Source organism: the organism of the source record quoted next, unplaced genomic scaffold, assembly GCF_019419815.1.
Source record: "Pyrus x bretschneideri cultivar Hongxiangsu unplaced genomic scaffold, Pyrus_bretschneideri_v1 Contig13, whole genome shotgun sequence".
Classification (NCBI taxonomy): Eukaryota; Viridiplantae; Streptophyta; class Magnoliopsida; order Rosales; family Rosaceae; genus Pyrus; species Pyrus x bretschneideri.
The window spans coordinates 117,351-248,422 of NW_025999424.1; the positions used below are offsets into that span (position 1 = coordinate 117,351).

General features: G+C 37.2%; 18 protein-coding genes across 27 annotated transcripts; 9 read left to right on the forward strand and 9 right to left on the reverse strand.

Annotated features, from left to right (window-relative positions):
• Positions 1-11,114: 11,114 nt before the first annotated feature.
• LOC103966601 (calcium-dependent mitochondrial ATP-magnesium/phosphate carrier protein 2) lies at positions 11,115-15,562 on the reverse strand. Of its 3 annotated transcripts, none has more exons than XM_009379784.3 (5): positions 14,250-15,559; positions 13,515-13,979; positions 12,379-13,167; positions 12,143-12,233; positions 11,115-12,036 (listed from the first exon to the last, which is right to left on the reverse strand). In XM_009379784.3, exons 2-5 carry the CDS (start codon positions 13,948-13,950, stop codon positions 11,859-11,861), a joined length of 1,494 nt encoding a protein of 497 aa, XP_009378059.2. In that variant the 5' UTR covers positions 13,951-13,979; positions 14,250-15,559; the 3' UTR covers positions 11,115-11,858. The 3 variants fall into 3 exon arrangements, with proteins under 3 accessions (XP_009378059.2, XP_009378058.2, XP_009378060.2); XM_009379783.3 differs by having other exon boundaries at positions 13,515-13,975; positions 14,250-15,554; XM_009379785.3 differs by having other exon boundaries at positions 11,868-12,036; positions 12,157-12,233; positions 13,515-13,975; positions 14,250-15,562.
• Positions 15,563-21,130: 5,568 nt separating this feature from the next.
• LOC103966600 (probable serine/threonine-protein kinase PBL28) lies at positions 21,131-25,030 on the forward strand. Of its 2 annotated transcripts, none has more exons than XM_009379782.3 (8): positions 21,131-21,842; positions 22,224-22,441; positions 22,547-22,755; positions 23,122-23,248; positions 23,374-23,445; positions 23,664-23,850; positions 24,032-24,164; positions 24,479-25,030. In XM_009379782.3, exons 2-8 carry the CDS (start codon positions 22,291-22,293, stop codon positions 24,740-24,742), a joined length of 1,143 nt encoding a protein of 380 aa, XP_009378057.2. In that variant the 5' UTR covers positions 21,131-21,842; positions 22,224-22,290; the 3' UTR covers positions 24,743-25,030. The 2 variants fall into 2 exon arrangements, with proteins under 2 accessions (XP_009378057.2, XP_048434737.1); XM_048578780.1 differs by having other exon boundaries at positions 21,132-21,842; positions 22,392-22,441.
• Positions 25,031-25,403: 373 nt separating this feature from the next.
• On the reverse strand, positions 25,404-29,783 carry LOC103966620. The gene is made up of 15 exons (XM_009379805.3): positions 29,313-29,783; positions 29,105-29,199; positions 28,845-28,958; positions 28,598-28,702; positions 28,394-28,465; positions 28,178-28,290; positions 27,854-27,970; positions 27,572-27,640; positions 27,384-27,471; positions 27,228-27,299; positions 27,011-27,111; positions 26,788-26,905; positions 26,638-26,697; positions 26,399-26,509; positions 25,404-26,323 (listed from the first exon to the last, which is right to left on the reverse strand). The coding sequence occupies exons 1-15, from the start codon at positions 29,401-29,403 to the stop codon at positions 26,210-26,212; spliced, it is 1,440 nt and encodes a 479-aa protein (XP_009378080.1). The 5' UTR covers positions 29,404-29,783; the 3' UTR covers positions 25,404-26,209.
• A 762-nt stretch (positions 29,784-30,545) lies between these two features.
• On the reverse strand, positions 30,546-36,394 carry LOC103966598. The gene is given in 11 exon segments (XM_009379776.3): positions 30,546-32,078; positions 32,081-32,245; positions 32,410-32,536; positions 32,623-32,783; positions 33,331-33,487; positions 33,739-33,906; positions 34,112-34,195; positions 34,304-34,417; positions 34,873-35,009; positions 35,100-35,505; positions 36,158-36,394. Coding segments are annotated over 10 exon segments (2,604 nt in total). The 5' UTR covers positions 35,418-35,505; positions 36,158-36,394; the 3' UTR covers positions 30,546-30,905.
• A 3,938-nt stretch (positions 36,395-40,332) lies between these two features.
• LOC103966597 (N-alpha-acetyltransferase MAK3) lies at positions 40,333-41,314 on the reverse strand. Its single transcript, XM_009379775.3, has 2 exons — positions 40,829-41,314; positions 40,333-40,721 (listed from the first exon to the last, which is right to left on the reverse strand). The coding sequence occupies exons 1-2, from the start codon at positions 41,246-41,248 to the stop codon at positions 40,509-40,511; spliced, it is 633 nt and encodes a 210-aa protein (XP_009378050.1). The 5' UTR covers positions 41,249-41,314; the 3' UTR covers positions 40,333-40,508.
• An 896-nt stretch (positions 41,315-42,210) lies between these two features.
• LOC103966593 (cytochrome b-c1 complex subunit Rieske-4, mitochondrial-like) lies at positions 42,211-43,983 on the forward strand. Its single transcript, XM_009379770.3, has 2 exons — positions 42,211-42,583; positions 43,076-43,983. The coding sequence occupies exons 1-2, from the start codon at positions 42,403-42,405 to the stop codon at positions 43,717-43,719; spliced, it is 825 nt and encodes a 274-aa protein (XP_009378045.2). The 5' UTR covers positions 42,211-42,402; the 3' UTR covers positions 43,720-43,983.
• A 549-nt stretch (positions 43,984-44,532) lies between these two features.
• LOC103966594 (protein COFACTOR ASSEMBLY OF COMPLEX C SUBUNIT B CCB1, chloroplastic-like) lies at positions 44,533-47,365 on the reverse strand. 2 transcript variants are annotated; one of them, XM_018652228.2, is made up of 5 exons: positions 46,825-47,365; positions 46,614-46,732; positions 46,146-46,298; positions 45,873-46,029; positions 44,533-45,639 (listed from the first exon to the last, which is right to left on the reverse strand). In XM_018652228.2, exons 1-5 carry the CDS (start codon positions 47,239-47,241, stop codon positions 45,610-45,612), a joined length of 876 nt encoding a protein of 291 aa, XP_018507744.2. In that variant the 5' UTR covers positions 47,242-47,365; the 3' UTR covers positions 44,533-45,609. The 2 variants fall into 2 exon arrangements, with proteins under 2 accessions (XP_018507744.2, XP_009378046.2); XM_009379771.3 differs by lacking the exon at positions 44,533-45,639 and having other exon boundaries at positions 45,646-46,029.
• A 1,852-nt stretch (positions 47,366-49,217) lies between these two features.
• LOC103966595 (histone-lysine N-methyltransferase, H3 lysine-9 specific SUVH4) lies at positions 49,218-56,988 on the forward strand. 2 transcript variants are annotated; one of them, XM_048578782.1, is made up of 15 exons: positions 49,219-50,017; positions 50,126-50,215; positions 50,315-50,377; positions 51,084-51,138; positions 51,341-51,456; positions 52,316-52,492; positions 52,985-53,083; positions 53,295-53,393; positions 54,194-54,243; positions 54,341-54,429; positions 54,717-54,876; positions 55,008-55,113; positions 55,228-55,410; positions 55,922-56,158; positions 56,553-56,988. In XM_048578782.1, the coding sequence occupies exons 1-15, from the start codon at positions 49,595-49,597 to the stop codon at positions 56,664-56,666; spliced, it is 2,061 nt and encodes a 686-aa protein (XP_048434739.1). In that variant the 5' UTR covers positions 49,219-49,594; the 3' UTR covers positions 56,667-56,988. The 2 variants fall into 2 exon arrangements, with proteins under 2 accessions (XP_048434740.1, XP_048434739.1); XM_048578783.1 differs by lacking the exon at positions 56,553-56,988 and having other exon boundaries at positions 49,218-50,017; positions 55,891-56,091.
• Positions 56,989-57,025: 37 nt separating this feature from the next.
• On the reverse strand, positions 57,026-58,776 carry LOC103966596. The gene is given in 3 exon segments (XM_009379774.3): positions 57,026-57,871; positions 57,873-58,042; positions 58,301-58,776. Coding segments are annotated over 3 exon segments (1,293 nt in total). The 5' UTR covers positions 58,727-58,776; the 3' UTR covers positions 57,026-57,174.
• Positions 58,777-60,009: 1,233 nt separating this feature from the next.
• LOC103966590 (probable alpha-mannosidase At5g13980) lies at positions 60,010-67,621 on the forward strand. The gene is given in 30 exon segments (XM_048578784.1): positions 60,010-60,267; positions 60,358-60,441; positions 60,635-60,723; positions 60,808-60,982; positions 61,122-61,241; positions 61,431-61,514; positions 61,612-61,683; positions 61,789-61,902; positions 62,281-62,384; positions 62,465-62,527; positions 62,529-62,544; positions 62,643-62,810; positions 62,898-62,987; positions 63,292-63,357; positions 63,463-63,519; positions 63,800-64,127; positions 64,130-64,152; positions 64,369-64,449; positions 64,618-64,677; positions 64,764-64,835; positions 64,963-65,010; positions 65,109-65,228; positions 65,420-65,485; positions 65,885-65,997; positions 66,105-66,189; positions 66,358-66,468; positions 66,562-66,657; positions 66,832-66,879; positions 67,039-67,107; positions 67,187-67,621. Coding segments are annotated over 30 exon segments (3,066 nt in total). The 5' UTR covers positions 60,010-60,063; the 3' UTR covers positions 67,427-67,621.
• A 1,988-nt stretch (positions 67,622-69,609) lies between these two features.
• Positions 69,610-73,909, forward strand: LOC103966589 (RING finger protein 10). 2 transcript variants are annotated; one of them, XM_048578785.1, is made up of 9 exons: positions 69,610-69,945; positions 70,156-70,208; positions 70,329-71,636; positions 71,938-72,026; positions 72,215-72,317; positions 72,414-72,518; positions 72,590-72,707; positions 73,164-73,340; positions 73,507-73,909. In XM_048578785.1, exons 1-9 carry the CDS (start codon positions 69,708-69,710, stop codon positions 73,662-73,664), a joined length of 2,349 nt encoding a protein of 782 aa, XP_048434742.1. In that variant the 5' UTR covers positions 69,610-69,707; the 3' UTR covers positions 73,665-73,909. The 2 variants fall into 2 exon arrangements, with proteins under 2 accessions (XP_048434742.1, XP_009378042.2); XM_009379767.3 differs by having other exon boundaries at positions 69,611-69,945; positions 73,504-73,909.
• A 391-nt stretch (positions 73,910-74,300) lies between these two features.
• Positions 74,301-77,805, forward strand: LOC103966588 (sialyltransferase-like protein 1). Its single transcript, XM_009379763.3, has 11 exons — positions 74,301-74,595; positions 74,705-74,784; positions 75,023-75,109; positions 75,208-75,285; positions 75,374-75,465; positions 75,595-75,796; positions 75,990-76,080; positions 76,241-76,299; positions 76,410-76,558; positions 76,803-76,884; positions 76,992-77,805. Exons 1-11 carry the CDS (start codon positions 74,469-74,471, stop codon positions 77,370-77,372), a joined length of 1,428 nt encoding a protein of 475 aa, XP_009378038.2. The 5' UTR covers positions 74,301-74,468; the 3' UTR covers positions 77,373-77,805.
• Positions 77,806-79,300: 1,495 nt separating this feature from the next.
• Positions 79,301-83,634, reverse strand: LOC103966587 (aspartokinase 2, chloroplastic). Of its 2 annotated transcripts, none has more exons than XM_009379762.3 (14): positions 83,358-83,634; positions 82,654-83,199; positions 82,465-82,547; positions 82,325-82,365; positions 81,968-82,122; positions 81,680-81,829; positions 81,497-81,592; positions 81,294-81,410; positions 80,917-81,036; positions 80,739-80,831; positions 80,540-80,656; positions 80,152-80,268; positions 79,940-80,002; positions 79,301-79,698 (listed from the first exon to the last, which is right to left on the reverse strand). In XM_009379762.3, the coding sequence occupies exons 2-14, from the start codon at positions 83,059-83,061 to the stop codon at positions 79,558-79,560; spliced, it is 1,701 nt and encodes a 566-aa protein (XP_009378037.2). In that variant the 5' UTR covers positions 83,062-83,199; positions 83,358-83,634; the 3' UTR covers positions 79,301-79,557. The 2 variants fall into 2 exon arrangements, with proteins under 2 accessions (XP_009378037.2, XP_009378035.2); XM_009379760.3 differs by having other exon boundaries at positions 80,534-80,656; positions 83,358-83,633.
• A 1,035-nt stretch (positions 83,635-84,669) lies between these two features.
• LOC125474792 (transcription factor ICE1-like) lies at positions 84,670-87,730 on the reverse strand. The gene is made up of 3 exons (XM_048578787.1): positions 86,573-87,730; positions 85,852-86,073; positions 84,670-85,751 (listed from the first exon to the last, which is right to left on the reverse strand). Exons 1-3 carry the CDS (start codon positions 87,662-87,664, stop codon positions 85,560-85,562), a joined length of 1,506 nt encoding a protein of 501 aa, XP_048434744.1. The 5' UTR covers positions 87,665-87,730; the 3' UTR covers positions 84,670-85,559.
• Positions 87,731-90,299: 2,569 nt separating this feature from the next.
• LOC103966585 (secoisolariciresinol dehydrogenase) lies at positions 90,300-93,122 on the reverse strand. 2 transcript variants are annotated; one of them, XM_009379758.3, is made up of 3 exons: positions 92,863-93,122; positions 92,632-92,715; positions 90,300-91,254 (listed from the first exon to the last, which is right to left on the reverse strand). In XM_009379758.3, the coding sequence occupies exons 1-3, from the start codon at positions 92,880-92,882 to the stop codon at positions 90,447-90,449; spliced, it is 912 nt and encodes a 303-aa protein (XP_009378033.2). In that variant the 5' UTR covers positions 92,883-93,122; the 3' UTR covers positions 90,300-90,446. The 2 variants fall into 2 exon arrangements, with proteins under 2 accessions (XP_009378033.2, XP_048434745.1); XM_048578788.1 differs by lacking the exon at positions 92,863-93,122 and having other exon boundaries at positions 92,632-92,756.
• A 7,293-nt stretch (positions 93,123-100,415) lies between these two features.
• Positions 100,416-103,424, forward strand: LOC103966584. Its single transcript, XM_009379756.3, has 2 exons — positions 100,416-101,281; positions 102,394-103,424. Exons 1-2 carry the CDS (start codon positions 100,721-100,723, stop codon positions 103,102-103,104), a joined length of 1,272 nt encoding a protein of 423 aa, XP_009378031.2. The 5' UTR covers positions 100,416-100,720; the 3' UTR covers positions 103,105-103,424.
• Positions 103,425-104,304: 880 nt separating this feature from the next.
• On the forward strand, positions 104,305-107,246 carry LOC125474791 (pentatricopeptide repeat-containing protein At3g26782, mitochondrial-like). The gene is made up of 2 exons (XM_048578786.1): positions 104,305-105,890; positions 105,992-107,246. The coding sequence occupies exons 1-2, from the start codon at positions 104,973-104,975 to the stop codon at positions 107,033-107,035; spliced, it is 1,962 nt and encodes a 653-aa protein (XP_048434743.1). The 5' UTR covers positions 104,305-104,972; the 3' UTR covers positions 107,036-107,246.
• Positions 107,247-108,090: 844 nt separating this feature from the next.
• On the forward strand, positions 108,091-110,953 carry LOC103966582 (mitochondrial phosphate carrier protein 3, mitochondrial). 2 transcript variants are annotated; one of them, XR_007256165.1, is made up of 7 exons: positions 108,091-108,559; positions 109,045-109,406; positions 109,520-109,563; positions 110,088-110,302; positions 110,390-110,514; positions 110,605-110,717; positions 110,759-110,953. XR_007256165.1 is itself a non-coding variant. In XM_009379754.3 (6 exons), exons 1-6 carry the CDS (start codon positions 108,254-108,256, stop codon positions 110,663-110,665), a joined length of 1,113 nt encoding a protein of 370 aa, XP_009378029.2. In that variant the 5' UTR covers positions 108,091-108,253; the 3' UTR covers positions 110,666-110,953. The 2 variants fall into 2 exon arrangements, 1 of the variants encoding a protein (XP_009378029.2); XM_009379754.3 differs by having other exon boundaries at positions 110,605-110,953.
• Positions 110,954-131,072: the final 20,119 nt, after the last annotated feature.

The following is a 131,072-nucleotide window of genomic DNA, read 5'->3' on the forward strand; positions in this document are numbered from 1 at the left end:
CAAAGTAACCCAAGCACGTACGTATGCGAGACAAGACTACGCATGCATGCATGATCAGTTAGGGTATCAAATGTTGGGAAAGTGCTCGTACAAAATAAAGCTAGATTTTAATAGTTAAAGATGGCATGAGAAAACGATAAACAAAGCTTTTTCAATCTGCACGCATGTCGCAATAGTGATCGAGCTAGTCAAAAGTTATCATTTATTTTCATAGCTTTTAAGCCTTTATCTAGCTTGTTAACAACTTTTAACTTTTACGAACAGAGAACGCGTCTTGATGCTCGATGAAGAGTCGGGAGGAATTGTTGGTTTTATGTGTCAATTGCAGGATAAATTTTTTAATGTATTCGACATACGGTCTAATATATTATATATCATAATATAAGTAAAGAAGTATTTGAAAAAAAATTATCATTTATGGCATGAAATGTAATATTGTTCGTATACCGAGCGCATAAAAAAAAAAAAATCTCTCCAAATGTAAAACCCTCCTTTTCTGGGGTTTGTTGTTGTACTGAATTTATATTCGGCTCCTCTTGGTGAAACGTTCGAGGTTCTTCTAAAAAAGTAACTTTAATTTTAACATTAATATTATTATAAGCCCTGATCATCATAATTCACTTTTCAAGTTTCAATTTTCCCTTGCAGTTGCTGAGTGCACTATCAGAATTAAGATGACACGCACTAATAGTTACGAAGTTTGATGGAATTACATCACGGCCTTTTTATTATATACAAAAAAGAAGAGAGAGAGAGAGAGAGAGAGAGAGAGAAGCATTGTCGATGTGAAACTAATTAACCCAAAAAATAAAATAAGCTAGGGCCATTCCATTCGTCAATCAATGTGACAAGGATAATGCTTGTGTCTCTATATTTGTCATCTAACTTATGATTAACAAATTTTTACCGTCTAAACATCATAAACGAAACAATTAATTCTCATTATCATCATTTAAAAATCATATTGTCAAAAAAAAAAAAATAGTCAATTTGGAGATTTTTAGCCATGCATATATATGCATAAAATAAAATGACAGTTCATCATAATAATAATAATTAATACCAAAATCGTTGATTGATTTAACATGTGTAGATGACTAAACAATCTCTGAATTGAATGATTTTTGACAGAAGATCTTTAGATGATAATAAAGAAAAATAATGATTCCAATTAGAGGCATTTAGATCCGAGTCCAAAAAATTGAGCTACTTTCCAATTGAGTCCAATTCCATGTGCCTTATCAGTTTAGGTTCAACTGATTTTTTTATGTCTATTTTACCCTTTTATAATCTAAATGAAAATATATTTAAATTTCTTGATTTATCCAAATTTTGAATCATTAAAGCCTTTAATCTATTCAATATCCAAGGAAAAAAATTAAAATTAAAATTCATGGCATATTTATCAACAACAAAATCTACTGTGATACACATTCTTGATAAAAGTAGATTACAAAAAGAAAAAAACCTATGATATAGGTACATAAATACAAAATATGTCACGAAGATATATTTAAATAATATCTAATTAAACTATAGTGTAGGTAGATAATGCAACCAATCTGTGATGCAGGTAGGCAATGCAATTAATCTCTAATATGCGGAGAGTAATATAAAAAAAAATCCTTTGGTACAGGTAGATAAACACAATTAATCTTAAATTATCAACAAAATATATAATATACATAGGTAGATAAATACAATTATTCATGATACATGTACATTATAATATTAAAAAAAAAAAAAAAGGACAAGTGATATAGATAGATAAAACCAAAAAAAATCGGGAAGAAAAATGATATTGAGGGAGAAAACACTAGAGAAAATGCTAATTCGATAGAACTTCAGTATATATATATATATATATAAAGGAAAAAGAAGCAAAAAAAAAAAAAAAAAAACACGAAGAATCCAAAACACTAATGCAATTTTTTTTTTTTAACCAATCAAATGTATATTGATCATTCTTATGGAAGAGGAGGAGAAAAGGAATGTTATGGAAGAAGATTACTCGGCAAAATAACACAGGAAGAGAAAGATATTGTGAGGGAGAAACAAGAAAAGAGAATTGAAACAAGAAAAGAGAAATTAATGGTTGGAGAAATGAGAAGAAAAAAAAGAGATTTCAATCCCTAATCTATAATTAAGGATAAGATTAACATTAATCACAAATTAAAAAAACAGTAATTACTTAATTAGTCAATTTGAGGGTAAATTTGGCAAGAAAATACAAATAATCTTAAGTGGATAATAAATCACTAGACCTAACCTAAAATTTAAAACAAAATTGAACTATAACTAATAATGGCTCATAAAATTGGACTCATATTAAGTTTCTCCTTCCAATTATAATGTTCGGAAAGTAAAAATTTGTTAATCTTAATTCGGTAGTAGAGAGACAAGTAAGTCTCCCATAAGACGACACAAGCATAATCCATGTGACACTGACATGATCCGATTTATATATCTATCCCCACATGCATACTTACCTGATATGATCACAGCTAAGCTTAAGCAAAGACCATACACAAATGAATCAGTACTACTACACTGAATGATTTTTCCGATAAATTAAAGAATAATTAAAATTATTTTAAGGAATTGTTATTAGCACTTCAAAAATCTCATTCTACACTCCAAACTTTCTATATTAGGAAAGAAAAATACACTTATAAGAAGTGTAGAATTAGATTTTTTAAGTGCCAATAACACTCCCCTTATTTTAAAGATAATAAAATGGATTGGTAGCTATATCATGAGTGCGAAAGGAATTCTGGACTGATACGATGTAGTATACTCGGTACTTAATTCAACACACAAAATTTGACCATAGCTAGCAACGAATGCAGAGACTAGAGAGCACCACCACCCATGTGAATGCCTTTTTCTTTTCCAAACGTAGAGTAATTTATTTAACAAAGTTCAGATGAACATAAAACAGCTTACAATGAGTCTTAAAAATAACTAATATACAAAAAGAAGCGTTATTGATACAAAGAAAGCATGAGTAATGATTTCTCTCTACAACGAGTACAAAACGGTAAATAATAGAAATGCATAAGGGGTTTCAACATTCATTCATTCAACTTGTACGTCGCGTCACGTGGAATCGTCTCTCTCTTCTATTCTTAGTTATATTATATATGTTGAGAATAAATCTCACATTGATGAGATGAGGGACCTTATATGGACTTATAAAAGGTTGGACTACTCCCCACATTGTCAATTGGTTTTATGGTGGAATCCCAATTTCTTCATGGTACCAGAGCAGGTTGTCCCTTGTGTGAAGCCCAACAACGACACGTGCTCCACATCACCCAATTTGTGTTGTCCACATGTTAGGCTTGCCACACGTGAGGGGGTGTGTTGAGAATGAATCACACATGAATAAGATGAGAGATCTTGTATGAGCTTATAAGAGGTTGAACTATTCTTCATATTGTCAATTGATTTTATAATGGAACTCCAATTTCTTCAATATACACATATATAGTTCGGAATCAAATAAAACTAATGTAAACATTTTAATTAAAAGTATTGCATGCAATGGAATATTAATCTATATATAATTATATATAGTAATATTAAAACTCCTTTGATATGAGAGTTAGTTCCAATGCCGAAGGACAGTGAGATGCTGAAGTATGATATAGAATAGGTCAGGGTTCACTTATTGTATCCAATGCAATAAAAGACAAACTGTATTCGACCACGTCAACCACAAGGTAAAAAAATGTACTTACCTATTTTAGGGTTAGAGTTTTAATTAGTTAGCTATTCCTTGTGGCATAAGGAAGAGCGAAACCCGGATTACTTCCTGGTTAAGGGGTTCTTGCGTGGAACATAATTATATGGGCTTTAGAAATCTAGTTATAGGCTCGTTAAGATTTATAGAATCCGTTACTCGGTAGGATTTTTGGAACGCACTTGATGTCTATAAAGTTTGAGGTCCCTATGCACACTGCTATCTCATCCGCGAGTTTAATCATCCAGAAATTCACCATATCGTCTTCTCCAAGTATGTGAAGTTTATGGGTTTTGGTTTTAAGAACTGATAAAGTTTACATTTGTATGTATCATGCGTAGTATGTATCTAGGTAGCTTATCATGCATTGGAATTTTCAGTGACATTCCTGGAAGAACTGCAGTACTAGTGCATAATAGTTTCCAATCAAATTAATCAATGGCATCGATTCTTTTCGGCGGCCTGGTGTGAAATGCATATATTCAGTTGCTAGCTTTAGCATCGATTCTGATTCATTTTCTTTATTATTAGAAATAAAAGTATCTAGCTAGCTAATAGGTATGGGTGGTTACGATGACTCTGCGGTTGTGAGTGTGAGGCACCTAATTCCATGGTATCAATCTCATCTCCATTATATATAATATAGGCATATGTATCGACCTTTTCTGAAGAAATATATAAAAGATCGATGATAAATAAGAACAACACATATATATCGATAGTTTTTTTTTTTGGTCGAAATATATTGATAGTATTTTCTTTCGTGAATAAGAACAATACATACATTACATACATACATACATACACACATATATATATATATATATATATATATTATATTATATGTAAAAGTAGGCATCAATGCACTGCGTGCATGTATGAATCAGGCACGGCCTAAGAGTAGTCCATGTAGGTGCCTGCTTAGGGTTCCAATTTCAGAGACGCTTCAAAAAAATTCATATATCCTGTAATTAATATGCAAATACAGAAAAAGCAAGAAATATGATAAAACATTTGTTGGGGTGTGGTGCAAATGTTTGGCTTCCTTTTTCTTTAGGGTGTTGAGTTCGAAACATTTAGCTACTTTTTTAGTCACTAGTTTTTTTCTTCTTGTTCTTCAAATTTACTCTCAATCCATCTGTACAAATGCATATAAAGTTAAAAAACTCAAGTTCCTTTATAATCTTTTTTTCTTTCAATTTCCCCGATCGAATTCTATCGAATGTTTAAATCAACTATTACATGGTCTTGAAGATTGTACTTTAAGGTAATCAAAATTTTGAATATATATTTTTCTTTTCAATAATTTATTATTCAGTGGATTATTTTAATATTCGATTTACTAGTGTGATGTTGATTTTAGGAAGAAAAAAAACACAAAAGAAATAATTGGGGTTGTTAAATTTATTATGCTCGTTAATCAAGTTTTAGTGTTCTTTACTCTTTTGATCATTAATTTTTATGTTCTTCACTCTCAATCTTAAACTCTTGGTTGCAAACATTTAGTACATATGCGTCTAAAAACGTAAGACGTATAATATTTAAGTAATATTTGTATATCTATCTTCTTTTGATATTAATTTTTAATTATATTTCATGTAGAAATATAATTTTTTATTTAGTTAATGAATTTATTTTAATACATATCAATGTACAAAGAATAAAAAATCAAATAATTTTATGACCCCACTTCAAAAGCTCGTTTAAAGCCCACTTCAAGGTTGCCAAATGCGTCAAAGCTTTTGGGGGTACAACAATAAATCCTTCAAAACCCACTCCCTGTTTCCCACATTTCCTTCAAAACAAAAAAAAAAAAAAAAAAAAAAAAAAAAAAATCAGATTTCCATTTATTTTTAACACGACTTTCCTCCAAAATTTTCACAGAAATGTTCATCTACTGCTTTCTGCATCTGGGTTTTTACCAAACAATGCTCAATATTGCGTTTTGCATATGGGTGTTTACGTTTTACTTCACACCAATTGCCAATTGCCTGGCAATTTATTTAACCAAATAAACATTTTTTGTGAAAAAATTGGAGGAAAGTTGTGTTAAAAATAAATGGAAATCTGGAATTTTTGAAGAAAGTATGAGAAACATGGAGTGGGTTTATTAATGTACCTCCAAAAGCTTTGACGCATTTGACAACCTTGAGGATGACGGTGATGGGGGTTTCCTCCTTCATCTCACCTCCGTCTCCCTTCTTCTTCTCATCCCGCCGTTGCTGGCGTGGCAGCGTTGTCGCTTCCATTGTTGTTGTAGCCGCTGTTCTTCTTCTACATCAATTCAAGAACGAACACAAACTCATTAATCCAAACACCACAAAACCCAAAAGCATATAGAGATAGAGAGAGATGATGAAATTTAAATGGACCGGTTTTTATGAAGCTTGCCTTGATTAAAAAAAAAAAAAAAAAAGAAAGGAAAACTGATGTAAGTGGAGCGATTGTGTTGAAAAAAAGAGTAAATTGTAGCAATGATCCCTTAACTTTAACTCAATTGGAGCAATGTTCACTCAATGAAAAATCCATTACTATTAGTTCCTCAGGCCATCTCCAACCGAGGGCTGGCCAGATGACTCGTTTTAGCCCTCTGGCCCTCCAAGAAATTAATATTTTAATGAATAATATATTGTCATATTTGCCTCCGTCTCCAACCAAGGGCCATAGGGCCAAACATAATTTATTATTTAAATTTAAAAACTACAACAACTTAAATTTAAAAACTAAAACGATAACTGGCCTAAAAAACCAAAAAAATTAGAACTTAAATTTAATGAATGGTTTAGGTATTTATAGGAAAAAAAAAATTAGAATTTTTAAGAATTTAAAAAAATAAAATTGGCCCAAAAAAAAAAATTGAATACAACGGCTAGCTGACTAGCCGTTGTATTCAAAATTTTTTTTAAGCAATCATGTCGGTTATAATCGACAGGACTGCTCTATTTTCTGGCCAGCCCTCTAGCCCTCTCCGATTTTTGGGGCCTTCTCAGATTCTACAACGCTTTAGCCTAGCCCTCGGTTGGAGACAATTTTCAGGCTATTTTCGGCCTTCTTGACCCTTCGGTTTGCATGCAGTCATCAAAACATGCAGCTATAGTCCTTCAACTAAAAATTCATTACTATTGGTCCGTCAACTTTAGTCCAACTGGAGAAATGGTCCCTCAACTTTAATCCCATTGGAGCAATGGTCCGTTAACTTTAACCCAATTGTACCAATGGTCATTCCAACATAACTCATCTTGACAAAATTCTAACGAAGTTGACGAAAAGGATCATAACTACACATTTTGATGAGTTGAGGAACACCAATTGTGGCAATAGTCCTTCTAACATAACTTATTTTGACAAAATTCAGATGAAGTTGACGAAAAGGACCACACCTACACGTTTTGATGAGTTGAGGGACCAATGGTAATGGATTTATAGTTGAGGGACCATTACTCCAATTTGATTAAAATCGAAGGACCATTACTACAATTTACTCTGGAAAAAAACGTGGGTGCGATTGTGTAGGCAGAAAGATGAAGAGGGCGAATGAGACATATAATTTTATTGACAAAAATACCCATACTCATTATAATTCTATGTTTCACATTAATTGTAATTTTTCTTTGTTTCAGGGACTTTTTAGACCACTCATTTTTGTGAAGTCTTGAGACCCCAAAGTGGACTTTTGGCATTCTATTAGCTAGAGACTAGCATATGGCCACACACAAAGTGTGTATGAATTTTTTTTTTTTTTTTTAAATAAAAGAAGAGAGGAAGAGAGTGACAGAGAACTTGGGAATGGGGAGAGAAGAGTGAGAGCTTTAATTTTATTTTTATTTTTTTAATTAGAGTGAGAGAGAACGTGAGTGGGAGTGGGAGTGGGAATGGGGAGAGAGGAGAGAGCTTTAATTTTTGTCCATATTTCTAATCCATGTTTAGTTTTAATTAGAAGGTTAACATAGTAATTTCATAAGATTGTGGTTGACAATGAAAATTATATTAATATGTAGTTTAGATAAGGTACATCACATGACTTAGATTATTTTGAATCATTGTATATGAGTTCGTTGATGTTCGCTCTTTTTGTTCTGTTTTTTAAATCCTTAATATTTTATGTATATTCTCCAATATTTCTTCTTATTTAGCGTTTGATGTTTCAGGTCTGTTGCATGTTGGCATGCTTGCCTTTGCTTCAGATGGGAGTCAACTCAATTCGTAAGCCATTTATTTCGATCTTTTGTCTCTATGATTTGTCCTCAAGAATTAACATTATTCTCTCAATTGGTAAGACTAGAATTCGTACTCCTTGCATGCCAAAGTACTAACCCGACATTTTTAAGATTTCAGTATTATTTGTTTAGAGAGCGTATTGTTTGGAAAATCGTATTTATGGGGAAGGTGCTTTCATTGATCTAGATGAAAGAACAAGAACAGGCTCTTCTCCATTTGGAGAGCATTTAACTTCAAGGAAAATATTTACTTAATATGTTGTGAACCAGTAAGGTGAGGTTCACCTATGTGTTTTGAGTGTTCTACTGTGATGATAAATTTTCTTTTGTGAGGTTAATTGAGTTTTATTCCTCCTTCTTTCTTTCCATAATTTTCAAATGGTCCTATGTCATGATGTTTTTTTTTTTTTTTTTTTTTTTATGCCTTTTCTCCTCATTGTTAAATGCTTGACCTCTTTATTGAGACTGATTTTTCATGATTTTTCTGTTCATCTTAGTGAAACACATCAAACTAACAAAATTGTGGAAGTCAAACTTGTGGTACGGAGAAGGTTGAGTCTTCTCGGCCTCAAAATGGATGGATAACCGTGGCTTGCCCATCAGTTATCTCCCTTTAAAATTAAAAAAATAAAAAAAAACAAACAAACAAAACCATGGTGGTGGGAGTAATCATTCTAAGGTTTGTATTTGAACGTGAAAATATGCATTTCGTTTACTCTTTGTCGCCATTGCTCATTTACATATTTGCGTTTTGCTAAATACTTTGTCAACGAAGCACAACAAAAGAGTAGAAGTCTACACCACCCACCAAATATAAAACTGAGAGAAAGAGTTTGGGTTTTACCAAAGGGATTATGATAAAAGCCACACATGGGGGATTTGACTAAATGGATTCACCTAAAAAAAAAAATTTGGATGTAAGGATGTTTAATAAATTGTCCTTTTTATGCTATTAGCTTTTGAATGGTCCAAAAAAGAGTTCTCAATATTACATAATGTTTTCATCATTTTTTTCTCGTAGTTTTAAATCAAAATTGGTGGAATTGTGCGGTGTGGGACAAAATTAATTTTTTTTGTTTTGGTTCCGTAATTCATTTGGTTATTTTTTACTTCTTTTGCAAAGAGTTGGACATCAATCACGCCAAGATTTTGTGAAACCTGAATGTATATGGTTTTGTTTGCAGAGTAGAAGAATGATCACACGCTAGCTTTTTTTTTTGGGGGCGACGGGAATATTCTGTAAATAAATAAACCAGTATTATGACTTCGGTGAGTCATGCAGTGTAGCAGATGTGTACTTTAAGATGGAGGGTGAAAAATAATTTTGAATTCGTGTACGTTGGAAAATATTTCATAGCCTTATATGGCAAAAAGTTCTATGAGCAATTTGCAAAAACTTTCACCATACGCACATAGAAAAAATGAACAATTTGCATCTCTAAATAATATACAGAGTATGATGCAACTGTTATTTCTAAACTTTCTAAGCAACTATTTTGTTACTTATTTTAGGACCTTATTTTATCACTACTTTCAATTATTATTTTGAACAAAAATATACAAACCATGATGTCTATATCTTAAGGGATTCTTCTTTCGCTTTCATCACACAAAAATACTAAAGTTTGAAATGTACACATCGTTTGAATAAAAGAAAAAACTATGACAGACACGAAAGCTAACTCAAAATTTAATTGCTAAAAAACAGCTGAAATCGGTGAGTCACGACTAACATGCTTTGATTAAATAAAAGACAAATTCCTTGCACAAGAGGGATCAAGTGAAATTATACGTATACAAAAAGGATAAAAAGAAAAGGAAATGCTCATCAGCACTAGGAAAAGGAATTGGATTGCCTGCCCTCGCCATCGTATACCTTTCTCATCTCCTTATATTTCTGTGGTCACAGTTAAATCACGTCAACATTTTATATTCCTATTGATTTTTGTCTTACTATTTCTATAAAAAAATTAATATAAAATGTTAACATAGCTTAACCGTGACCACATAATATAAAAAAGAATGAGAAAGATATGTGATGTGAATGGCAGACAACCCAAGTCCCTACAAAAAAGTCATGATGCCATTCTTTTTGTTTTATTTTTCACCTTAGGAATGCTAGCTAGTTCCTAGCACTAGAAAAAGAGAGTGTCATGTGACTTTTGGGAAGGCTAGTTAGTTCCTAGCACTAGAAAAAGAGTGTCAAGTGACTTTTGGGAATGCTAATACTCGCTAGTAGCTTTCGAGAAGGAAAATGATATTTGGAAAACTACAAAATGGTGGGACATCAGCGATAATAATTCATATTTTACTTTCAACTTAAAAATACGTCAATAAATCATACATTTAGTAAGAGATCTTTCGATAACTATTTCGTTTTTAGTTTTTAGTTTTTTTATTTTGAATTTTTATTATTTTAAAAATTGAATTATTTTTTGGTAGCTAGTTTTTTATTTTTTATTTTTCAGTTTAAAAATAAAAATGAAGTCTAGCCAAATTTTGAAAACTCAAGGTAACTGTTTGAAAACCATTTCATTTTCAGTTTTTTTTTTTTTAACTATAAATTTGTTTGGTAATTGCTTTTAGTTAAAAATAAAATGAAAACTGAAAACCAAAAATCAAAAACCGAAATGTAAAAACTCAAGAAAATAGTTTTTAGTTTTCATTTTTCTGACAACTAAAAACTAAAAGTAGTTATCAAACAAGATTTCAGTTTTTATTTTAAAAAAAGTAAACAAAAGCTGAAAACTAAATGGTTATCAAATGTCCCTTTAGTTATTCAATCTAATTAATGTGACCATAGTGGGTTGATAAAACTAAGAGAGAATATTTTTGCTCAACACATTTAAGTGATGGTGATACTCACCACTCTATATATCACTGTTAGATAAGTTCAAGTTTTGAGATTTGTGTGACGGATAGACACAAATCTCTAAATTTAAGATAATCTAATGGTAAAAGATAGGGTGTCAAGCATTATCTCCACTTGAAAGTGGTGAGCAAAAATGCACTCAGTTTCCATGCCCAAATGAAGGTAATTCCTTCGGGCTCTCTTAATCTCTCCGATTAACAGTGGATTAAAATAGCCTTTTGCTTATATTTAAGATAAGACGTTGGTTTGGAAGGAAGCAAGTGCGAAGGAGCTCCCAAAATACAGAGACTAAAGAACATAAGACGATTATATTCATTTCGAATTCAAGACACCCATTAGAGAGCGAGCACAGTATCTTGCATTGTATCTATCTATAAACATATAAATGAAATGGTCACAGTTGCTACCTATAGAACCCAAAGCACACACAACTAAACAGAAGAAAGGCTCCAGAGAGAGCCTACTTAAAAGCCAACAAAAATAAAGAAACAGATCGTTCCCCTAACACGTATTCGGAGGATAGAAGAAAGAACACAAGCAGAAATAACGAAAATTGATAGGAAACAATGAGCCATCAAAACTAGTCCTCCTCAACCAATTGATCAATGAAACTGTGAAACGGCACAGACGGCTTCTTAAACCTAGCATGGCACCGGTCTTCAAATTATCCAATCGACCCAAAGTTTTACATAACATGGCCAAAAATGGTTTTACCAGAGATATAAAGTTATGCTCAAACTACAAACTGCGTTTGGGGTGGGGTGGTACAAAACAACACTGCCCCATTGCATAAAAGGCTTAATACAATTTTTGGGACATCCAACTGTACGGGCAAGCCAATTTTGCCCTTTCACGCAACCTAATGCCTAGCACTATTATTTATGCTACGAGTGTATGACTAAAAAAATGATTTGATCTATTCAGTTGGGAACCTTATTCAAAATATTCATTCACCATGATATCATTGCCAACTTTATAATCAGCAACTTACTTGGTGGTCATTGTTTGGAGCTGCATAATTCTTTTATCCCAGATCCAAACTCTTTTTCATGGACTCATAAACCATATAAGTAATGCTTGCAGATGGAACTACTTTAAGAAGATTAGGAAATATTCCTTTGTAGAATCCTCTTAACCCTTCATGTTGGAAGGTTCTCCTGAATACATCACCCATTCCCATATATTCAGTGTGCGCTTGCATTCTGAAAACACGTAGAAAAATTACCGTCAGTTTAAAGACACTGACTTTAAAGTTACAAAATATCATAAAAATCATTTCAACAAGATATCAATATTTCCATAATGCACCTTGTCCTGACAACCTGTAACGGATAAACACAAGTTGCACCAAGAGCTCCTGATACTGTCCCGCATCCCAATTGGACAAGAGCACCAGGTTCTGTTAAAAACAATCAGAACAAAAAAGAAAAAAAAAACTTACAACATATAATATAGTGGCAGAATTGGGGCAAAACACAATAAATTAGTGCCTAAAAATGATGAGGACAAGTGAACAAAAACAAATTTGCAAACGAAGTCCTTACCCCCTTCATGCACAATATATTTCTTGGACATATCCTTCATTGTTTCATAAGCAGCAAGATCAATGCCAGCATAAGGGACAATCCCAAGCAAAGATGGAACAACACCCTTATAAAATGCCCGGGGTCCCTCCTGAACCCATATATCTCTAGACAGAGTTCTAAGACTTGGAATTCTCCTGCCTTCGCCAGTATAAGTTTGGATTCGTGTCTTAACAAGATCCATGGGATATACCACAGTTTGTGCCACAGCACCTGCTAAGCCACCAGAAACAAGGCGAGTTGCAGTGCTGACATTAGCCTTATCTTCTTCACCATTAGCATGGGCAATAAATCTTTTCAGCATTTCATAAGTGTAGAACCTGATGGCGCTTTCAGGAGCCACCTTCAAGACATTTAATCCATTGCCACGAAAAAAGCCCAATAAGCCCCCTTCTCTCCATATATCCTTTACTGCTGGCATAATTCGAGCTCGTTTTGTTTGTACTTGCAAAATAACCTTTAAACGATCAAGAGGAGCGGTAGCTGTACGTGATGTTGCCCCTGCTACAGCTCCAGCAATCAAATATCTACTAGCATGGACGTGCTTACCGGTGACCCCTGGGACAATAGTCTGCTCCCCAATATCAACAAGGCATACCCTTTCCAAATAATGATAAATATTCTCAATGGTTGCCTCCTGAGGGTAAAGTAGAAGAAAATCTCTCCATTCTTCAAATGTTATAACACCATTATTATCCTTATCAACGCGCTCAACAAAAAGTGCAAGTTCCTCGTCATCAATTTCAATCCCTGCAAAAGAGGGGCTGATGTGGTTTATAGAAGGAACACAATCCAGTAAGGGAAAGCCATTTTTGTGATAACAGAGATATTTTGAAGTGTTAACGGGATACGAACATGAAAACAAACATTTACAGAATGATTATACAAAAACAGAAAAAGATAGAGACGATTTACAGGCTTGTGTTGACATCTTTGAAACATTCAAGAATGAAAGCACAATGATCGTACAAGGAGATGAGACAGAACGAAAGGAGTAGACATGAAAGTATGAGGGAAGGGAGATATAGTAAAAATGAAAAAAAGCAGCAGCATTAGTTGCAGTGCTAGCAGTAGTAGAGTTGGTTATATGGAGATACCTGCCCTTACAAGTGCATCCCAGAGCTCTTCAGGCAGAATGCAACCATTATGTTCGACATCTATTGCTTGAAAGATGCGATAGAGCTCAAGCTCTTTATCGTCCATGTAGCGCTTAAAATCTTGGTAGTCGACACGGCCATCTCGATTCGCATCGCAGACATTCAACAAATCATTGGCATACTTGTACTGGGAGGGTATGTCGAGGGCAGAGAGGCCTGCTTCAATGTGGGCATAGTCCAAATAACCAACATTTGCGGTGTCAAAGAAGTTAAAGAGAGTGCGGATTCTGAGCTCCCTCTGCTCCTTGGTCTCTCCCAGGGCCAAAAGCACGTGATCCATGGACACAGGCCCGGTTTTCTTAATGGGATTGCAGGCATTTCTTATTCGGCCTGGCTTTTGGTTGTTGCTTGGCATTGCGTCCTCCTCCATTGGCATAATAACTTAATCAATCTCTCTCACTCTGTCTAATGGAAAGGAAACTTAATCAATCTATATATATATATATATATAGAGAGAGAGAGAGAGAGAGAGAGAGATCGTATGATGAATTGATGATATACAAAAACAAGTATTCTATTCTGTTGTATTTACTCAAATCAATTATTGCATTCTATTTACTTAAATCTGAGAAGTGGCACCAAATGCGAATTTTCTGGAATTGAAGAGTTAAAAAATTACATTACAATCAAGTATAAATGGAGGAAGATTAAGGATGAGTGAGAAGTGAGAATTACCGAGTGGACGGCGTCGAATTTCGAATGCAGCAAATGAAAAGCCAGGTCGAAGGTGCGTAATCGGCCATTGCTCCTCCTCCTCCTCTTCACAGTTGAGATGGTCGTCGGGGATCGTCAGAAATCATCAGGATACAAGAAGAAGAAGCTGCCAATCCCCATCCCCATCACACACCTCAGATATCATCCTACGATTTGATTTTTTATTTTTTTTTGTTGTGTATATACGATATGTTCTGTGTACTCTATAATTCTACTTTTCTTTTTCACTATCCAAAATATCAGTAAATAATAATCAATAAAAAAAATTTTAAAATATGATTGTGATCAATCCAATCGGACGAAGAACAGAAAAAGAGGTTGCAAGTCGCAAGTGCAGACGCAGACGCAGCGTGAGGATGTTGGATTTCTTCTATATGTTTTTCCTGAAAAAAGAATTATTTAAGGGGGCCATTTGAGCTGGCGTCCAACTGTAGCGTAAGTTTTGCGCCCCCACTTCGCTTTAAAAATGGAGGATTCTAGCCTCCGAATCTTCAACAGGAGGCCCGTCCAACGGCCCAAATCATCACCGTCTGGACCCAACCCAAATCATTTCGCACTTGACTCAATATGCACGGTAGGTTTTGACTTTTTAATGAGCCGTGATAAACGATGATATTTTCAAGCGTTTATATTGAATACATCGCGTTTGTAATGTAGTCGCGCGTACAGGCAGAAACGTACCAGAAATGACAATTAAGCAAAGCACATTTACTTCATGTTCATGATTCTATAATATATATATATATATATTAATTTCCAAGAGTAAGCAGCATAATCAACAAAAACATGCATCGCGCGGGGATGAATGATGACCTCTAATCCAAATGCTGCTGCCTTGGCTGCATTTAGTTACTTCCCTCTCAAGACAAAGTTCCGTTGCTGCAGGGCAATTCCACTTTTCGCGATCCGCTGCTGCCTGCAGCAACCTTTCTTCTGACTTCTGACTCGATCATGTCCTTAAATGTCTCTGCCACTCGGGTCTTTAGCTTTGACGTCTCCGCCTCACAATGAGACTGCTAGCTGGTACTCTCAATTCGAAGCAGCTGCCATTTCAATCACTCGATCGAGAAGCCTCCGGTTGAATACATGAAGGTTGCGGGTGACTCACAGCCACCGGGCCGTACGTCGTCTGGAGCACTAACTAATAGCTGTTCTCCCATTTCATATCATGTACGAATGAATCATTTTGTTATTACTACTCTACTGTTTGATTGATTAATATAAGATCTGAAATTTTAAGTGTTGCAAGGACACTTTAATACACTAGCGTGTCATGTATCGGACACAAAAACGGACACGACATTCTTCGGACACGTCTAGACATGCGTCGTGTCAGACACTCCATGTGGCGTGCCATTGACTTTGACAGGGGAACACACCTTGGACTCTTTATAGACATGTGTACGCAGGACATGTTCAAGGCACAATCAAAGGACACGTCGAGGGTAATTTGTTGAAATTAAACTTCGAAGACCAACCCTAGGTTTACATAGTTGCATCCGAGATAAATAAGATTTATTGTTGTATTTTGTTAGCCATTCCTTGTGCCTCGAGTAATAGTAATGACCGGTTGTATTTACTAAGGCAATAAGGGATTCTTGTAAGGAAGTAATACTTTAGTATTCTAGTTATGGAGATTAGGATTTCTTGAATCTAGTAGTGGGTAGGATTCGGGAAGCACTGAGCATTATATAAGGTTGCGATCCCTATACATATTGCTATCACAATCACGAGAGATTTTTCAGTATGACCTGCATATGAGGTAGTACATCACGTGTCACTGTATAAATGGTAAAATATGTGTGTTAAAAAGTTAATAACTTAAAAAATAAAACTTTCCATCACTTACATAAAAACATGTGGTCTACCATTCGGATTCCCGCCACAATGAAAAATTTCTCCACAATCATAAACCCTAGAAACACCCCATCAGTTTGTGACTAAGGAGTAGGAGTGCATAGAAAAGCTTGCATCTACCTTAGTCCTCGTGTTCGTGTTCTCTCTGCAAGATCAAGATGTCATCTTCTCCAAAGAAGTGATTATGGTGTTTTGATGACGATGAAACATATTAAAGCGTACATAATTTTGAAATTGTAATGAAATATGAAAAATTGTTTTAGGGGTAATGCTAGAGATTGTGATGAACCAGATTTTGAGGCTATATTTTTCACCAATGATGATATGAATATCATTGTTGAGGAGAGATTTTTCAGTGTGATCGGAACACGGGATGATACATCACGTGTCCTTTGTACAAATGGTAGAATATGTATGTTAACAGTTAATCACTTAAAAAAAAAAATCTACCACTTATATAAAAACACATGGTGAGACCCTCTGATAGATCCATTCAGGATGATAACCTCATTGCGCATGAACTCTTTGCCTCTTTTAAGAGTAAAAAAGGTAGAAGGGGTGCTATGGCCATTAAGCTTGACCTTAAAAAGGCTTATGACTTCCTCAGTTGCGAATATATTAAAGGTGTGCTTGTTAAATTTGGTTTTAATTATAACTGGATCAAGCTTATCATGGAGTGCATTACTTTGACATCCTTTTCTATCCTGATTAATGGTAAATCTCATCGTTATTTATGCCCTACTAGAGGTATTAGACAAGGAGACCCTCTGTCTCCTTATATTTTTATCATTTGTATGGAACCCTTTATTAGACACTTGGATAAGTTGGGAGCATCATCTAGAAGTAATGTTGGTCTATTGACTGAGCCTAGAGGTTATAGAATTACTAAAGATGTTTGCAAATGACTGTCTGATTTTTGCCAATGCGACTGGCACTATAGCCAGGAATATTGCTAAGGTGCTAGATAACTTTGCTTAAGCTTCTAAAAGACAAACTATCATAAGTCTTCACTATATTTTTCAAATAACAGTCCTAACCATACCAGAATTGATATTGTTAATATTCTTGCTATTCAACATAAACCCACTATTGGTAGGTATCTAGGCATACACAAAAGAACTAATTATCAAGATAAAAAACAAACTAGCTGGTTGGAAGGCAAATACCCTTTCTAAAGCTGGAAGACTCTCATTAAGGCTAACCTCTTAGGTGTCCCAAATCATAATATGTCTTGTTTTAAGTGTCCTGAGAAAATCACAAAAACTATAGACAGAGAAAGTAGGAATTTTTTTTGGGAAAAAGATTGCAAACTTGTCCCTGTGGCTTGGGATAGAGTTTGCAGCTCTAAGGAAAATGGGGGATAGGGTATTAGGAAAAGTGATCACTTTAATAATGCTTGTTTAGCAAAACTTGGTTGGAAAGTCCTAATGGATAACCAAAAGTGGTGGGTACAGATTGTTAAGAATAAATACGTGAAGAGGAAGGATTTCCTTAACACTAAAGTCTGACAGCACTACTCATGTGCCTGGAAAGGTATCCTTAAGGCTAAAGATAATATTAGAATGAGACTGAGGTGGGTTGTGGGAAATGGAGAGAGCATCTTCTTCTGAACCCATAACTGGGTTTTTTCTTACCCTTTATCCAACTTTATTTATCCCAGTCATGTTAATGATATCGATCTGAATGTAAAGGTGAGTCAATTCATTAATAATGGACAATGGGACAGAGATCATCATTGATCACTAGTTGATAAGGACATTGTGAATAAAATTTGTAGTATTCCCCTTCCCCTTAACTCTCCACTGTGATATGTGTTGCTGGGGGCCTAATGCAAATGGTAAGTTTTCAGTTAAGTAGGGAACTTGGATAAAAAATTGTGATAATAACAATGAGAATGTAAGAGAGCTTCTTAAGAAAATGTGGAAGCTCAAACTCCCTCATAAAGTTAAAATTTTTAGTTGGCTTCTCATAATTGGAAGGCTTCATACAAGAAATAGATTATCAAGATTGCCAATAATATCCCATCCACCTTTCTTACATGTAATTGAAAGGATGAGAACATATCTCACTTATTTATAAATTGTAATTTTGCGAGGCTAGTTTTGAATTTTCAAGCTATCTCTAACAACATAAGATTAAATCAATTTCTTCCTTTTAATGATTGGCTCAAGCATGTCCTTAGGGAAGCCAATTTTCTGGCAAATGCTATAACTAGTGTGGGTTATTTGGTCTCTGATTTTCATGCTTGGGATAGAACTCTTCCTTTGGAAGCTCATCAGGCCTTCTTCTTTGATTGTACCCAAACCGATTGCCCTAGGGGCTTTTCTTTTTAATGCAGTCTTTTTCTATAAAAAATTAAAAATTAAAAACACATGGTGTACCACCCTTATTCCAATCACAATGAAAAATTTCTCATTGTTGAGTGAAGTTGCTTGAAGTTACAATATGTGTTATCTTATTTGAATATGTTTGATGCTATTTTCTATTTTATTTTATTTGGTGTTAACTCATGATGATAGTTAAACAATGAACATCAATTTTTGTGTTTTGATTTTATATGATGTTTGTAGCCTATTTATAGTTATTATATTTTAAGAAGTATTTGTCGATTTTTTTTCTCCGAATTTGTAAAGAGTTGCCAATTTATTTTAACCAATTATTGCCTAAACTTTTGTAATTGGCTTCTTTCCTCCATGAACTTTAATTTTAGCCTGATTGTCTGCTAATTTTTTAAAATTAGTCAATTTCTCCCCTAACGTTAGAGTTTGGAATTTTTAATTCAAATTTGCATCTATCTTTGTCACATACACAACACATGACAATTGCCCCCATTCAAATAAGAAGGGTAATTACTCATCTCCAAAAATTCATTATTAGAAAGTTGCCAATTATAAAATTAAAATTCAAAAGGAAAATTGATTAATTACAAAAGTTTATGAGGTAATCAGTTAAAATTAAAGTTTAGAAGAAAATTAGAAACTTCTTAAAAATTCAAAGAGAAAATCGACAAATACACCTTATTTTAATTTCCTGTGTTTGTATCCTTATTTATAAAAAAAAAATATAAAAAAAAAATCTGTGTCAGCGTGTTATGTCGTGTTAAAGTAACATGATATGCGAAATGTTTTGCCCTTTTACCAAAAAAATGAATATAACATTGAACTTATCTTCTATTCTAGCTGTCTAGTCTTTTAACCTACTCTCACTCACTAGTAGCATATACATATGTATACCTCGGGAAGGGCTGAAAACAGAATAAGGTAGACTTGACACTTGCCTTTATTCTAGTCAGACTGTTGTATGATATCAAATGTTGACAGCTTACCATTTCACATTAAATTTCTTCCCAAATTTTATATGGCTCTGCAACCTCCATAGTTGAATTCGATCATATGTGGAACGGAGTGGAACATTAATCATTGAATCTATGTTGTTCAATTCTCCGCAAACTGCTGCTGCACAGTAAAATATGTTTGAATCAAATTTCAATAAGCTTTTAGTGATTTTTTTTTTCATAACCTTAAAAAAGGTGTTAAATTTAAGGGGTTTTTTGAAATAGGTCCAAAGTAATTAAAAATTGGACCTATTTCAAAAGTCAAAAGTCACTAAAAATTGGACATATTTCAAAAGGTAGTCTATAAAATTGGACCTATTTCAAATTTTCTCTAAATTTTAAATATACAAAAATTAGTTTAATTGTGAGAGACACGAGAAAGAAATACCCAAAAAAAAAAAAAAAAAAAATCCTCAATGGTTGCAATTAGTAGGAAATTATTGAACACCCAAATAATTTTAGACGTTGACATTAATAACTAGTTAGGTTTTTTTCTGGTTGGTACATATCATCATTATTCATATAATATCATTCTTCCCGTTTTGCTTTGGTGTTGCATAACATTTTCAGTCGTGGATGTTATTAAACAAGTTACATTCCAATCATACTCATCAGATTCATACTATAAAATCCAAAAGCTCCGAATTTTTTTTGTTTTGGTTGTTTGTTCAAGAGCCAAGAAAAAAGAAACAATGAAACATGTTAGTTTCTCATGCAAACAACTCTGCCTGGTTTTTAAATATTGTTTTTATTATTATTTGTTAGCAATCATCAATCATCATCGTGGTGGTGGTAATAATATGATAAGAGGAGGAATAAGAATCCTTTCAACGAGCTTATTACATGACATGAGCAAAAGGATTTAAAGAACCAATGGTGAAAAAGGCAGGAGACAGAGAGTGAGAGCGCCGTAGAGGTCACTTTGCTTATTATGGTTTGTATATAATATATGCATTTAGGCAATAGTTTAATGTCTTATTTAATTGCTCAGTAGGAGCCATGTCAACATAGCTGATAGCTGGGCGGCCCAACTCCCATCTCTCTCTCTCTCTCTCTCTCTCTCTCTCTCTCTCCGTCTCTTTTTATATTCTTTGTTGAATGCTTTTATACACAAAAACAGAAAAAGAGATATATATGAGTATATACGTATTACACTAATGTATATGTGTCTAAAATTTGCTGTCAAGCTGGGCTTGTATTGTTCTCGTCTTTCTATATTTTTTTGTGCAATCAAGTTTTTAAGTTAATTGTGCATTATTATGTGTTCAAATTTTTTTAGATCGTTGTAGTGTGTAATTGACTTGGATAAAATGACGAGCTTAACGCAGGAGTAGACAGTTTTTTTGTTGTGCCGCTAGTCCCACCAATGGTGTAAAGTAATGTAATGTAATTTGAAGAGATGTGTTTAGACTTGGAGCCAGCCAAAGATGTCCTGTATTGGTATTTGCTGTACACGACACAAAACAAGACCCCTCCCTCTCAGAGTTCCCAACTTGCATAGTTGCATTAGCAGACAACTTATACTTATTCTGCTTTACAGCCCACACAAAAAAGAAAAAAAGAAAAAAAACACTAAATTCAATTATTATTTTTTCCTTTTTGAAAAAAAAGAAAGATAGAATATAAATACACAGAGACTGACTGACACGCACTCTGTCTGTCTCTCTCTTATTCTGGTTCATACTTGATCCATATGCCTTTATTTTATTGTTTTGGTGCTCGGGAATAAACGTTTGGTGGGTTGATTGCAGTTGCCTGGGGTGGGGTGGGTTTTCTGTCGGTCTCTTTGATTGATTGAACTAGAGTCTACAACTATAATTATATATCCATCATCATCAAAATTCAAGAGAGAGAGAGAGAGAGAATATAATTTGTATTTAATTTGGTTTGTTATGTTAGTATACGATGAGTTTGTACTGATCAAGTTGAATTTGGGTGGTTTGGTAGAGGGAGTGAGGGAGAAGTAGCAGTACAAGTGTTGTCGGCGCAAGGTCACTTTCTGTCGCCATTGTCTGTATCCAACGATGATATTGATATTTGAATGTTTGATTGCATTTCCCTTTAATATCCAAATTACAACCCGAATTGATGCTTCTCCGCTTGCCGTCTCTTCTCCTCTTCTCTTTACATTTTGATTTCCACCTGCATATTCTTCCATTCATTCATTCCTTCATTCAAACATGCCTCTTTTCTTACTGTAATTATACATCCTGCCTGCAACTTTTTATGTAATGAAATTTCAATTGGATTTGGGTGGCAATTGCCTTTGTTGTTGTTGTTGTTGTATTGGCAAATGAAGTTCGAGTTTTTAGACATCCGGCTGCCTTCCTTCTCTGGGACTGGGACAGGGACTGGGACTACAGGTATATCTTGTTACTTCCATTTCTGTTTGTGTTTATCTGCATTCAAATCAAATAAATTGTTTATATGGCCTTATAGATATACTGCTACTCAGTTGGCATTTTAAAGGCTCTGACTTTGATTTCTAATGATTTAAAGTTTCCAACTTTCAAGTCTGATTTGCTTTTTCCAAAAGACTGCTTTTGCCTGGCACCCTTGATTCTCAATCCTGGTCTCACAACTTGCTGCCCAACTTGTTTTCTAGATATCTAATTGTGGACCAATGATAAGGATACAGGAATTGAAAAGAAATAGATAGATCTGATGGATTTAAATTCACTTGCTTTCTATGGACACCTTCTGTAGATTATCATCTTCTACTTTTTGTATCCTCTGTATTCCAGGTTCAATGTATGATAATTCGTTTTACAACAATACTACCCCGCATAGTTGAAGTGGTTCCCATACCAAATGTCAGCGTCTCTTGCAGCAATATTAGGAGGTGCTGCAGGAGCCGTGGCTTTGGTGGGGATAAGTATCTTACTCATATGGTTCTGTATATTTCGCAATAGGCTTGTTTCAAGAACTTCTGAAACGGGTTCTTCTGATCCTTCTGTTCAAGGTGATTCTCATCAGTCTTATGTCATATATATTTTCTTCCTAGGGGAAACACACTTAGTGTAGTGTAAAGAACAACCTTTTGATTATCTGTTTTGATAACTCGCAGTGGGAAGACATGGTGGGGTTGAGTTGTCAATGCGAGAAACAAGGCGTTTTCAGATGGAAGAACTGTCTCTGGCCACCAAAAATTTCAGTGACAAAAATTTGATTGGGCAAGGGAAATTTGGGGAGGTGTATATGGGATTTCTCCAGGATGGGATGCTCGTAGCCATCAAAAAGCGACCTGGAACAGCTAGTCAGGAATTTATCAATGAGGTAATGATCGCCGTCCTAACCTTACAAGGTCTCTTGATGGATTACGGTTTTCTTCTTTAACGGCATTCGAGTATTATATATGATTTTGAGTTTGTTTTAAAGTGTCAGGGGTTTGCATTGACTTACATATATACATTTGAAGAGTGACTACTATATGCTGTTTGAACAAAAACATAAGAAAAAAAAACTCCTAGTACAAGTCGTAAAATTTGAATGAGATTTTTCTTTTGAAGCTTCATTTTTCTTCCTTACCAACTTGGATGGACTGGTATATGCTTTAGTTTTTTCTCTCTTTGAATTGCTATTTGTGTTTTTGCATTGAACGTTGTATCATGGTTGATCTAACTGGACTGAATATTATATCAGGTACACTATCTCTCAGCTATTCAGCATCGGAATATTGTTACTCTTTTGGGTTACTGCCAAGAAAATAATCTACAGTTTCTTGTGTACGAGTACATTCATAGTGGAAGTGTTTCCAGTCACTTGTACGGTAACTCTCTATCCAGCCCCCATTTTTTAATTCTTGAGTCAAAATTATACCCTTTTGTTTTTGCAATTGTTGCATCTATAATGCCTAAATTTGAGCACATGGAGTTCTTCAATTTTTTTTTGCAGGCACTGGTCAGCATTCACGTGAAAAGCTAGAATTCAAGAATCGTCTAACAATAGCTCAAGGGGCCGCTAAAGGTGATCATCTGCAAAATCAGTGAGCATTTGTGGCTTTCCTGGTATCAGGTTTTCATCTCTTTAGACAAAATATCCGAATATGAGTATTGGTCCCTCAAATTCTTTTGTCAGCAACTGTAAGACTTTCAGTTGTTTCAAAGTTCCAGCTTCTTTTTGTGAGAAGTCTGGAAGCAACGCTCTCCTATTTGTCAGCACTCATTCACCTGCTCTGGTTGCAGGTTTGGCTCATCTTCACTCTCTGAGTCCACGTCTGGTGCACAAGGATTTTAAGACAGCCAATGTTCTCGTAGATGAAAACTTCATAGCTAAGGTTGCAGATGCGGGAATTCGCCATTTCCTGGGAAGAGTTGATATTGCAGGCTCGTCTTCTCAAGTGACTGCTGATGAGATGTTCCTTGCTCCAGAGTAATAGTTTCTCCCTCTCTCTTTGTTTTTGTTTTTGTTTCTGTTTCTTTTTGTTCGATGAGGTTGGGGGAGGGGGGTGTTGAAGGTTATTGCTCTTTTGGTTCTCGGTGTTTCATATAACCTTCAAGTGACTGCTGAGAATAGTTATCAATCTTCGTCAAATTTCCGTTTGATTTTGCAGGGTCAGAGAGTTCAGACGATTTTCAGAAAAAAGTGACGTATATAGTTTTGGTGTATTCCTTCTGGAGTTAGTGAGTGGGCGAGAGGCTAGAGATTTTGCATCTTCTGACTCAACCCAGAACATGGTTGAATGGGTATGTGCTTGTCTCATTGCAAATGTTGGTACAATGTTGGAATGCATTAGTCATGTGATCCTATATGTGCATTCAAATGTTTGCGTATATTAGTTTCTCTTCTCTAGATCATTCTTGAAGGACCGGGGATGGTACACTAAAAAGTAAAAACTTGCTGCGGTGAATGTTACTGTTTATAATATGATAGTTAAAAGTTTAATTGCTACAACTTGCCAACATCACTGTTGAATCTTGAATGCGTTGGTAATTTCTTGTTAGCGTGTGAAAATTTTAAACTAAAGTTGTTTATTATTGTTGTTGGGTCTTGTATAAAGGTGCAAAATATTCAAGAGGGCAGCAATGTATCGTGCATCATCGATGAGAGGTTGGGGAATAGCTTCACAGGAGAAGCTATGGAAGGGTTGATACAGTTGATCATGCGATGTGTGGAAGCTTCAAGTGAGAGGCGACCGGGCATGAGCCATGTGGTAATGGAGCTGGACCGGATAGTTGAGAAAGAGATGAGCTTGACAACAATCATGGGGGAAGGAACCTCTACGGTGATCCCGGGAAGTCAGTTATTTAAAGCAACAAAATAAAAGACGGCATCGCATACCCCAAATTTTTCAGTGTGTGATATTTGTGAAATAGTTTTTTTTTTTTTTTTTTTTTTTTTTTTGTTCATCGTTGAAAAGAAAAAGGAAATTGTTTTACTTTTTTTGGTTTCGTTTACTTGGTGAAACATGAAAGAAGGAGAAGAGAAAAGAAGGGAAGAGAAGTGGAGAGGAGATATATCAGGTGGTGTTTGATAAGTGTATAAAGAAAGAAGGGTTGTTTTGATAAAAATGTAAGGAAGTGTTGTTAATATAAATTGGAATTTCGATGGAGTTGTTTTGGTTTGGCATTTAATTTTGGAAGAGACAAAAGCGTAGTCATGTATGTTTAAAGACTGTCATGAGAGACTTATGAGTGACTGAATTAGAAATTGCGATTCCTTTCATTTCATACTCTCTAAATATTATTGTCATAGAGTGGAAAGGAGCGGAGAGGAGAGGATGCTGCAAATGCAAATGTCTCTCCGAAATCGTCGTCGTCGTTGTAGTTGCCCTCCTCCTTCTCATCACCTACAGCACCTCCCAATGGCAATATTCATCCTCATCCACCTCCCCCATCGCAAGGTACTGCTCCGGCTTTGCCATTCGCTTTCTCAGTGCAATTTTAACAATTTGGTAAATGAATTTGATTGGTGGACAATTTCAGGAGCAACGAGCTCGGAGGCGTCGCCCTCCACCATTCTCATCCACGAGTACACCCGCGCCGTCCGAGGCCAATCCTACAATGAGATTTGGTCCAAGGTTCAGCTCCATAACCATGATCAGCTGCAGCTGCAGGAGGACGACGACAATTCGCGCCACCACCAGTCAGAGGCAGCAGCAGCTTCTGTTGGGGCAAGTGCTTCAGTCCAACTGAAGAGTGCGTCCAAGAGGCGCTTCGTCTCGCCAAGCCCAACACCCTCACTCGCCTAGCATCCAACTACTTTGACCAGAGCGAGAACACCACCCAAGCCTGCCTGCTGCTCCTCCACCGCAGCGTTTATTGGAAGAAAACGTCAAGTTTGATGCAGTCATCCGGTTGATGTGAATGCTTACTGTACCCGAAACCTCACCAGGAAAATGCTTGAAATTCAAATTGGATGTTGGGAATTTCGTTGTGGCTGTGACCGAATGACTGTCTAATATTTATGAATTGATGACTTGATCTTTCTCAAAGTAGAGTCCACTCTAATCTCAAGATTAACTTACAATCAAGGCTTGTCATGTTCTGTCAAGTGGTTGCTTGCTTGGAATATTTGCAATATTATTATTAACACCACCTCTCAACATGCCTTTTATATTTAGTTTTTACTTGAACCAAAAAGTATTTTAAAGAAAAGAAATGATGATCTAGGACAGTATCCCATTTATTATTAACAAACTGTGACTAGGAATTCCAAACAATGAAACAAATTTAATGGAGTTAAAAATGACAAACACATATGAGTTTTGAGTTGTCAGCAGCACAACATATCAAGCATTGGCCGTGAAGTCTTGTTTTGCCTTAAGAACAACCTCCTCTGTGGTGGTGCCAATGATCTCGTTCGCACGTTTCAGCCCTACGCAGTTATATCGTCCAAGGGTATCCTAATTCATTCATAGCCATAGGTAATTAATTAGAACGAGTCAGTAATAGTACTAATGTTTCATCATAAGCCTTACCCGAGTTACAATTCCCAATTTCTCCAACTTCTGAACTGCATCGTCCACATCAAAATTACAGTCGTCGTTAAACTGTTCTTTGATTAGTTCCTCACACCACTTATCCAGATCCTACAACACATACATATATATTAGACTTCAATTCACCTTTACTACTACAGCAGTGTTACTTCTGCATATTACATATTTGTCGCAATATTATTATGATAGGAAGAGATCCAGGAGGAGATATATCATACTAGTGCGGTAGCTTTCCCTTGTTCCATTAATATGTAAAAAGCAATTATCACCTCCTTCACCTGCAAATACATTCAACAAGAATTTGTTACTGCACCAATGAAAAAAAACATTAATGTCCAACCAAAATTCATCCGAAAGTAGCGGCTTACTTCCTGTTGAATCACATCATCGCACAAGTGAAGGAGAGTACCCCGTCCGCTATCCAATTGTTTTTCGTACATGGACTGTGTTATCAAGTTCTGATACTGAGCCAAGTTCTGCTGATAACTACACGTATGGTCATGCGGATGCATATTATTGGAATTGAAAGAAAATGTGCCAACCCAAGCAACCAATTTGAGGAAATATGAATATTAGAACAACAGAATTAACCTGAAGTATGTCTTAGCAAAGTAACCAATCACAGTGGAAATAATCGCAAACATGACCCAAACATCAATTTTAGGCATTTCGATCGAAGTAACAACTGCAACCTGCAGTAAACCAACACATGGTGATTAGGATTAAGCTGTATTTTCACAAGATTAAAAAAAATGACAAGATTACAGTGCACCAACACAAACTTTATTGCTGCTATCAAGAAACTGACCAGCCCTACTACAGCAGAGCCAACAAACGTGAGCCAATCCATTGGAGTTAATCCCGGGTTCTTCTTCTCAGGCTGTGAAAAGGCCAAGGTTTCAATCCATATACTCGGGTCATCTTTTGAAGAGAGAGAGAGAGAGAGAGAGAGAGAGAGACTCACAAGAACAATCTCCATATCAGCCATTGGAATGTTTTTGAAATGTTTAACATATATTCCCCGCTCTGCATTATCTTCGGTACTTGCTCGCCTGAAAAGTCATAATTCTTCTTGTCAATAAATTACTTTTTCAAGGTCCTTTCGAAAAAGTTTATGCAAAAGAAGATAGTTCATAAAAAGAAAAGCATTACCTGTAAACAACAATAATCCTATCAAAAGTTGGCTCTTGGATTGTGTTCTTGCACAGCAAATTTTGAATGCTGAAGGACACACAGCATATATTTGTCATGAAGTGGAGATAATCAACATCAGATTGAAACGAAGGCATGCTTGCAGGAAAGTCAAAGGAAACGTCTCCAGTTATTTGTATATCCATGTCGAATGCACATGGAATCATTTTTTTTTTATAAAAACATTGTAGTTGCTGTTGTATTTTGCCAAATGAAGGGAAGAAGGCATGTATAAAAGTCAACCTCAGTTCCATTTTTTCAAGACGGATTCGTTCAACAAACAAGTCCTCTTCGTCAAGGAGGCTAATATTCTTCTTCTTGCGCTGTGCCTTTTTCTTTTTCGAAAAGAACTTGTCCATCCTGCAAGAACAAAATTATCAACAAGATTCTATCTGCACAATGACGTTTCGAATTTATACTTGGTCAAGTGACTTGAAGTTGTTCAAGTATGTTAGATTAAGATTATTAATCATAACTAGTTTCCAAGCTACAAATACGAATATTCCATCCAGAAATTTAGAAGAATGACAGACAACAGGCAAAATTTAAAGCAAGCAGGCAACTTACTTGGTTAGTCGTAAAAGATATTTCCAGCAACGTGCAATGATAATGTCCACTTTCTCCATGATAAAGTAATCTGCCGTCTTATCAAGTCCAATGCCGCGTCGGAAGATGACGTACTGAAGCAAGACAACATCAAATGAGGATGTATATAAACACCCACTCGAATTTTGGGAAGGGATTTGAAATTTGCAGATGTTTGTTTGCAGTATTTGAAAATACCTTATCAGCAAAATCTGGAATGTTTGGGCAAGGATGCGTGTCAAAGTATTTCCTCAAAAGTTTATTGTCAAGCTACATAACATATTGGGATCAGCAAGCAAACGTGAGGATCGCATCCCATAAAAACCAAAGTTCCACTGAAGCAATATTACTGAACTGAAACTAGTGATGGAGGGAATACATTTTGATGAGTACGATACAAACCTTAGATTCATCAACAACGATGGGAAGATTCAGAAGATACTGCCCCGACTGTGCAACCTCAACTTCTTCGTTAGTTGCAATCTTGAAATTACTCTTTTCCATCACCTGTATCATATCAAAACTAAAAGGAGTATAGAAATGAAGATTTCCTGTTTCTTTTTCTCTTGTTTATTTTAGTTGTATGGGGTGGCGGGTGTATAGAAACTGAAAACAAGAAGAAGAAGGGGAAGCAGCCATAGAATGGAACCTGAAACAAGTACTTGAGGAAGTTCTGTTCAAGTACATCAACTTCTTGAGGAGAAAGCTTCTGCTGCTCCAATTTCTGACTCCCGTGGACAGGATCAAACAGGGAGTATAGTTGCTGTGTTTATAGAATAGACAAATATTCTATGTCAAACAAAACTTAATAAGATATCGGAAATAAATGAATAATTGAAATGCCTAAATAATATCTGGAAAAAGGTGAAAAGATGATCCGCAGCATAGCATATTTTCGCATATGCATACCATCAAATCCTCAAATTGAAGAAGATACCAAGCCCGAATTGTGTACTCGACTCTCTTGCAGAGCTTGAGAAACTCAGCACGATCAGAACTTTCCTCTAGAGAATATTTGAGAACCAGGTTCGATCCAGTTAGCAAAACTATGAAGACAGACAAAGACAAAGGCAATGGCAATGGCATGATTAGATGATTACAAGTACAAAGTACAAACCAATGAGGTTAGCCAAGGTCATGATGAGTTTGGGCTTGAGAACTTGAATGGCAGATTCACGCTCTAACCGAATCACCTCATTCTTCCCCATTTTGATTTTGTATTTCCTCTTCTTGTTGGGCCGTTGGCTTTGAGATTAATTCAACTCAGTTGTATTTGCAAACAATGGAAGTCTTGTATGTAGCTCTGTACGTGTAAGTCTTAGCCTAACTAATTCAATGCATGCATTTAAGGGAAGGGAAGGGAAGAGAAAGGAGGAGGTAGGGACGATATTAGAAATCCAAGTGTAACAGCCGCCACATTTTTCTCCTCATTGACGACTGACGACCCTGTAAACATTTCCCTTCCTACAATAGTGTGTCTTTAAAGTCTCAAGTCTGATCTGCGATTCTGAGGGATCCCCGTTCTTTTAGTATCTCTCCTCTCTTCTGCTCCACCTCCGCTTTATCCTCTTCTCTTCTTGTATCTAGCCGCCCTACACTTTTAATAAAATCATAACTTATAACTGCAATTTTCAAACCACAAAGATAAATAAATAAATACGCATAATTTTGAGGTTAATGCAGGTTTATTTTTTCGACTCTATTTTGTTTGTTTGGAGGGGGTTGTTAATTTTCAGCATGGAGTCACGGGATTCAGGTGCTGTGCTAACATATGCATGCTGACTTTTTTTTTTTCCGGCATGTTTCATGTTCTCTCCAAACAATAAAAACAAAAAAAATTGCATCTTTCTCGTCACAATTGTCTTTCATTTTGTCTGTTTATGTTTCAATTCACATAGACCTTTTTTTTTTGTTTGGAATTGGAATTCATGTTGATGTTTTTTGTTATAGTAAAATTAGCAAATAAAATCATTAGGCGTCCGCGGGGAATCAATCCTCTAATTCAATTCATACGGACCCGTCTACACCTCCTCAAGTCTTTCTGTAAAATAAGGTAGTCTTTCTGTAAAATAAGGTTGCCCACCAAATGCTGCTGGTGTTATAAACAGCGTCACCCCAGAAAGCACCACCTACCTACGAGGCTACGAGACTCGTGTTTGATCATCTCAGCGGATGATAATGGTGACGGGGCATACTCAAACAGAAACGCAGAAACGCTGAAACACTAACCTCGAAAGACGATAATGGTAAAAGCATTCAACATTTCATGAGAGGAAGAGAGTTGGAAATGCCAGCCAACAACCAAAACCACGATATGCTAGTATTCGCGAGAGAGAGAGAGAGAGAGAGAGAGAGAGAGAGAGCCTTGATTATTCTAAAAAGCATTTGCCTCTACAGAAAACTTTAAAACCCTCCAAATACTATTCAACGATATTTCTCCAGAAACAGAGAATAAGACGAAAAATAATCCCAACTATCTAACAGACAAATTAGAGATGCCTGGAACTGTCCAATAATCCCAGGTCTCCCCCTACCCCTGCCTGCTGCTATCTGCCTCTGTCCCATCTAACATATTATATATACATGATGCTGAGTTGGCCCTTGTATAGGTATGTACAAAAACCTATCTCCAACTCTGCACTTCCATCTACTCTCACCCTCACTTGTCAACTCACATTTCCCGTTTACGTTACCATGCTAGAAAATTGTCTTACGGGTTCCACGACCTCAAGAATGGTTTCCCCATAGGATCACGTAAACCAGAGTTCTGACGCGGTAAATTCATCCATTGCATATCATCATGCATCATGGGAGTGGCTGCTTCCCGCCCACCCAAGTAATCCAGTTCATAACCTGCTTGTGGTACAACATTTCCGATCCTCGGAGTGGCCCCACCCACAGTTCCATAGCTCCTAGAGGAAAAAAACTGCTCGGTGGAGGCTACGTGCTGATAAGGGCTACTTGATCGCAATTGGTTACAATGGGATAGAACACTGAATAAGTTTTGATCTGCATTCGTTCCATTCCCAATGGTCTGACTCGTGACACTAGTACCACCTGACGCCGACCATCCACCATGCACTTGATGCTCACCAGAAAACCAATTATGACTCAACATTTCTCCACCATCTAAGTGAGACTGTAGAGGTCTTAGCATGCGAACACTATTGACAGCCCAATCCTGCACATCGACTGCAGTCGGATGTTCCGGCCTCGAATTTAAATACCCACCTCCATCAGAGTAAACGTTCTCAGATAATCTTGGTTGCATGTAAACCTCGCTCTCTCTCTTCTGCCCTTGCTCCAGAGGCAGTGACTGGTGTTGCTGCTCTTCAAAATGCACTGGAAACCGACCCATAAACACATTGGCTGGTGTCCGGAAATCCAACCCTGTCTGTTTCTTCTCAGTATTGTAAGATAGCATGCTCTGGCCCTTAAAGAGAGATTGAAGCAATTCATTTCGATCTTGGTTTTGGTAAGAACTGAAGGAACCATTCTCCGATTGTATGTGCAATAAATCTTTCCCACTGTCTCCTACAGGCAACTCAGACTCCATAGCAACTAAGTGTGTCTGTTGAACTTCATTAACTTGTAGATGTGCAAGCGATAATTCACTGGCAGATGAATATGCATGACTTGTGGTAGAATCATAGTAAGAGTGTGGCACATTAACTGCCTTCCAGGCATCTCCACTAGCACATAATTGTGCTCCCTGACTTACCGCAGTATCTGCAGTATTCAGATACTCTGCGTAATCAGGTACATTTGGAGGAGAATGATCTGATTCTATAATGATATGCCTTTCTGAATCATTATCTGACTCTGTACTGAAATGTTCATATGAATCTATATCTGTGGGGTTGCACTCATGACCGCCAGTAAGCTTCTCTTGAGAATTGTCTTCTTCCATGTCTGTGGGGTTGTACTCATCACCCTGTGGGAAACTGGGTACAGACCTTCATCATCTTCCATGGGAGATTGACGCTTTGTTGCTTCAATAGCTATCTTATCTTGAAGCACGCTTTCAAGGTTGTGATCACCTTCGTCATCCTGAACATCCCATCACAAACAAGGCCATAAAATATCATACAACAATAGAGACTCCGGTTCATTAAGAAATGGATGGCTACCAACCAGGCTGATAAAAATACATCGGCTCAAACAGGGGGGAAAAAAAAAAAAAAAAGGAGGGGAGAAAAAGGCAGAATCAAAACCTCTATCAGGGGCTTTAGCCTCCTTTTCATGTCCTTCTCCAAAGAGTTTGTCATTTGCCGTCTCTGTAAATGCATTTCAATCCAGTTTGCATAAGCTGCCGGGATATCTTTAATAGCCAATTGCAACCTGTATCAACAAGACTATATTTTGAGGAGGCAGACAATGAAATGTTCCTCCAAAGAATTAAAATATATATTTCACACGACACTAACCAGTGCTGATGCAACTTCTTCTGTTCTTCTTCCAAATAGACTTCATACGGTTGTACATCAAAGCTATCAAGGTTACCTAATATCCGGTTGAGAGACCTGGACTGAATGCTTTTGCCAGACTGCTTCAGTCTCTTAACAATTTCGTACTGCTTCTTGCTAATCTGAAATAGTTAAAGCGCACATTCAGCAAGAGCCTCATTAAAATTAGAATGTTCAATATCATGACCCAAAGGAACAAGTATACAGCAAAAAGATGGCTCTGTGTGTAGAGAGAGACATAGAGAGAGGAGTGTCTCGTCTATATGTTGGCTTAAGGGTGTAAATATCTGCTTTCTCAAAAAATATAGGAAAAAAATTAAGGATGTAAATATCTGCTAGTTGGCATCAGTTACGTAAAATTAAAACCCATTAAAATAAACAACTGAAAGGCACTGACTTCCAAACATAATTGTGTTCAAATCCTAACACCGGAATATTGTGAAAGAACTTTTTTCTAGTCGATTTGACTTATTTGTCCTACTTAATGAGAAAATTATGACAATTCTGAGTCTCTGCTCAGAAGCCATTAAGGTGTCTCTGGCCATTGAAGTTTAACACGAGAACACTGATCCTAAAACCCAAGCCTGAGAGGTGACTGATTAGGTTACCCAGGCTTACATAATCCATCTCAAAATTTTATTGTTTCAGAATTACCAAATGAACACCAACCTTAACATATGACATGTATTTAGCACCATCGCTACTGTAGTTATTGCGCTTGTGTAGATTGTCTCCTTTTTTGGATCTTCCTCCCGCATTATGTGCCCCATCTGGTGTAACCAATAAATTTCTACCTTTGTCCTTTAGGAAGCCTTTCTCACGGATCCTGACACAATAGAAACTCATAGATCTCAAGCCGTCCAAAGTAAATTTCTACCTACTGTAGATATTGCGCTTGTATAGATCTAATGCCATCGAAAGTAAATTGATGGATAAATGTAACAAAATCATCATAGAAGTGTCAACTAAACATACAGTAAGTAGACATAGCCAGGTATGTTTATAATTTAAGAAAACTAAAATGAACCTGGAGCACATAGGCACTCTGGTATGACTAAACGTGGAAAGCTGAACTACCTGTTCCGAAAATCTCCTCCTTTGTTCACTGAGGAAATCTGGTTATCACTACTGCATGCTTTCTCCCAAGAACAAGATTCAGATGTAATTATGGCATTTTCCTCAAGATCATGCGATCTGGATTCATTTGCATGTGAAAAAATTTGTTTCTCAACATCATTTCTTAACCTGCATAAAGTATAACCCATGAGAATATCACCCAAGGGCTTCAAGCAGTCTGAACAAATGACTTAATGAAAGGAAAAACACAATTTGAAGAAGAATTTCTCCTCCTTATTAATTGGTACTCGGATAAGCATCAAAGGGAAGGTTTGCCATTCATTAAGCTCATAATTATGAGATTAAAAAAAAAAAAAACACAGTGAGCATCAACCTCCACATATTCTGCACAATTTCCTGTTCAGGATCCTTACAGCTTGCGCATCTCTCCTTCAACTTCTGTAAATATGCAATCATACTGCCACAAAACAATAAAAAAGATTGTGACGCTATGTTTTAGCGAAAAAGATCCTTACAAAAACAGTATTATATGTATTATACAAAAAAGTGGAAAAACTTCACGTACTCATTATGATACATATGCAACTCATTGTAGAATGTTTTCTTATCATTCTTTAGACATTGTTCCCTACGAAGTATGGCATCAGGATGGAAATCACCTGAGCAAAGTGAAGCACCCCTGAAAGCATGTATTTCAGTTAAAATCATTGGTACACTATGGACTTAAATTAATAATGACAAAGAAGCTACTTTTGAAAACTCACAATGCTACAAGAACTTCTTTCTTTTCTTTCATGTTAGAAATTAGAATCATCTAAAAGTGATACCTAGTACATGCACAGAAACAGTGTTTGCAAAAAAATAGTAAGAGAAAACAATAGAAAAGTTTCTTGTTTCAAATTTTATTCTCAAGAGACAGAACAGTACAATTGATGTAACAAACATTTCTTAACCACACGAAACCCATTTTCTTACAAGAAACATGAACGTGTTGGAAAATTTTGATTAGTCTACAAAAAGCAATATTCAGCACTGCAACATTTATTTAGTCTTAAAAATATAAAAGAAACAAAATCAAGGGAAAAGAGGAGGAAAGGGGTTGCATCAATACAAGTATAACATAACAATACGTGCCATTTAAGAAAAGGCCTTCCAAAGTCAAAGCAACCCCCAGCAAGCAATGCTTGCACAACTTCCTCTGCCTCTGCTCCGCTAGGAAGAAACTGCATAAGGTGATTCTTCTCAATCTCAGACAGATGTGTATTCCAAACCTGCATCATTGTTTAAACAAATAGCATATTAGATGCACCAACAACATAAAGTAGATACGCCATTGTGGCTAATCATAAATCAAAAGATACCTCATATGAAAGCACATCTTCCAAATTTTCCAAATCATAGATTCCCTCAGGAACAGCAAAAACATCTGCCAAAGTATTGTGGCTATTGAAAGCGGAATCAACAAACGGCCTCAAAGTTCTCCTACTTATGCCAATTTGATACCTTTTGGCAACTACCATGTTCTGATTCCCATCCCACTCAAGAAAAATATGAGGTTTTATGTTTGAATCATCCTGAAGCAATTCAATATTTTTCTTTTTTGCTTTGTGTTGCTCCCTGGAATTGCAACTGGCAATGATAACACCATTTACTCGCTTTCTCCGCTGATCAGCCGCCATTGGCACAAGATGTCAAACGAAGCTCCGTCAAAGCATTATACCTTCATACATTATTTCCTGTAACACATGTCGTCATTTTTAATGCAACCTGAGATCAAAATCAAATAACAAACCATTTATAATCCATGGCTACAAAATGCCTCATAACTCAACTCAAACTGTAACCCAAAACACATGGTGAACAAAATCAATGCAACTAACTGGACTGGAGTGAGTCTATCAGTTTGAAATGAGTACTTGTTTTGTTTGGTAAATTGTAAGGCACTTCAAGGGAGTAAGCTACACTATAAAGATAGAGTCAACATCCAAACTCAATTTATTTATGGAAAATTCAATGGCATTTACCTGAACAATTTAATCCCTCAAATGCGAATCAAACACCATCGGATTGTACCAAATTAAAACAAAACAAACAGTTAAATTGAAAAGATTAAAAATTGCATGCATTTGAAATAAAGAAAACTGAAATACCATAAAAAGATTAAAAATTGAAAGCTACAACAGCAACTTATGAATGAAAGTCGCAATCCCCAAACACCCATACAAATTCGCTGACGATTGGAAACCCACTTAGGAATCAAATTGGCAGTGAGAACCAACTCGATATCAAAAATTAAAGAATAAAAGGGATAAAATATACAAGAAACGGCATTCATATGCCTCGTATTGAAATTGAAATCCGGAAGCCTAGACAATGGAAGGCGTAACTTAACAGGAAAAAGAAAAGAAAAGGACAATACCTGAAATATCTGGTGATTAGGCCTCGAACAGAAAGTTAAGAATTAGAGTTGCCAAGGTTTGCAGTAAGAAACCCAAAAAAATGGGGAATTTTGCCCTAAGAAAACCCAATTAAATGTGGAGAGAGGAGGAGCGTTTCGTATTATCGGATGGGGTTTAGGAGTTGGAAGAGAGACGGACACCCACAGAGCATGGGAGAGCGAGCAAGAGAGAGATGAGACGAGTGTGTGTGGCTTCGGGGAACCGTTAATTTAACATTGAATGGTTCATTCGCGCGCTCGGGCGCGGCGCGGCTCAAGTCTCAGCTTCTACGCCTGCTCGGAGGCTGCGTTGACCTGACATTCGTGTCGTGTTTTTCATGTTCGTATCGTTTTCGTATCATATTTAATATCTTAACGGGTAACACCTGTTAAAATAAACGGATAACATGACCCAACCCGAAATCGACCCAATAATATTAACATGTAATATAACCTGACTCGTTATCCGTTAACGAAAATATATTTTAAACCAATAAATAATCAAATGAAAAACATAATACTAATAAATATATACATATCGTATTATCACATCCAAAACATAAAAACACATTTTTCTTTTAAGTATATTTTCGCTTACCTAAATTAATTAAATGGTAAAATTGAAAAATATTGGAATAAAGAATGGGTTTTTTGTCCAAAAAAATTCTAATAATATAAGTGAAATAAAATCTAACAGTACAGAATTACTCTCATTTATCTTACTGGCTGTTATTTAAGTAAAGTCTTTAATAGTTTTTTAATTAATGTAGAAGTGTAAAAAAATATAGAAAATATATATAAACGCTCGTAATGACAAGCTTTGCAACTTTCATAAAGAACTTAACTTCGAAATTCGCTACTATAATCATATAAATCATAGATCAAAATTTAACCGTTAATTGTTGTTTACATTTACGTTTCATTGTTCTCATCAAATTTTGCTTTTTCAAATTTTCGATCACATCCCAGCCCATGCCCCCACCACATCCTAGGCTCACCTCCGCCATAGCACAATATTGTCCGTTTGGACCTCGACCACACCCTTACAGTTTTGTTTCTGGGAACTCACACGAGAACTTCCCAGTGGGTCACCCATCTTAGAAATGCTCTCTCGCGAACTCGCTTAACTTATGAGTTCCGATGGAACCCGAAGCCAGTGAGCTTCCAAAATACCTCGTGCTAGGTAGAGATGAGAATATACATACAAGGCTTAAAGGATCCACTCTCCTGGGCGATGTAAGATGTTACAATCCACCTCTCTTAGGGGCCCGATGTCCTCGTTGGCACACTTCCAGCCAGGGATTAACTCTGATACCAAATTATCACATCCTTGCTCGAGCCCCACCACATCCTAGGCTCGCATCCGTCGTAGCACGATATTGTCCGCTTTGGCCCGACCACACCCTCACGGTTTTGTTTCTGGGAATTCACACGAGAACTTCCCAGTGGGTCATCCATCCCGGGAATGCTCTCGCGCGAACTCGCTTAACTTCGGAGTTTCGATGGAACCCGAAGCTAGTGACCTCCCAAAAAGCCTCGTGCTAGGTAGAGATGAGAATATACATATAAGGCTTAAAGAATCTACTCCCCTTATCTTACGACTATTATTTAAGTAAAGTCTTTAATAGTTTTTTAATTAATGTAGAAGTGTAAAAAAATATATAAATGCTCGTAATGACAAGCTTTGCAACTTTCATAAAGAGCTTAACTTCGAAATTTGCCACTATAATCATATAAATCATAGATTAAAATTTAACAGTTGATTGTTGTTTACATTTACTGTTTCATTGTTCTCATCAAATTTTGCTTTTTCAGATTTTCGGTCACATCCCAGCCCATGCCTCTACCACATCTTGGGCTCGCCTCCGTCATAGCACGATATTATCCGCTTTGGGCCCTGATCCACACCCTCACGATTTTGTTTCTGGGAACTCACACGAGAACTTCCCAATAGGTCACTCATCATAGGAATGCTCTCGCGCGAACTCGCTTAACTTCTGAGTTCGATGGAACCTGAAGCCAGTGAGCTCCCAAAATGCCTCGTGCTAGGTAGAGATGGGAATATACATATAAGGCTTAAAGATCCACTTCCCTAGGCAATGTGAGATGTTACAATCCACCTCCCTTAAGGGCCCGACGTCTTCGTTGGCACACTTCCAGCCAGGGATTGGCTTTGATACCAAATTGTCACATCTTGGCTTGGGCCCCCACCACACCCTAGGCTCGCCTCCGCCGTAGCACGATATTGTCCGCTTTGCCCCCAACCACACCCTTACGGTTTTGTTTCTGGGAACTCACACGAGAACTTCCTAATGGGTTACCCATCCTGGGAATGCTCTCGCGCAAACTCGCTTAACTTCGGAGTTTCGATGGAACCCGAAGCCAGTGACCTCCCAAAAGGCCTCGTGCTAGGTAGAGATGAGAATATACATATAAGGCTTAAAGAATTCACTCCCCTGGGTGATGTGAGATGTTACATTTTCTTTTTTAAAAACATGATCTATTAGAGGATGCAAGAAGATAAACAGTTTGGATTGTTGATATTATATTCAGAGTTTTACGATTAGTGAAATTATTGTTTGATGTTTATAAAGTTCCTACAAACTATATGACTATCGACTCATATTTCAGTTAACCGTAAATATCGAAATGTGATATCAAAAATATGAACTGTTCATCTTCTTACATCTGCCAGATGATCATGTTTTCAAAAAATAAAATTTTAAAAATGAAATTCAATAAGAAAATAAAGTGTAAATGACAATCGACGATTAAATATAAATTTAAGGTTTATGGATTATAGTGTTGGATTTCAAAGTTGACCCCTTCATGAAAGCTATAAAGATTGTCACTATGAGTGATTGTATATTTTTTTACATTTTTTACACTTCTACAATAATTATTATTATTAATTTTATTAATTTTGCCCTCAAATAAAAAACATTATTCATGAGAGTTTGGACGTCGATCCCTCCCTTATCCTGATTTCATATTTGGAAATTTCTTTTAACCCTAGTATCTCTACACCCGACCTATAAAATTTAAGTTTCACCAAAACCCGACCATGGTAAATCTTAACGAGACAAAACTAATAGTCTAAGTAGAAAATGTGAGTTAATGTAACAAGTCAATACTTAACATCTTGAGGATATAAGTGGTAGAAAATGCACACAAGGGTATGACCATTTTGATGTGAGTGTCTCGTCAAAACCTTGTTGGGTTAGCAAAAATCTACAAAAAAAAAAAAGAAAAAGTTATGCATGCTAATGCCTCAGGCAAACTTATGAAAAGTTGACTTTGGCAATGACTTCATGAAGAGTTCGGCAATGTTGTTTTGGAACAAGATTAGCTTGAGTTCAATTATTCTAATGCTTTTGCTAATGCGATGCAAAGGTAATAAGCTTGGTCTTGACTTTGTTAATGTACTCTTGCTTGGTCTCCTCAATACATTCAACATTATCTTCAAAGATCGTCGTTGGGACTTAACGATGGATGAAAAACCACATTTACATTGAATATGCTCAACAATGTCTATTTTATGAACATTGTGAGGTGTAGTGAGCTTGGCACGATTTGAAGATTAATATTATGATATCCCTAACGATAAAGATATAAACGTATGGTAATGTGTCTGACACTAAGTTGTTTTCGTTTAATTACGAGTTGGACCTTCGTAATGGTTTCTATACTGCTACCACCATTGCAAGATTCGTATTCCAGACAGATGGTTTTTAAAGGGAAGTAGTCTACCCAGTTTTGTCCCCATAATCTCTGTTTTCTACTTTGATGTTCAGATGGTATGTCGTTTTCTTATTGTTTCCCCTACCATTACAACACACAGGAAAGGTTTGAGATCCGCATGGACTGTTATCCTCTTACCGTTGAAATCCATTAAAGGCTTGAAAGAAACAAGTGATCCCTGAAGGGCGCCGCGACTTCTTTGGGGAAGGGCTTAGCAAAGCAGAGGTAACATTTTCTCCAATGAAATGTAGGTGGATCGTCTGAGTTGTTTGTTTTCTTATCGGCCGTCCGCCCTCGGCTACCTCATTCTTTGCAGCAGCAGATTGGCTGAAAGTCGCAGCTGAGAGGCCGGACTACAGACATACTCAAACGCAACCTGGTAATGGTAGCTATATGTATGAATATTACAAGTTCGATCAGTGTAATCTATATTGCTGTTTTCAATTAAATTCTCAAGCTCTGAATTGTTTGATCAAGTAGAAAATTGGTGGGAAGAACAAGTGAGTCGAATTTGAGTGCACACACATTACAAGAAAAGCTTGTTGAATCTCTTGAATCTCATCGGGTGAAAAGGTAAAGCTGCGAGCCAAAGTCAATCTTCCATGGGCAATGGCATGGCCATGTTGTCATTATTAGCCTGGGATTGGGAAGGAAGAGAGTAAAGAGGGCGGGGAAACAGCAGCTTCAGACGAAAAGCATCCACCCCGTTCAAGTAGTACCGGAATAGCCTCTTTGCCCGTATAAATCCAAGACGCCCGTACAGCGCCAGAGCTCCTTTATTTGTCACTTCTGCCTCCAGCGTTACCTGAATCCAATCCAATCCAATCAATCAAGTCATTCATTCGTGACAACGGCGGCTAGGCTAGGGCTCCAAAAACGGATTGATTTTATTTTACGAAAACAGAGAGATACCTCTTCGCAGCCAGATTCCTTCATGACTTGAATAGATCTGGTGACTAGTTGGGTGGCGATGCCTTTGCCTCTGTACGGCTTGATGACGACGAGCATGGCGATGTACCCTCTGTAGGTGTTGCGGTGCTCCCCCATCTTACACACCACCGTCCCCACGCACCTGCCACCGTGGAACGCCATGAAACACAGCTGCGGCCACAGATACACGAAGTACCGATAGGTGAAGATGGAGTACGGCTCGCTCAGTTCTTGGTCCACCAGCCCCATTATTAGAGGCAGGTGCTCTTCTCCTCCATAGCTCACGTACTTTATCTCCGACGCCTCCGCCGACGACAAATTTACGTTCTCAATCTCACGCTCTCCTCCTCCGCCGCCGCCGCTTTCTTCTTTCTCTTTCTTACCGATTCCTTCCAACTCCATCACTCACTCTTTCTTCTGTGTTTCCTTTTGTTGTCCCCTTTCTGTGTTGAGGGATTTTGTGCGTGTGGGACTCGACGCTATTTAGACGACGCCGACGACAATGCAACTGGACTGGACTGGCCTGGCCTGGGCCAAACCTTTTAGGATGTAGGCTCATGTTTGAAAACCAACTCTTAGTGCATATATTTCCATGACTGGCCCAATCCAAGTCTTTAGTCCATCATAAGGTTTCACATTTTAGTACAGGGACATATTCGGGACGAACGCACTTATTTAAGTTGCAGTTATTTTTTTCCATGTTGGCTTTATACATGGATAGACATAGTCTGGTAGGTAAAATGAGTTAACTAACGTTATGTAATCCGAAAAAAGCCGAATTATTGTTAACTCTTGTCTCTTTGGAGAGGTTCCGCTTTGGTCTCAGCAGTTATAGCTTCCACAATTTAAACTCTATAATTCACTAATTATTACAATTTAAGAACAGTGACTTAAATTTGTTAAATTTTTTAACAAAATTAGCAAGCTATGGGCCAATGCGATGTGTTTTAGACTTGTTAGATGTCTAATTTACCCTTGCACTTGGCATTCATGTCCGCTAATTTTATTAACAAAAATTTGACTAAATGATTTTATTATCTTTAAATTGTAAGAACCAGGAATGTACATAGGTTAAACTTAAATATATGAAACTTGTAAATAAAAGGTTTTAGGTTTGATTCTTGTCAAAAGCGAATTTGTACCATATTATTGCTAGTATATTATGAGGTTTAATCTACTTTCCACCTAAAAGGTAAAAATATCGTTTGTTAAAAAAAAAAAAAAATTTAGTGTTGATAACAAATTTTAACTAAAATTTGGCAAACAAAAGAAAAAGATGAATGGGATTCTGACGTGCCAAAATCACGGCCACCAGCTAAATATAAATATATCGATAACACGGTCATTTCCCTATTGTTCTAAATTCCCATCGCAAAGAGAAAATCTGGTTTGCCCATTTTATCCCTATCCTTCTCTCTCTCTTGTGCCCCGTCTTTCTCTACGGGCAGCATCTGTATAGCAGCGAAAGCCGAAGGCCATTTCGCAGCGTAACAGTCGTAAACCTCAAAACTCAGAAGAATAATTACAAAAAGAAGAAAAAGAAAAAGGAAAACAATATGTTGAGGGTTGCGGCGAGGAGGCTCTGTTCTGTGTCCGTGTCCCCATGGAGGTCCAACCTAGCCGCCACCGGCACTGCCTCCTCCTCTATCCTGTCTCCAAATCTCATCGACGGCCGTGACTCCTCCGATGAGCTCAGATCCGCCTATTTCACCCCTGACTTCTATCTTCCGTCCAGAGGTTAGGGTTCCCCTCATTTCTCTCCCTCTTTCGTGGCTACTGGTTATTTAGGGTTTTTTCCCCCAAAATTATCGGCAGGAATTTCATCAGAATTTATCGCTGATTTTTTTGGAATAGGTGATTATTGATCTTGATATTGTGTTTGCGTGTATTATCTTTATGAGCTGATTAATGAATATTTTAGTTTAGTTTAAATTTAGCTCCCATTGATGGTGAGTTTAACTTTGGTACCGTAATAATGCTGTATATTTGTGTTAGAAATCTATTTATGCATCCCTTTCACAAATTTCTGTTCTAAATCACGTATTGAAAAATAAAAGAAATAAAAGACCATGAAAAAAAGCTCATGAAGCATCAAGTTGAAGTCTTTAAAAGCTAACTTTTCTAAAGTTCACAGCTTTTAGTAATTATTTAAGTCTATGCGGAATGATGCATGTAGCTCCGTTGGGTCAATCAATGGCTGCTTTTGTTCTAATCGATCGATTGCTTCAGGTTTTGTGTCTGGTTCAGTGACCCCGTCCCAGGACAACAATCTAGTTCCAGACGTTCCTCCAACTGTCGCAGCTGTCAAGAATCCTAGTTCAAAGATAGTTTATGACGAGTACAACCATGAGCGATTCCCTCCAGGTGACCCCAGCAAGCGTGCATTTGCCTACTTTGTCCTCACAGGCGGGAGGTTTGTCTATGCTTCTCTGATTCGTCTGCTTATCCTCAAGTTTGTGCTAAGCATGTCAGCCAGTAAGGATGTTCTTGCTATGGCCTCGCTGGAGGTTGATCTCTCCAGCATTGAGCCCGGTTCAACTGTGACTGTTAAGTGGCGTGGAAAGCCAGTCTTCATCAGACGCCGCACTGACGATGATATCAAGCTGGCAAATAGTGTAGATGTTAATTCTCTCCGTGATCCGCAGCAAGATGCTGAGAGGGTTAAAAACCCGGAATGGCTCATTGTTGTGGGAGTTTGCACGCATCTGGGTTGCATTCCCTTGCCTAATGCTGGTGATTTTGGTGGATGGTTTTGTCCATGTCATGGTTCCCACTATGATATTTCTGGAAGGATCCGCAAGGGACCAGCACCATACAATCTGGAGGTACCCACTTATTCATTCTTGGAGGAGAACAAGTTACTGATTGGCTGAAAACCTTGGCCTTGTTCTCTAGCGGACCTGGTCGGTTCTGGATGAGTTCTTTTTCATAATCAGATAATGTCGAAGATTTGTTACCAACACTTTTACTTTTACTCTCTTTTCCCCTTTGGGTTGTTTAGAAATAGGGTTTGGTGTTGGTATTGATTGTCAATAAGTTGCCTTGGCTTTGCTGAGCATCAACTGTACCAAAGGCTCCAAACTTTGCTGAACTGAGGATTCTGTTATTTGAGAATCAAGAAAACTTTATTTATTCTATCTATTAAGGCTTATTACTGTTTTTTACCAAATTGCATAATGGTGCCCTCTGCCTCGTTCATTAGATGCTGTGTTTGGATGAGGGATTGCAAAGTAATAAGGGATACGGGTTACTACGGTACTACGGTAGTAGTATGAATTGTTTTAAAAACAAGAGATAAAGGGATGTGTAAATGACTTGTTGGAATGATCATATAGTGCATTTTCAATCCCTCTATCTAATGTTTTCTTATAGTACAATTCTTACTAATTTAGCCTAAATCCGCGAAGGTGTCGGTACTCAAATGCATGATAAGAGTTTGTGACAACCCTGTAAGGGAGCAGAGTTTTGAAGCCAACTGAACCAATCTATTTAGTAGTTTAGCCTGAATCCGCGAAGGTGTCGGTTCTCAAATGCATGATAAGAGTTTGTGACAACCCTGTAAGGGAGCAGAGTTTTGAAGCCAACTGAACCAATCTATTTAGTAGTAGTTTATAGTTATATATATATATATATATATATATCGGTCAAATTGACTGATTGTGTCTACATATCTCAAAATCTTTCAAGGATCTAATACAAGAACAGCTTCATTTCCTAATCTCTTCTCTGACTCTGAGCAAAACATTGCAATTGAATACAGAGATAGAGGTATTTCTTTATCTCTCGAATATGCCCTTAACATACACCATTCCTTTCTCACTCAGTTATATATATATCGGTCAAATTGACTGATTGTGTCTACATATCTCAAAATCTTTCAAGGATCTAATACAAGAACAGCTTCATTTCCTAATCTCTTCTCTGACTCTGAGCAAAACATTGCAATTGAATACAGAGATAGAGGTATTTCTTTATCTCTCGAATATGCCCTTAACATACACCATTCCTTTCTCACTCAGTTATATATATATCGGTCAAATTGACTGATTGTGTCTACACATCTCAAAATCTTTCAAGGATCTAATACAAGAACAGCTTCATTTCCTAATCTCTTCTCTGACTCTGAGCAAAACATTGCAATTGAATACAGAGATAGAGGTATTTCTTTATCTCTCGAATATGCCCTTAACATACACCATTCCTTTCTCACTCAGTTATATATATATATATATATATATCGGTCAAATTGACTGATTGTGTCTACACATCTCAAAATCTTTCAAGGATCTAATACAAGAACAGCTTCATTTCCTAATCTCTTCTCTGACTCTGAGCAAAACATTGCAATTGAATACAGAGATAGAGGTATTTCTTTATCTCTCGAATATGCCCTTAACATACACCATTCCTTTCTCACTCAGTTATATATATATCGGTCAAATTGACTGATTGTGTCTACACATCTCAAAATCTTTCAAGGATCTAATACAAGAACAGCTTCATTTCCTAATCTCTTCTCTGACTCTGAGCAAAACATTGCAATTGAATACAGAGATAGAGGTATTTCTTTATCTCTCGAATATGCCCTTAACATACACCATTCCTTTCTCACTCAGTTATATATATATCGGTCAAATTGACTGATTGTGTCTACACATCTCAAAATCTTTCAAGGATCTAATACAAGAACAGCTTCATTTCCTAATCTCTTCTCTGACTCTGAGCAAAACATTGCAATTGAATACAGAGATAGAGGTATTTCTTTATCTCTCGAATATGCCCTTAACATACACCATTCCTTTCTCACTCAGTTATATATATATATATATATATATATATATATATATATATATATATATATCGGTCAAATTGACTGATTGTGTCTACACATCTCAAAATCTTTCAAGGATCTAATACAAGAACAGCTTCATTTCCTAATCTCTTCTCTGACTCTGAGCAAAACATTGCAATTGAATACAGAGATAGAGGTATTTCTTTATCTCTCGAATATGCCCTTAACATACACCATTCCTTTCTCACTCAGTTGAAGCTCCTTTCTCATTTGGTCTACTTGCTGGTCATCCCCTTGAACGATGATCTCTGACTGTTCACCATCGTCTATGACCATCATTTTGACCTTGATCTGCTCCTTTCGCGATGCTCGCTTCCAGTAATATGCACCCCTGTGTTCCATTTTGAAAACATCAGTACATTTTCTAGTTTTGGAGCACTCGTATGCACCTTGACACAGATAAGTGAATTGGAATTGAAGCATGTGGGTGCATTTTGCACTACTTACGCCAACGGACTTAAGGTGGTGAGCCAAAACCAGTTATTGCCGAAATCGGGAACAGTTATGGTAAGAACAAGAGCTACGCTTGCAAGGCTGATGCAGGTGCAAAAAGTGAGCAATGCCGCTTGGCCTCGACTTGGAACCATCATGCCTTCAAACCTTCGTACCAGTCAAAGACAAGACGGAAATATTTGAGCATGTCTATTCACTCCCTATTTGGTATAGATATTGTTACAACACCCAACTCCTTGGCAATTTGGCAATGCCAAGCAAACAATAGAAACCACAGTAATATATGCATGTATGATGATATTAATGGAGAATGCAATTATGCAACACATGGAAATTCCCAAAGAAACAGATAACATGTCCATATATAATTGCAGCATCATTCAATGTACATTGAACGAAGAAATGGATGTCAACTTTCAAATTGTGTAAGTTGAAAGTAGGTAAGGTGGAGGTGGGCCTTACGTAATGGTCTCCCCTCGATCAGTGACCACAAAATTGTTGCGAGTGAAAAAAGAGAGGATTTCACCGGCGACTTGGCTTGGTGCCTTCTTCTCTTCACCTACAAACGTCTTCTGCACGACCTGATATCCTCGCGTTTACATATGTTCAGACTCAGTTCAGGCGCCCATATTGTTTAAGTGAAAATTGAGGGCATAATTACAAAATTACAGACCTTGGATTTAACAGAACGTTTGATGAGGGACCAAAGGCCAGGAACAGAGATGACGAAGAGACCCAGGGATGTGTAGTAACTGGCCAACGAATAACCTACGGCGCCGTCTGCAGCTGCAATCACAAACAAGAGGGAGCTGCTGATGCTGCTGCTGCTGCTGGATGCATTGAGTTGCTGCGGTGGTTCCAGTAAGAGAGGTACCAGAGACGACGACGTACTAATAAGAGACTGGTGGAGGGAGCTCATCACCACCTCTCTCTTCTTGTTGGTTCCTGAACTTCCTGATGAACGCTGGCTCAGCCGCCATGGCTGCTGCTGCCTCTGCTGGTGGTGAGTTTCGTGGAGTATTTTCAGAGGACGAGAACTGAGAGGATTTGGATGCGGGTGCGGAGGGGATGATAGCACTTTCGCTGCCATTGCTCGCTCGCCCCCTCTCCCTCAAGAAATAAGTGAGAGACAGATGGAGAGAGATAAGGATTGAGTTTTTCTGTTTACTAGCATAGAGACGCCTGGCACTTCCTGCCTGTGGACTGTGGAGGTCCAACTCCTGAAGTACAGACTGAAATATGTGAACGTGATAGACTGACTGACAGCCGAGCCAAGCCAAGCCAAGCAAGCCAACTGCCGGCTCCCTACGAACGAGATGGATAATGGCCGTGTTGGTGTTTGGGCCTATTCCCTCGTAAATGGCCCAAATATAAGAGCGTCGAGGCAAGTAGTGTTCGCTATTTTTGGACACACAAATTAACGCGTTCTTCAGTCCAAGTGGCCTCAAATAATATAATAGTCTAAGCCCATCAGTGTGTCCAACAAGTGTACCAATTTACTGTGTCCAATTAGTTTTAGGGAGTTTTAATATACGACTTGACAAGGCCTTTCATAGTGGTGAGTTTGATCTTTTACATATAAGATTAGAAACACATCGTGCAAAATCTCATGTTTTTTAATATAATTATATATTTACACTAAAGAGTGAGAGTTTACGTTAGGTCACAAGATGTGTCCTGCAAAATCTCATGTTCAAACACCAAAAAATTGCAATAAAAAAAAAAAAAAAAAAACACTTGAACTAAGTATAGGGCTTGTAGTTCAAGTTCGATAATAGCATTTACCTTTACATTGGATGTCTAAATTTGATTCACCATATCACCAAGATTAATAACTAAATGAATGAAAAGTAGATAGGTTTCATAAGTTTTGGGTATGAAAATGAAGGTATCCCAAGTAAACACACCTTAGAAGACTTTAATTTAGTATTTATATTTTTTAATATAAGAGCATCTCCAATAGAGATGTCAAATTTAAAACATCAAAATGATATTTGATGGTATGTGTGGTAATTTGGCATTTTATACAATTTTTTGCTCCACCCAATATGTCAAGTAACAATATTACTCTATAAATTTTTTAATCTCTCGTAAGGTCTAATTATTGAGATAACCAATTAAATTCTTGACACACAGTAACATTTATTAAAAATTTATTAAATGGATTTGACACCTTTTGACAATTTTGATAGCAAAAGGTCTTGCCTTCAAATGACTCAATGCCACGTAAAAAACTGAAGGTTCACTTGGAAAGAATTTGATGCCATTTTTACTATTATATGTCTATGTGGTAGTTTTGATATCTCATTTGAAAATGCTCTAACTATCTCACTACACGTATGAGGCAAGCTCACATTGTTTTCTTAAAAAGCAAAGGGACAAAAATGTTTTTATTTCCACATTTACCCTTTTGTATTTTTTTGTTTCTTTCAAAATAGTGATGCTACATTTTGTGGACAATTTATAAACCTTTTTTTGAAGGAGGTAAGATTATAATAAAGTAAATCTCACTTATACCATAGAGATGCTTTAGATATGGACGTACCATTTTCTTTTCAAAAGTTAGTGGACAACACTTAGCATTTCCTTTACTTGTACATAATGCAATGACAAGTGAAATTTTATCTTTTATAACTTACCTATTAATATTCTGCTGCATTTACGATCGCAAAGTATTATAGCCACAATCAAGAAAATCTATAAACATACTCAAAACTTTATATTACAATTTATTTATCTTAGAGAAATATCAAAAATGGATTTATAAATAAGAAAAAATATCCATAAATGTCTAAAAAGGATGGTTGCTTCAAGCTCATCTACGGTTGTCATCACTCAATTACTTCAATTTTATGTCATAACAGAAGCATAATTAGAAGCGATTTTACAATTTACAAGGTACCAATATAAAAAAAAGAAATTATTATTAACACTTTAAAAATCTTATCCTACACACTTTATAAATGTATTTTTCTTTTAATTATAAAATTTAGACAGTAAAATGAAATTTTGAGAGCTCTACCAACAACTATCTTAAAAAAAAGAAGTTGAAAGTGTATCCAATTATGGAAACTCCTGTATTGCTTCGACTGAATAGGAATAGCCCCCCCTTCCTCGGAAAGAGGCCAAATCCGAGGAGCGTTCAAGCCTAAAGTGAAGGAGAGAAGGAGCAATGGAGATGAAGGGGCGAGGGCGGGGATCAGGGCCTGTCCGTACTCTTCTGAAACTAGTACTCGACAGTCAGTGACGTCAGCAAACCCACGAATACGCGCCCACGCACCCCATTAACCCCCACACACTCTCTCTCCGCCCCTCTCTCTCTCAGCTCCCTAGACCAGGGCTCCAATTTTCATGTGTGACTTACCCTCCTGATAAACCCTAGAATCTCAAGTTTCTCCAAAATCACTCTCTCGCTTCTGCAGATACCTTCGAGTGGGTGGAAAATGGTAGTGAAATCGCTGGTTCATAGCTCCGCCGATGCTGAAGGAGGTGGTGACGCTGCAGACCCGCATTCCAAAAACAACATTCCTTCGCCGCCGGGAAGGAGAACTAGTTCTCGCCTTCGGGTCAAAGAGAAACCCCAGAAGGAAGTCCTGGTCCGCAAAAGAGTTGCATTACTTGATGAGCACAGAGACGGAGACCGAGAGCAAGACGGAGGGGGAGACGGAGGTAGCCTCAGCAAAAGAGCCAATATCGACGGTGGAAAAAGCTCCCATGCTAAAAATGAGGCCAGGGACGCCGGCTCTAACGGTTGTTTAGAAGGCGGAGCCAGCAAACCCACTAATTCTTCGGCTGAGAAGAGCGACCATGCTAAGGTCAAGGAGACCCTGAGGCTGTTCAACAAACATTACCTTTATTTCGTACAGGTTTGTCCTTATGAGGATTGAGCTCAGATTTTACCCTGTTTCCATGTTTAAATGTTGAAAAATGTTTGGGTAAGAAGTACGGTCAACTTTTAGAAATTTGATTCATAGGAAGAAGAAATGAGGTGCAGAAAAGTGGAGGCTGATAAGAAGGCATCCAAATCCGCAAAGAAGGGCTCGAAATCTTCAAAAAAATCTAAGGTCAGTTTATCTCACTTACTCTTTGCTTAATATGCATGTGGTCTTGAGACTGAGCAATTTGGTCCTTAATATGTTTCCAAAATGGACAAATTTCTGCAGAAAGAGGCTTCCCCGCCAGAGGCAAAGGCGTCAAAACGACATGATTTGAAGGCAATATCTAAGGCAAGTCAACATGATTCTTGCCTCATCACTGCCTTCTCACGATAGACACATTCTTTGTGTTTTCATAATTTATGACATTTTGAAATCAAACGATCTCAGGAGCAAATGCTGTTCCAATCCTTCTGTTTTGTAAAGTGATTCTGGTGTACTATACTTAGGAATTCTGAAGTAACATGAAAGTGATTGTAACATTGGTGGTGGTGTCAATTGTTGTGACATCTCTTGTTTTATGGGTTTCCTACTTGTTATCCATATGACTTGTTTTATGGGTTTCCTACTTGCTATCCATATGATAACTTTGTTTTGTATTAAGAGCCAATGATGTTTCTGCTCGGGACCTGCAGTGGGAAGTAATAATAGGTTTTTCAAGAGAAAGGAGGATGAGGTGGATTTAATTAGGGATGAAATTAAGTTTTTAGCTTTTCTCTGAACATATTTGTGTAAACATTTTAGAGGTATTCCCTTGAGTTTTATTCTTATTGACTGGGGAATATCTTTGATTTGAATGTAATATAGCTTATCCTGGTTTTGATGGAAATCATGTTCGTCTTTCCTACTTGTACCTTTTCTTTTCTAATAGAATTCATGTTGATGATTAAAAGAGTGATGTTCCTGTTTGGAATATGATGGTCAGTATTTATGATTGTAACATCTGATTTAATCTGCCCCTGTTTTTCTTTGGCTTTTAAATAATAATGTCTAGCAGATGATGGAGAGAAAAGAAATCTTGAATGCCACTAAAAGAATCGGAAGCATTCCAGGTTTGCAACTCTCACCTGGTTAATTATCCCTTTACGCTATATGCTTTTGAGGGTTTGTTGACTGAAATACATTATGGGTTGATTATATTTTTATGGGATTGATAATTGAACACAGTTGCTTTTGAAATATGTCCTTTTTTTTTTTCTTTTTTTTTCCCCAAAGATTTTAATTTGTGGGTGCTAAAGTTTCCCTTCCTGGCAGGTATTGATGTTGGGCATCAGTTCTATTCTCGGGCTGAAATGGTTGCTGTTGGTTTTCACAGCCACTGGCTGAACGGCATTGACTTTATGGGGCAAAACTACGGCAAAGTCAATGGGGTAATACTTTTCCTCTTTGGACATAAACGCTTGAGAATGAACCTGCATTTTTTTAATTATAACTAGGGGTGTTTTTCTGAAGGATCGGATTGGAACTATGTTTCCAATTCCCATTCCAAAATTTTGAATTAGAGTGGATCAGGTCACAATTTTTAAATTTGGAAATTTTGTCATTTCGGGAAATTTCAAAGTCAGAGTAATCTTGGAAATTTCGGAACATAATTCAGAAGTTTGTATATTTTATAAGTTTTTGAATAGCCTCAAACTTTCCACACGTGGAATTTATTGTTCTTTCTTAATATTTGGTGTATGCTGATGTATGAATTCAATTAATTTTGTGGTATACGAGTATGCTTATACTTTTTAATATATAGAAGTGTATGTTTAATGTAAAACCAATGCAAAATGTATTCAAAACAAACATTAACCCGCAAAATTTGATTACAAAATATATAATTTGAGCAAATAACTATAAAATATTGGAATAGTTCGGAAGTTTTTTATCAGGATAAGTTCGGAACACTTCAGAAAAATTCGGATCGGAAATTGAGAATTTTTAGAATCTCTAAATGCATTCCAATTTCCATTCCAATTTTTTGGAAAAATATTTGGATTCGGAAGCTTTACATTTGGAACCGGAAACAATATTCCAACTTGCATGCCTAATTATAACTTAAATACTTATTTCATTATTAAGGTTTTGTCCACTGGGGAGGGGATTGTCCTTACTGTGACCAGTATGTAATTTACAAAGTCATCCAAAAGTGTTGATGTTGGTCCTTTTTACTTTTGCTTGTATGATGTTCTAGTCTAAGTTACCAAGAAGCAACTTCAGATTTTCCCCTTGTTGATAATGCAGGAGTACTGTAACTATACATTCCCACTTGCAGTGGCCATTGTTATATCTGGCATGTATGAGGATGATTTGGATAACGCAGAGGATGTTGTGTATACTGGCCAAGGTGGTCATAATTTGTCAGGTGATAAGCGTCAAATTCGAGATCAAGTTCTAGAACGTGGTAATTTGGCACTCAAGGTGTGTATTGAGAGTCTTCTTGGTTTTGTTTTACAAATTTGTCCTCATTTTCCACTTGTAATGGTAGTTGTTTATACATTCAACGGTTTTTTGTTGTTCGTCCCATGTGTTTATAATGTGAGTTGGCCATATCAGATACGTTTACTTCTGTTGGTTTCTTGTTAGTTGACACCGTTTCAAAGTAACTGAGTCCTATGTATCTGGTATTTTTATGAATTTAAACTATAAACTGATAGTTATAAGTTCTCTGTTAACTGATATTAAGTTCTCTAACAAGGACCACATATGTATGAGTTCTCTGTTCAAAACTTCAAATGTATTAGTTATTCTCTAACAAGGACCACAAATAAAGCTTCGGTTTTAACCGTCAAACCTGAGATGATTCGATGATCTGAACCTTTGGTCTATAGGTCCCTATGGATAATTACAAACATGTTTCTCCATGTGGGTTCGCATGTTATCTAAGAATTTATATGTTCTCACAAATTGCAGAATTGCGTGGAGCAATGTGTACCTGTTAGAGTAGTTCGTGGCCATGAATGTAAAAGTAGTTATGTTGGAAAACTTTACACTTACGATGGTTTGTACAAGGTAAAATCCTTTGAAGTTTGTTGTTTATTATTTTTACTATTTGTTTCCTCTAAATCTCACTAAAACCATATCTATCACTTTAAATATCAAAAACTACTTGTTTGTTGAACTTTCTGCTGATGTTAACAATGAAAGAATTAGTTATATTTGCAAATAAAGAAATGGTAGATTGACCTTTTTGTTTCTGACTAACTTAACGTTCATTTTGCAGGTTGTTCAGTATTGGGCGGAGAAGGGTATTTCTGGATTTACTGTTTTTAAGTATCGTCTTAGGCGTATGGAAGGGCAGCCAGTTTTGACCACTAACCAGGTTATATATTTTGCTGTACTATCTTTTTCTCCATTATTGATCAAGAAAAGCCTTATTTGAGGCAACTTAGTCGGGAAATTAATCTGTTACGATAGGATTAGTGTTTATTCGGGAAATATATATCTTGAAATTTATAAGGCAGAATAGATATTTAGAGTTTACTTAAGTCTTATTTGGTACTATAAATATTCATAATAAGGTGCACCAGAGTTCACTTTTTTCTTAGTCCGTGCTGGTGTCACATCATTTGAAGTCACAATTCTCTTTTAATTTTGGAAATTCTCTCGTTCCTTTCCTAGCAAGCATGCTTTAGTCCATGATGTAATTTGTTATGCTACTGCTGTTATTTTTAGTTCCTCCGTTTTAACGAACCAATGTTTTGGCGTGCTTTTCTGTTTCAATTTTTTTTTTTTTTTTTTTTTTTTTTTTTTTTCAGCTTTGTTGTTGTGCTTGTGATCCACAACTGAACTAGATAGCATTATTATAGGCGTGTGTTATCTACACACCCCATTTTACTTTATAGTTTATGCACACCCTCTTAATTTGCAGCCCTTGGATCGGCTGAATTAAAGAAGATCAAAGGACAGAAATTAACAAGGGATGTGTGAGAAGTAAAAGGGGTGTGTGGATAGCACAACCCTTATTATAACTGGGTATTGTAATATATGTCAGTGGGTTGTTCCTGCTTATATTCAGAATGTCACGTCTCATTTTCATTTTGACTTGTCTAGCACGGTGAATCATTGAGCAACTACGTATCGAGAGAGAATTTTCTTTAACATACTCGACTTCTCCAACAGGTTCAATTCATCACTCGACGTGTACCACAGTCTGTTGCAGAAATACGCGGGTATTTGTTGCAACACAATTATACTGTTGAAAGTTTTTAAACTTGATTGCAAATTGTAATTGTAATTGTAATTACATTCTTTTGTTTTATTGCTCAGATTGGTGTGCGAAGACATCAGTGGGGGCCAAGAGGATGTTCCCATTCCGGCTACCAATTTGGTTGATGATCCACCTGTTTCACCCACAGGCAAGTTGGATTATCAAATTTTCGAATTGTTGTCTTTGTCGCTCATGCATAACTGAATAAAATAATTTTTTTTTCCTAATCATCATTGACTTGTCAATCGCAGATTTAACATCTCATTAATAATCTGTTCACACTACATGCATGATTGTAACCAATTACTAGCTGTGGTGGTTGAACTTCTTCATGGACATGTGGCCCTCCTCAAATTTGTTAAAAACTCACTTAAATTATTTATATTCTATACTAAGGTGAGTACAACAATCTGGTGTCAAATTCGTAAATTTCAGGTTTTACATATTGTAAGTCTATCCAAGTTGCGCAAAATGTGAAGCTTCCCACAGATGTCACTGGATGCAATTGCAAAGGTTCTTGCACGGACCCTAAGACTTGTGCATGCACCATGCTTAATGGCGATGACTTCCCATACGTGCGGCGTGATGGTGGCAGGTGAGCAATACATTAAACATGCCACTATATATCTACATGAAATTTTGATATTAGATGCTTAATAGTTTTGGCTGATTTTATTACTTTATGTTCTTATTTGAGGCTACTCTTGCTTATGTTGCATCTTCCAGATTAATTGAGGCGAAGGATGTAGTGTTTGAATGTGGTCCAAAATGTGGTTGTGGACTTTCTTGCCTCAATCGTACTTCTCAGAGAGGGCTGAAGTATCGGTTTGAGGTGGTGTTATTGTAGCTACTTTGTTTGGTTATTTGGAAACACAGACACATGATTACACAAATCACTGCTTGGCTATTGTCAAAGTGGCACATTCTAAATAGTGGGCATTAGCAGGTTTTCAGGACACCAATGAGAGGATGGGCTGTTAGATCATGGGATTTTATCCCTTCTGGAGCACCTGTCTGTGAGTACATAGGAGTAATTAGAAGGACTGAAGATGTAGATAGTGCCTTAGAGAACTACTACATATTTGACATGGATTGTTTGCAAACCATGAAGGGGCTTGAAGGAAGAGAGGTATTGCCACTAGCTGTATTCAACTATCCAGTATGATATGCCTTGGCAATTCCAGTTTGAAGTCTCTCTGTGTCGATAAAAGATCACTTCTTTGTTTTGTTAACTTTTAAAACCTGGATCGCCTACTTGGTTTCTGCATGTATGAATTAATTGTCTCATTAGAAGGTTAGATAATGCTTGTTCTGGTATATTTTCAAAGATTGTTTGATGATGGTTTATATTTTGGCTTTAATGTATAAAATAATATAACTATAAGGTTTTGTATGTAGAAACAAACTTGAGAATGAAATGTAGGCAAATGACTATTTTGTAGCTGTTAGTACATATTTTTGGATGAACACTGCCCGTATGTGGTTGTCTAACTACATCACCTTCATAAGGAAGTAGTTGTTTGTATATTTTCGGTAGAAGTCAATTACAGTTTACCATTTCATATGACATATTTCTTTGTCAGTTATGCATTTTGATCTTCCTGAGCAGGGAAATTTTGTCTCATTTATCTTTCTGACAGAGGCGTTCACAAGCTGTATCCATACCAGCAGCTAATTCACTGGAGAGACCTGATGATCAGAGCTCTGATAGTGGGCCAGAGTTCTGCATTGATGCCGGTTCAACTGGAAACATAGCCAGATTTATAAATCACAGTTGTGAGCCTAATCTGTTTGTCCAGTCGGTGTTGAGTTCACACCATGACTTAAAACTAGCTCGGGTGATGCTGTTTGCTGCGGACAATGTACCTCCTCTGCAGGTCTCTTGTTCTCTCTCTCTCTGATTGTCTTTTTCATCATCATTCAATCTTGTTTGATTGAAGTTGGAAATGAGAATGAGAATGTTCCAAGATAAGAATGATGGTGATATTCCAAAAATAGTAACAGGTTGTCTGTTTATAAACTATGTAGCCAACAGGTTAATGTCTTGATGCCTTAAATTCAATGTTAAAGTCGTCGTGATGAAGTGAATGTTTATTATCTGTATGGCCCATCATCAAGTGGCTGCTACTTATAGGATCCTGATAGGAATTTGTTATCTGTTTGTTGTACGCACTTGGAATCTTCTTTATGTGGGCTTTAACTACGAGTTCCAGTACTTGGATGTTAAACTTAATTTTGGAGTGGCTGACATTATTGTTGGATTTATGACAGGAGCTCACATACGACTATGGCTACGCCCTTGATAGCGTCTTGGGTCCCGATGGGAAAGTAAAAAAGATGTTCTGCCATTGTGGTGCCACAGGTTGCAGGAAGCGCTTATTCTAGTTGATGAAACTGATATTTAGACTCTGACTTCGCAACAATTCCAGGTTATGGGTTTATTGTTGTATTCCTTTGTAATTCCGCCGGCTGATCTAACCTCCATGCTCTGGGAGATTGTGCTTCAAATGCACAGAAAAAGGCACATGTCAAACCACGGACACTCATTTGTAACACTCACATGTCAAGAGAGAAAATTGGAATGTCAATAGTTTGGTCAAAAACTAGGAACCTTGCAACGATTTGTACTATCATTGCCTTGATCGGTTCCTCATCGATCCAGATTTCCTATTTTTTTTGTTTCGCATGAAAAAATCTGCCCACATGACATCCAGTTCCACAAAAGTTGATTCTTGCTCGAATACTAAGAGAAGGAAAATCGCAAGCCAGCAACCATTCAATCGCTATAAGTTATACAAACTAGACTGCCAATAAGCAGTTTTGTTAGAGAAATATATCAAATACATAATACGAAAAGTGGCAGTCGGTCTATCAGTGAAGAAGCAATTATTATTCACTCATCCAATCCCAAACTGGTTTTTGTACGGTATTGGCGTCCAGTTCTCTGTATACTGCTTCTTCCATCCATTGCTGTATCCGGTTCATCTTCCTCCATTGCACAAACATCTTCATTATCCTCTGCTGCAATGGCAAGTGGCATCACTTTGCAAGCCGCAGTTTCCCTTCGAGCACCTCCTGGTCTCTCTGACTCCCCATCGTTTTCTATCATTATAGCATCACTTGATTTCTTTCTTGGTATAAATGTGACAGGTTTTGAAAGATCAACACAAACATCCTCTGCCTGTGGTTCCGTAGAATTTGACTTCCTCACCAGATTAAGGAATTCCATATAGGCTTGCTTGTTAGACTCCTCGTCCACGTCACCCGATGAATCAAACGTATAATGCGTATATCTTGAAGGATTTCGTATATAATCCGGAACTGGAGGATTTTCATTTGAATGAGCTTCTACAGGAACATCTATGGCTTCCTCTTCATCTTCGTTGCTTTTGCAGTTGGAGTCAAACCGGACACGTTTTTGTGTTTTGGACGAGTCTATCTGATTATCATTCTTCCTCTTCAGAATCGACTTTAGGTTGGCAGCATCTTCAGAGCTGTTTTCAACAGCTATAGAAGATGATGAGCCTGTTCCCAGAAACCCTGAGGGAGTCAATTTTTTGAGCTGCTTCAGCATCTTGTTGGAGCCTAATCTTAGCTGCCAGGTGATTAGCACGCGGGTCTCTAGTGAAATCCTTAATGGAACTAGGAACCTCCTCTTGAGTATCAATATCGATCCCATAGTCGTTGACATCCCTCATGTACAAGCGATCTCCGGCAGTCTCCTTGCCAACAGCCACTTTGTCATATCCATCTTCCTCTTCCTGGATACAGAATACAAATACAGGTTAAAACAGGCAGTCCCAACTCCTGACCCTCAAGCAAATCGGAGAATTAATAACTACGAAAGCTTATAATTTGATTCAGTATAAACATCTGCACCTCTATCTTGCCTAGTTAGTGTTCACGGGTATGGATTTCTGATTTGCTCATACATCGAATTTGAATTACACTACACAGTGATGGCATGAGATCCTAATCAATCAAATTGTAAAGAGCAGCAAAGTTAGAGAGATAAACACCTCGAAGTCGAGAGTACAGTCCCTGCCGATTGAGGATTTAATTTCCCACTCCTCTTCATTGTAGCCGTCTGGCTTATCCTTAGTTGCGGGCTGACTGGAAGAACCAGATGCCTCTTGCTCCTCCCCGCCTTCGTCTTCGTCTTCGACGTCGTCGTCAAGGTCTAGAAGGTCCTTCTCCAGGTCGTCACTGAAATCATTCTTCGACCTTGAATTTGATTTTGAGTAGAAGGGTAGGGGTTCGGCTTCGGGTTCGGGTTCGGGGCTGCCCTTGTCTCTGTTCCATTCCCTCCTCTCGATTTCCTCGTCGGTTAGGGACCATAGCGAGCTCAGACACGACTGTTGACCGCTCGATGACGACGGCGATGGCGATGAAACGGGGAGAGAGCCGAAGATTTTGCCTACTCGAACGTTGAACGTGTCTTCCATAGTGGGTGGGATTTCGAATTCCGATAGGTGAAAATCTCGATTAGGGTTTTAAAAAGGCAAACCTGCGGCACTGGATTGCACCGACTAATAATATGGCATATACCGAGTTGAGTGGGCCTAGTCCGATTAAGGTGATTTTTTTTTCCTCACATAAGCCTATGACAAGTCCGGCCCATGCTTTGCCCATGTACTAATGATAGCAGTCCAGTTCATTAAAAAGAAATAAAAACAAACTTGGGCAAGAGAGAGACGTCACCGCTTCTTTTGGCCTTCGCAGAAGAGGTGAGGAAGTGCTTGAAGTTGATCATTGTGCCCAAATGCTCAAATGGTGAACTTTCATATTGCAGGATGGAAATGATTGGGTGAATTCTCATGCAACAACTTCCTCCGGAATTGATCCTTCCTGTGCTTGACCAAACATGAGTGTTGTGAACTAAAGAAGTTGTTCCCAACGAAGAAGGTAGAAGCAGCGGATTAATACATGGTATTGAAATGGAATGCTCTTTCTTCTTTAGTGAATGATTAACTTGGTTCTTGTATTCTTTTTCAGATCAGCAAAGTCACAGAGATGACTTCGTCCGCCAATCAAGAAAGATCTGAGATGGAGAAAAGGAGGTTGGTGCGGAAAGTGTGGAACTTGCCCCAATGAAAATACGAACTTTCATTGTCGACTTCGATCACCTCCGTATGTATGGTTCGTGAAAAACAAGGTTTTGCGCCCCTCCTACAATTGCATCAGATTGCGTTTTTGTTTTTGGGGCATCTGAGTGTTCTTCGAGACACTCTGTCCTTGTTGAGTTTTTTAGGTAGGTCTAAACCTGACCAATACACGTAAGTGTTTTCTCTAATATTTATTAAAAGGTGATATAAATGATAATACAAATATATATGCGTAAAAGTAGTATTTTTGTAAAAATGTGAGTTTGGTGAGTAAAAAGACAAAGCCATCCATGAGATGACCCACCAAAGAGTAGAGTAGAGTACGCTTGAAATGAGAAAACTACTAAAATTATTAAAAAAAAGTCAAGAGGAAAGACGCACAGAGAAAACAGAGTGAGTAGAATATAAATATAAATGGCAGGTTGATCGACCAGCGAGTGATCATTTCATCGCCTCTCTTCTCTCGCTTCTCGCTTCTTTCTCTTCTCTCTTCAACGGTGTGTGTGTCATGCTGTTTGCGGCGGCACTTCCCATCCATGCAATTTAACGCTACTTTCTTACGTTAATAAGCGTGAATCGCTCGTTTCTGGAAAATTAGTCACTCTTTTTACTCTTGACAGCAGCTGCTGAGAGCTGACCTTCATCGGAGGAGAAGAGCTCTGATCGTGCTTCCGCTAATGGCCGCGACTCGGTCCCTCTTGTGCTTGCTTACGTTGGTCGTCGGATTTCTAGTCGCCGACTCCAAGTTTATTGCATACAACACTTCCCAAGGCATAGTCCCCGGCAAAATCAATGTCCATTTGGTCCCTCACACCCACGACGACGTTGGCTGGTTAAAGACCGTTGATCAGTATTATGTTGGCTCCAACAATTCCATCCAGGTTTCTTCTGGATTTTGGATTCTGACTCTCTGACTTTTCTGAGGATTGTTTGTTTCTTCTGATGATTTGATTTCAATGGATGGATAATAGGGGGCTTGCGTGCAAAATGTGTTGGATTCTTTAGTTCCTGCTCTGCTGGCTGACAAGAATCGCAAATTCATTTATGTCGAACAGGCAACCCTCTTTCTCTTTCTTTACTTGCTTCTTCTTTCTATTCTGCTTCCAAGTTGTATACCTCCAATCTTACCAAATTTATATATCCACGGTTAAAACTGGCACTTGGTACTTCTTGCAAGATGATTACATAACATTGATAACTTGTATCTCTTGCTGCTTAATCAATGCATTGAATTGCATTGCACTGCAGGCATTCTTCCAGCGGTGGTGGAGAGATCAGAGTGATGCCGTCCAGAGTATAGTCAAGCAGCTAGTCACCTCGGGTCAATTAGAATTCATGTAATCTCATATGCCAAAAACAGCAAAGCAGGTTTCTTTTCATTTCTTTTGGTACTAATGCTTTGTTTTTTCCCCATGCTTCAGAAATGGGGGAATGTGTATGCATGATGAGGCTGCAACGCATTATATCGATATGATAGATCAGACGACTCTAGGGCATCGCTTTATTCAAAAGGAATTTGACGTGACTCCAAGAATTGGTTGGCAAATTGACCCCTTTGGGCATTCTGCAGTCCAGGCTTATTTGTTGGGAGCAGAAGTGAGCATGCCTTTGGCTTTACCTTTGAACACAAAATTTCCTTTTTCTATGCCTAGAGTACACCTTTTGAAATTGTGGTCGGAGCATTTTTGCCAGAACGTATTACTCATACACTGTGAACAACATTTTGGTGTTGTAGGCGGGATTCGACTCACTTTTCTTTGGTCGAATAGATTACCAGGATAGGGCTAAGCGCAAAAATGACAAGAGCCTTGAATTTATTTGGCAGGGTTCGAAGAGTCTCGGTTCATCTGCTCAGGTGATGAACAACGATTGCTTTTTGTTTTATATAACATTTTTACATCTGGGATTCTGGGTTTGTCCATGTCATCATGGATATGCTTCCTTTTAGTCATTATGTAATATTTAGTGGTGTTAATTTTATTTTATTGGCAGCAGAGGAAATATTATGTGCTGACTACTTTGTTATTCTTCTAAACTGTTCCAGATTTTTTCTGGTGCATTCCCTGAGGCTTATGAACCTCCATCTGGTTTCTATTTTGAAGTTAATGATGATTCCCCAATTGTTCAGGTAACAACATGATTTGCAAACATGTTTTTATATTTCATTTAGGTTATTGAATATTTACTTGTTTGAATTATTAAACTTAATTGCTGTTCTGTTGAAGGATGACATCACTTTGTTTGATTACAATGTACATGATCGCGTTAATGACTTTGTTGCTACTGCAGTATCACAGGTAAATTACTTGGTTGTCTTCATCAAACACTTTTTCTCTTTTCTTTTCCTTTTTCTATCATACAGGGCATTATTTTGGTGGCTGACAGCAATGATTTATTCTCAGGCTAACGCAACTCGAACGAATCATATAATGTGGACCATGGGAACAGATTTCATGTATCAGTATGCACACACATGGTTCCGACAAATGGACAAGCTCATTCACTATGTCAACATGGTAATAACCGCTTAATAGGTTTTATTGATGCTGAGCTGGTTTTATGAAATTATTACAGTCTCACACCTTTCGTGCCTCTAAATATCATCATAATTGGTACTGATGATATTTGACATTTATGCTTGTGCCTGAGAGGTCAAATTGGTCGATTCAACCTTTCTGTAGTCTCTGTTCTGAGGTAAAACCGTAAAAGGATAAACTGGATACGTTATTTCTGGCTATTACCTTCATTTTCTATCGCGTTCCCAAAAGATACAATATGTCCAAAGATGTTAACTGATTAGGAATGCATTTCCTTGTTGTCTTGTATAGGTTTGTTGATTATTTTATGCTGTTATTAAAATCCAATTGTTCTTCCTTTTTTTGGACACATCCAAGGATGGACGTGTTAATGCTCTGTATTCTACTCCATCCATATATACGGATGCAAAGTATGCTACAAATGAATCATGGCCAATCAAGACCGGTGATTTCTTCCGTGAGTTTTAAGTTTATTTTATTTTGTAATCTTTCCTTTGATGTGTCAACCTTACGGTAAAACTGAAGTTTGTTAGCATACCAGTTATGCAGATCGTACAAATGCCTACTGGACAGGGTACTTCACAAGTAGACCAGCCTTGAACAATGAGTGGCTATTATTTGGTATCTCCCTGTAACTTTTCTCTGTATCATGAATTATTGTTTACAGTTAAATGACAGCTTTTCTATTGTCATACATATATGTTTCTCTTGACAAAAAGGCTGCAAGGCAACTAGAATTTTTTAAAGGAAGGACTGATTCAGGGCCCAACACTGACTCATTGGCAGATGCATTGGCAATTGCTCAACATCATGATGCAGTCGCTGGTACAGAGAAGCAGCATGTTGCCAATGATTATGCAAAAAGATTGGTGATAGGTTACACGGAGGTGTGAATTAGCCTTAACTTTCATGTTCTTTTCAGTCCTCACCTATTTAACTCAAATTTCACTGTCTTGTTCATTGTCTTCCTGTAGGCCGAGCAAGTAGTTGCCACGTCACTTGCTCACTTGGTTGAGTCTGCATCATACACTGGATCTGTAAATCCAAATACGAAGTTTCAACAGGTAATTAAATTTGAGCCCTTGAGCTTGTATGCTATTTTCATATCCTAGTACTTGACCTTCAACTGCATGGATGGTGATAATTTGGATATTGAACTTTAGTATGAGTATGACTCATGAGGTAGTTGCAAAGATGGATAGGATTAGTATGTTTAAAACGTTTATGCCAGTAAGAAGGATTTTGATACTGAAACAATGAAGTAGAATGAGTGAAATTTCAAATTCAAGCTAAGAAGAACGGTTGATCAGATCTATCTATCATCTTTTCTTCCTTTTTTCATTTACTTTGTTTTCATTGATTCTCCAGTGCCCACTTCTGAATATCAGCTATTGCCCTGCATCAGAAGTGAATTTTTCTGAAGCAAAACAACTGGTGAGGAAAATAAAGTATGCCATGCTCTTAAGTGTATCGACTATTAAGGGTTACTTTAATTCCACTAGTGAAGTATATTTTCTGGTGGTGTTTTCTCGTCTATAGACTGTCGTGGTGTACAATTCCCTAGGATGGAAGAGGGATGATGTAATTCGAATTCCTGTGAGTACTTCCTTTTCCAAGTTCTATCTTAATGCTTTCTGCTGTGTTACTGTTTCCGTTGATATATTATAGAAATAAATAAATATAAGAACGAGGAGGAAAATCCTTTCAAGTGCTCAGACCAAATACATATGATAACCAGGGTTGGGGAAGTCTTAGCGTATTTGGGGTACAAAACGTCTATAAATGGCCGCTTTATATTGATCATGCGAACAAGCCCATGTGAATGCAAAGTTGATAATCAATGACTCCCTTCATAATATTTATGTTAATAATGTAGATTATCAATGAAGATGTCACTGTTCATGATTCTGAGGGAAGAGAAATTGAATCACAGCTTCTCCCACTAGATGATGCCCATGTGGGCTTAAGGAACTACTATGCTAAGGCATACTTGGGTCAAACTCCAACAAAGACACCAAATTATTGGCTTGCGTTTACAGTGTCCGTGCCACCACTCGGTTTCAGCACATACACTATCTCGCTTTTGGGTAAAGGTGCTGGTTCCACCAAATCATCTGTACAGACATTTCAAAGTAGGGAAGAGTCCACTATTGAAGTTGGTCAGGGAAATGTGAAACTCACGTTTTCTACAAATCAAGGCAAAATGACTATGTCAATAGAAGAAGCTTGGTAAGTATGCACCTAACAGTTGCGTAGATACTATACCTGATGATTGCATTTCGTTCTCCACTTGTATTTCCTTTTTACATACTTGTTTTTCATTGGTGCGATTCAGTATCAGGTTTTCGACGTTGTGATAGCTCTGTTAATCCAACTGCCAAAAAAGGCAATCGAATAGAGAGCAAAAATTGTTGTAGCTAACTCAATTATTCATTCCTTTTGAAGGTTGAAGAATTGGTCGAACAGTCTTACAGTTTTTATAATGGATATAATGGCAGTGATGATAAAGCTCCTCTGATTCGTCAGGTATATAAATGCTGATAAAAGCTAGTGCTCTGTTGCAATATTTCTTATTTTCTATTTTTATGTTTTCAATTTGAAGGACATGAAAACTGATTATTAAGTGACCCTTTCTATGGTATCTACTTGTTTCAATATAAAACGCTTTATTGTTCTTTTTTTCCATTTTTCTAGAATGCCGGGGCATATATCTTCCGTCCAAATGGCACGTTTCTCATAAAACCTGGAGAAAAGGTGTGTACTTTTACCTTGTGAAATATATTTAGACTCGGGCATAAGTTGGGAGATTGTTGATTAGCAACTGTTGTTTAAAATTTCAGGCTTCTCTGACTGTCGTGCGTGGACCAGTAATAGATGAAGTGCATCAACATATTAATGCATGGATATATCAGGTGCCTTGCTCGTCAAGTGCTTGCTATCTCTGTATATGTTTTCTCTTTGTTCTCTTGCAGCAACAGAAGCATCATTATTACGTTCTAAAATAAAATCTCAGTAATGTTTCATTGGATGTGTGTGCAGGTCACCAGAATTCACAAAGAGAAGGAGCATGTTGAAGTCGAGTTTATTGTAAGCTTACAAATAAAGACAAAAAGGAAATAAGAAAGTTCAAATAAAAACTGAAAATTATTATTAGGCCTGTTCATTGAAAACGTTTGCATATTCAGGTTGGGCCATTACCTACTGATGACGGAATTGGCAAAGAAGTTGTAACTCAACTAGCCACTACCATGGCTACCAACAAAACGTTCTACACTGATTCTAATGGGCGTGATTTTATTGAAAGGGTACACAAATTACTTGCTCTTACAATGTATTATCTAGTAGTTTTGATATCATGTTGATGCTCAAAATTTATTTACCTTGTAGACTTATAGTTTTTTACTTTTAGAAAGCTATCAGAGTGCCTCTTAGGAGTTGATGCCCATTCCTAGTTATTGTTGGCATAAAATAATGCAAGGATCCCTCTCTTTTGCAGATTCGCGACTATAGAACAGATTGGGACCTGAAAGTGCACCAACCTATAGCTGGAAATTATTATCCAGTATGTTTATTTTTCCTTCCTCAAAGTAAACCTCCTTTTTATGTGGCTTTGCGGGGGCTATTTCTGTTGCCCTTATTAGCTTTCAGTTTTACTAGCAAACTGAGTTGAAGTTTGTATCAACATTTGGTTTGCACTTGCACGGTGTTGTGCATATGGCTGAAAGAATACGGTGTCCCACTCTTTAATTACTAGAATTTCATGAATTCTAATACATGATAGTTCTGTTTCCACTATATCCTTTTAAATAGAACAATAATTTCTCCATCTCAAGATTTTCTATATCAAATGAATATGTTTCTGTATACATATTTTGGCTCCGTTGCCATCTGGTAGTCATTGGATAGGTGAGTGTTGTGCTAGTTTATTAGCTTCACATGTTTTTTTATGTTGTCCTTGCAGATTAATCTTGGGATATACATGCAAGATAACAGTACAGAATTTTCGGTTTTGGTGGATCGAGCTTTGGGAGGGTCCAGCATAGTGGATGGACAGATAGAGCTGATGCTCCACAGGCATGTTTTTATTCTTAAATAAGATTGACATTCATGAATGTAACTATTTCATAAAGCATACAAATTAAAGTCATGATTGGGATTTCCTTGTTTCTCTTACCACACAGGAGACTACTACTTGATGACTCAAGAGGTGTGGCAGAGGCTCTAAATGAAACCGTCTGTATTGACAATGTTTGCAGTGGACTAAGAGTAAGTACATGCTACCTGCTTTGCAACAACTACTGTGTGGTGTTATAGATCAACTTGGAGTTTTGGTTGCGAACATATCTAGATGTGGTATAACTATTTTGACTATCCTAAGAGTTTAAGGTTGCCTAACTTTTGGTGTCCACCTCTTGCTTCTGTTAAACTTATCAGATCCAAGGAAAATTTTATTTCAGAATCGACCCCCTGGGAGAAGGTGCCAAGTGGCGTCGTACTTTTGGTCAGGAGATATATTCCCCTCTTTTACTAGCCTTTTCTGAACAGGTGAAATTATAAAATACAAAAAAAACGAAAAAACATTTAAGTTTGGTTTTAACCTTGTGAGCTGCTCAATAATAGGTGACTCCCTTTCTGTAGGATGGAGATAACTGGAAGAATTCTCATGTAACCACTTTTTCAGGGGTTGGTTCATCGTACAGTTTACCTGATAATGTCGCTCTTATAACTCTTCAGGTAACTTGGGGCTTATCTAGAATTTCGGATGTTATTTCTCTTTAGCTTTTTAATTTTAATTTTACCTAGTTAAGAATGGGGTCCAATTCAACTTTCCTAGAATATTGAATCGAAACCACAACGATAGCAGCAGAATACAGACTTGTGATAGCCTGGTTTCTTTAATTTGCATAGGAGCTTGATGATGGAAAAGTTCTCCTTCGATTAGCACATTTATATGAGGTTCTAATCTCTCACTTGTTCTACTTCAACTATCTATTTCTGCTCTAGTACCTCATTCATTTTATTTATAATGTACTCTGTTAGAGCCAGCATCTTCACTTCCGATCCTCCGCATTTTATTTACTACTATTGTTTTTTCTTGTTCAAAATTGTGCTCAGATTGGAGAGGACAGGGATCTTTCTGTAATGGCAAATGTAGAGTTGAAGCAGCTCTTCCCCAGGAAGAAGGTAAAAGAATGAGCCACAAACATTAACCAGAGTTCACTATTGAATCCTTTTCTTATAATGTCGTGCTTTTCCGGTATAGATTGGTAAACTTACAGAGATGAACTTATCGGCAAATCAAGAACGGACAGAAATGGAGAAAAAGAGACTCAATTGGAAGGTGGAAGAAGGCTCTTCATCAGAAGCAAAGGCTGCGAGGGGTGGAACTGTTGATCCTGCAAAATTGGTCGTGGAACTTGCACCAATGGAAATCCGAACCTTTCTCGTTGAGTTTAACCAAAGCTTTCATTTGATGCCTAACCGAATGAGGCTTAAAATGTAGTGGAGACTTGAGAGGCCCTTGGCTTCTGGAGTCCTGGACCTTTTCTGTCATGTAAATAGACATTTGAGTTATGTTTCTAGTGTTGAACGAAATAAGCAGAGGAAAAACGATTAACGCGTAAAAATCATGGAACGATGTGGTTTATGAATGAGGTTGTACTAAGTATTGAGTTAGATAAGCTACTATTGCAAACGACACGGATACCTTGTTATATGACAGCTGCCATGTGACTTTTGAAACTCGTGCGTCCAGATTGATCTGGATGGCCTTTAAGAAATGGGTGAGCAAGAGGCTCATCATGTACCCTCCCTAGTAAATAGCTCACAAGATTGCTCTTCTTCGGCCTTCCATGATCCCATCTTATCCACATACTTTGGTTGAGGTCAACAGCCTCTAATGGTACCTCAACCCACTCTGGTTCAACTATGTGTCATCGACTTTTATTCCTTCTAGTAGAGGAGGCTGTAGGGCACACACGAGACGACCCTTGTGCCCCATATCTATAAAGTCTTCAAAATTAAAGGAACATGATCACTAACTTGTAACAACAAAGCTTAAATGCAAGTGGTCATCTACCACAGTGGTGGAGAGGAGTGTTGCTCTTACACCACAACGTAGGTTCAAACCCCATCGGTTTTATAATCTAACATCTAATCTAACAAATTTATTGTTTGACAAAAAAAAAAAAAAACCAACAACAATGCTTAAATACCACCAAAACTTGTAATAATAATTGTGTAGTGATACTTTCGGCAAAACTCTACCGAAAGTTTCATCAAACACACACATACCAAATATAGCTTAAATTTGCGGAGAAATATACCGAATTATGTGGAAAATTTTCGTAAAAGTCTGGTATGGTTTGGCATTGAGGTGCTTAAAAAAAAAGCTGCTTATTTTCAAAGTTTTTATGTTGAAGGTGTTAGGTAAACTAAAAAAAATAGGGATTATTTTGGAAGCTACTGTGAGAATAAGTTGAAATCATCAGAAAAGCCGAAGTAGCTAAATGCTGCTTTGGAAAACGGGCTTTTTTTCAAAGCACGCTGAGCTACGGTGCTCCCTTAATGAAACTTTCTAAAGTCCAATAACACCCTCAAACCAGAAAACGATGCTCCTTTGCCGATCTCCACAAAACCCAGAAACCCACCAGAAACGGCTTTGTCGATCTGCACAAGAAATGGGATCACAGAAATCCACCAGACTACCACAACCAAAATCGATAATCGCAAAAAAAAAAAAAAAAAAGAGCATAAAACTCTCATTTTTCCTCTGCTACTTCAAGAATTTGTAGACAAAAAGAATAACAACAATTCAATTTCTCCTTCTTCAAACTTTGAATTTGTTTCGAATCAGAAAAAAGAAAACGAGGATGAGGTGGAAGAGATAACCTTGAGTCGTTGCTTGCGGAAGGAAGAGAGGCTGGACTGGAGATAGTGAGAAAAAGAGGATTGAGTCGCTGCCTCCGTTATCCATCTTCAAAGTTTACAACTTGGAGACAGCGAGAGGAAGAGAGGCTGGACTGGAGACAGCGAGAAGCGAAGCGAGGCTGGACTTGAATCGCTGCCTCTGTTATCCATGCGAAGCGGTCTTGCTGGTAGTTGCCATGTCGGCTAGATGAAAAAGAAGGAGAAAAACAAAAAAGATGAAGAAGAAGCAGAGAAAAAAAAAAGACAGAAAATTGGGGAGTGGGGGAGAGTCGGGAGACTTCTATATAGATTATTAACAAATGAAGAAGGATAACAGAAAGATAGGAGATTTCTAGAAAGACTATTAATAAATAGAAGACATGTATTATTAATAAATGAAGATGGATAAAAGAAAGATAGGGCTGGTTTATTATGTTACATTTAACATTATACTCATTTTATATCATTTTTGGTTATTTTACACAGTCACATCTATTTTACATAAAAGTTTGTCAAACACCATCATATTGCTTTTTTTTTTCTTTCCAAAAGCATTTTTACAAAAAAGTTTATCAAACACCCTGCTACTTTATTTCATAACTGCTTATTCTTACAGTAAAGCAGAAACAATTTTTTTTTCAAAGCAGAGGATTAACAAACCATTCCTCTATCGAACCCATCTAAGCCAAGGGGTTAAAATGTAATTGTAGCGGTGCCGTACCGATATTCGGCGAAGATGCTGAAGGATAGATAGGCGGGTGGGGTCTTTTTAGCGCCGCAGTCTAATAAATACACGAAAATAATAAAAAGGGAAAGGCAGGTGCTCGACTGGTGAGCCGATTAGCGAGAAGAACAGTGTTTTTGGAAGAATTTTCATGTCCATCTTGCCCAACCAAGACCAAGGATCTATATCATCGTCTACCTCTTCAGCTCCCTCTGTAAACCCTAACTCCCAACATGGACACCGCCACCACCACGTCTCCCTTTCTCAATCCCAATCCCAATCCCAATCCCAATCCCTGTCGCTGTCTTCGCCGGATCCCTCCCGCCAAATTCTCCAATTTGGATCGCTTCGGATCTCCGACTCTCAATCTAGCTCCTCCGCTACTTCAGGTGTTTGATTTTCAACTTCTTCAATCTGTTTCTTTTCGGCTACCTTCTTTATTAGAAAGTAAATACCCTAGAATTTGGGCAAATTGGAAAGAATCAATCTTTTCTTGGATAAGTACAGCAGTTTGGAGTCGATTATTGATCTTCGCTCTGCTTGAAGGTGTTGATTTTTACTACTTGAAATAGAATGTTGTTTAAATTATTCGTCTGCAGGCCTGTCGCCATCGGCACCAGCTGCAGAAGATTCTGGTGGATCTTCCCAGCAGGTATATTGATTTTATGTTTTGAATGTTTCGTTTTTCTGCAGCACCCACGCTTGTATGATCTGAGAGAGCAATTGAGTAATGACTTTCAGTCTTTTGTCGTTGTTTGTTTCTTTTGTCTAGGTGACTGAGTTAGGGATGCCTGGGGGTAACCAGGCTATACCTAATAACCTCCACCACACACATTTACAGTGTCACTCTGGTGGAGGTGGACGAGGGGTTGGATCACCCCGGTCTAGAGGGAAAAGGTCAGGAACCGATGGTTCTAGTTCAACTCAACATAGCATCGGGTCTGTTGCTTCTCATGGAAACTCCACTCATCAAACAGGAAGGAAAACCCAGCTGATGAATGGCAACCACTTGTTGAATTTTTATTATGACCCCATATCTCATCCTCAGCATAGAGCTGCTCCTCCTCCTCCAAGAAGGCAACACAAGAGGAAGCCTTACAACAAAGATCTATTTCTTCAGGCTAACTACAAATTTGTAGTGTTAGATTCAGGAAACTACTCAGCTGAAACGATGGATCCAGATAAGGTGTTACAGTGGGAGAACATCATTTGCGTGAGATATTCCACCCCAACTGTGGTTCAGTGTCCCATTTGTCTGGAATATCCTCTCTGTCCGCAGATAACCTCATGTGGACATATCTTCTGTTTCCCATGTATTCTGCAATATTTGCTGATGGGGAAGGAGGATCATAAAGGAGACTGCTGGAAAAGTTGTCCATTGTGTTTTGTCATGATATCCCCGAAGGATTTATACACTCTATTCGTGGAGAATGTTAAGCAGTATTGTGTTGGTGATACTATAGACTTTATGCTTCTTAGTCGACAAAAGGATTCATTTACTTTATCCCATAAAAGTAAACAAGAGAAAGGTGCTGTTGGAGGTTCCGATGATGAAAGCTATGATCCATTTTCAAAGTTTACATTTACTTCAGATGTAGATCTTTCAGTCAGAAAAGCAATATCAGAGTTAGATGGTTGGTTGGTCAGGGCAGAGTCGGGGCTTGTTGATGACCTAGAGAAGCTTCCATATGTATGTGCTGCAATGGAACAATTAGAACAGAGGAAGAAATATTGGAACAAGCACAGGGCTAGCAACAGTAATAAATCTTGTAAATATAATAATCATAATACTGGTTTTATCTTGTCAACTGAAAATGCTACAATTGATAACAATGAAGCATCTACATTTGGACTTGCAAATCCGTCCAATGAAGTCTATGACGGTATTAAGTGTTCGGACAGTGTATCTGTGGAGAAGTCAGATGATGGGACTTGTTCTGACCAATCTGTGGATGCAGCTGAATCATTGGAAGGCCATGAAAATGTTTTGTCTTCTTCATATGATGAAAGCAAGAGTTCCCGAGGGGACTCACATGACTCTGGAAGTGTAAAGGACAAGGAATCGTATAATTTCTACCAGGTGACTGATAATTAGATATCATGTTTCCCTTTGTCTTTTGCAATTAATTTCTACGGTTGTTTTTTTAGAAAAGTAATCTCACATTTTACTAACCTGCTCATTTCTATACATATTAATTGCAACTATCTTTGTCTTGTTTGCAACAGTTGCTTAACTTTTTTAAACTGGTTTCCGCTTATATTCCTGCTGGTTTGTATTTGGTTTGTTAGTCGGTCATGTGCTCCTTTCTCTCTCTTTGAACCTTTAGATTGAAGAAAGATTTCAGTGGTTTAGCTATTTATATTTTATGTCTCTATATCAGGCAGCTGATGGTCAGCACATCATTATTCATCCGTTGAACATGAAATGCCTTCTACACCACTATGGGGGCCAGGATATGCTACCACACAGGTATGGTTGAAAGTTGACCGATTGTTTCTGTTGTATGGATAGAATATGCAAAATCTGTGATAAAGTCCCCCTATATCAGTGCAGCAGTAAAAGAGGGGAGGTGAGGGGGTGGGGAGTGCCCTTTTATTAACTATGGTTTCTTCTTATTTCAATTGAAATGTGAAAACGGGTCAAATTCGTTATTGCAGGATAAGTGGAAAAATTTTGCAATTGGAGAGTGTGACTCAGACAGAAGCTATGAGGAGGCGCTATCACTACTTGAGTCATTTTTCTTTAACAACAATACTCCAGGTACCTTTGATACATGATCCGAATGACGTCACACTATAAGAGCATTATTGTTTCAGGTTGCGCATAGTATCTCATCACTATACACTCAAATTTCAGTTTTCTGAGATTGATCTCAGTGAGGTATTGTCTCCTGATGCGTTGTCTCCCTTTATGGAAGACATAAAGAAGCGTGAAAAGCAGAGGAAGCAACTTGCTAGGAAGGTATTCTTAATTGCTTAAAAATAACATTAGTTTGTTCATGCTTTAAAATTATATGCTATTCCTATTTATAGGAGCAAAAGGAGAAAATGAAGGCTGAATCTACAATGGCATATCCCATCCCCATAGTAGCAGGTTATGGGCAGTCCTTTCATGATGGATCCCCTACATTCTCCATGGATGACTTCGAGGGTAATATAATGTTCCTTGTATATGTTGTACATCTTTAGACGCATGACCTTTTGTAGGTAAATTTATTCCGCTTAAGCACTAACATTGGGTTGTTTTGGAATAAATGTATTGTCCAAATAAGGAAAAACAAACTTGAAGTATGGTTTGGCATCCTATTTCTGAAACCTTCAGCATTTCTGGCATACTAGATCAGTGTTTTATTTTGTTGTCCTAAAACCTGTAATGCATTCAAACATTTTAATTTAATTTAGGGGTGCTTCTTGAAAACTAGGCTTCTGAAATTTTTGTTATCGTTTATTGTTGAAGTTTGCAGATTCGTATCTATTTATGGGTGCTCTAAGCTGTTAAATTAATTATTACCCCTTCTTGTTGAAGTTTGCCGATGCATATTTGTATATACTGCGCTCTTATTTTAAATATCATTTAATGGTTTATGCATATGCTACCTGTTAACAGCTTTGGGAAGTTGTACAGTGACATCATCAAGCCCTCCTGTTGTTGGGGAAAGGAAGCTCTTCTCGAGTGTTACAAGGCTTGGTTTTGTTGCTGCGCATGATTCTCCAGCGCTGAAACTAGAAGGAACCAATTCTCTGAACGGCAATGATGCAGGGAGAGTCTCTCCCAAGACAAATGGTATTTATGAAAATCTTGTTATGCTGGTTGTTTTTTTCTGCTTGAGATTAAACGAGCATGCAATCAAATCTGAGGAATATTTGATCAGGGTCATACTAAGATAATAGTATGTTGTATCTCGAGAGTAGTGGTTGCTCAACCTTGTTTCATTTTTTTTCTTCAGCAGCAGGTACCCAGAATGCGGGTGTTGCGTCATTTGCTAATATAATCTCCAGAGCTAAGCCTGGTGAAAATACGGATCCACCCAAGACAAATGATTCGGGAAAGAAGGGAAAGAAACAGAGTCGAGTCCTTTTGTCAACAGCTGGTGGTCGGCGCTACTGATAACTTTGTGAACGATAATGGTGTCGTCTTGTATCATATAACCTTTGATGGCACGAAGGCTTGTGATCATTATGTAGATGGGGTAGATGTAAAAAATTAAGAACCATTACCGAAATCCTCCGCCCCTTTTCGTTTGTTTCTTTTCTTATTTTTTTCTAGCTATGCTGTTTTTCATCTTAAGGAATCCATACCGAGACTCGATAAATGGTACGACTTATTTGAAAGGGCTTCTTACATTTTTCTTATTTGAAAGGACTTAATAATTTCTTTTAGTTTTTTTATTTTTTATTTTTTTACTTACATAATCTATATTAAAAATTAAAAAAAAAAAAAAAAAAAGGTGGTAATTGCTGTGGCATATATTCAAGGAGGGAGAAGATAGGAGAGGAAAATTGGTAAAGCGAGTAGAGGAATTTGTTTTTCTAAGTAATACAAACGCGATGGACAAACAAAAGTAATAGATACATTAATGCTAATAGGGAAGGTTTTCTAGATTTCATAAGATCCATATCCATAATCGACTAGGATTTATATTGTTAAACATGTTATAATTTTAACTACAACGTTAACATGAAAACGTGATAGAATGGAGTGGCAATCATGTTATTATTTTGAATTATGTATGTGATAGTTAAGACAGTGAAGAATCAATTGCGTTGCTTGTCTGGTAATTCAACTGGTTTCCTTGGCAAATTGTCCTGGCTTGTATCCTTCACTGAATCACAAGCTCAGCCTCGAATCTCGAGCTTCTAGAACAGACTTGATGCTGTTATTGTTCGTTCGAGGAGTAGTAGTAGTAGAGCAATGAGAAGTCACAAAGCGGCGTCGAGTAACAACCACCTCAACCGGCGGCCCACTATTCTCTACCTGGTTTGCGCCGTCGCCTTCTTCTCTCTTTTCCTTTTCGCCATCCAATCCTCTTTATTCGCAGGTCCTCCCTCCTCACTCGCCTTCATATCCTTTCCTTTAAATCAAAACTAAACACTGTGTTTCACTCGTAATTCCAAATCTTTAGCATTAATTATATGTATCCAATCCAGGTAATCACAAGTTACATCTCCACACTCAACATGATGTTCGGGTTTTATCGGAATTTCAGTCTACTGTTACGCAATGCGTGGTTAGTTTCTCTTAATTTCCTTTATTTTCACTCGATCTGACCCTGCCCTTTTCAATCCATCTTTTCCTTCAAATCCCTAATTCAAGCTGTTGATTCAGTTTTAGGACTTCAATTTTGTATATTTTTGCGTTGTGCTCATCTAAGAAATCTTTTGTTTCTCTTCTTTCTTCATTTTTCTGTAATTTTGGTGAGTTTTTGTGTTGGATATGAGTTCTTACGAAGGTTAAGATAAATGTAGGCAAACAGAGGGCTTGGTCTGACTGCGCACATTATCGACCATTGCAATCTGAATCTTAAGTTCCCGGACGGAACTAACAGCACCTGGGTCCGTATTCTACCCTTTACCTTCTCACCACAATTTCATCTTGAATTCTTGTACTAGTCTGGTCTCCGAGTGCTAAATACTTGAGACTCGAATTGCAGTATAATGAGCAGTTTAAAACTTTTGAAGCGCTCGAGTACCACTACAATGTTTGCGAGGCACTTCTTTTATGGGAGCAGGTTTGTCTCTCTCCTACCATCTGTCTTAAGTTTAATTACCTCCTTACGCCAATTCTTTGTACTGATGCTTATTTAAGGATGGATGCAGTACCGGAACATGACGACTGTATTGACAAGGGAGTATCTAGATGTTCGGCCTAAAGGTTGGGAGGAGTATGCAGCACAAAGGATAGCACAATTGTATGTTCGTCTACACATTATCTCTTCCAAACCTGTGCTTGATTTCTGCCAATAGATTATAGCATACAAATGCCTACGAACCTACACTCCATCTGTTTTTTTCTTACATATGGTTTTTTTTGGTTGTAGGGGAACTAAGAAATGCTACAATAAGACACTTTGTGAGGAACATCTTAATGTGATACTACCAGCAAAGCCACCTTTTCATCCTCGGCAATTTCGCACATGTGCAGTTGTTGGAAATTCAGGAGATCTTTTGAAGACGGAGTTTGGAGAAGAGATTGATAGTCATGATGCTGTTTTAAGGGATAATGAGGCTCCTGTTAATGAGGTAAAATAGCATGTTTGTTTCCTAGCATTGGTGAATATATGGATTTATTCTTTCATGACAGCCTTTGATTCTTCTGGGGTTCTAATTGGAACCACTGGTATTCTGTTATGTTCACTCCTTTTATAGGCAATAGAAGGAATAATAGGCACTAGTTTGGTTGATAAAATTCTCATTTAGTCTTTCATATGTGTAGAAATATGCCAAGTATGTGGGTCTGAAGAGAGATTTTCGGCTTGTTGTAAGGGGTGCTGCTCGAAACATGGTTGCCATATTAAATGGGTCCGGTATGCTTCTAATATTTTGTGTTTAAATTTTTATTTCTTACTTTTGTGTGGTCAAGTTAAGTTGTGCCTGCTGTATTAGATAAGTCCTAACCTTCATGGCACTTCACAAAAAGTTACTCAAGTGTGTTTTCATATTTGCAACTTTCCCTTTCTTATGCAGCTGATGAGGTACTTATAATCAAAAGTGTTACACACAAAGACTTTAATGCAATGATCAAGGTGAAGTTCACATCTAAGGAGGCCAATATATTTCTTTCTTTCTTAGAATATAGTTAACACACCCCATTTTCTGAGATTTCACAAACATTTTGGATCCTAACATATTGCAGGGTATTACAAATCCAGTCTACCTTTTCCAAGGTATTGTGCTCCGCCGAGGTGCCAAAGGAACTGGAATGAAATCAATAGAACTAGCACTATCTATGTGCGACGTTGTTGACATATATGGTTTCACTGTTGATCCTGGCTATACTGAATGGTTTGTTTCCTTTGGCTTTTACTTGATACATTGTTGTTGTTTATTGGCTGGCATTATTATAGCAAGCAAGGAACCTGTTTATATTCATGCCTTTGCATGTGAATATAAGTTTCTTTTGCATTTCTGATCACGCAGTGTTATGGTTCAGTTGATGCCCTCTAGTTTATATATTATTTGTATCAACTCAGGTGTGACATTGATTGTATGTCTTCTTATGGCTTACCAATTTGCTGCTTTATTGTAGGACACGCTACTTCTCTACACCTAGGAAAGGTCATAATCCACTTCAAGGAAGGGCATACTACCAGCTCCTAGAGTGCCTTGGTGTAAGAACATACACATTTTTTCTTTATAGAATGTATCGAAAATGCAGGCGCATGCTTGAATTCTCATCACCGAATGATTCAACTTTTAGCTTTTTTTTATATGTCAGGTTATTAGAATCCATTCTCCCATGAGATCTAAGAGAAAGCAAGATTGGTCAGATGTTCCAAGTCGAGAAATGATAGGCAGAGCTCATGCAGCTGCATTGCGATTAAAGAGGGGTGAGGCTGGTGACTTGGGACAGTTTGGTAGTTGCAAGGTGTCCGGCAATGTGGACCCTGACAAAGTTGGGCCTGTCTCAGGCTCTCCAGACATGAGTGATAAAAGAAAGTTTTCAAATTACAATAAATGGGAAGTTTTGCCCTTCAAGAGTCTGAGGAAGGAGGCACAGGACCACTATATTCAAATGGAAGGTGTTTCTCTTTACAAAATGGATGGCAATAAGTTGGATGACCTAGTATGCGTGAGGCATTCCTTATCAGATGTCTAGCCAAGAAATATCCTGCGTTTGAGTCTTTATGGATTTAACTTGGATGGTTAAGAGCAGACCCAGCCGTGTGTTCCCGGTTTCTCCTTGACTTGTTGAAATTTCAGTGAGATGGTCTTCATCCCGGTGGATTATGGAACGCGACTTGTCTTACTTCTCTCGTTATACTTGGATCAGTGGTCGTGACATGGGAGGAATCTGAAGCTGCCTTGCAGTGGGAGAGATGTCGACAAAAATCGAATTCTTGTATTTTTTGGGTTACATTTGTAGAGATTTTTGGAAGTGGAAAGATGTATGGAATACGCATATATGGTGGCTTAATTAATGATTGTAATAGATTCTTTTCAGTGTATACTACATAGATATTCGTTATCCAACGGAGGAATGTAAACTGATTTAAGTGACACTTTGTTTTATTCGAGGAAATTTCAGTGTCCTTTTTTGTAGACGATTAAGCTTGTATATTGGGTTGTATGGTTGTTTCGTTTATGTTTGAGCATCACCATACAACTATTGGCAAGGCGCATCTTTCAACCATACAACAATATATGACATATGTCGTAGATTCAACTGTAAGTATCATTTATTACTTTGAAAGAAAAGGTGATCCCGTCTCATCTAATGATTAAAACATCTGCTGCATAACATACCATGGGACCCACTCGCTAATCTATGTTAAATACCTCTAGCATCCTTGTCTTTTTACGAAAGGAACGTGTGACATATGAATCATATGAATCATGTCTTTTTACAGAAGGAACATTCAGCTGCGCGCTTCGCCTTCACTTCCTCAACCATCCATTGTTTTCCAATTTCCATATGAATCATGTGACAGCATTTAGATCGTCAAATGCGCTCCTCAAATTTAAAACTCCCAACTCCAAGACCAAATCCAAGAGTGTATGAATCCCCAAAACCGTTCCTTAATCCCAACCTCGACGCCCAGAAATCCGTTGATTCCCGTATCGTCAAGATGGTTTTCGATCCCCACACATGCCGCTCCAATTTTCTGGTCAAGAACTTCCTAAATCGAGACAGTTGTTCGACCAAATGCCTCACCAAAACACCATCTCCACAAGCATGATGATTTCCAGCTACGTCAACTCCAGCAATCTTTCCAAGGCCGACATGCATAGGTGGGGGAACTAAGCCGGATTATGTGGTCATCAGTACTAAGCTCGTGCAAAATTCATAAGAACCAAGAATTGGCAGATTGAGCAGCAGACCGACTTTTCAATATGGCAAAGCTTAGGGATGCAGGTGCTTATGTCAGCATGTCAAATATCTATGCAGGAACAGGTCAGTGAGAGACTGTTGGCAAGGTGAAGAAGGCAATGAGGGAGAGAGGAATCAGAAAGACTACAGCATATAGTTGGGTTGAAATCAATCACAAAACTCATGTGTTTACAGCGAATGACAAGAGCCACCCGCAGAGTGCAAAGATTATGAACAAGATTGACGTGTTGGCCTAGGAGATGGAAAAGGAAGGATACAAGCCAGATACAAGCTGTGCCCTGCACAAGGATGAGGAAATAAAAGTGGAGTCTCTGAAATATCACAGCGAACGCTTAGCAATTGCTTTTGCATTGATCAGCACACCAGAGGGATCACCGATGGTGGTGATGAAGAACTTGCGAGCTTGCAAGGACTGCCATGCCGCAGTTAAGGTGATCACGAAGATTGTTGGGCGGGAAGTAACAGTTAGAGACTCAAGGAGGTTCCATCATTTACGAGACGGGCTAGCATCTTTTCATTAACACCATGGCATAATCCTTAAGCCACATTGAAAGTTTGAGAAAATGATGGGCAAATATTTCTCTCTTGCGATTGTAGGTTTTTCCTCCAAATCCTTCGTCTAGGTACCAGAACAACATTTAATCAAAAACAATTCACAAGAATGACAATTTTTGCACCCCGATCATTGGGCGGGATTTCACAACCAGAACCCTTGCTCATTCTTTATTTCACCAAAAATACAATTCATTCCTAGTTAACTCCTTGCAACACAAGCATTACATTATCCAGCATGATACAATATAGGTGGCGATGCCACCTCTTCAATTCTAAGCTGACAGCCGAAGGGGCAGAGATTTTCCCCATAAATGGTAAAACTAATGACTAAAGCTGAAAATCATAAGCTGTTTAAACTAACAGGTCATTTTCAAAGAATCGAAGAATTGAATCTCGTTCAATGTTGCTCTGACACTAAGAGAGAACCATTCTCGGATCCACGTTCTACTTCAAAGAGATCATTTCCAAAGAAAGCCTGGTGGAGAGCCCTAACGCACTGCTCCGCTTCATTATCATTTACAACCAAAGAGATATTAACCTGGCCAGTGGTAATAGCTAAACGGTGAGTTCATCTACCACAACGATCAAATGCGTAAACATTTCATAGGAAGTCAACTGTAACCACACTATTCATTCATGAATCACGTCCAATGGAAAATTAACCAGGATTTAGAAGAGTGAGAAAAATCACAGATAGACACAAACAGTCAAATCAAAATTTTGCTATCTGTTTTACTGCTAATAGGAAAAGGGGCAAAACTAGTGTTGTTAGGAGATACCTTGGATGCACCCTGAGAGATCATCTGAACATTGACACCAATGGTTCGAAGAACCTGAAATGCCTGCCACATACGACCAAAAATGTCAATACCAAAATCAAATATACATGAACAAAGGGATAGCTAATGTTGACTGAACAATTGCAGTAGACCAGAGAACAAAAGCAATTTAGGGGACATTTTTAACTACTTAGCAAAACACAATACAGCACCTTCTCTAGTATCAGTGATGACCTCTGCACATTTCCAATGAGAGATATAATTGATCTGTGCTGAAGAAGATTGACAACAGCAATTTTCTCAAGTTCCTCCACAACATGGTCAAGTTCCTGCAAGGAAGATGCAGTATTCAATGAGATTTTATGTAACAATTACAAGCGAAAATTGACTGCTCAACCATCTTCACTTCAAATATGTTGTGTGCGCGTGATTGGCTACAATTTTTCCACAACGTGCACCAACAAGAAGGAACATACATAAGATGAAAAATCATAAAAAAAACACATGCAGACAATTTAATAAAGCTTAGATGCATGTGTCAAGTAACTCCAGAAAATCATAAACAGTAAGAGCAAATGGAAGATGAGATCATACGCTTGCCTGCTGAATAAGCTCTCTGCTCCAAAGCTTTGAGGGATCCAGTGTCAAGGAAATACTAACTTCACTGGTAGCAACAACATCAACTGATATGCCCAAATCTTCGAAAGTTGTAAATACCTATATGGAAAATATTATAAATATAAGCCACCAAGTTATCAAGAGGACAACCAACAGAAACAAGGTAATTTGTTTTCTTCACCTTAGCAAGAAATCCATATTGACCCAGCATGCGAGTGCTAACAATATCCAACATAGTCACGTTCCTTTTCAAAACGATGCTTGTTAATACAGCCTGCAATTGAGACAGAGAAAAATTCAATGAAGTATCGAGCATTTTATGACAGTGGTGCTCAATTTTCCAGCAGACTACTACAAACCTTGCTCATATCTCTTGCATGGGTAATGACAGTACCGGGAGCATTGGGGTTGTATGAATTTTTAACCCTCACTGGAATATCAGCCTCTCTGGCTGGTCTCATGGACTGTGGATGCAAGACCTGCAAGAAGGAAAGAAAAATTATTAAATCATGTTTTTTTTCTTGTTGAAAGAACACAGGTGTAACTAAAATACAGGTGGTTTAAGAGCTTATTGACTACTCCAAAGCACAACTAATCATTAGAACAGGAAAACTAAGTATTTAAAGTCAGAAAAAAACCAGATTAAATAAGTTGGAGAACCTTGCACCTAATATTGGCACTTGTTAATAAGAGAAGTATTGCAGATATTATCAACATTTAGCATCACTGTTAATACCTGAGCACCAAAATATGCAAGTTCAGCAGCCTCTTCAAATGTCAAATAAGGTACAGGTTCAGCAAGCGGATATATGTTAGGATCACATGTCAAAACACCATCAACATCCTTCCACACCTGTAAGACATTGAAAAATAGGTCATATTTTGCTACTTTTAAAAGAACTAGGAACTTGAGCAAAATTATTTTTTATTCAAACATACCTGAATTTCTCGTAACCCCAATGCTTTACCAAGGGTTGTAGCTGTCAAATCACTGCCACCTCTACCCAATGTAGTCACAGCACATGATTTCCATCCCTGCAACCAGCAAAACAGTGTCAATGGTGTTAATAGTTGAACCTTTTCAAAAATAGAATATATGTTGAAGTTAGCCAGAAGAGACACCTTTCCAAGGAAACCAGTAACAATTGGAATAGCAGGATCACATATCCAATCACCCTGTACCCTCTTTGCGACAGCTGGATAAGTAGCCTCCAAGATATCCGCATTTGTGAAGTCATCTGTGGTTATAAACCCAATTTCAAAGGCATCATACTGCCAAAGCAACAAACACAATTATATTAACTTGCTATCAGCAAGAATGGTGCTAACAAACAATTAGGATTTCTCAGAAATTACAGCTGGAAATTTGCAACCACTTCCACAATTACATTAAATTGGGAAAGAACATACTTGGCGGGCTTTAACACCAATCTTATTCAGATAGGCAGCAAAGAGCCTTGTGGACATGCATTCCCCAAATGAAACCAGATAGTCTTTTGTTCGTAAAGTCAACTCTTTCATCATAGCAATTCCCTTCAGAAGTTGTTCCAGTTCTTCCAGGTGTGCTGCGAATCAGAGATAACAGGAAAAGCCATATAAATCAGTAGGATTACAATGAACATGGTATACACAGCCATGCTAACTGAACAGCCAAGGCTTTAGGCTGCTTAAAACTTTGGACAAATTTGGACTTGCCAATATGCAAAACAAGGATCATTGCATTAAAAAAACAACGGACTTTACGTGCTGATAAGAAAAGAAACTCACATGATATGATAGAGCTGTCCACTCCAAGTTCTTCCACGGTCCTATTCAAAATAGGATGGTGCACAGTGAGAAGAAATAAAAAATTGAATTATTTTTCCTAAAAAATCGCACAAGAAAAATAAATATTCCGCTGCACTCACCTGAGGTGTAATTCTTTTATGAAGCTCAACTCATCAATCATAGATACATTGGTGACACCGCAAGTGACGGCCTTTTCTCCTGCCTACTCATGAGCAACCAATTTGACCATCATTTGTTGTTATTCATAAGAAATGAAGGGATAAAAGGTTGGATGACAAGATCTAAGTGATATTTATATAATGTGGTACCAGTAAGAGTTTGTTAGTTGTCTTTCCCATGGCAGAAAGAACAATGACAGGCCTCTCTTGTGGGAAGCTGAGTATAAGATGAGCAACCTCTCTCATTCTCTCTGCAGAGGCCACCGAGGAGCCACCAAACTTCATGACGCAAGTCAATTGTTTCTCATTGTCACTAAGGCTTTGATTGTCAGTCTGTTTCTTTTCAAGAACATCCGCAATTCCTCCCTCGCAACTGACTCTCAAAACCCTGCTCGTACAAGAAAAGTTTTTAGCACCTGGAAAGAATCCATTGCTGGAAGCGACACCAGTAGCGAAACGAAGACGTTGCGACCATAGTGGTTGCTTGAATCGCAAAGATCTTTCTGGGGATGCAGGGCACAGAGTTTTAACTCGGGAAAAATGCAAGGCAGTTTCCATTCTAAAATAAGTTATTTCAACGAATGACGTGAATGGGGAGTGTCTGAATCAGTTGATTGTTATGGCGTACAGAGCTACGCACTCAAGATCCCAACACAACCGGTTTATCAAATTTAGAACTTTTAGCAGTAGCTCAATCTGCAAAATTCCATAACTTGAGTGAATAATTTCAGAACTAAACAAACATCTAAAAGGACATACAGAGATAAGTAAAAGACAGAGGGGCAATTAACTCATTTGCATTGATATATAAATACAACACACACAACACAAGGATTAGAGAGATTGAAAAGTACCTTGAGATGATTGGCAGATCAATGAGATGAGAGCTAACCAAACGTAGAGCCTCCAAGCCTACAACAAGGGAACGAGAGAGGCGGCAGAGGAGGCGGCAGAGGCTCTGTGGTCCGTCGTAGATTCAGAGCATTGAGAGGGGGAGCTGGCGGCGAAGCTCTCTCAATACTCGAGGAATGCGGAAGGAACAGCGGAAAGACAACACACACAACAAACAAACCAAACCCAACCCTGGCGGCGCCTCTTCTTTTCAACCGCGTTGTGTTACGTTGTTTGTTGAATGAATGAATGGAAATCGTGGAATGCCCAACGTGTTTCTTATTTTTTTCTATTTCTTTTAGAATGTGTTATCTATATACCTCATTTTATTGATTATAGATCATTTATTAATTTATGTCCGTTAATCTTATTCAATTCATCTGATCCAACGGTTGAAAATTAAAAAAATGTAAGAGAAGTAAAAAATAATGTGTGGATATGACATCGCTTTCTTTTTCATTAAATAAATTCCTTCTCTTATGTGTTTTCATATTTTTATCAGGAAAGTGGAACCGACGGTGGAGACTCAATCTTTATAGGTTCACATGATACGAGCGTTATTGACCGTTCGATGAGGATGGCGGGGGTAGATCTCACGGTGGAAAATGGTTATGTCTCGAATAATGTCGTAGGGGAGCGCACTGAGTGAGGGATCGAGACGCCGCTGACAGAAAATGTGAGGTTGGCGATTTAAAAATAGAAAAGTTGAATCTCTGACCAAAAAAAAAAGAAATTCAAATTAAATTAAATTTAAGGTTTCTTTTTTTCAAAAGAAAATTGAAAAACCGAAAGAAGTTGGATCAAACGTGGACCATACCTGCCTCTGTCTCCCATGGTGCGGTCCGTGTAGACACGGATGTCGGTTGCTGTGTGAACTTAATTTATTTGGAAGTTATTTTTAAAATAATTAAAATGTTTTTAGTGAGAGTGTTTTTTGAGTAACTTGTGGTTTTTATGGGAAGGTTCGTTTTTAGAATTCACTTGTATTTTAATTAAAATTGATTTTAAAAACGTTTTCAATCATTTTAAAAGCACTTTAAAAAAAATCACTAGTACTGTAATCTTCTTTGCCTTCTTGCACTAATTGCAAAAGAAGCAGTGGGCTGTTTATTCTTTCTCGGGTACTAATTTGCATCTCGAGTTGCAAGCTTGACCTAATCTAGCTTAGAGTAGTAACATTACTTATAAATAAAAACAAACTCACGAACACACATTGTAGCCTACTGATAATATCACCCATGCATGCACAAGTAAAATACAGTTGAGACGAAGAAATTAACTTCAAGAGCTGAAGTTAGTTACTGAAGATAACAGAGCAGTTTTGCCTGATGATTCAACACAACATAATCCACTGCAACAAAACAGATGATAAAAAACTAAACCTACGGACATCGTTGGCTGAAATGCTTCTAGTTGAGCTCTATAGGCTCTACCGATGGAACGAAGAGAGGAGTAGGAAGCCGCTGCATTTACAAACTAGCTACTCCATTAGTTGAGTTGAGGGAGGTACAAACAAACCACACTACTAGTTAGTGCCTGCCCGCCTTCATGTCTCCCAATTGTAAGGCTCCAATTTGTATTGCTCGAGTAACAGTTACATCATCATATTATGAAATCCGGCTGAATCCAAAAGTACTGCTTTTATTTGCTCTGGCAAGAACTGGTTTTCCCTGCATTGCTGTTTAACATACAAGGGATTAGGTTTTGTGTGTCCATACAAAACCCAAAAAGATTTACTAGTGCGAAAGATACGGTAAGAATACCACATTTTTGTTGCATGGCATTCCCGGAACAATGCCTCAGACACTACCAAAACAGTTTTAATGCCAATCAATTGTGACCAACCACAAAAATCTTTTCGGGATTAATCTTTATTTGAGTCTATCTTCCGAACAAAATGGACTCAAAAATTGAAGTTCAGAAGCAGCAAACATGGAAAACTCAACATTCGTATCTCCCAAAGTAAAATAGAAGATTTTTACGCAAAGTCAGGGTAATACTATATGTTACATTTGGATGTCAAAAAGTAAAGCATCAAGAATGAAAAAGAACATACATACACAAAGTCGTACGTGCGTGTGTGCGTGTGCGTGTGCGTGTGTGTTATTTTGAGTTAATACAAGTCACCCTTATACTTCATATGTAAAAACAGTCTCAGCAATTCGCTATTCGGAAAAGAAACATATCTCAGCTCGGAACACATCTAAAGTAAACCCATTGAAGCAGCTGATCACAGCCTGCTGGATGTCCAAATCAAGGTTATCCAAGGCCCTCATGGTCGAGAGAAAGAGACCTGGTCTCCGAGTACAGAACATGTGGATATTAACAGTTCGCCCTTCCCTTACCCAAACCTCCACCTGCAAAATACAGTTGAAAATTACAAGTTAAGGAAACCTCCTCGATCATACTTTACATATTAAATGCTTCAAATTATACAACCAGGTGAATAAAAGTTACCTTCGGTTGAGTTTTGGGGCTTGGCAAGGAGCTTGGGCAGAACTCTTCTTTGACACAGCAGGGAAGGGTGGATGGAGGGGGTGTCAACGGATGAAAGCTTGTTGAAAGTGGCAGCAAAGAGCTAGGTGGAGCTGAATCCAGCTCGTTATGGAGGTCATTGATCCTTTGTAGAAGCTCTTTCAAATAATCAATTGCATCCCCTAGTATGGACGCCCTATCCATCTGTGTACAACATGACAGAATACTCATTAGGTATTATGACTGATAAGCAAGAAGCCACAAATCACACAGGAAGCTGAATCCCCCAAACCATGGCCCAACTTAAGGCAATATCAAGAGCCACTGGATCTGCCATGGATTTTCCAAACTATTAACTTCTTTCGGATAAAAAGACCAATTCGATGTAAAACAACGTGAGTACTTCTCTTAATACATCAATACAATAGTATGTATACATTACCTTTTAAGTGGCTTAAATTCTATGTAATTCTAAGGCGCACATCCGGCTGTTACATTCAGCTAATTTCCGTACTTATAGTACTAGTTAAAATGAAAAATGAAAAATGAAAAAAACACTAAAGTAGAGCAAGAAACTCACATAAACTAACATAAAAAGATAGGGAAAGCACACAAAGACTACATCTTCAAAGGAACAAGGCAGAAAGAAATTAATGGAGAACTAAGTCCACTGTCGAGTATAGATAGTACAGAAAATGACTACCTTGCTTATCTTGGGTACAACAGACCTAAGCATGTAAAGCCTGTCATTGAGCTTCTTCCTCCGCCTCCTCTCCGCCATCAGATTTTTGGCCGGCAAACCCTTCTTCTTGCCCTTGCGGTCACCTCCCTCTACTCCGGTGACAGTACAGTTGGCATTCGAATTGTTTCCACCATTCTTCGCATTGTCCTCCACCTCCACTTGACTGTGCTCATTAAAATCGTTCGAGTCATAATTCAAACCAGACACATCCAGACTCTCTTCCTCCACCTCACCCTCCTCGTTCCTCTTCTTCTTCTTCTTCTTCTCCAAATTCTCCACTAGTCGTCCGTATCTTGGGGACCAAATCTCCAAATTCCCCAATTTATCAGCCCCATCACTGCCAGAGTTTTGGCGGCGCTTCTGGAAAACAGTGGGCTGAGCACCCATGGGAGGGAACAGGAGCTTAGCCCCGTTTAGCAGCTGAGCACCGGCGGAGCCATCGAAGCCTTCGAAGCCAAAGTCGCCGTCGAGTACATTGGGGTTGTCGGTCACTGGCAGCAACCGACTCGCCGGAAACTCGGCGCTCGAACTGAACTCGGGAGTACCCATCTGAGAGTGAGAATTGAGAGCCGTGAAACTCGTCAGAAGAGAGGAATTGAAAGGCTGATTTCCCTGAAAGGAGCCCAGAAACCCAGCGTCGCAGCCCAGGTCGAAGCTGCTATCAAAAGGGTTGGAGCAGACGACGTTGAGGAGAGAGGAGAAGCAGGATTTTGGAGGCAAAAACTGCTGTGGCGGCTGTGAAGGGTCGAGAGAGAATGCCTGCGACGGAGAACAGGAGGCGGAGGAGTCGTTTGGTTGCAGAGGAGCAAGTGTAGTTTCAGAAGCTTGGGTGGAAGAGAAGGCATGGAGGTCTTGAGCTGGGTTGCTGAGAATGTTGTTGGTGTACCAGTCACCTTCCAGCATTAATTTGAAGTTTGAAAAAGAAGCTCCCAAGCTCGAATCTTGGTCGTTTCTTCTGAGTTCTGCCTCATTGTTATTATTGTTTCTGGTCCAAGACACTGCGCCGTGTTCGTCTCCGCCCATCCAAGCGGTGCCGCTGGACATAGGAAGCATGACTGTCTTTCTTCACTTGTCAAAGACTTTTCTATATGATTATACTCTTTAGGGAAAGTTGTCTGAAAGAGACAAAATAAAAGGCGGGGTTCGGTTACAGAGGTTCGATAGAAAACGCGGGAAAGGAGAGCAACTTTTTGCCCAGAGTCGGGTCATCATTTTGAGAAGAAACGGAGACATAAATTCCCGATGTTTTTTCTCTAACTTTTAGCTGGGAAATGGAAATGGATTCTTTCAAGTTCGAAGGTTCAGTTTCAACAGTTTTGTGGAAGGGAACTATCACATTGGTCTCTAAACTAATTGTAATTATTGATTCACCCAATTGTCGCAATGTGGAGTAATGTTCTTTCATTTTAGGTAACTTTGTTAGAAAAATATTGCATTGGTCTCTAATCTTTGGACCGACAGAATTCATAAATTTGTCTCAGTGTGGCGTTATGTTTCTTCTTTTTAGGTAAGTTTGCCATTGCTTTTTGTACCTTATTATCAGGAAAATTTTCATTGTGACGGGAATATGGGTGGTATATTACGCGTTTTTATATAAATTGTGATAAATTATATTTTTTAAGGTTTTTTTTTTATTAGCACCCCACATTAAAATTTAATATTAAATGACTTATGACAATTTCGACTTTATTAGGTATTAAAAAAAAACAAGAAATTTCTAAATACACCCCAAATCACTTTCAACGTATTATTTGATTTCTTCAACTCTCATAACCCGTATCACCCTCCATTGTAGAACAAAACCTTAAGCAATGAAACTATAAACACATTAATTTTGAGAACAATTATTTTTTACAAATGGAACACGAGATCGATGTTTTGGAAAGCTTCAAGATTTCTAGTTCATGTGAAGTTTTGGTTATGTGACAGACATTGAACGATCATTGTTGTTGACGACCGACATGTAAAATTAGTCGACGGATAGAACCAAGGAGAGTAGAAGAGCAATGCTGGAAACGGAGTAGCTTGGGGTCTCAATCCTCCAAGATTTCCATCAGCAACGCCAGTCACTTCTGCATGCACGTAATAGAGTATGAGTTATGCTTTGTACACTCCGTTGAATTAGGCTAATGAGAAAATGAGATTCTTGAGGTGGTAACCCACAACACCTTGTTTAGGATTTGTTGAACAAAATCTCCAAGTGGAGTTGTCCTTCACGTGTGGTTGGGAGAAATTAGAAAAACTCCGGTATCCCACAGGCCTTCAGCTTCACATCGAAGGTGCTTTGGATGATATTATGTATTTGCACATCAGATGTAAAGAGTATGGAATGTATGTAGGAAATGTGGGATTTTTATAGAAAATGGATAGTGTATGTTAGGAGTGTGGGGTAAGAGGGTATTATATATAGAGAAATATGTAGGGTGTATTAAGATAATTTTTAAATAAAAAAGCAAATATGAGGTGTATTCAATAACACGTGGGGTGTTAATATAACAAGCATTTTTTAAGTTATCAACTTTTTAGTACACATATTCTACCATTGGTATAGTGACACATGGTGTATCATCCCGTATTCCAATTACACTGAAAAATCTCTTCTTATTATCCCTTAAAACCCTTCATTTAAAGCTGTTACCAAAAGAATCGTTGATCCACATTGTGACAAATTCATTAAAGTCCAACTTTTCATTTAAAACGGTCTTAAATCACAAAAACGACATCAACAACAACAGAATAAAGCTAGCTAGGTGGAACAACTTTTTAACCCAAATTTCAAACTACGGGTATATCATCACTATGAAATAACACACATTAATATTTTAGTGATAATCTAATCATTGATAACCCGTGGATAGAATTTAAACTCGGACGATAAAACTAGGCGATTCCTCTCTCTTCATGTGACCAAACTAACTAGTCCAGGGTGGACTGCTGTGGATAACTTGGCTACACACGTGGCATGCATGCAACTCATTAACAAGTCGGGAGATGAGATATATCCGCCATCCATTGCCAAATCTTGAGGGTTTAAAGTTTCTAACGAACAAATTAATATAATCAAGTTAACAATGAATGTAGACAAATAACAAAAAGTAAAATAAAAATCTTCCGAGTTTTAACTTGGCTGTTTGGCGGACATCGAAATGCATGCATGTGAAGTCTGAAGATTAAAGAGTACTAACGATCGAAGACCCGTCCAAAGCGGTTGGGGTTACTATGTGGTTGTGGTTGTGGTCGATCTCCAAACTTTCCTCCAATAAATAAGCTTAAATTTTGAAAATTTTATGTGATCTCACATTATCGGTCATTCATCCGCACCACGAAAAGGAAACTAGCAAGCTGCAGGCGGGTCCATGACAGCTAAAAGATTACAGACAGGAGACCATGCAGGGAGACCGTGCAGGCATATTGTATACCATTCGTATATATTCATTATTCATTCAGCTGTGTGAACTGCGGGACCACTATTACTAATAATAGCTTGCTCGTGATGTCAAGGGCCTCGCCCTCTTCCTCTCTGAAAATATGACGTTAATTTAGGAGTGAACTCAAAGAAGGTCCTGGTCGAGCGAGCAGTAGTATATTAACTTACTAATCGGTAATATATACTTGATCATTCAGGTGTTCCCGTACGTACACCACTTTGTAGCTTCCCGGGCAGCCAATTCAACAACATTTAAATATAGTATGTAATATAATCAAGCTGCTTGAAATAAAAAAGACATGCATGATAAGCACGTACGCAAACACCAATTAACTTGTGTACGTTTGTAACGAAAACAAGTCTAAACCTTATTGGAGTCTTGACTCTAGGCATATACTAGGGATTACATTACACAGGTTGATCCCGAGAAGGAGGGAAGCTAAGACTTTTGAAGCTGGTGAACCCTCCATCCACCACCAGATTATGACCCGTCACATACTTTGCTTCATCCGACGCCAGATACACCGCCGCTTGCGCCACATCTATCTCCTCACACTTCGCACCCTTGAGCTCTCCCAGCCCATTCACTATCTCTTTAACTTGCTCCTCCGTCGTCCCCGGATAAAACTGCTTTATTTCCCGCACGGCCAGTGGCGTCGGTATTGGACCCGGCGATATGCAATTGACTCGGATCCCGTTTCGGCACAGCTCGCTCGCCAGTGATTTCACCAGGCCAGGTATCGTAAATTTCGATATCGAGTAGGGGTGAGGCCCAAGGCCACCCAACAGCCCAGCTATGCTGGACGTGCACAGTATGGAGCCTGAGCCCGCAGGTATCATAACTCGGGCCGCATGCTTTATCCCAGCAACCGCGCCCCGCAAGTTGACCCGGATCACGCTATCAAACTCTTCAAGGTTCAGGTCAGCGATGCTGGGCGGGAACGCTGGGCCTGTTATTCCCGCGTTGTTGTACATTATGTCAAGTTTTCCATGACGGGCCATGGCGGTTTCTACAGCCTGTGCTATCTGAGACTCAATGGCAACGTCGCACTGGACAAAGTAGGATGCGGGGCCCAGCTCTTTGACAACTTGTGGACCCAGCTCAGAATCTGAGTCCGCAATTATGACGTGTGCTCCATGTCGGATGAACTCGTGGGCCGTGGCCTTCCCAAGCCCGCTAGCTGATCCTGTTATTATGGCTACCTTGCCTTCCAGCCTAGTTTTATCAAACAAAAGTATGCACATAGATGATTAGATTCTTAATGCATCGAAACAGATGTTAATATTATCACTTTAATGTTAATGTACTGGGGAAAATAAAAGGTAAGAAAAGAAAGGAATAACACGCGTGTTGAATATGCAATGAAAAGACAAGATCAGTCATGTCGTTTGAAAATGAGGTCTAATATACGTAAGCGAAACGACGTCCGATCAAGAAAATGATTATAGGGCAGATTGATCATTCAATCATGAAGCGGTGGATCGTTTTCCACGCCGGAAATCACCCAAAAAGCAACACCGCCCGCATTCAATATTTGACTCATGTTCCTATAAAGTAGGATTTTTTGTGAACGGGAATTTTTGATTAAAGAGTAGCAGTCCATCCATTTGAATTCGATGCTCGACAATGATAAAAGTTAAAATTTAGAGTGAGTGTAAAACTGGAAGTAACTTATATTAAAAAAAATGTTATTGTCACGGTATTTTAAATTAATTATATGTTGTTATGACAAAACGTGATTAATTTGATAATTAGCATAACGGTATCCTCGTTTTAAGTAAGATATTTCCATAAAAATGAAGGCATAGGCTATGAGTTGTTACTTTTGAATCTTGATCTGACCAGGGCTAGTTTAAGCTTGAAAAACATTGCATGTGCTGCACGGTGTCTTAAACATCACTGTCAAACATAATTATTGATCAAATACTCAAGTTGACCTTATGAAGCTAAACTATGTCATATTGAAGATGGCAGAGGAACTGCCGAGATTGATTACTATAAAATGGAATTTTAATCATGGGATCACTCATAGCTCCACGGTATATACATAATTTACTTAGAAATTGCTGTCAGAATAGCTAGGTACAATTTTACTTAAAAATTGAGCATGTTAATTTCTCACAAACATACTTTAATCAGACTTTCTTTGTTGCTAAAACTTCGCTATGGATGATCTCAAGATGGTTATGTTTTTCTTTTAGTTTTAAACCCTCAACAATAAATATGAGACTTCCCTTGCATTACACTATATATAAAATGGTATCTTGAAGATGTATAACAGTTTTAAGTAACCTTATAATAATATAGTACTCCTACTGGGACTTAAATATATTAAATATGCTGGGCCGGGTGACTACTACTACCCGATAAAAACGATAAAAAGAAAACAGAAAATAATAATGCCACAAAAACTGTGCGACAATAGTCACGGTGAAAAGGTACCGATCGAGGTAGAACTAGAAGAGATTTCCATTAATAAGGGAAGAGAAGATTGACAAAAGAAGGGAAATATTAATATGATCAACCATGTTTTTGGAATCGATCGATCTGCAGCTACCAGATCATGTATAATAAACTGTAAAATACACATACCTTCCATGGCCAGATGCACCAAACGTTGAAAAGGGCATCGCTCGCTTACAGAGAAAATCATTGCAGCTGATCAGCTTAAACTCTCTGAGAAGAAAACAAATATTCCACATCTATCCCTCAGTTTCCGTGAATTTCCAGCCCATATAGCTACTATTAGGGTAGCATATATAATTATTTTGGTCATGTCAAATAGCATATATGGTATTATTGGTAAACAAGGCGTGAACTGACCTGGTTAGTGATCTGAGCATATCTGCAGCAAAGATCTGATGAATTCTGAGGATGCAGGAGGGAGAGAGAGAGAGAGATGCTTGACCTTAATTATCTAACAGCTGATGATCAGTGGCAGAACTCAAGGTAGCTGGAAAGAAACAAGGACCGGAATTTATTGGAGAGCAGGAACAAAACGTTATAAATTGCAGTTGTAGATTACCGCTTTCATGCACACAGAGAGAGAGAGAGAGAGAGAGATGGCGCAAATTTGATATTGAAGTTGAACATGGTTTACAAAATAAGTGACCTGTCGTATTTAATGATCCTAAAAACAGAAGGAAGAAGGGATGGGCAAAATATTCATGAGTATGGGTAATCGTAGTTATCCGTTCATGTAAAATTCACGGTTACGATTATGGGTAACCGTTTAAACAAATAAACGGTTATGAGTATAATCATTTACCCATTAAATATAAATAGGCGATTATGAGTATTAATCGCGGATTATGACAAACATCTTCTTGGTACTAGGATTCTGATACAAACTTGTTCTTTCTAATCAAAATTTTCCATTGAATTACCCTTGAAGATATAGCATTCTATTTCCATTGCACGGTGACCAAATATCATCTGATTTTTAAATGATATACTAGCCCTGCTGCCCAGTTGTGTTTTTTATTAGGAATGTGTGCGCAATTCGAAAATCGAATGAAGGAGAGGAACAACTTCAGGTTACTGTTTGGTTTTAATATCATCCGTAAATTATTATTTTAATTTTTAAAATAGTATGAAAATTTAAAAATTGGAATTTGGAAATGTATTTTAAACGTTTCTATAACAATGTTGTTTGCCTAAAAAAAAAAACAAAAAACAGTGTTGAATTGTTAAAAAAGAAAATTATGATAAATTTCTTTTTCAATTTTTAAGAAAAAGGATAAATAGATAAAATAAAAAGGTAAATGGATAAAAAAAAGGGTTAAAGACTGGTAAATAGGCAAATGGGTGGGTAAGCGGTTACGGTTAAACGGGTACGTGATTATGGGTATGGTTAACTGTTTATAAACGGTTATGGGTATGTGTACACCCGTTTATGCAATTACCCAACGGGTAAACGGTTATGCAAATAAGAACTTAAACGGTTATGGGTAAATAATCGCGATTATCCGCCCGCCATAACCGTTGCCCATTCCTAGAAGGAAGCTAAGTGCTAAAAAATCAATGTGAAGGTTTTTGGATGGGAGTAGAATTCTCTCTCTTTTTATTCTTATATCTTTGCCTACCGTCCTCCCATACTTTGGAGAGATTTTTCAGTGCGACCACTATATATGATGGTATATCACGTGTCATTATACAAATGGTGGGATATGTATGCTAAAAAGTTAATAACTTAAAAAATAAAATTTTTCACCACTTTTATAAAAACACGTGGTGTGCCACTTGTGTTCTCGTCACAATGAAAATTTTGTCCACGCTTCGATTTTTGTCTTATTGTATCTATAAAAAAAAAATCAATATAAGATGTTAACGTAGCTTAATTATAACTGTTCAAATAAGAGGAGCGAGAATGAAAAAGAGATTAGAAAGGAAAAGAATTCTCTTGCTTTGGATGTAGCAGGCTGCAGACTGCAGTAGCTAGAGGTGTACGTTAGCAAACCAAACCTAGCTAACAAAAAAATAAGATTTCTAAGAAAAAAGAAATTAAAAGGGACAGCAATGATCGTAAATAATGGTGTCATTAATATTAGTTTAAAGATGTACATATAATTGGGTATGAATATATGCTGAAGGAACAACTAAGCTATAAAATTAAGCAGATTGTCATTCGATTGAGTTAGTGGAGACAAACAACAGACAAGTGAGTGAAGCTACAATCTCAAAGCGCAGGATTGCATATTGTTTGTCTCTCAAACAAAACTTAAATTATTCCTTCGTGTTCTTTTTCTTGGCCTGACTGGCCTTGTCATGATCTGTACACGCATACAAATAATTGATGAAATGTTAATTAATTAATCTTTCATTAACAAACCCCAATTATGCATGATCATGAGTAATTAAAGTTGTTCAATACTAGCAACTGGAGCAACATATGTATAATGCATGCATGCATGCGTGAATGAACGCTTTAATTTGGTGATTGTATTGTATGTATTTCACTATTTCGTGTGCGTATATAAATACTATATATAAATATGTATTATGGAGGGTGTAATGATCAATGGGTGTTAATTAAAGTAGTTACTAGCTAATCCGGATATGTATATTCTCCATTCTCTAATCTAGCAGACTAGTCTAGCTAGTTAGGCCTATAGGTAGTAATCACCAACACCAAGCTTAATTTTGTATGGATTATAATTCTCTCCCCTCCTTTTTCCATCTCCTTCCATCCCCTCCTCTCATATTCTCTTATTTTATCTTTCTCTTGCTATAAAAAATTAAAATAAGATGTTGACGTGGCTTAACCATGACCGTTTAAATAGGAGGGGAGGGAAGAGGAGGGAAAAAAAGAGGGAAGAGAATCCTACTCCATTTTGTATTGCTAATGATTACGAAAGATGAGAATTGGATGGCTTCAGCTTGATGATCACACGAGGGAGGGATATGTATATAAATTTTTGTTTGGGAATGAATTTCACATTAATGAGATGAGAGATCTTGCATTAGCTTATAAGAGGCTGAGTTATTCCTCATATTGCCAATTGGTTTTCTAGTGGAACCCCAACTTTCTTTACAGTATAAGAGCAGGTTGTTCATGTGTAAAAGCCCAACGGTCACACGTGATCAACGTCACCCAGTTGTGCTGTCTACGTGTTAGGCTTGAAAATTCACCACACGTGAGGGACGTGTTGAGAATGAATCCCACACTGATGAGAAAAAGAACTTTGCATGTGCTTACAAGTAGTTGAGCTACTTCACACATTGTCAATTAGTATTATGGTGGAACCTCAACTTTCTTCATTCATATCAACAAAGATAAGGATTGCGTTATGCCCTTAAGGGTAGGCGTGAGTACAGTCTGGTTCAATCCAGTTCACTCCTTAAACCAAAATAGAAATTGAATATTATTGCTGGTTTGGTCCAGTTCGGTTTAATCTAAAATTATAACTAAAATCGTACTTTTTAGTTTACGTCATTTCCGGTTCAGTTTCATTGGTTTCGTGGTTTTTATGCCCACCCCTTGGGGAATGAGCTTATTGCACCGCCTTTAAATAACGTATCTTTTCATAGAAATTTCATAACCAAAATTGTTCAATTTCATAAACTTGATTGGAAGATCATTCTTATAAACATACATTAATCATAGTTTGTTTAGTCATCTAAATGTATCAAATAAATTAGCGGTTCTTCATGAATACGTTACTTGGTACATACACTGTTGATGTATATGATAAATTTGAATTACTAAATAAGCTATGATTTGCATGATTATTTTGTAAGAATAATCTTTTTATGAAAATTAAGAAATTGAACAGTTCTATTATGAAATTTCTACCAAAAGATGTGTTGTTTAAAAGTGGTGGAATGAACTCATTTCCTGAAGAGAAGAACACAAACATTATCTTATTAACAAATTTTTTTTTATCAATTCGGACTTAATAACATCTTTCAACATTATATATATATAACTAGATCAATAGTTATTTGGTCAAAATTTGATAGTTGGAAATTATTATTAGCACTCCAAAAATCTCATTCTATACTCCAAACTTTCTATATTAGGAAAAAAAATACACTTGTGAGGAGTGTAGAATGAGATTTTTGGAGTGCTAATAATACTTCCCTGCTAATTTAGTTATGTTGTTTATTAATGCTTGCATCTACAAATTAACAAAAAAGTATATCTTAGTGCTAACAACCAGCTTCCCTTTAATAACCATTACGTTTATAGTTTATAGTATATATATTTTGTGTTAGAAATGGGGGGAAAGTATATGAAACAACTGAATAATGAAGAAGGATGAAGTGAAGAAGTGTGACAACCCGTTCCAAATTTTACGTTTTTATTTTATTTTAAAAGCGTGAATTTACAAAATTGCCCTAGAGGCAAGGACTTTGACTTCCGTTGACCATCGACTCGAGAGATGTGGGACTTATTCTTTTAGCATATCTTCGTAGTACTTATTGGTACGAACGTATCGGCGAAAGCTGTTTGTGAGTCCGGATTATAACGGTATAGTTACGGACGTTCGAAATTGGTTATTCAAGGTTTAACGTTTATTTAAATTAAATTCCCCCTTGTGGGAAGGCCAAATCAGAATTGGAAGAAAGAAAAGAAAAGAAAAAAAAAAAAAAAAAAAGAAGGAAGTGGGTTTCGTCCACCCGCACCCACCGCGGGTGCCCATTTTCCGAGGCCGATTCCGGCCACCTCTACAAAACCCACCCAAGAACCACCTTGATTAACCATGGTATGAGGCGGTTTGAGGCCACGAAAGTTGACGAAAATCAATGGTGCTCCGGCCACCCTTTTCGATTTTCCGGCAAATCAGCAAAGCAATGGCCGATGCCACCACTTGGGCTTTGTAGCCCATCATCCCAGGAGCAAAACCCAACCAACCTTGACCCCGTTGGACCACCGTGGACGACGAATCGACGTCGGGAAGTTTTAGGCACCCGCCGGCTTCGTGGGCAAAATTGACCATTTTCCGTCCATTTTTGGACTTCGTGGCAGATATGAAAGTTGTTCCACTCACTGAGATCTTCATTTCTATGAAGTTTGAGAATTTTTGGAAATAGTTGGATTTTCCGGCGAGTCGGGGCGGCCGACCGCCACCCGCGGCGGCGCGTGCGGCGGCGCGTGGCCAGTGGGCCGCCAATGCTATTTTTAGGCTATGTCAAATGTTTTGAATTCAGTTTTTTTATTTGAATGACGTAGGTTGATAGTTGGAACCTAAATTCGTTACGATACGTTACTTGATAAAAATGTGAATCGACGATCCGACCGTTGGATCGTCACCAAAATTGGATACATTATAATACATAGTATTTAAAGATCATAGGAATTTACGGATCGGGAATCCGACTTACGGATCTTCCTGAATTGGATTTGTAAGTTAGTAAAATAAATGTTCACGGCCACTTGTTTTAGGCAATTGGCGGAGATCTGACCGTTGGATCGTAATGAAATTTTAATATGTTATTCTAGAAACATATTGTGGATCGTTGGGAGTTACAGATTGGAAATCTGAATGCGGATCTTCCGGGTCAAGTTATACAGGGTTGTAAACCCTACCGTCGATCTTTGATCGACGGTTGACTTATGGTCAATAGGTCTCAACCTATTTTAGAATGTCGTTGAGGTTGTGTTTTATGTGAATTGCATATTCTTCAGATAAGAGTTCTAAGATGTGATTTGATAATTGGCCACAGGGACCGATCATTCAGGACGCCTCGATGCGCGTGCTAGAGAAGTATAGCGTGGACTCCAGGTGAGTGGGTCTTTTCCTTTTTATTGTGCATATTATTGAGAGTTCTATCGACACTTTTAAATTGATTAGGTACATTACCTTCGTATAATTATTGTGAATGCTTGAAGTACTATGTGAACTACGAATGGCTTGATCCCTGTTTAGGGTACGTAGGCAGTCTAACGAGACGTTAGATGCAGCCATAAAATATTTGAGACAAAAGCCTTGCTTGGGAAATTAAGAAATGCGAAGGAAATTGGTAAAGACAAGTTTTAGTTTTGTGAATTAGTTCGTTAAATTAGAGTTAATTGGGTTGTCATGGATAATTATCCTTGAAAATAAGTAGTTTGGGAATAGGGCGTTATTGATTGTACACTTCATACCATATTGTTTATAATTGAAAATGCTACGACATGGTTGAGTAGTAGATTGCATCATGATATATCCATATGTATATTACTTGCATATAATTATTGGGAATGCTTTCAAGTGCAAATGTGAACTCAGGACACCCAGGTAAGTTCAGGTGAGTTTATGGTACTAGTTGAATCGATTGCGTTATAGTATGACTACAGTTATGAGTTAGACAATTTCGATACTGTCGTACTGGTTGCCATGAGTTGCACATGTTATATTGAGATGCATTGAAAGTTCATAAACCTGCACCCCGGTGTTAGTGCTCCCGCCCGTGGTCAGGGCACAGTTCTTCACGTGATGTTCACCTCCCGCACCTTACGCTCACTTTGGATCCAAGGTAGGTGCACAGTCCTGTCGTACAGACCACTTTAGGTGGTTCCGACTCATAGGTGACCCGCGATTATTCGCCCAGTCTTCACGTGATCGTAGTACTCGAGCGTATTTATTTACACCCAGTCCTGTCGTACAGACCACTTTAGGTGGTTCCGACTCGTGTGCAGGTATACTTATTGAGCTATATGCTAGCCAGGATTGACGAGATATGGATAAGTCGTACAGGTCACTATAAGTGACTCCGACTTACATGCTAGCCAGGATTGACGAGATGTAGATAAGTCGTACAGGTCACTATAGGTGACTCCGACTTACATGCTAGCCAGGATTGACGAGATGTAGATAAGTCGTACAGGTCACTATAGGTGACTCCGACTTACATGCTAGCCAGGATTGACGAGATGTAGATAAGTCGTACAGGTCACTATAGGTGACTCCGACTTATATGCTAGCCAGGATTGACGAGATGTAGATAAGTCGTACAGGTCACTATAGGTGACTCCGACTTACATGCTAGCCAAGATTGACGATATATGGATAAGTCGTACATGTCACTATAGGTGACTCCGACTTATATGCTAGCCAGGATTGACGAAATGTGGATAAGTCGTACAGGTCACTATAGGTGACTCCGACTTATATACTAGCCATGATTGACGAGATACGGTTAAGTTGTACATGTCATTTTAGATGACTCTGACTGATATATCACTTTGTATTGATTTAGTTCATTTGGCCTACTTATTAATGTATGGTGGATTTGATGGCAAACCGTGGTTTTGGTCATTTCCGAGTATGGTTTGGATATATGTATATATGTTGTACTGTCTTATGGAAAACGATACGGGTTTTACATTTAGGGGCATTACTTTTAGAGAGGTAGTAACTTTGGGAAGCTTGATTTTATTGCTTACTCACACCTTCTGTTTGGTACCCTCCAGGTTTTAGCTGCTGAGTTTGTATCGACAAGAATCTGTGGCGAATCTTAGTATTGATGGATATTTTTGAGGGTATGATTCTTACTCACATTACTGTACCTTACTTATGCTCTGACATCGCGCGTGAAATGGGTTCGCTCCCACTCGTAGCGCACTCTGGTATTTAGACACTTTTGGAATCAAATTCATTCACTTTTTATACACTATCACATTTTATGGCTTCGTCACCTTCCAGGTGTCGGCCAGCACAGCTCGATTCAGGGTCCAAGTGGACTTTCTGGGTCGGGGTGTGTCAAGAAGTGGGATGAATGAGATAAACTTACAAATGAAGAAGATTATACGAAGGAGGAAAGAAAAAAAAAAAAACGACATAAAATTGTTTTTAGTTAATGGAATGCTCTTGATACTATTCACTTTAAAAGGACATTTTAAGCATGCAAAGTCCTCCTGGTCTAATTAAGGACATTTTAAACATGAAAAGTCACTCCTTCGTAACTGTAATTTCTCTGTTTCGTCTGAGTGTTGTGTTGATTTAGTGCCAAGGAAGGAAACTGAAACTATGAAAAGTTGAAAAGGAACAAATGTAAAAGAAGCAGTTGTATTGATATATTGATTACGATATAAAAGGTGGCGGTGGCGGTGCGGGAATAGCTTTGTCTGTCCAATTTCCAAATCGACATCGAACCATCCCCACATTCATATATACAACAAGTCAAACGAAGCAGAAACAGATCTAATTTCACAAATCAGTGCGCGGGCGCAGATCTCATTCCCTCTGGTAGATTAATGGGTGCCACTCAGTCCGTACAAGAGCCCGAAGAGAGCGAAGAGGAAGACGAAGAAGAAGAAGGAGGAGAAGAGGATGGCATCAATGGCGAGCCCAACATTCGAAGTGAATTGGAATTGGACAAGGATTTGATCAAAAAGGTTTTAGAACAAGAGCCCGAGATGCTCTGCCACGCATCTGCTTCCCCCCTCTCCCCTCAGCTCTCCTCCTTCGGCACCCCGCGCCTGGGACCCTCCATCAAGGTGTGGGACCCCTACAACGTCCTCGCCCCGCCTTCGCCTCTGCCCCCGCCTCCCGGATTCTCCCGCAGCTTCTCGTCCAATGCCATGGAGGACGACCGATTCGTCACGGAGGTGTTTTTGATTAGTCACGGCGAGTGCGAGTTGAATTTGAGGCCCGATTTGGTGGGCGGGCGGTGCCCCCAGGCGGCTCTGACCCCCAACGGCAAGCGCCAGGCCAGGGCCCTGGCGGTTTTCTTGAACTCCCAGAGGGTTAGCTTCAGTGCCGTTTACTCGTCCCCGCTGGATCGTGCGCGCTCCATGGCGGTTTCTGTCTGTCAGGTAATTTTTGAATTGAACTTATTCGAGTTTAGAATTCTGATTGTTCTATGGAAATTGTGGACAACTGGCGATGCTGAGTATATTTTCTTTTGCTTACTAGTTTTAGAATGTGATTAAGCATCGAATTTTGCCTACTTATGCCGATACGATTCACTTATGAGTGAGAGAGGGATATGTGAATTTGTTTGTTAACTACTTGCTGAACATGAACCTATTTTTTTTTTTTTTCGTTTTAAGCCTAGTGCTATTTAACAAACCTAGGTGAATTTTCTTGGAATCATCAAGCAACCAAGCTTTTAAAACCTACGTACAATTTCAAGCAGGATAAAAACTGGCAGGGGGAAATGGCAGCCTATAATTTGGTAGGTTTTGCAATTTATAATTCATGGTACATACAAGGATTTGTATAGCTGACATCACACATTTGGGATGAAAAGCTTCTTCAAGTCGAGTTAATTGGCTTGTAGGATGGAATGAAAGCTTTAAGTGCTATTTGTGTCACTACTGTTGCGGTCCCTCATTGACTCAGTTACATGATTGGTGATGAAGCTGTCACAGTTATGGCTCATAGATTTGAAGACATGGCTTCTATAACTTCTTGGTACATTGATTCTTAGTCCAAGTAATGTGTTCAGAATGATGAATATCCAAGAAGGCGTAGGTGGATAATTGGAATCAGAATCCTTTTAGCAGAGTATATGTTGTCCTTGACTGTTTTGACCAAAAGAATTCTCAGGATTTGAAAGTTGGGTCAGATTTGATAGCATTTGGTTAACTTCTCCTTCACTCCTCCTCCTTCATTAAATGTTAGATCCCCGGACCCCAGCCCTTCTATTCTTCTTCTTCAGCATGAATCATATTAGAATTTGGTGGGTTCCCCTTCAGCTGACGATATGACATAGACCGCTACCATATTGGAATTTGGTAGGTTCCCCTTTAGCTGACGATATGACATAGACCGTTTTGTAGTAATTGTTTCCTGATATGAGCAGCTAAAGAGATAATGCAAGGTATAGTGTATCTGATATGTGATATTGCTTACCCTAGAATTTTGGTATTTAAGATGTTCTACATGTTTCTAAATAGTTTTGTCGGATTATAAAATCATGCAGGAAATGAACTTTCCAGTTGGACAGATACAAACTTCAGATGCGCTTGCAGAGATGAGTCAGGGGGATTGGGAGGGGTGCCCCCGATCCGAAATATACACAGCTGAAGTTGTGAGCTTCATGGAAAGAGTTCAGCCTGATTTCTCAGCACCATCGGGAGAGTCACTTCGGCAAGTGGAATTTCAAATGGTTAGTTTTTTAAACGGGACAGTCCTTGGGCTTCCAGAAAAGTTGAGAGCATACTACTCATTCTCATCACACGATCAGAATGAGAGCCAAGGCTTTGCACACCATAGTTCTCATGTATTAACCAACTCAGTTCATGACCGAGATGGGCCTTCCCTCCCTCCACCTAACTGGGATCTGCTTCACAGGCAGCGGCAGGGGCTCTTAAGGAAAAAGTCTGGTAAGAGCAGGTTACAAGTTGTGACGACAACTGGAGTTCAGGAGGTTGAGGATTCCCCTCGGGATGTCACTCACCAAAGTTCCCCTCATGATTTAAGTGGGAGAAGCTCCTCTTCTGCGCCTTGTACTGGTATATTCAGTCATGCAGTGCCAATCCAATGTCTCCTCACAGGAATCCTTGGATGCAGCCCATTAATGTCGCATAAGATTTGCATAGAAGACTCTTCTGTGACAGTTTTGCAGCATTCATGGAGAACAGGTTGGCAGATAAAGAGGTTGAATGATACTGCACACCTCAGGCTCATGTAGTAGTTAGAGACTTGGAGTATCATAATTTGTTACATTATATCGACAATGCGAAAGTGAAGTTTCATTTCCCGGGATCAGTGGGTTACAAAACACGATAGTTTTGCTTGAATATGCAATGCCCTGCCATTTGTTGTAACATTTGCTATTTTATTTCCGAATTGTTCAACTCCGCAAAAGAAGAATGAAATGTTGTTGGAGTTGGATCCTTGTATCGGGTGATTTTTTTATTTGTCGCAATTGCAGGAGATGGTGTGAAGAATCATGTATTTCCTGTATATTTTAAAGAAAATTCATAATTCAGAAACTTTGACATGCGTTCATCAGCTATGTAGATGTCAGTAGGAACAATCTCACTTATTAGGGGTATGCTCTTTTACATTTCTTTTTTTGTTTGAGTAAATTGATACTAAGGGGAAGGAAGTTCGGCTAAGCTACACAACGAACAACTTAATTTGGTATCGAATTTGCCATTCACGAAATTCGAATCTAAGACCTCTCACTTTCTAGTGGAGAGGAATAGCACCAAACCGTAGTACTGAGTGGTTAAGCCACACAATGCTCTTTTCCTTTTTATGTTTATATCTTTTTATTTTGGTACTTAATGGATTGAAGCTGAATGCTAGGTTAGATAGTTCAGGGCTGGAATCTTCATTTCAATTCAATACAAGTTTCTGTTTTTTTTTTTTTAAATATATATTTTTTTGGCCTTTTTGATGCAAAACCATGTTAGAGAAAGGAAGAAAAAGAAGGGGTATGTGGTTATTTTGGACTGCTAGAGTGACTTGTCCTGTTTCTTTAACAAGTCGCATCAGACAGGACACACACAGTTGCGGTGCGTGGGTCACCAGACACTCACAACTCTCGCATGGGATGGATGGATGGGGCTGGCAGCCGCAGCCGATAGTTGCAATTTCAGGCCTAAAAAAATAAGGCAATGAATTATGCAGCATGTTGTGGCTACATCCTCTCTTATTACGGGACTAGCTACAATCAGCACCAGGTGCCGAACTCATCACAAATCTCTCTCTCGCGTTTATAACTTAATCATGAGACATCCTCTTACCAAGCAGAGAACTCACATTACACCACGAGAAAGCAAGGGCTGTTAGGAGTTGGGACTTAGCATGTTAGAGACGATGATTGGTATATAAATACAATGAGGGACATAGCATATTAGAGACAATGATTGGTATAGAAATACAAGGACCTAAATTTCTCAGATATAATAGTACATATTATTGAATCCCCAGTTGAACTAAGATTCTCAGACATCTACGGAAATTACTGGCTCTGTCTATCAGTAAATTATATGCACAGCCATCTTGTTTGCTAATTTACATGCTCTGTGCAACTCAACTAGTGCGGTGCTAACGATTTCAGCTTCTCCGGTGGTTTTACCATATGGAAATCCACCCAATAACAGTATGTAATCCTTTTTCCCTTCTCCAGGTGATGAATCTACTCCTAATTCGGCGGATGCATTTACACCGGTCCCAAGCGCAGGCCAGTTTGTTGGCAAACATTGAAGAACTGACGTGCAAGTCCATAATTTTTGTTCAGTATTCTTGAGAATGTTCATGTTGTATCAATATTTCTTTTGGATAACACGTTGATACGTTTTATTAAACCGATGTTATACGAGACCAGATTTTCTTCACAACAACAGGGGGTAGTGCCGACTTGTATAATTGTAATTCTCACAACATTTGCAAATTCCTTGACTAGTGTTTGACTTTGCAAGGGCGGGCAAGAAAAGCTTTATTTCATGCAGACAGTTCCAAAAAGATCCCACATTTGCAACCAGTTTGTTCGCTCAGCGGGAATCCAAAGCCACGAAAATCCCCCGGGAACGAAAGAATGATGAATGAATGAAGATTTCAAAATCGAGTTTTTGTCTCATCCGCAGACACCAACATTCGGTCTCAGTTAACAACCTCAACCTCACAACCTGGTTCAACAAATACGTCGACAAAGACGATGTCGCTTCCTGGAACTCCGTCATTGCCGACTTGGCCCGGAGCGGCGACTCCCTCGAAGCCCTCCGGGCATTTTCGTCCATGCGAAAGCTTTCCCTCAGACCAAACCGCTCCTCCTTCCCCTGCGCCATCAAATCCTGCTCGGCTTTGCTGGACCTTCACTCCGGCAAGCAAGCTCACCAGCAGGCGTTGGTCTTCGGCTTTGAGTCCGATCTCTTTGTCTCCTCTGCCCTCATCGATATGTACTCCAGATGCGGTCGATTGACGGATGCATGGAAACTGTTCGATACAATTCCTCACAGGAACGTGGTTACTTGGACGTCAATGATCACCGGGTGCGTCCAGAACGACGACGCCTGCCAAGCCTTGTCTCTCTTTAAAGAGTTGTTGATTGAGGAAATTGACAATGAGGATGTTTCTTTAGATCCTGTTGTTCTGGTTTCTGTTCTGTCGGCTTGTTCTCGCGTGTCAAGTAAGGGACTTGCTCAAACTGTTCATGGGTTGGTGGTGAAGAGAGGCTTTGATGGGGATTTATGGGTTGGGAATACTTTGATGGATGCATATGCCAAATGCGGCGAGCTTGACCTTGTTAGAAAGGTGTTTGATGGAATGTCTCAAAAGGATTTGGTTTCTTGGAACTCCATGATTGCAACTTATGCACAGAGTGGATTATCTTCTGAGGCATGGCAAGTCTTCTATGGAATGGCAAGGGATGGTGACGTCCACTACAATGCCGTGACGTTGTCCTCTTTGTTATTAGCTTGTGCACATGCTGGGCCTCTGCTAGTTGGGAAGTCTATACATGATCAGGTATTCGAGTTTCTTGCAAGCCCTTAATTTCGCATCCTGTGGAATAGGTTATTACTGCAGGCTCTCTCAACTAATGCAATCTTTGGTCTTTTTATTTGTAGGTTCTGAAAAAGGGCTTGGAAGAGAATGTGATAGTGTCTACCTCTATTATCGACATGTACTGCAAACGTGGGAGAGTTGACTTGGCAAGGAAGGCATTTGATTGCATGAAGGAGAAGAATGTCAGGACATGGACTGCCATGGTTGCAGGTTATGGAATGCATGGCCGTGCCAAAGAAGCGTTGGAGGTCTTCTATACGATGATAAGAGATGGTGTGACACCAAATTACATAACATTTGTGTCACTTCTAAATGCTTGCAGCCATGCTGGTCTATTAGAACAAGGTTGGTATTGGTTTAATGGCATGAGCCGTGAATTCAATGTAGAACCTGGAATTGAGCACTATGGGTGCATGGTTGATCTTCTTGGACGTTCTGGTGATCTTAACAAGGCTTATGATCTAATAAAGGGAATGAGGATCATGCCAGATTGTGTTGTCTGGGGTTCATTTCTTGGGGCTTGCAGGGTACACAAAAATGTGAGATTTGCAGAGATTTCTGCAAGAAAACTGTTTGAGCTTGACCCTCATAATTGTGGGTACTACATCTTGCTTTCAAATATATATGCCAATGCTGGGAGATGGGAAGATGTTGAGAGGATGAGAGTACTCATGAAGAATCGTGGGTTGGTAAAACCTCCTGGATTCAGTTTGGTTGAACTGAGAGGTATTGTGCATTTATTTTTAGTTGGAGACAGAGAGCATCCTCAGCATGAGAAGATTTATGAGTACTTGGAAAAACTGACAATCAAGCTGCAAGAGGTTGGCTATGCACCCAATATCAGTTCAGTTCTTCATGACGTTGATGAGGAAGAGAAGGAAATGGTCCTAAGAGTACATAGTGAGAAGCTGGCCGTTGCCTTTGGAATCATGAATTCTGTACCTGGTGCAATGATTCAGATAATCAAGAATCTCCGAGTTTGTGCCAATTGTCATACTGTTATTAAGTTGATTACGAAGGTTGTTGATCGGGAAATTGTAGTCAGAGATTCAAAGCGGTTTCATCACTTCAGGAATGGGTTGTGTTCTTGTGGAGATTATTGGTGATGGCTCTGTAAGACGATGGCGGTTGCTAGGCAAATTTGGCTCGATAAATAGCCTCATTGATAAGGTGTAGAATAGATAGCACGCAATGGCTCTACAGGAATGCTGTGACTACCATTCATATAATCAGTTTTGGTGAAACTGAATGCCACTTCTGATAAGATTGTTTCTGATTAACAGAAGATTGAGTAAATTATAGATCAGCCTTAATTCATAATCTAATTATCAAAAACACATCATATAATTTATAAAATGTGGTTTAAAAAGTCAGTCTACCATGCATTCTTCTATAAATAATGGAAGGTTTGATATTTACCGGGAGCAAGTAAGGGTTTTCTTTCCTAAATCAAAAGGGTATGATCCCTTGACTAGTCTAATGTAGGCTCAACCGAAGTAACGTTTGCAAATTGCCAATTTGTCAATTTGGAAATACCATAACAATTGATTTTCCCGAGATATGCCCACGAATATGCCAATCCAGCTACCATTGAGTTGGTAGCATTCATGCCTTTCTATGAGGGAACAAATGCCAGCTTCAAAATAAATTTAGTGACCATCACAATGTTTTCTTAATTTCGATGTTACACTTATTCTGATTTTTAACGTTTTTATTTTTTTTTACTTGTATATATAAAATTAAAAAGTATTTTGTTTAAAAATTATGATTTACGAGATCAAAGGCGCACAAAATGAAATTATATTAATTATCAGAATAGTTGATTTCGCCCCTCGTGCTCCAGTCGACTGATCCAGGCTTTTCCGATTCATAACATCATATAAGGGCAGCTCGTCCTCCATTGAATTGGATCGATTCAAATCCTTCCTTTGATATTTGACCAAACGAACCTAATTTGGTGTTGATCAAATAAAAAGGAAGAGAAAATAAAAACCTAGTTTGATGGGCCGCCGGCCCCAATGCACTTTTTTTGGGAGTGAGCAAGCGAAAGGTCAGGCAGGCTAAGTGGCAGAATAGTAAATAAATGCAATCAACAGGGTTATGTCGTAGAAATGACGCGAGGGTTGAGCTAACTTTGGAGCAAGAGGCGCATAGCAAAAACCGGAATCAATAAGGACAAGAGGAGAGGAGAGGAGAGCCCCATTTCTAACAAAGCATCTGGCAGCGAGAGTTTGGGAGAGAATACCTCTCTTCTTCCATTTCCCTCACTCTCTCTCCTTCTTCATCTCCCAAATCTCAAAGCAATCAATCACACACTCTCTGCCATGGCTCTCTCAGACAAGCAGTCGCGTCAGGCTCTGATCCCGAGCTTCCTCTACAGCTCCTCATGCTCCATCGCGCTGGAGAAGATGCTCTATGCCAGGCCTAACGGCGGCTTCACGCCGAATGCCACCGTCGAAGGAGTCTCCGCCAGGAAGGGCCTCGTCATTCCGTCGCCCAGCGAGCCCTTGGGGAAGATCGAGATGTACTCGCCTTCCTTCTACGCTGCCTGTACGTTTGGAGGAATTCTCAGCTGTGGTCTCACTCACATGGCCGTCACTCCCCTTGACCTCGTAAAGTGCAATATGCAGGTCAGATCCCGAGCTTTTTCCTCTCCCAGCTCTTATCCCTGATTTTATTTCGGTTATGTATGCTTATCATACAATGCTTCTTTTATCTGATTGGATCTGTGCTATTTTTTCCTTGGATTTTGCTCGTAACATTTCATTTGTGTATGTACCTGTGTATGTTCATCCAGAAATGTTGTCCAGGTTTTTGGACTGCTTAGGTATCGATTTATTATCCATGGCTCACATTTGGCTGTTAATATTGTATATTTTGTTTCTTAATTCCACTGCATCATGATCTAAACTGGATCTGTATCGATTGATTGCTTTCAATCTGACATTTGTATTAATTCGTTCATTTAGTTATTTTGCTTGTAAGGTCTTTAATGTAAGTTGTTTAGTTGGTTCATATCAGAGACATTTGTGACTTGCACATAGTTCTTACTTCATTTAACGGCGGAGGTAGATAATTTGATTGACGATGTGGCTATTATTTATTGATTTTTCAGATTGATCCGGCAAAGTACAAAAGCATCACATCTGGTTTTGGAATTCTGCTCAAGGAGCAGGGAGTTAAGGGCTTTTTCAGGGGATGGGTGCCTACCCTCCTTGGTTACAGTGCTCAGGGTGCCTGCAAGTTTGGATTCTATGAGTTTTTCAAGAAGTACTACTCTGACCTTGCTGGACCAGAGTTTGCTGCCAAGTACAAGACCTTGATCTACCTTGCTGGTTCTGCATCTGCTGAGGTCATTGCCGATGTTGCTCTTTGCCCCTTTGAGGCAGTCAAGGTCCGTGTGCAAACTCAGCCTGGATTTGCTAGAGGCTTGTCAGATGGACTTCCGAAGTTTGTCAGATCTGAAGGTGCTCTTGGGTAAGTTGTACTGCATCATCATTGTATATGTATTATCACACATAGATGCATGATTTGTTGCTTTAGGTTTCAAACAAAATTCTGTCGTTAAGATTACCATGTCTCAATTACAGGTTGTACAAGGGTCTTGTTCCACTATGGGGACGTCAAATTCCATGTAAGTCGGAAAGATTTGAATACATGACTGTTTTTATCTTGATACTCATGTGAACTGCAGCTTTGACATTTCTGTATATGATTTGAAAGGAATATTCTGTTGTACTGTGATTCACCATGCATGGAACCCCTTTTAAACATGAACGTGATTGTTTTTGAGATGCAATTGATAACCATAAACTTGAAAACTTTAGCTTTGAACTTTTGAGTACCACTTCTATGTCATGTTTAGTCTGAAGTTTGTATGTTGTTCCATCTCTTCTTCTTCTTCCATGCTTCCGTGAGTTACTTGGATTGTTTGCACAATAAGCAATTGTGGTCATGCTACTGTTGCATTTTTCTAGATTTAGACTGATAGCAAGAATTTTTTGTTGCTGCATTTTCATTAAGCTGTTTCTGAAACTTGGTGCTGAAATTATATACTTGGAGTTATGATCTGTAAGCGGTATTTCTCATTACGGTATGCTTTACTTGAGAAGTTGAGAACAAAATTGCAATTACTTATCTACTTGTTCTTTCTTGCAGACACCATGATGAAGTTTGCCTCATTTGAAACAATTGTGGAGATGATCTATAAATATGCCATCCCTAGACCTAAGAGCGAGTGCTCCAAATCTTTGCAGCTTGGTGTGAGTTTTGCTGGTGGATACGTGGCCGGTGTATTCTGTGCTATTGTATCTCATCCTGCTGACAATCTTGTCTCTTTCCTCAACAATGCCAAGGGAGCAACAGTTGGTGATGTGAGTTCTATGGTTTCTGGATAATGTTTGTTGTACTACATCTTCATCCTTGCTCTGTTTTGACTGTTTTGATTTCTGGCTGTGCAGGCTGTGAAGAAGATTGGAGTGGTTGGTCTTTTTACCCGTGGGCTTCCTCTTCGTATTGTCATGATTGGAACTCTTACTGGAGCTCAGTGGGGTATCTATGATGCATTCAAAGTTTTTGTCGGGCTGTAAGTCAATCCTTCATGCTACTATTTGTTTTGTTATTAGTTAATTTAAATGAATGGTTGGGTGATTTTTGTGAAATTGGTATATTTCAGGCCAACAACTGGTGGTGCTCCCCCTCCAGTTGCTGCTGCTTCTGAGCTTGCTAAGGTGTAAACTGCTGGGTGAGCAACCGCATCAACTTCGATGTTTTTGGAACTGAAAATTTGTCATACGAAATAAGCTTAGGATTGCTGAAGTTGTTTAAATGGCTTCAAAGGGGAGTATTGTTTCTTTTACATTTGGAAACCAGATCCATTTTTCCCCATATTTGACTAGTCTGGTTTTGTGGGGATGGTTTTGCCCTCATCCTCATTTAAAAGACGTATTTGTAGTTAGATGAGATATGAATTTGAAATTTGATTGTTAAGGAGTAGGCAATAAAAAATAATGTTAGATGGGGTATTTGCGTTGCCATCCCAAAAGGCATGGGAATTATGACGGACGATTTATATTTGTTGAGAAGAAATTTTTTCAGGTACCGGTCACGTATGGTGAGCTGGAATTCTCCATTAATAACTGTTTGACACCTGTCTTACCACTCAGTTAGCTGTGATTAATGAATTTCATTGAAATACCTATTTTATCCTTGTATATTCATTTGCAGAAAATAATAAAAATAACAAAAAAAATAAAAAAAAGAAGGTAAAACAGCATCCCCACTGTCATGGCCCATCCCCGCATCCCCCATCGATTCTGCCATTCCGCCTCACCTCTCTCCCTCTCTACTTCTGTTTTTTTGTTCCCTTTTTATTTCTTCTCTTTCTTGCGCCGGCTCAGCAGCTAATAGATCGGGATTGGCGATAGCGGATATGAGTTGGACTCTCATCGACAATCCCTGGGTTCCATGTAGTAGAAGCAAGAGTGGGAGAGAGAGACGAAATAAAAGAAAGAGAAAGTACACAGAGCAGGCATAGATGACACTAGTTAAATCGTTGGCCGGTGATGAAGGTTGGTGCACTGGATGGTTAATCAACGTCTCAGATTGATGCTCATGAACTTTTGATTATTGCAGTGTGAATTTCTAAAATAATTGACATTTTTAATTAAAAAGAATAAAATATACATGTGTCCAATTTTTATTTGTGGAACTCCAGGTCAGCATATATTCTAGGTACATGAAAAAATTTATCCCTTTCAAGACTATAATCATCACAGATTTTGATTTTGAAAATTTGCAAAAATAAAAAATTTTGCTTAATGCTCATAGAAAATATTTTGCGAAAATAAAAAATTTACATTTTTAACAAAAAAACGTAGGTTAACACTCATTGTTTTTAGTCGATTTTTACAAATTCATACATAAATCGTTATTCAAACTATTTATTTTCACCTTTGCCCCACTATGAAGTTTGAAAAATAAAGTAATACTTTCTGTTAATATTTTGGAGGGAGGAACCTAATTTTAACTATGTTTTAGGCCTCACTACTATATTTTTCACTTATTTTTTTAGTTTTTGCCTTAAATAGTCTACTAAATATCCATTTGTTACTCAATAAATCGTAATTCCGCTGAAAACTACCTTATAAAATTTTCCTTAATGCTCACGGAAAATATTTCACAAAAATAAAATATTTGCATCTTTTTACAAAAATTGTGGGTGACACATAGTTTTTAGTCGATTTTTACAAATTCGTACATAAATCGTCGTTAAAACTATTTATTTTCACCTTCACCTAATAGTGAAGTTTGAAAATTATAGTAGTACTTCTTGAGGGTGGAACCCCATTTTAACAATGTTTTAGGACTCGCTACTATATTTTTCACTTATTTTTTTAGTTTTTGACTTAAATAGTCTACTAAATATCCATTTGTTGCTCAATAAATTGTAAATGCTTTCAAATGCCTTATAAAATTTTCCTTAATGCTCCCAGAATTTTTTCGAGAAAATAAAAAATTTGCATTTTTGACAAAAAACATGTGTTAACATTAATTGTTTTTGGTCAGTTTTTACAAATTCATACATAAATCGTCATTCAAACTATTTATTTTTACATTCACCTCACCATGATGTTTAAAAATTATAGTAGTTCTTTTTGTTGTATTCTTGAGGGTGGAACCCAATTTTAACAATGTTGTGGGCCTCACAACTATATTTTTCACTTATTTTTTCAGTTTTCGAAACAAATAATCTACTAAATATACATTTGTTGCTCAATAAATCGTAAATCCGCTTCCAAATGCCTTACAAATTTTCCTTAATGCTCATGGAAAACGTTTCGCGAAAATAAAAAATTTTCCTTTTTGACAAAAAACATGGGTGTTACACTCAAGGTTTTTTGTCGGTTTTTACAAATTCGTACATAAATCGTTGTTCAAACTATTTATTTTCATCTTCGCCTCACCGTTAAGTTTGAAAATTAAATTAATAATTTCTGTTAACATTCTAGAGGGTGGAACCTTATTTTAACAATGTTTTGGGCCTCACAACTATATTTTTCACTTATTTTTTAAGTTTTTGACTTAAATACTCTACTAAATATACATTTGTTGCTCAATAAATTGTAAATCCGCTTCCAAATGCCTTATAGAATTTTCCTTAATGCTCACAGAAAATATTTAGCGAAAATAAAAAATTTTCATTTTTAACAAAAAACATGGGTAAACACTGATTGGTTTTAGTCAGTTTTTACAAATTCGTACATAAATCGTCGTACAAACTATTTATTTTTACCTTCACCTCACCGTGAAGTTTGAAAATTATAGTAATACTTTACATTATATTCTTGTGGGTGGAATGCAATTTTAACAATGTTTTGGGCCTCACTACTATATTTCCTTTATTTTTTTTGTTTTCGATTTAAATAGTCTACTAAATATACATTTGTTGCTCAATAAATCGTATATCCGCTTCCAAATGCCTTATAAATTTTGCTTAATGCTCGCAAAAAATATTTCGCGAAAATAAAATGTGACATCCCACATCGCCCAGGGAAGTGATCCTTAAATGTATATTCCCATCCCTACCTAGCACGAGGCCTTTTGGGAGCTCACTGGCTTCGGGTTCCATGGGAACTCCGAAGTTAAGCGAGTAGCGCGCGAGAGCACTCCCAGGATGGGTGACCCATCGGGAAGTTCTCGTGTGAGTTCCCAGAAACAAAACCGTGAGGGCGTGGTCGGGGCCCAAAGCGGACAATATCGTGCTACGGTGGTGGATCGGGCCCGGGTTGTGGTGGGGGCCCGGGCCGGGATGTGACAATTTGGTATCAGAGCCTAACCCTGGCCGCGTGTGTGCCGACGAGGACGTCGGACCCCTAAGGGGGGTGGATTGTGACATCCCACATTGCCCAGGGAAGTGATCCTTAAATGTATATTCCCATCCCTACCTAGGACGAGGCCTTTTGGGAGCTCACTGGCTTCGGGTTCCATAGGAACTCCGAAGTTAAGCGAGTAGCGCGCAAGAGCACTTCCAGGATGGGTGACCCATCGGGAAGTTCTCGTGTGAGTTCCCAGAAACAAAATCGTGAGGGCGTGGTCGGGGCCCAAAGCGGACAATATCGTGCTACGGTGGTGGAGCGGGCCCGGGAAGTGGTGCCGCCCGGGCCGGGATGTGACATAAAAAATTTGCATTCTTGACAAAAAACGTGGGTTAACATTGACGGTTTTTAGTCGGTTTTTACAAATTTGTATATAAATTGCCATTCGAACTATTTATTTTCACCTTCACCTCATCGTGAAATTTGAAAATTAAATTAATACTTTTCGTTAATATTCTTGAGGGTGGAACCGTATTTTAACAATGTTTTCGACCACTACTATAATTTTCACTTATTTTTTTAGTTTTCGACATAAATACTCTACTAATATACATTTGTTGCCCAATAAATCGTAAATCCGCTTCCAAATGCCTTATAAAATTTTCCTTAATTGTCATTGAAAATATTTTGCGAAAATAAAAATATATTGCAATTTTGACAAAAAACGGTTTTTGTCACATCCCCGTCTGGGGGGGGGGGGGTGGGGGGACCATTTCCCGAGCCTGCTCCACCACCATAGCACGATATTGTCCGCTTTAGGCCCCGACCACGCCCTCACATTTTTGTTTCTAGGAACTCACACAAGAACTTCCCAATCAGTCACCCATCCTGGGAGTGTTCTCGCGCGCTAGTCGCTTAACTTCGGAGTTCCCATGGAATCCGAAGCTAGTGAGCTCCTAAAAGGCCTCGTGCTAGGTAAGGATGGGAATATACATATAAGGATCACTCCCCTGGGCGATGTGGGATGTCACAGTTTTTAGTTAGTTTCTACAACTTCATACATAAATCGTTGTTAATTTTTCACCTTCACCTCACCATGAAGTTTGAAGATTATAGTAATACTTTTTGTTATATTCTTGAGGGTGGAACGCCATTTTAACAATGTTTTGGGCCTCCCTACTATATTTTTTACTTATTTTTTTAGTTTTCAACTTAAATAGTCTACTAAATATACATATGTTGCTCAATAAATCGTAAACTTGCTTCCAAATAAATAAATGAAATAGAAAAGGATATTATCAGTACTACCCTACCGATTGTCCATATTAACTGTCGCTAACGTGTTAGCAATAGTACGGAGCAGGAATCGCTACATTCCTACCGAACCCCGCTTTTCAGTTTTTTCTTTTTATTTTTTTAGTTTTTGTTTGTTGCTTATGTTTGTTTCAGTTCCCTTACCATAACAATAAACTATCAAACTCATATTCTTCAAAATATATTTTTTCATGCAAAATCTATTATCGTACATATTTAAACACTTGTAGTCAACGATTTAAAATCTAAATTTAAAGATATTTGAATTTAATAGTGGTTACTCAGATAAAGTAATGTACGAAGAAAAAAGTCAAAGGAATAAACAAAAAAGCAGAAAATAAATAAGAAAAATGGAATTGGGAAAGATCGGTACCACGCTACTGATCCTTGCCCAGTCGTATTTAAATCATCGTTTAATCTATTTATTTTCACCTTTGCCTCACCGTGAAGTTTTGAAAATTAAGATAAGACTTTCCATTAAGATAGGGTTTAGTTTTTAGTCCATTTTGCAAATTCGTACATAAATCGTCGCCCAACCTATTCATTTTCACCTTCGCCTCATTGTGAAGTTTTGAAAATTAAGGTTAGACATTCCATTGATATTCTTGAGGGTAGAACCCTATTTTTGGGTCTCACTACTATATTTTTCACTTTTTTTTTTTTTTTTTAGTTTTTAGCTTAAATATTCTACTAGATATACATTTGTTGCTCAATACATCATAAATCCACTTCCACATGCCTTACAAAGTTTTCCATTATGCTCATGGAAAATGTTTCGCGAAAATAAAAAATTTGCATTTTTGACAGAAAATGTGGGTTCACACTCACGTTTTTAGTCCATTTTGCAAATTCGTACATAAATCGTCGTCCAACCTATTCATTTTCACCTTCGCCTCATTGTGAAGTTTTGAAAATTAAGGTTAGACATTCCATTGATATTCTTGAGGGTGGAACCCAATTTTAACAATGGTTTGGGTGACACACCCTAACTTGGAATGTGCACCTGGACTCTGAATCAAGCTGTGCTAGCCGACACTAGGAAGGTGACGAAGCCATATAGTGTTGTAATGCGGAAAATATAAATAAATTTTAACCTAAAAGTGCATAAATGCAAGAGTGCGTATGTGAGTGGGAATGAACCCATTTCACACGTGATGTCAGAGCATAAGTAAAGTATAGTAAAGTAGAATGAGAATTCTACCATCGAAGGTAAACTCCCAAACCAAGACTTGTCAAAAATCCTCGTCGACACAAAAGCTCAGCCACTAAAACCTGGAGGGGCGAAAAACAAGTTTTGAAAATTAAGGTTAGACATTCCATTGATATTCTTGAGGGTGGAACCCAATTTTAACAATGGTTTGGGTGACACACCCTAACTTGGAATGTGCACCTGGACTCTGAATCAAGCTGTGCTAGCCGACACTAGGAAGGTGACGAAGCCATATAGTGTTGTAATGCGGAAAATATAAATAAATTTTAACCTAAAAGTGCATAAATGCAAGAGTGCGCATGTGAGTGGGAATGAACCCATTTCACACGTGATGTCAGAGCATAAGTAAAGTATAGTAAAGTAGAATGAGAATTCTACCATCGAAGGTAAACTCCCAAACCAAGACTTGTCAAGAATCCTCGTCGACACGAAAGCTCAGCCACTAAAACCTGGAGGGGCGAAAAACAAGGGTAAATGGGCCTAAAAATAAAGCTTGTAAAACCTTTTTGAAAATGTAATAACCCCTTATCGTAAAGCAAGTATAGTTTCTAAATATATATTTGTATACATTTGTTGCTCAATAAATCATAAAACCACTTCCAAACACATGAAAATGTTCTCCTTAATGCTCGCGGAAAATATTTACAAAAATAAAAATTTTCATTTTTGACCAAAAAAAACGTGGGTTAACACTTACGATTTTTAGTCGGTTTTACAAATTCGTATATAAATCATCATTCAAACTATTTGTTCTTACCTTCGCCTCATTGTGAAATTTTGTAAAATAAGGTAAAACTTTCCGTTGTGATTCTTGATGGTGGAACCCCATTTGACAATGTTTTGGTATTCACAATTGTATTTTTCACTTATTTTTTCAATTTTTGACTTAAATATTCTACTAAGTACACATTTGTTGCTCAATAAATCATAAAACTGCTTCCAAACACCTTATAATGTTTTGCTTAATGCTCACGGAAAACATTTCTCAAATTTTTTTTTTTCCATTTTTGACCAAAAAACGTGGGTTTTACAAATTTATATCCACGATTTTTAGTCGGTTTTAGTCGGTTTTTGACTTAAATACTCACGATTTTTAGTCGGTTTTACAAATTTATACATAAGTCATCGTTCAATCTATTCGTTTTCACCTTCACCTCCCCGTAAAAATTTTGAAAATTAAGGTAACACTTTCCGTTGAGATTCTTAAGGGTGGAACTCCATTTGACAATGTTTTGATGCTCACTATTGTGTTTTTCACTTTTTTTTTTCTTCAGTTTTCGGCTTAAATACTCACGGTTTTTAGTCCGTTTTGCAAATTCGTACATAAATCACCATTCAATCTATTTATTTTCACCTTCACCTCTATGTGAAGCTTTGAAAATTAAGGGGAAACTTTCCGTAGAGATTCTTGTGGGTGGAACTCCACTTGACAATGTTTTGGTCCTTGCTATTGTAATTTTCACTTATTTTTTCAGTTTTTGCCCTAAATATTCTACTAAGTATACATTTGTTGCTTAATAAATCATAAAGCTGCTTCCAAGCACCTTAAAAATTTTTCCTTCATGCTCGCAAAAAATATTTACAAAAATAAAAAAAATTTCATTTTTGACCAAAAAATGTGGGTTCACACTCACGAATTTTAGTCGGTTTTATAAATTCGTACATAAATCATCGTTCACACTATTTGTTCCCACCTTCGCCTCATCGTGAAATTTTGGATATTAAGATATGACTTTCCATTGAAATTCTTGATGGTGGAACCCCATTTGACAATGTTTTGGTCCTCACTATTGTATTTTTCACTTATTTTTTTAGTTTTCAGCTTAAATATTCAACTAAGTATACATTTGTTGCTCAATAAATCCTAAAATCACTTCCAAAGACCTTATAATGCTCATGGAAAATATTTCGGAAAAATAAAAAATTTCATTTTTGACCAAAAAAAACGTGACTCACGATTTTCAGTCGGTTTTACAAATTTGTAAATAAATCATCGTTCAATCTATTTGTTTTCACCTTCGCCTCACCGTGAAATTTTGAAAATTAAGGTAAGACTTTCCATTGAGATTCTTCAGGGTGGAACCCCATTTAACAATGTTTTGGCTATCATTATTGTATTTTTCACTTATTTTTTAAGTTTTAGTCTTAAATATTCTACTAAGTATACATTTGTTGCTCAATAAATCATAAACCCGCTTTCAAACACCTTATAGAGGTTTCCTCAATGCCCATGGAAAATATTTCGCAAAAATAAAAATTTACATTTTTGACAAAAAAAACGTGGGCACTCATGATTTTAGTCGGTTTTGCAAATTCGTAAATAAATCACCCTTCAATCTATTTGTTTTCAGCTTCGCCTCCCCATAAAAATTTTGAAAAGTAAGGTAAGACTTTCCATTGAAATTTTCGAGTGTGGAACTCCATTTGACAATGTTTTGGTCCTCACTATTGTATTTTTCACTTATTTTTTCAGTTTTCGGCTTAAATATTTTACTAAGTATACATTTGTTACTCAATAAATCACAAAACCGCTTCCAAACACCTTATAAGGTTTTCCTTAATGTTCGCGGAAAATATTTCACAAAAATAAAAATTTTCATTTTTGACCAAAAAAACGTGGGTTATCCTATTTTTCACAAATTTTCTTAGTTTTCGATTTAAATATTATACTAAGTATACATTTATTACTCAAAAAGCTGTAAAACTGCTTCCAAATGCCTTATAAAGTTTTCCTGAAAGCTCACGGAAAATATTTCGTGAAAATAAAAAATTCGCATTTTTCACCAAAAAAATGGGTTATTTTGTAAATTTGTACATAAATCATAGTTCAATGTAATTATTTCACCTTCGTCTCATCGTGAAATTTTTAAAATTAAAGTTAGACTTTTGTTGACATTCTAAAGGATGCAACCGCATTTTAGCAATGTTTTGAGCCTCACAACTATGTTTTTTTGACTTATTTTCTTAGTCATCATGTTAAATATTATATTAAATATAAATTTATTGCTCAAAAAGCTTTAAAAACACTTCCAAATGCCTTATAAAGTTTTCCTTAGAGCTCACGGATAATATTTTGTGAAAATAAAAAATTATATTTTTCACCAAAAAGCTTGGGTTAACACTCACGATTTTTAGTTGGTTTAATAAATTCGTACATAAATGATCGTTCAAACTATTTGCTTTCACCTTCGCATCATTGTGAAATTTTGAAAACTAAGGTAAGACTTTCCATTGAGATTCCTGATGGTGGAACCCCATTTGACAATGTTTTGGTCATCACAATTGTATTTTTCACTTATTTTTTTTTAGTTTTTGGTTTGCATATTTTACTAAGTATACATTTGTTACTCAATAAATCATCAAACCACTTCCAAACACCTTACAAAGTTTTCATTAATGCTTGCGAAAAATATTACGCAAAAATAAAAATTTGCATTTTTGGCCAAAAAGACGTGGGTACACACACTCACGATTTTTAGTCGGTTTTATAATTTCGCAATTAAATCATTCTAAAATCTATATGTTTTCGCCTTCGCCTCACCAAGAAATTTTGAAAATGAAGGTAAGACTTTCCGTTGAGATTCTTGACGGTGGAACCCATTTGACAATGTTTTGGTCTTCGCTATTGTATTTTTCACTTATTTTTTCAGTTTTTGGCTTAAAGATTCTACTAAGTATACATTTGTTGCACAATAAATCATAAAACCACTTCCAAACAAGTTATAAAGTTTTCCCTAATGCTCACAGAAAATATTTCGCAAAAATAAAAATTTGCATTTTTGACAAAAAAAAACGTGGGTTAACACTCACGATTTTTAGTCGTTTTACAAATTTGTACATAAATCATCGTTCAATCTACTTGTTTTCATATTCGCCTCACCGTGAAATTTTGAAAATTAAGGTAAGACTTTCCGTTGAGATTCTTGAGGGTGGAACTCCATTTGACAATGTTTTGGTCCTCACTATTGTATTTTTCACTTATTTTTTTTTCAATTTTTGGCTTAAATATTATACTAAGTATACATTTGTTGCTCAATAAATCACAAAACCAGTTCCAAACACCTTATAAAGTTTTCCATTGATGCTCACAGAAAATATTTTGGAAAAATAAAAATTTTCATTTTTGACCAAAAAACATGGGTTAACATTCACTGCTTTTAGTCGGTTTTGCAAATTCGTACATCAATCACCATTCAATCTATTTATTTTCAACTTCGCCTCAATTTGAAGTTTTGAAAATTAAGGTGAGACTTTCCATTGAGATTCTTTAGGGTGGAACCCCATTTGACAATGTTTTGGTCCACATTATTGTATTTTTCACATTTTTTTTCCAGTTTTCGGCTTAAATATTGTACTAAGTATACATTTATTGTTCAATAAACCATACAACTGCTTCCAAACACCTTATAAAGTTTTCTTTAGTGCTCGCAGAAAATATTTTGCAAAAATAAAAATTTTCAATTCTGACAAAAAAATAAAAATTGGTTATTCACGATTTTTAGTTGGTTTTACAAATTCATACATAAATCATTTGTTCAATCTATTTGTTTTCACCTTCACCTCACTAAAATTTTGAAAATTAAGGTGACACTTTCCATTGAGATTCTTGAGGGTGGAACTCCATTCGACAATGTTTTGGTCTTTACTATTGTATTTTTCACTTATTTTTTTTAGTTTTTGGCTTCAATATTCTACTAAGTATACATTTGTTGCTTAATAAATCATAAAACCACTTCCAAACACCTTATAAAGTTTTCCTTAATGCTCGTGGAAAATATTTCGCAAAAATAAAAATTTTCATTTTTGACCAAAAAAACGTGGTTAACACTTACGACCCTATTTTTCACAAATTTTCTTAGTTTTCGATTTAAATATTATACTAAGTATACATTTATTGCTCAAAAAGCTATAAAACTGCTTCCAAATGCCTTATAAAGCTTTCCTAAAAGCTCACGGAAAATATTTCATGAAAATCAAAAATTCGCATTTTCACCAAAAAAAGAGGTTAGCACTCACGGTTTTTAATTGGTTTTGCAAATTTGTACATAAATCATAGTTCAATGCAATTATTTCACATTCGCCTCATCGTGAAATTTTGAAAATTAAAGTTAGACTTTTGTTGATATTCTGGAGGATGCAACCCCATTTTAGCAATGTTTTGAGCCTCACAACTGTGTTTTTTGACTTATTTTCTTAGTTTTCATGTTAAATATTATATTAAATATACATTTATTGCTGAAAAAGTTGTAAAAACACTTCCAAATGCCTTATAAAGTTTTCCTTAGAGCTTACGGAAAATATTTTGTGAAAATAAAAAAAATTATATTTTTCACCAAAAAGCGCGGGTAAAACACTCATGATTTTTAGCCGGTTTTACAGATTTGTACACAAATCGTCATTCAAACTATTTGCTTTCACCTTCGCCTCATCGTGAAATTTTGAAAATTAAAGTAAGACTTTCCGTTGAGATTCTTGACTATGGAACTCCATTCAACGATGTTTTGGTCTTCACTATTGTATTTTTCACATATTTTTTTTCAGTTTTTGGTTTACATATTTGACTAAGAATACATTTGTTGCTCAATAAATCATCAAACCGCTTCCAACCACCTTACAAAGTTTCGTTTTCCTTAACGCTTGCGAAAAATATTACGCAAAAATAAAAATTTGCATTTTTGACCAAAAAATCGTGGCTTAACTCACGATTTAGTCGGTTTTATAAATTCGCACCTAAATCATCATAAAATCTATATGTTTTCAACTTCACCTTAACATGAAATTTTGAAAATTAAGGTAAGACTTTCCGTTGAGATTCTTGACAGTGGAACCCATTTGACAATGTTTTGCTCTTCACTATTGTATTTTTCACTTATTTTTTCAGTTTTCGGCTTAAATATTCTACTAAGCATACATTTGTTGCACAATAAATCATAAAGCCACTTCTAAACAAATTATAAAGTTTTCCTTAATGCTCGCAGAAAATATATCGCAAAAATAATAATTTGCATTTTTGACAAAAAAAACGTGGGTTAACACTCACGACTTTTAGTCATTTTACAAATTCGTACATAAATCATCGTTCAATCTATTTGTTTTCATATTCGCCTCACCGTGAAATTTTGAAAATTAAGGTAAGACTTTCCGTTGAGATTCTTGAGGGTGGAACTCCATTTGACAATGTTTTGGTCCTCACTATGGTATTTTTCACTTATTTTTTCAGTTTTCGGCTTAAATTCTACTAAGTATACATTTGTTGCTCAATAAATAATAAAACTGCTTCCAAAAACCTTATAAAGTTTTCCATAATGCTCGCAGAATATATTTTGCAAAAATAAAAATTTGCATTTTTTACCAATAAAACATGGGTTTTTAGTCGGTTTTACAAATTCGTACATAAATCATCGATCAATCTATTTCTTTTCTCCTTTGCCTCGTCGTGAAATTTTGAAAATTAAGATAAGACTTTCCGTTGAGATTCTTGAGGCTAGAAACCCATTTGACAATGTTTTGGTCCTCGCTATTGTATTTTTTAGTTTTCGGCTTAAATATTCTACTAAGTATACATTTGTTGCTCAATAAATCATAAAACTGCTTCCAAACACCTTATAAAGTTTTCCATAATGCTTGCAGAAAATATTTTACAAATATATAATTTTTCATTTTTGACCAAAAAACATGGGTTAACATTCACTGCTTTTAGTCGGTTTTGCAAATTCGTACATAAATCACCGTTCAATCTATTTATTTTTAGCTTCACCTCAATGTGGAGTTTTGAAAATTAAGGTGAGACTTTCCATTGAGATTCTTGAGGGTGGAACCCCATTTGACAATGTTTTGGTCCACATTATTGTATTTTTCACATATTTTTTTTCTTCAGTTTTCGGCTTAAATATTCTACTAAGTGTACATTTGTTGCTCAATAAATCATACAACCGCTTCCAAACACCTTATAATATTTTCCTTATTGCTCGCGAAAAAGATTTTGCAAAAATAAAAATATGCATTTTTGACCGAAAAAACGTGGGTTAACACTCACCATTTTTAGCCGGTTTTACAAATTCGTACATAAATCATTCATTCAATCTATTCGTTTTCACATTCGCCTCACCGTGATATTTTGAAAATTAAGGTAAGACTTTCTGTTGAGATTCTTGAAGGTGGAACCTCGTTTGACAATATTTTGGTCCTCACACTTCTATTTTTCACTTTTTTTTTTTAGTTTTCGGCTTAAATATTCTACTAAGTATACATTTATTGCTCAATAAATCATAAAACCGCTTCCAAACATCTTATAAATTTTCCTTAATGCTCGCGGAAAATATTGCCCAAAAATAAAAATTTACATTTTTGAACAAATAAACGTGGGTTAACGCTCACGATTTTTAGTCGGTTTTACAAATTCGTACATAAATCATCATTCAATCTATTTGTTTTCACCTTCACCTCATCTTGAAATTTTGAAAATTAAGATAAGACTTTCCGTTGAGATTCTTGAGGGTGGAACCCCATTTGACAATGTTTTGGTCTTGACTATTGTATTTTTCACTTATTTTTTCAGTTTTCGGCTTAAATATTCTACTAAGTATACATTTCTTGCTCAATAAATCACAAAACTGCTTCCAAACACCTTAGAAAGTTTTCCATAATGCTCGCAGAAAATATTTTGCAAAAATAAAAATTTTCATTTTTTACCAAAAAAACATGGGTGTTACTGCTTTTAGTCAGTTTTGCAAATTCGTATATAAATCACCGTTCAATCTATTTATTTTTAGCTTCACCTCAATGTGGTGTTTTGAAAATTAAGGTGAGACTTCCCGTTGAGATTCTTGAGGGTGAAACCCCATTTGACAATGTTTTGGTCCACATTATTGTATTTTTCACATTTTTTTTTCTTCAGTTTTCAGCTTAAATATTTTTCACATATCTTTTTAGTTTTCGACATAAATACTCTACTAAATACACATTTGTTGCTCAATAAATCGTAAATCCGCTTCCAAATGCCTTATAAAATTTTCCTTAATGGTCATTGAAAATATTTCGTGAAAATAAAAATATTGCAATTTTGACAAAAAACGGTTTGTAGTCAGTTTCTAGAACTTTGTACATAAATTGTTGTTAATTTTTCATCTTCACCTCACCATGAAGTTTGAAGATTATAGTAATACTTTTTGTTATAGTCTTGAGGGTGGAACGCCATTTTAACAATGTTTTGGGCCTCCCTACTATATTTTTCACTTATTTTTTTAGTTTTCAACTTAAATAGTCTACTAAATATAGATTTCTTACTCAATAAATCGTAAACTTGCTTCCAAATAAATAAACAAAATAGAAAAGGATACGATCAGTAATTTGCTACCGATTTTCCCAAAGATTTTGTCGATACCGTGTTAGCAATAGCTCGAAGTATGAATTGCTGGATTCCTACCGAACCTTTCTTTTCAATTTTTTGTTTTTGTTTTTTTAGTTTTAGTTTTTTGCTTATGTTTGTTTTAGTTCTCTTACCATAACAACAAACTATCAAACTCATATTCTTCAAAATATATTTTTTCATGTAAAATGTATTATCGTACATATTTAAACACTTGTAATCAACAATTTAAAACCTGAATTCAAAGATACTTGAATTTAATAGTGGTTACTCAGATAAAGTAATGTACGAAGAAAATAAATTAAAAAAAAAATGGAATTGGGAAAGATCGGTACCACGCTACAGATCCTCGCCCAATCGTATTTAAATCATCGTTCAATCTATTTATTTTCACCTTTGCCTCATCGTGAAGTTTTGAAAATTAAGGTAAGACTTCCCGTTAAGATTCTTGAGGGTAGAACCCAATTCTTGGGTCTCACTACTATATTTTTCACTTATTTTTTTAATTTTCAACTTAAATATTCTACTAGATATACATTTGTTGCTCAATACATCGTAAATCCACTTCCACATGCCTTACAAAGTTTTCCATTATGCTCATGGAAAATGTTTTGCAAAAATAAAAACTTTGCATTTTTGACAGAAAACGTGGGTTCCCACTCACGTTTTTAGTCCGTTTTGCAAATTCGTACATAAATCGTCGTCCAATCTATTCATTTTCACCTTCGCCTCATCGTGAAGTTTTGCAAATTAAGGTTGGACATTCCATTGATATTCTTGAGGGTGGAATCCAATTTTCACAATGTTTTGGGTGACACAGCCCAACCCGGTATGTCCACCTGGACTTTGAATCGAGCTGTGTTGGCTGACACCAGTTTTTGGCTTTAATATTCCACTAAGTATACATTTGTTGCTCAATAAATCATAAAACCACTTCCAAACACCTTATAAAATTTTCCTTAAAACTCGTGGACAATATTTCATAAAAATAAAAAATTTCATTTTTGACCAAAAAAAGGTAGGTTAGCACACTTGATTTTTAGTCGGCTTTGCAAATTCGTACATAAATCACTGTTCAATCTATTTATTTTCAAGTTCATCTCAAAGTGAAGTTTTGAAAATTAAGGCGAGACTTTCCATTGAGATTCTTGAGGGTGGAACCCCATTTGACAATGTTTTGGTCCTCACTATTGTATTTTTCACTTATTTTTTCAGTTTCCGGCTTCAATATTCTACTAAGTATACATTTGTTGCTCAATAAATCATAAAACCGCTTCCAAAAATTCTCGATTTTTAGTCGGTTTTACAAATTCGTACATAAATCATCCTTCAATCTATTTGTTTTCACCTTCGCCTCACCATGAAATTTTGAAAATTAAGGTAAGACTTTCTATTGAGATTCTTGAGGGTGGAACCCCATTTGACAATGTTTTGGTCCCCAATATTGTATTTTTCACTTATTTTTTCAGTTTTCGATTTAAATATTCTACTAAGTATATATTTGTTGCTCAATAAATCATAAAACCGCTTCCAAACACCTTATAAAGTTTCCCATAATGCTTGCAGAAAATATTTTGCAAAAAGAAAATTTTTCATTTTTGACCAAAAAAACATGGGTTAACATTCACTACTTTTAGTCAGTTTTGCAAATTCGTACATAAATCACCGTTCAATCTACTTCACCTCAATGTGGAGTTTTGAAAATTAAGGTGAGACTTTCCCTTGAGATTCTTGAGGGTGGAACCTCATTTGACAATGTTTTGGTGAAGCTATTGTATTTTTCACTTATTTTTTCATTTTTCGGCTTAAATATTCTACTAAGTATACATTTGTTGCACAATAAATCATAAAACCACTTCTAAATAAATTATAAAGTTTTCCTTAAGGCTTGCAGAAATATTTCGCAAAAATAAAAATTTTCATTTTTGACCAAAAACGTGGGTTAGCACTCACGACTTTTAGTCGGTTTTGCAAATTCGTACATAAATCATTGTTCAATCTATTTATTTTCAGCTTCGCCTCAATTTGAAGTTTTGAAAATTAAGGTGAGACTTTCCATTGAGATTCTTGAGGGTGGAACCCCATTTGACAATGTTTTGGTCCTCACTACTGTATTTTTCACTTATTTTTTCAGTTTTCGGTTTAAATATTCTACTAAGTATACATTTGTTGCTCAATAAATCATAAAACCACTTCCAAACATGTTATAAAGTTTTCCTTAATGCTCGTGGAAAATATTTTGCAAGAATAAAAATTTACATCTTTGACCAAAAAAACGTGGGTTAACACTTACGATTTTTAGTCGGTTTTACAAATTCGTAAATAAATCATCATTCAATCTTTTTGTTTTCACCTTCGCCTCCCCGTAAAAATTTTGAAAGTTAAGGTAAGACTTTCCGTTGAGATTCTTGAGGGTGGAACCCCATTTGACAATGTTTTGGTTATCACTATTGTGTTTTTCACTTACTTTTTAAGTTTTGGTCTTAAATATTCTACTAAGTAAGAACATTGTTGCTCAATAAATTATAAACCCGCTTCCAAACACCTTATAAAGTTTTCCTCAATGCCCGCGGAAAATATTTGGCAAAAATAAAAAATTTCATTTTTTGACAAAAAAAACGTGGGTTAACACTCACGACTTTTAGTCGGTTTTGCAAATTCGTACATAAATCATCATTCAATCTATTTGTTTTCAGCTTCGCCTCCCCGTAAAAATTTTGAAAAGTAAGGTAAGACTTTCCGTTGAGATTCTTGAGGGTGGAACTCCATTTGACAATGTTTTGGGCCTCACTATTGTGTTTTTCACTTATTTTTTCAGTTTTTGGCTTAAATATTCTACTAAGTATACATTTTTGGCTAAATAAATCATAAAACTGCTTCCAAACATGTTATAAAGTTTTCCTTAATGCTCGCAAAATTTCGCGAAAATAAATATTTGCATTTTTGACCAAAAAAAAAGTGGGTTAACACACTCACAATTTTTAGTCAATTTTACAAATTTGCACATAAATCATCGTTCAATCCATTTGGTTTCATCTTTGTCTCACCGTGAAATTTTGAAAATTAAGGTAAGACTTTCCGTTGAGATTCTTGAGGATGGAACTCCATTTGAAAAATATTTTGGTCCTCACTATTATATTTTTCACTTATTTTTTAAGTTTTCGTCTTAAATATTCTACTAAGTATACATTTGTTGCTCAATAAATCTTAAAGCCGCTTCCAAACACCTTCTAAAGTTTTCCTCAATGCCCGCGGAAAATATTTCGCAAAAATAAAATTTTGCATTTTTGACAAAAAAAAAGTGGGTTAAACACTCACGATTTTTAATCGTTTTACAAATTTGTACATAAATTATCGTTCAATCCATTTTTTTTTATATTCGCCTCACCGTGAAATTTTGAAAATTAAGGTAAGACTTTCCGTTGAGATTCTTGAGCGTGGAACTCCATTTTAACAATGTTCCTCACTATTGTATTTTTCACTTATTTTTTCAGTTTTCGGCTTAAATATTCTACTAAGTACACATTTATTGCTCAACAAATCCTAAAACTGCTTCCAAACACGTTATAAATTTTTCCTTAATGCTCGCAGAAAATATTTTGCAAAAATAAAAAAATTTCATTTTTGACCAAAAAATGTGGGTATCACTATTTTTAGTCAGTTTAATAAATTCGTAAATAAATCATCGGTCAGTTTTTTTGTTTTCACCTTCGCCTCACCGTGAAATTTTAAAAATTAAGGTAAGACTTTCCGTTAAGATTCTTGAGGGTGGAACCCCATTTGAGAATGTTTTGGTTATTACTATTGTATTTTTCACTTATTTTTTAAGTTTTCGTCTTAAATGTTCTACTAAGGATACATTTGTTGCTGAATAATATCTTAAACCCGCTTCCAAACAACTTATAAAGTTTCCCTCAATGCCCGCGGAAAATATTTTACAAAAATAAAGTGGGTTAACACTCACGACTTTTAATCGGTTTTGCAAATTCGTACATAAATCACCGTTCAATCTATTTATTTTCAACTTCACCTCAATTTGAAGTTTTAAATCACCATTCAATCTATTTATAAAGTTTTTCTTAATGCTTTAGAAAAATATTTCGCGAAAATAAAAAATTTGAATTTTTAACAAAAAAACGTGGGTTACACTCACAATTTTTATTTCAATGTTGCAAATCGTATATAAATCATCAATCAATCTATTTATTTCTACATTTGCCTCACCGTGAAGTTTTGAAAATTAAGGTAAGACTTTCTGTTGATATTCTTAAGGGTAGAATCTCATTTGACAATATTTTGGGCCTTGCTACTATACATTTTCACTTATTTTCTTTGTTTCCGGCTTAGATATTATACAAAACATACATTTATTTCTCAATAAACTGTAAAACCGCTTCTAAATGCCTTATAAAGTTGTCCTTAATGCCCAAGGAGAATATTATGCAAAAATTAAATTTTTGAATTTTTGACAAAAAAAAAAGTGGGTTAATATTCATGGTTTTAGTTGGTTTTGCAAATCCGTATATAAATCATCGATTATTCTATTTATTTCTACCTTTGCCTCACCATGAAGTTTTGAAAATTAAGGTAAGATGTTCTATTGATATTCTTGAGGGTAGAATCTCATTTGACAATGTTTTGGGCCTCGCTACTATATTTTTTTCACTTATTCTCTTAGTTTTTGGTTAGATATTATACAAAACATACGTTTGTTTCTCAATAAACCGTAACACCGCTTCTAAATGCCTTATAAAGTTATCCTTAATGCTCAAGGAAAATATTTCGTGAAAATAAAAAATTTGAATTTTTAACAAAAGAAATTGGTTAACACTTACGGTTTTTAGTTGGTTTTGCAAATCCATACATAAATCATCGTTCCATCTATTTCTTTGCACCTTCGCCTCATGGTGAAGTTTTGAAAACTAAGGTAAGACTTTTCGTTGATATACTTGATGGTAGAACCTCATATGACAATGTTTTGGGCCTTACTACTATATTTTTTTTCCCCTTATTTTCTTAGATTTCGGCTTTAATATTATACTAAACATACATTTATTGCTCAATAAATCGTAAAACCACTTCTAAATGCCTTATAAAGTTGTCCTTATTGCTCAAGGAACATAATTCACGAAAATAAAAATTTTGAATTTTTAACCAAAAAAAATGTGGGTTAACACTTATGGCCTGTAATCTGTTTTGCAAATTCGTACATAAATTATCATTCAATCTTTATTTTCACCTCTGCCTCACCATGAAGTTTTGAAAACTAAGGTAAGACTTTCCGTTGATATTCTTGAGGGTAGAACACCATCCCCATACGACAATGTTTTAGGGCTTACTACTATATTTTTCACTTATTTTTTTAGTTTTCGGCTTAAATATTCTACTAAATATGCATTTGTTGCTTAATAAATCTTAAATCCACTTCCAAATGCCTTTAAAACTTTTACTTAATAGTCACAAACAACATTTTGTGAAAGTAAAAAATTTGCATTTTTGATTAAAAAAACATGGGTTAAAACTCATGATTTTTAGTCGGTTTTACAAATTCGTACATAAATCATCGTTCAATCTATTTTTATTCACCTTCACCTCACCATGAAGTTTTAATAATTAAGGTTAGACTTTCCATTGATTTTTCTATAGGGTGGAACCCTATTTTTAAAATTTTTTGGTCTCACTACTATATCTTTCACTTATATTCTTTATTTTCAGCTTAAATATTGCACGAAACATACATTTATTGCTCAATAAACTGTAAAACTGCTTTTAAATTGTCACATCCTGACCAGGGCCCCCACCATATCCCGGACTCGACTCCACCATAGCACGATATTGTCTGCTTTGGGCCCCGACCACGCCCTCACGGTTTTGTTTCTGGGAACTCACACAAGAACTTCCCAGTGGATCACCCATCCTGGGATTGCTCTCGCGTGCTACTCGCTTAACTTTGGAGTTCCAATGGAACCCGAAACCAGTGAGCTCCCAAAAGGCCTCATGCTAGGTAAAGATGGGAATATACATATAATGCTTACAGGATCCACTTCCATGGGCGATGTGGGATGTAACAATCCGCCCTCCTTAGGGGCTCGACGTCCTCGTCGGCACACATCCGGCCAGGGATTGGCTCTGATACCAAATTGTCACATCCCGGGCTCAACTCAACCGTAGCACAATATTGTCCACTTTGGGCTCCGACCACGCCCTCACGGTTTTGTTTCTGGGAACTCACACAAGAACTTCCCAGTGGGTCATCCATCATGGGAGTGCTCTCGCCTCCAACTCGCTTAACTTCGGAGTTCCGATGAAACCCGAAGCCAATGAACTCCTAAAATGCCTCGTGTTAGGTAGAAATGGGAATATACATATAAGGCTTACAGGATCCAGTCCCCTGGGCGATGTGAGATGTAACATAAAAGCCTTATTAAGCTTTA

Excerpts from the sequence above, each read along its gene's own strand:
- LOC103966601 (XM_009379784.3), bottom strand. The coding sequence starts at position 13,950 with ATGCCAATGGAGGAGGACGCAATGCCAAGCAACAACCAAAAGCCAGGC. Across the intron at positions 13,168-13,514 it reads GGATGCACTTGTAAGGGCAG|GGATTGAAATTGATGACGAG; the intron begins GTATCTCCATAT and ends CCTCTTTTGCAG. Across the intron at positions 12,037-12,142 it reads TTACAGGTTGTCAGGACAAG|AATGCAAGCGCACACTGAAT; the intron begins GTGCATTATGGA and ends ACGTGTTTTCAG.
- LOC103966600 (XM_009379782.3), top strand. The coding sequence starts at position 22,291 with ATGTCAGCGTCTCTTGCAGCAATATTAGGAGGTGCTGCAGGAGCCGTG. Across the intron at positions 22,442-22,546 it reads TTCTGATCCTTCTGTTCAAG|TGGGAAGACATGGTGGGGTT; the intron begins GTGATTCTCATC and ends GATAACTCGCAG. Across the intron at positions 23,851-24,031 it reads GAGATGTTCCTTGCTCCAGA|GGTCAGAGAGTTCAGACGAT; the intron begins GTAATAGTTTCT and ends TTGATTTTGCAG.
- LOC103966620 (XM_009379805.3), bottom strand. The coding sequence starts at position 29,403 with ATGGGGAAGAATGAGGTGATTCGGTTAGAGCGTGAATCTGCCATTCAA. Across the intron at positions 28,466-28,597 it reads TCGTTGTTGATGAATCTAAG|CTTGACAATAAACTTTTGAG; the intron begins GTTTGTATCGTA and ends TATGTTATGTAG. Across the intron at positions 27,641-27,853 it reads CTTGAAAAAATGGAACTGAG|CATTCAAAATTTGCTGTGCA; the intron begins GTTGACTTTTAT and ends TGTGTCCTTCAG.
- LOC103966597 (XM_009379775.3), bottom strand. The coding sequence starts at position 41,248 with ATGGAGTTGGAAGGAATCGGTAAGAAAGAGAAAGAAGAAAGCGGCGGC. Across the intron at positions 40,722-40,828 it reads AGGAATCTGGCTGCGAAGAG|GTAACGCTGGAGGCAGAAGT; the intron begins GTATCTCTCTGT and ends GATTGGATTCAG.
- LOC103966593 (XM_009379770.3), top strand. The coding sequence starts at position 42,403 with ATGTTGAGGGTTGCGGCGAGGAGGCTCTGTTCTGTGTCCGTGTCCCCA. Across the intron at positions 42,584-43,075 it reads CTTCTATCTTCCGTCCAGAG|GTTTTGTGTCTGGTTCAGTG; the intron begins GTTAGGGTTCCC and ends CGATTGCTTCAG.
- LOC103966594 (XM_018652228.2), bottom strand. The coding sequence starts at position 47,241 with ATGGCAGCGAAAGTGCTATCATCCCCTCCGCACCCGCATCCAAATCCT. Across the intron at positions 46,733-46,824 it reads AACGTTCTGTTAAATCCAAG|GTCGTGCAGAAGACGTTTGT; the intron begins GTCTGTAATTTT and ends CGAGGATATCAG. Across the intron at positions 46,030-46,145 it reads ACCACCTTAAGTCCGTTGGC|GGGTGCATATTACTGGAAGC; the intron begins GTAAGTAGTGCA and ends AATGGAACACAG.
- LOC103966595 (XM_048578782.1), top strand. The coding sequence starts at position 49,595 with ATGGTAGTGAAATCGCTGGTTCATAGCTCCGCCGATGCTGAAGGAGGT. Across the intron at positions 55,114-55,227 it reads GGCTGAAGTATCGGTTTGAG|GTTTTCAGGACACCAATGAG; the intron begins GTGGTGTTATTG and ends GGGCATTAGCAG. Across the intron at positions 55,411-55,921 it reads AGGGGCTTGAAGGAAGAGAG|AGGCGTTCACAAGCTGTATC; the intron begins GTATTGCCACTA and ends TCTTTCTGACAG.
- LOC103966589 (XM_009379767.3), top strand. The coding sequence starts at position 69,708 with ATGTCCATCTTGCCCAACCAAGACCAAGGATCTATATCATCGTCTACC. Across the intron at positions 72,519-72,589 it reads GGAAGCAACTTGCTAGGAAG|GAGCAAAAGGAGAAAATGAA; the intron begins GTATTCTTAATT and ends TCCTATTTATAG. Across the intron at positions 72,708-73,163 it reads CTCCATGGATGACTTCGAGG|CTTTGGGAAGTTGTACAGTG; the intron begins GTAATATAATGT and ends ACCTGTTAACAG.
- LOC103966588 (XM_009379763.3), top strand. The coding sequence starts at position 74,469 with ATGAGAAGTCACAAAGCGGCGTCGAGTAACAACCACCTCAACCGGCGG. Across the intron at positions 75,286-75,373 it reads CACTTCTTTTATGGGAGCAG|TACCGGAACATGACGACTGT; the intron begins GTTTGTCTCTCT and ends GGATGGATGCAG. Across the intron at positions 75,797-75,989 it reads ATGAGGCTCCTGTTAATGAG|AAATATGCCAAGTATGTGGG; the intron begins GTAAAATAGCAT and ends TCATATGTGTAG.
- LOC103966587 (XM_009379760.3), bottom strand. The coding sequence starts at position 83,061 with ATGGAAACTGCCTTGCATTTTTCCCGAGTTAAAACTCTGTGCCCTGCA. Across the intron at positions 81,830-81,967 it reads TTGGTGTTAAAGCCCGCCAA|TATGATGCCTTTGAAATTGG; the intron begins GTATGTTCTTTC and ends TTGCTTTGGCAG. Across the intron at positions 80,832-80,916 it reads ATGCAAGAGATATGAGCAAG|GCTGTATTAACAAGCATCGT; the intron begins GTTTGTAGTAGT and ends TCTCAATTGCAG.
- LOC125474792 (XM_048578787.1), bottom strand. The coding sequence starts at position 87,664 with ATGCTTCCTATGTCCAGCGGCACCGCTTGGATGGGCGGAGACGAACAC. Across the intron at positions 86,074-86,572 it reads TTGTACCCAAGATAAGCAAG|ATGGATAGGGCGTCCATACT; the intron begins GTAGTCATTTTC and ends TGTTGTACACAG. Across the intron at positions 85,752-85,851 it reads GCCCCAAAACTCAACCGAAG|GTGGAGGTTTGGGTAAGGGA; the intron begins GTAACTTTTATT and ends TGTATTTTGCAG.
- LOC103966585 (XM_048578788.1), bottom strand. The coding sequence starts at position 92,741 with ATGTGGAATATTTGTTTTCTTCTCAGAGAGTTTAAGCTGATCAGCTGC. Across the intron at positions 91,255-92,631 it reads GGTGCATCTGGCCATGGAAG|GCTGGAAGGCAAGGTAGCCA; the intron begins GTATGTGTATTT and ends TGATAAAACTAG.
- LOC103966584 (XM_009379756.3), top strand. The coding sequence starts at position 100,721 with ATGGGTGCCACTCAGTCCGTACAAGAGCCCGAAGAGAGCGAAGAGGAA. Across the intron at positions 101,282-102,393 it reads TGGCGGTTTCTGTCTGTCAG|GAAATGAACTTTCCAGTTGG; the intron begins GTAATTTTTGAA and ends AAAATCATGCAG.
- LOC125474791 (XM_048578786.1), top strand. The coding sequence starts at position 104,973 with ATGAAGATTTCAAAATCGAGTTTTTGTCTCATCCGCAGACACCAACAT. Across the intron at positions 105,891-105,991 it reads GGAAGTCTATACATGATCAG|GTTCTGAAAAAGGGCTTGGA; the intron begins GTATTCGAGTTT and ends TTTTATTTGTAG.
- LOC103966582 (XM_009379754.3), top strand. The coding sequence starts at position 108,254 with ATGGCTCTCTCAGACAAGCAGTCGCGTCAGGCTCTGATCCCGAGCTTC. Across the intron at positions 109,564-110,087 it reads ATGGGGACGTCAAATTCCAT|ACACCATGATGAAGTTTGCC; the intron begins GTAAGTCGGAAA and ends TCTTTCTTGCAG. Across the intron at positions 110,303-110,389 it reads AGGGAGCAACAGTTGGTGAT|GCTGTGAAGAAGATTGGAGT; the intron begins GTGAGTTCTATG and ends CTGGCTGTGCAG.